This window comes from Castor canadensis, chromosome 4 (assembly GCF_047511655.1).
Source record: "Castor canadensis chromosome 4, mCasCan1.hap1v2, whole genome shotgun sequence".
Lineage (NCBI taxonomy): Eukaryota > Metazoa > Chordata > Mammalia > Rodentia > Castoridae > Castor > Castor canadensis.
In genome coordinates, this window is record NC_133389.1 from 11,555,179 (window position 1) to 11,699,357 (window position 144,179).

Below are 144,179 nucleotides of genomic sequence, written 5' to 3' on the forward strand. Positions count from 1 at the left end.
TGTTCACAGTCTTTTGGGTATATCCCCAAGAGTGGTATTGCTGGATCATATGTTTTGAAGTCCTATTGTTATATTGGAGAGTGTGATTTTGGCTAATTTAAAAGAAATATTGAAACCTGAAAAATTCTTTAGAAAAGTTAGCACTGTAGACCCATGAAGTCATATATTCAGCAAAAACATTGCCATATGTCCTGCAATATAAGTATTTGGGCAAGGTACAATGTATCTAAATGAATCTGCAGTATAACGAAATGAATTAGACATATTGTCTCAACTCGATATTGACTGAACCATATGATGAGTTAGTCACATAGTGCCATCTTCCTGGGAATAGACAGAAGCAACATTCAATTCAGTTAAATTGGGCCAGACAACCAATTACTGACCACTGAATTGTGGGTAAATTTAAATGTTCTATAAAGCCACCTCTGTCTCTTTTCTGTTACAAACTTAAGTCAGTTAAGGTTATAAAAATGCAGAAATGCAAGACTGAAGCATCCTAGATTCACAAGTCAGTACTTGGAGAAGAGCTACTTAGTAGGATTGTAGACTGAGAAAGCTCAGAAGCTTCTAATGTTAGCAAAACCTTTTGTTGGGTTAAATCACAAGTAATTGTTCCAGTTGAATATATAAATTAGTGTGTGTGATTTAGTGCTAGGTAACTGGGAATAGGGAAAATGTTCTTCAAGAACAAAATCAGATAAAAATACACATAGTGATGTTATTTAGGAGTAAGTTTGCTAGATTTAGTCACATAGAAGTGAGTTAAAAGGAATAAAAATATGTTTAAAAGCATGAAGTTTTTATTGAAGCTTCCAGGGTCTCAATTAGATAAATGAAAGTACATATGTTTGAAAGTTCCAAAGGTAATGCTGAATTCCAGGATATTTTATTGTTTAGGAGTTTTTGAAAAGGCGAATGTGGAGACGTTTCAGGATTCTTGAGCAAGAATGTGATGACAGCAAAATTATGCTTAGTAAAAATAATCTAATACTCTCAGAATGACCTACAAAATCTGCAGGACCCTGCTGAAAATGAAGAATGTAAGGATTCCTCAGCAAAGTGCAATACTTAGTGTCAGAATATACTAGATAAGGGCCCGATGGTACTGGACAAGTAACATGCTCATGAGAGAGCATGTCAAAAGCAGATAACACATCTAGGTCGAGATGCAACCAAGAGTAAGGTGCTTAGGTGGACACTGTTCACAATTGTACAAAAATAAATAACATTATTAGCGAAAATGCTTTGGTAAGCCATTACACATGGAGGATGTCATCATCAATATGATGCCAGTGTGTATACGTATGTTAGCCAGTTTGTGTACATAGATGTTGACATTGGTGTAAAAGGTATGTTATGATGCAGACATATATGTTTCCCTATAGTGAGTGCAAAACCCATGGCCTTAACATGAGGAAAATAAAAAGTATATTCTGAAGATATAAAATGGAATCTGTAATTACAATCAGATTTTCTTTTATGTTGAAGTGCTTTGTTGATAACTGACTACTGATGTACATTTTGACTCTCATGTGTCTGAGAGTCTAGTTATATTGTAGCAAAATAGAAGTTCTATAACATTTACACACATTTCAGAATTGATGAGAGGAGTTACTTTGATTTTGTGGGGTACCTTAAAAAGTCCTTGATTCCTTGGCAGAAAGTTTTTATTTTTATCCCAATGAGGAAGAATCTGGTGCTAGTTATTCTTAACAAATGTAATCCATTTACACTTAGAAGAAAAAGCATAGAGAGGTGAATGTATTTGTGTTTTCTTTGTAATTTACAAGAGAATGTTCATTTTTTGTTTATTTTTGTGCTGGTTTTACCAAATTGTATTAAGTGTGAATAATGCAAGAAGTTAAATATATAGCTTGAGGTAAAATAAACACAGTCCCTCCATATGTCCTCTATCAATTACAAAAATAAATATAAGATTGAGCATATAAATTGTCAAATGAATAAATCTGTTCAGAGAACGCATGCTTTGGGCCAAGGAAAATACAATACTGATATTTGCTATTACTAAAGAGTCTATCTTCTTTCTTGCATTTTATATTAAATACTAATGGAGGCTTATAAAATGATGTAGAAAGAGAAGCAATGGCAGTTTCTAACCGGATCTGTCTTAGGCCAGCTTGTGCTCAGACACTTACATCAGCTAGGATTGAGTAGGCTTAATATTGCCAAGCATAAAAAATGTGCACTCAAGAGAAGAAAGACTTTACTCAGAAAAGAGGCTATCACACCTCAGGGAATGCTCTTCTCCCAAAAAGTTGTCAGTGTCTCAAAATTAATGAGAAAAAGGTTTTTAAAAAAGAGTAAAAAGGACTGGGCACAGTGGCTTATGCCTGTAGTCCTAGCTACTTGGGAGGCAGAGATAAGAGGATCCCAGGCAAAAAAGTTAATAAGACCCTGTTTCAACAACAAGACAGGTGTGACAGCACATGTCTGCAATACTGATGATGTGGGAGTCTTAGCAGGAGGAATCATGGTCAGAGGCTAGCCCAGGTGAAGCATATAAGATGCTATCTATAAAATAAAGAAAGCGAAAAGGTCTGGATATGTAGCTCGGGCTTGCCTAGCAAGTTCTAGACCCTAAGTTCAAATTCCAGTACCAAAAGAAAAATTAAGAAAGGACAAGCAAAGATGATCAACTGAAACTTAATTGGAAGCTGAACAACCAGAAGAAATGATCAGTGGGGTCTGCTACAAAGGGTAACTCCCTGTGGGCAGTGATGCCCAAAGAAGCTGATCAGGGGACCTGTCCCACATTTTAGTGTCTCATCAGACTTGGTGGTGAGCAGAGTTCAGGGACCTGTGGATAGAAGCGAGTTCAAACTTGAGAAAGAAAAAGAAGAGGGCAAGAGATGAATACTAATGATATCTCATTATTTTTTACAAAGTTTTTGCTATTGATTAAGACAAATGAAAATTTGATGAGTTGAAGGATTAACTCTGCTTTGACACTGATAACCAGCATTTACCTTAGTCATGTGTCTAGATCTTTTATTCTTCAGGATTAAAATGATATTGTCTATTTGGAAGTATTTTACAAAACTGTTAATTATAGTGTTTCTATACCTTTTCTTCTCTGGTTATTTTTTGGCATATATCCTTATCTTTAAAACAATTGTATGTGATGTATTCTGTACTGAAAAGTGCTTTGATGCATTTAATAAGGGCTGGAATTGGAATTTGGCAGAACAGAAGTATATGATACAACCATGATGAAAATCCCAGGGGTCTCACATCACAGAATCAATATGACAGTGCCGGTGAGAACAGAAATGAGAAACTGTGCAGGGAAGCTTGACTCTGTCATCACAACCTAGAGGAACAATATCTGTTTAAAGCCATTCATAGCAAAACAAATTAGTTTCAGACCTAAGAATTGACTTAAATACTACTTATTATCATTAGTTTTATGATTATTCACAAAATTATGTATATTATTGATATTCATATCCAGATTTATCTTTTATCTAATAACTAGTAAAGAAAATTATTCAAAATAAAATCTCCCCTATTACATCTCACATTTCTTTTTTTTTTTTTTTTTTTTTTTTTTTTCATTTTTCTTTTATTATTCATATGTGCATACAAGGCTTGGTTCATTTCTCCCCCCTGCCCCCACCCCCTCCCTTACCACCCACTCCACCCCCTCCCGCTCCCCCCCTCAATACCCAGCAGAAACTATTTTGCCCTTATCTCTAATTTTGTTGTAGAGAGAGTATAAGCAATAATAGGAAGGAACAAGGGGTTTTGCTGGTTGAGATAAGGATAGCTATACAGGGCATTGACTCACATTGATTTCCTGTGTGTGGGTGTTACCTTCTAGGTTAATTCTTTTTGATCTAACCTTTTCTCTAGTTCCTGGTCCCCTTTTCCTATTGGCCTCAGTTGCTTTAAGGTATCTGCTTTAGTTTCTCTGCGTTAAGGGCAACAAATGCTAGCTAGTTTTTTAGGTGTCTTACCTATCCTCACCCCTCCCTTGTGTGCTCTCGCTTTTATCATGTGCTCATAGTCCAATCCCCTTGTTGTGTTTGCCCTTGATCTAATGTCCACATATGAGGGAGAACATACGATTTTTGGTCTTTTGAGCCAGGCTAACCTCACTCAGAATGATGTTCTCCAATTCCATCCATTTACCAGCGAATGATAACATTTCGTTCTTCTTCATGGCTGCATAAAATTCCATTGTGTATAGATACCACATTTTCTTAATCCATTCGTCAGTGGTGGGGCATCTTGGCTGTTTCCATAACTTGGCTATTGTGAATAGTGCCGCAATAAACATGGATGTGCAGGTGCCTCTGGAGTAACAGTCTTTTGGGTATATCCCCAAGAGTGGTATTGCTGGATCAAATGGTAGATCGATGTCCATCTTTTTAAGTAGCCTCCAAATTTTTTTCCAGAGTGGTTGTACTAGTCTACATTCCCACCAACAGTGTAAAAGGGTTCCTTTTTCCCCACATCCTCGCCAACACCTGTTGTTGGTGGTGTTGCTGATGATGGCTATTCTAACAGGGGTGAGGTGGAATCTTAGTGTGGTTTTAATTTGCATTTCCTTTATTGCTAGAGATGGTGAGCATTTTTTCATGTGTTTTCTGGCCGTTTGAATTTCTTCTTTTGAGAAAGTTCTGTTTAGTTCACATGCCCATTTCTTTATTGGTTCATTAGTTTTGGGAGAATTTAGTTTTTTAAGTTCCCTGTATATTCTGGTTATCAGTCCTTTGTCTGATGTATAATTGGCAAATATTTTCTCCCACTCTGTGGGTGTTCTCTTCAGTTTAGAGACCATTTCTTTTGATGAACAGAAGCTTTTTAGTTTTATGAGGTCCCATTTATCTATGCTATCTCTTAGTTGCTGTGCTGCTGGGGTTTCATTGAGAAAGTTTTTACCTATACCTACTAACTCCAGAGTATTTCCTACTCTTTCTTGTATCAACTTAAGAGTTTGGGGTCTGATATTAAGATCCTTGATCCATTTTGAGTTAATCTTGGTATAGGGTGATATACATGGATCTAGTTTCAGTTTTTTGCAGACTGCTAACCAGTTTTCCCAGCAGTTTTTGTTGAAGAGGCTGCTATTTCTCCATCGTATATTTTTAGCTCCTTTGTCAAAGATAAGTTGCTCATAGTTGTGTGGCTTCATATCTGGATCCTCTATTCTGTTCCACTGGTCTTCATGTCTGTTTTTGTGCCAGTACCATGCTGTTTTTATTGTTATTGCTTTGTAATATAGTTTGAAGTCAGGTATTGTGATACCTCCTGCATTGTTCTTTTGACTGAGTATTGCCTTGGCTATTCGTGGCCTCTTGTGTTTCCATATAAATTTCACAGTAGATTTTTCAATCTCTTTAATGAATGTCATTGGAATTTTGATGGGAATTGCATTAAACATGTAGATTACTTTGGGGAGTATCGACATTTTTACTATGTTGATTCTACCAATCCATGAGCATGGGAGATCTCTCCACTTTCTATAGTCTTCCTCAATCTCTTTCTTCAGAAGTGTATAGTTTTCCTTGTAGAGGTCTTTCACATCTTTTGTTAGGTTTACACCTAGGTATTTGATTTTTTTTGAGGCTATTGTAAATGGAATTGTTTTCATACATTCTTTTTCCGTTTGCTCATTGTTAGTGTATAGAAATGCTAATGATTTTTCTATGTTGATTTTATATCCTGCTACTTTGCTATAGCTATTGATGATGTCTAGAAGCTTCTGAGTAGAGTTTTTTGGGTCTTTAAGGTATAGGATCATGTCGTCTGCAAATAGGGATATTTTGACAGTTTCTTTACCTATTTGTATTCCTTTTATTCCTTCTTCTTGCCTAATTGCTCTGGCTAGGAATTCCAGTACTATGTTGAATAGGAGTGGAGATAGTGGGCACCCTTGTCTGGTTCCTGATTTTAGAGGGAACGGTTTTAATTTTTCTCCGTTAAGTATAATGCTGGCTGTAGGTTTGTCATATATAGCTTTTATAATGTTGAGGAACTTTCCTTCTATTCCTAGTTTTCTTAGAGCTTTTATCATGAAATGATGTTGGATCTTATCAAAGGCTTTTTCTGCGTCTATTGAGATGATCAAGTGGTTTTTGTCTTTGCTTCTGTTAATGTGGTTTATTACGTTTATTGATTTTCGTATGTTGAACCACCCCTGCATCCCTGGGATGAAGCCTACCTGGTCGTGGTGGATAATCTTTTTGATGTGTTGCTGAATTCGGTTTGCCATTATTTTGTTGAGGATTTTTGCATCAATGTTCATTAAGGAGATTGGCCTATAGTTCTCCTTTTTGGAGGTGTCTTTGCCTGGTTTTGGGATAAGTGTAATAGTGGCTTCATAAAATGTGTTTGGCAGTTTTCCTTCCCTTTCTATTTCATGGAACAGTTTAAGGAGGGTTGGTATCAGTTCTTCTTTAAAGGTCTGATAGAATTCAGCAGAGAATCCATCAGGTCCTGGACTTTTCTTTTTGGGGAGACTCTTGATTGCTGCTTCAATTTCATTTTGTGTTATAGGTCTATTCAGGTGATTAATTTCCTCTTGGTTCAGTTTTGGATGATCATATGTATCTAGAAATCTGTCCATTTCTTTTAGATTTTCAAATTTATTTGAATATAGGTTCTCAAAGTAGTCTCTGATGATTTCCTGGATTTCCATGGTGTTTGTTGTTATCTCCCCTTTTGCATTCCTGATTCTACTAATTTGGGTTTTTTCTCTCCTCATTTTAGTCAGGTTTGCCAGGGGTCTATCGATCTTGTTTATTTTTTCAAAGAACCAACTTTTTGTTTCATTAATTCTTTGTATGGTTTTTTTGGTTTCTATTTTGTTGATTTCAGCTCTTATTTTTATTATTTCTCTCCTTCTATTTGTTTTGGGATTTGCTTGTTCTTGTTTTTCTAGGAGTTTGAGATGTATCATTAGGTCATTGATTTGGGATCTTTCAATCTTTTTAATATATGCACTCATGGCTATAAACTTTCCTCTCAAGACTGCCTTAGCTGTGTCCCATAGGTTCCGGTAGGTTGTGTTTTCATTTTCATTGACTTCTAGGAACTTTTTAATTTCCTCTTTTATTGCATCGATGATCCATTCTTCATTAAGTAATGAGTTATTTAGTTTCCAGCTGTTTGCATGTTTTTTGTCTTTACTTTTGTTGTTGAGTTCTACTTTTACTGCATTGTGGTCAGATAGTATGCACGGTATTATTTCTATTTTCTTATATTTGCTGAGGCTTGCTTTGTGCCCTAGGATATGATCTATTTTGGAGAAGGTTCCATGGGCTGCTGAGAAGAATGTATATTGTGTAGAGGTTGGATGAAATGTTCTATAGACATCTACTAGGTCCACTTGATCTATTGCATATTTTAGATCTTGGATTTCTTTATTGAGTTTTTGTTTGGATGACCTATCTATTGATGATAATGGAGTGTTAAAGTCTCCCACAACCACTGTGTTGGCGTTTATATATGCTTTTAGGTCTTTCAGGGTATGTTTGATGAAATTGGGTGCGTTGACATTGGGTGCGTACAGATTGATGATTATTATTTCCTTTTGGTCTATTTCCCCTTTTATTAGTATGGAATGTCCTTCTTTATCTCGTTTGATCAATGTAGGTTTGAAGTCTACTTTGTCAGAGATAAGTATTGCTACTCCTGCTTGTTTTCGGGGGCCATTAGCTTGGTAAATCTTCTTCCAGCCTTTCATCCTAAGCATATGCTTATTTCTGTCGGTGAGATGAGTCTCCTGTAAGCAACAAATTGTTGGATCTTCTTTTTTAATCCATTTTGTCAAACGGTGTCTTTTGATGGGTGAATTAAGTCCATTGACATTAAGTGTTAGTACTGATAGGTATGTGGTGATTCCTGCCATTTAGTTATCTTAGTTGTTTGAAGGTTTGATTGTGTGTACCTAACTTGATGTTACTCTCTACTGTCTTGCTTTTTCTTATCCTGTGGTTTGGTGCTGCCTGCCTTTTCATGGTTAAGTTGGGTGTCACTTTCTGTGTGCAGGATCCCTTGCAGAATCTTTTGTAATGGTGGCTTTGTGGTCACATATTGTTTTAGTTTCTGCTTATCATGGAAGACTTTTATTGCTCCATTTATTTTGAATGATAGCTTTGCTGGGTAGAGTATCCTGGGGTTGAAGTTATTTTCATTCAGTGCCCGGAAGATCTCACCCCACGCTCTTCTTGCTTTTAATGTTTCTGTTGAGAAGTCTGCTGTGATTTTGATGGGTTTACCTTTGTATGTTACTTGTTTTTTCTCTCTTGCAGCCTTCAATATTCTTTCCTTAGTTTCTGAACTTGTTGTTTTAATGATGATATGTCGTGGAGTAGTTCTATTTTGATCTGGTCTGTTTGGTGTCCTGGAGGCCTCTTGCATTTGTATGGGAATATCTTTCTCTAGATTTGGGAAATTTTCCATTATTATTTTGTTGAATATATTACGCATTCCCTTCGCTTGCACCTCTTCTCCTTCTTCGATGCCCATGATTCTCAAGTTTGGTCTTTTGATGGAGTCGGTGAGTTCTTGCATTTTCTTTTCACAGGTCTTGAGTTGTTTAATTAATAGTTCTTCGGTTTTTCCTTTAATTACCATTTCATCTTCAAGTTCTGAGATTCTGTCTTCTGTTTGTTCTATTCTGCTGGATTGGCTTTCCGTTTTGTTTTGCAGTTCTGTTTCGTTCTTTTTTCTGAGGTTTTCCATATCCTGGCTGTTTTCTTCTTTATTGTTGTCTATTTTTGTCCTGAGTTCATTTATCCATTTATTCATTGTGTTCTCTCTTTCACTTTGGTGTTTATACAGTGCTTCTATGGTTTCCTTTATTTCTTCTTTTGCTTTTTCAAATTCTCTATTTTTATTGTCTTGGAATTTCTTGAGTGTCTCCTGTACATTTTGGTTGACCCTATCCAGTATCATCTCTATAAAATTCTCATTGAGTACTTGTAGTATGTCTTCTTTTAAATTATTCTTGTAGGCTTCATTGGGTCCTTTGGCATAGTTTATCTTCATTTTGTTGGAGTCTGGCTCTGAGTTTCTGTTCTCTTCATTCCCCTCTGGTTCCTGTACTAATTTTTTGCTGTGGGGAAACTGGTTTCCTTGTTTTTTCTGTCTTCCTGTCATTGTCCTTGGTGTTGTTACTGTCCCTGTACTGTGTGTAATTAAGTATTTTCTAGCTTGTAATAATAACAATGGTAATATTGAGAACGGAAGAGTGAGCTGAGATGGAAAGCAAGAAGTTAAAGAAAAGGGGAAAACAAATATACAGACAAGAGGGAGAAAGCAGAACAAGGTATCAGACAAGAGAGTTTCAAAGGTATAAACAGGGAGTGTTAGTGTACTAATCGACAGTAAGCTGAACAGACAATAGAGAGACAGAGAGAGGATTGAAAATCAAAGATAAAAAAAATAAAAAATAAGTATATGAAAGTAATATCTATTTATAAAAATGAATTAAAATAAAATGGAAAATAGGAAATTAAAAAAAAAAAAAAAAACCAAAAAACTTCCAAGTTTATATGCAATGCAATTTCAGTCTTAATAATTTGGATGTCCGTCTTAATCTCCAGTCCTGGAGTTGGTGCCTCAGATGTTGTTCTGTAGTTGTCTCATCAAAGGGGATGCATAAAGTAGAACAAAACTACACTCACACACACACAGAAGAAAAAATAAAAAAAAAAAAGAAGCCCCACCAAGTGTCCCCAGTTCAAATGCAATAGTTTCAGTAAGTTTTTCGGCTTGCAGGTGTAATTCGGTTGTTCTCTCATCAAAGGTAGGGAGAAAAAGAAAAAAAAGCGTCTGGAGGCAGTTCTGAGAGTGGTATCTGCAACTGTGGCTTGCCTGCCTGCTGCTCTCAGCCTGTAGCTGGCGGCTTTATTTATGCAGATCTCTGGGGTGAGCTTAGCACTCACCTGGTCCCACAGGCTTTGTTTGCTCAAAGTTCTCCTGTGCGGGGGAGGGGGGCCTCTGCTACAGGCTTTTCCCTTTCCAAGCACTGGGAAAGGCGACACTGCCCCGCGTTGTCAGGCCTGCGTGTTTGTTTACAGTTCACGTGGGAAGTGGGTCTTCCCTCCTCTCACAAGCGTCCCCGCTCCTGGTTGCTGGTGCGCCCCGCTCCCGCCAGAGCCTCTCCGGCCCGCCCGGCTCGTTTATTTACAGTCCCGGGAAGGCTTCCCTTCCCCCAATCTTCAGCGCTCAGGGCGCCCCACCCTCTTTCCAGCGTGTCTTAACTGTTCTTATTGCTTAGTACTCAGTTTCTCTTTTTTTCCCGGGTGGAGGTCAGTCTGTCCAGGGGGCTATGCTGCTCTGGCCCAGGCTTGTCTGTGGGGGAACCGCGGTACCGCGAAGCTCACCTGGTCCGCGTCTTCCCAAGCCGTATGGGCGCCGGCCACTGGCGGCCCGGGGGCCTCCTCGGTTCTCCGTTTAACGTGAAGTGGAGATTCTCTGCGCCGGCTGGAGGTGTGGAGGAGTCAAAGTTATGCCTTTTCTCGGTGATTATGCCTGCAAAGTGTGTCTCCAGCGTCTCTCCAAGATTTCACTATAGGAGGCTCGCTTTCTGCTTCCTACCTCTAGCCGCCATCTTGGAATCTCACATCTCACATTTCTAATGCCTTACTACTACTTTATACAATCTCAAACTGTAATAGATTATGATTGTAGACTTTGGTTTCATGCTCCCCAACCTAGAATTCTGTTCTATACCCCCCTGTCTATGTAACTTTGAGGAAATTACTTAATGTCTCTAATCTGAAGTCTTTTAAACACTTATACAGAAAAATATAAGTCAGTCTAGGTGGTCTGTTATGAAGACAAGTTAAAATATTACATGGAGCAAACTCATGAGTATCTGAGGTAAAATAAATGTTAGTTCATACAATTTGGTTTATATCACATAGTATATAAATATAGGTAAATTTCAAAAGGCAGACTTCTGTTAATGGCAAGATTAAATGGGGAAAATCTTCTGCAGAAGCCAATTCCAAATACCAAATGAGAACATGGGATACAATATCATGTGTATCTCCACTTTTGTTTTCATTATATATAAGCTACACAAAGTGTGTGTGTGTGTGTGTGTGTGTGTGTGTGTGTGTGTGTGTGTGAAGGTGTGTATAGAGATTTATATATAAATCCTGTAAGAGGATAGTTTGAAATAAACGATAATATATAATTTATTCAAATACCTGCGTTTTGACTAAAATAGTTTTCAGAAAATTTTGTATGGATTTAAATGTTCATACTGAAAAATAATAAAGGTATTAAAATTAATTATGTGATGGGCCCATTTAAAGGAGCCCTCATTCACTGCCGGTAGAAATGTAAACTCATACAATCACATGCAAAACAGTATGGAGGCTGCTTAAAAACTAAAAATCGATCTGCCATATGATCCGGCAATACCACTCCTATATCCTAAGGATTGGGAGTCAGCTTACAACAAAAGCACCTGCTCACCCATGTTAATTGCAGCACTATTCAAAATAGCTAAGCTATGGAAGCAGCCAAGATGCCCCACTACTGACAAATGAATTAAGAGAATGTGGTATTTATATATAATGGAATTTTATTTAGCCAATTAGAAGAATGAAATTTTGTCATTTGCAAGGAAACGGGTGGAACTGGAGAATGTCATGTTAAGTGAAAGTAGCCAGCCTCAGAAGGCCAAAAACCACATGTTCTCTCTCATTTGTGGAATAGAGACCTGACACAAATGCAGCAATATTATGAAATACTGGTCACACTAAGGAGAGGTCAGGCAGGAGAGGTGTAGGGAAACTAAGAACTTGAATATGGTTGATATACCCACTCTTGAAGAATGAATATAGAAATTTTAAACCAACTGAAACTTCCAGAAAAAAGGAACTAAGGTAGAATGAAGAAAACTAGAAGAGATAAACCAATCGGGATTATAATACATATATAAATGGAAATACTACAAGGAAATTCCCTGTGTAGCTACCTTTATCTCAAACAAGCAAAAATGTCATATTTTTCATTTTCTTTTCTCTCTTTTCTTCTACAACATCCGAGAACAGGAGGGCAGAACAAGCCCTGCCCCGGGGAAGTGCCGCCACCACTGGGAAGGGGGAGGGGTACGAGGAAGAGGATAGGAGGTAAATATTGTGCAAAAATGTGTACACATGTAAGTAAATTCAAAACCGATACTTGTTGAAACTACTCTGGGAATTAGGGGTGATAGTGAGGGAGAGAGGTTAAAGAGGTGAATTCTTGTATGATATATTTGATACATTGTATGAACCTATGTAAATGCCACAATGTATCCCCACCCATAACAATAATGAAGAAAAAAAGAAACTATCCATTCACATTTTATTGTGGTTGAAATTACAAACTTTAGAAAATACAGCAAATGAAGTCTGCTATATTCTGCTATATTTATGTCTGAAAAGTTAAGGCCTCATTTATCTATGTTCTAAGATAACAGTTTAGAAATCCTTATTACCAGCAAGTAGGTATCTTAAACAAACAAAAATTTTTTTCAAAAACAACAGGAAAGTAATATCAGTCCTGTGTGCAGATAGATATTAGTATTGGGGGGCGGAATGTAAGGAGGTTAGGAGGCTGAGTGTAATGGAAATATTATGTATTCATGTATGAAAATGGAAAAATGAGACATGTTGAAACTATTCCAGGAATGGATAAAAGAGGAAATAAAGGAGAATGATGGATGGGTTGAATTCAGCTGTGATATATTGTAAGAACTTAAATGTCACAATATACCCCCAGTACAATAATAATAAAAATGTACTATTAGAAGTATAGATGAAAACATTTAAAATATTAGTCAGAAAAAAATGAGTTGAATGCCTGGTCATCAACCAAAAAGTCATAGAGATAGCAAATAGCTTGTAAAATGTTTAATATCATATACCATTAGCTAATTAAAATTTTTAAATGAGATAAGTATTATATCAGCCAAAATCCAAAATAGTGATACCAAAAGCTGTTGAGCATGTATAGCCATAGGAACTCATTCATTACTTGTAAGATAACAAAATGGTAAGCCAAAATTGACAGTTTTTTTAAAATAAAACAATCATACCCCACCACATAGTATAGCAACTGTGTATCTTGTCATTGATTCAAATGAGTAGAAAATTTATGTCTACACAATACCTGCACATAGATATTTATTCATAATTGTTAAAAGTTGCAAGTAACCAAGAAGTCCTTCAATAGGCAACTGGAGAGAAAGTCTGTAGTACAAATAGACAGTGGGAAATTAGTGCTAAAAATAATTTATCAAGTCATGACAATACATATTTGTCAGTGAAAGAAGGCAATATAAAAAGACTGCATACTGTATGACTCCAAGAATGTGGAATTCTGGAAAACATGCAACTATGAGGTGGTAAAAGGATGATGTTAAGGTTTAAGAAAGAGAGAGAGAGAGAGAGAGAGAGAGAGAGAGAGAGAGAAGTGGATAAATACATGAAGAATAGATATTAGGGCAGTATATATCCAATACTGTAATTTTGAAAATGTATGAAGTATGTGTCAAAACTCATACAATGTACAGCATCTGGACTGAACCTTATATAATGAGCTGATAATGATATTCCAATATAGGGACATGAATTAGGGTATTGGATATTGATAACTAAGGAGAATAGGAATGTGTGGAGTCAAAAGGTACAAAGAATTCTTTGTAGCTTGCACTCTGTTTTGTAGTGAGCCTACAATGACTCCCTAAGAAATACAGTCTACTAAAAATCTAAGATTTCATACCTAGATCACTTAATATTTCTTTGCATTCTTTTTTCATTCTTAAGAAATAAGCATGAAAACATAGGCAAATGATAAATCAGTTTTATATAATAATAAGCAAAATCCTAATTTGAAGAGAATATCTCAAAGAAGATAGCTTGTTAACCTACATTGAAAAATAAAATACATAAATAGCATGACACATACAAATGTATAGGTAAACATAGAATATTGAAATGTCTTTTAAAAAAATAAAATTTTATTCAGTCCTAATAATTCACTGACCTACTGCCAGAAAAGATAATATAAAATAATTTCTGCTGCACAAATTTCTGTTTGATATTTATATGTGTATTCACACATATATTTATTGATCTCACATATATTATCTAATTTTCTGTAAACTATGATCTATATAGCCACTGAAAGTGAGTGTATCACTTGACTAGAAAACAGGATATTTTTGTGCAAAGATGAAATTAAACCATCATGTATACACAAAAATAAGCTCAAAAGGGACTTGGTTTCAGAATAATGGTTTTCATAATATATAGAAAAATATTTTCAAGATTCTTAAATTTTCTTAATGGTAGACAATATTTTTTGTATATATTAGCAATACCATGCCCACACATGATGGGATCTTGTCTGTAATTCCAGTACTCTGAAAGCTTAGGCAGGAGGATTGGGAGTTTGAGGGCAGTCTTGGTTACATAGTAAAACTCTACCTCAAACAAACCAAAGTAATATTCTCACCTGTACATTTGATTTAAAGATACTGTTTTATTTGAGATGTATTCTTTGTGTTCCTACCATTACTATCTTTAATACTTCTATTAAAACTATAGCAAAAACAAATATTATTTTAGCTTGTACCTGTAATAAGTTTGTTTCTCATAAAGTTTGTTGCACATCAAGAAAAACATTATGACAGTGACTGTATTTTTAAAATTCTTAATAAAAATTCAATTCAAGTAAGTTAGTTTTTTATTACAAATAGTTGGTAGAGTCTCATTTGTCATTGCATCATTATTATCTCTCAAACAATGCTTTGTTTAATGATGGTAGATTGTAGCTGCATAGACTAGTACCACAAATAATTTTATGATATTACAATTCTAAATAATTTCTTCCAGAAATTAAATGTTCATATTTTTCCTAATGACTCAAAAACTAAAAACTCATCTATAGTATCTGATTTTTTTCTTAGGTGGGAATGTTCTTAATGAATTCTGGGAATATAACCATGAGTCAAGGGTTACATACTTCTATATGTTTATAACCAAATTAAAGTATTTTAGATTGCTTGTATTTTGCCAGTTACTAACATTTTTTAACAGAATGGGCACTCTTGTTTCATGTGAATTTTTTTGCCAATTACTATAATGGATTTCTTCTGTTCTGAGAATTATGATACAATTTAGTCAAACAGAATTATTCATAGCAATTTCTCTTCACACACACACACACACACACACACACACACACACACACAAGAAAAGAACAAGAAAACAAACAAGAAAAAAACCATAAAGAAAAAATAAATGGATAGATATAAGCAGCAAAAATTTCATTGTATTTGAAAGACAGATCTCCAAAGACAATACAAAATGTTACCGTATTCAAGAGATTTTTTTTTACCATGAGCCAAATTTTTCTGATTTGACAATACTTTACCATTGTTTGAAGTATATGGATTATCAGGTTTTTGTTTATTGTTTTTTCTAACATTATGTATTTATTTTACTTTCTTCTTGTTTGTTATCATGATATAAGCACATTGCTAAAAACAAGATAAAATGTAGCATATTCAATTATCAGAAACAAATAACATCTAAACTCATCCATAGAGGAACAAAATATTTTCAGCCTTTTCAAAGATATTTTAAGTCTCTATAATGATGCATGTTTACCAATGAGATTCAACTACCCCATCCTAATTTCAAGGAACAAATATATTTCTCCACCAAGAGTTTTTCTATCCGGATTCAGGAATGGTGCCATGATTTCCAGTATTTTTGTTTGTTCCTACATCTCTTTAGTGCATGGACAAGTGATAATTTTAGTCAATAAGACCAATTTTTAAAAAAGGGAGTATTTGGGAACTTTGAGAAATAATTGCTTATCCTTAGGAGAAGCACAGGAAGAAAACAGAGGAATCTGGATAAGTGATTTCAACACTGGTTTTAATAGTGGTTAGTGTTAGTTATAATGGTAATGGTGGTTCTTAGCAAAAGAACATATCTCAAATAAAAATATATATCTAAGTTGAATATCCTTTATTTCTTGGTGTATGGATCACCCTTGTTCATTGTTTAAGAAATTTTTTAATTTGATTAAAATTCTTGATATAAGCCAGGTGTCGGTGACTCATGCCTGTAATCCTAGCTACAGGAGGTAAAGGTCAGAAGGCTCTCTTTTCCAAACCAGCCTAGGAAAATAGTTTGCAAGACCCTATCTTGAAAAACCCATCACAAAAATAGGTGGGGTGGCTTAAGATGAAGGCCCTGAGTTCAAGCCCCAGTACAGAAAAAAAAATCTGATATAGAGATATCATGTAGTTAGTACATGAACATATTCTGGCTCTTAATATGATCATAACTTTTTATGAATATATTTTTGATTTGAGAACTAGTATGCTTCAAGGCCCTGTGATAAGAACTCCGGTTCTATCATCCTGACCACAGCCAACTGGACTCAAGGTAAACATCTAGTTGAATGCACTGGAGAGTTTGTAAAGTAGTTGATGTGAGCATTTTGATTAATAACAGTTTTAAGTGATGCATTGGAATTTGTGTGACGTTTGACTTTCCCCTTCTCCCTGCCAAGAGAGCACTGAACTCCATTAACAGGCTTGTCTACAGATCCTCATTCCATTCATATTCATAAATTATCCAATTTGAAAAAGAAATTGGTGGCTCCTTGGGGCATTCATGAATTATAATATTTTTCTTTACTTTTTATCCAGATTAACTCTAAATCCTGGCTTCTGAAATGTCAAGCTTGCCTGTCAGTCTGTTGGCTGATATTCATTTGTTTCCCCTTATTGCATGTGAAGGCTAGGAATCGCTTAGCACAACATTCTGCGAGATTGTGACATACCAGTTTTGTCTCAGGTCTTGTCCACCTCCCTCACGTTTACTCCAGGAGTAGCACAGCAGATCTAGTTCCAAACTATTTTCTTTATAAACGTTAATCCTCTCTCACTGAGGTTTCCACAGAGCCAATTGCCCTTTTAGTGATATTGCGGTATTCAATTAATCAAATGCTGGCTGTACTTGCTCCTTTTCATCTTAAAATAATCCCTGGAAATATCATGTTGAACATCCACTGGCAGAGCAAGAAAAGTAGCCACAAAGTGTAGCTGGGTGTTGTATTAACATCAAGATAGAAATAACATTCTATAAAATGTTAAATTTTCACGTTAACTTTAGAATATATCATCAGTCAGTGAACTGCAAGTATGAGGCTCTGAGTTCAAATCTAGGATTGCCAAGAAAAAGGAAAGGGGGAAGAAAATATCAAATCATACCTCTGACACTCTAAGAAAAATTTCTTCCTGATCCTTTTCTTTATTTTATTTTGGCACTGCTGGAGTTCGAACTCAGGACCTATGTGCTTGCTAGTCAAGTGCTTTACCACTTCTCTAGCTTTTCTTCTTAAAATAATTTTTAAATCATATTGATTCTCTCTGAAGATCTGTTCATCCAAATCCATCTCTCTGAAATATGTGTACAAATTATCATATCTTCCTAATATGCTTAACTTCATAGGAAGTCCATATTTGTTTTCATATGTGTTTACATGAGATTGTGCATATATGTGTGTTTGTTTGTGTACTTGTCTGGCTAGTAAAATTTATTGCCCAAATATCTTTTGTTCCTTCTCTCTTCAACAAGTAAGCTGAAGAAAATCCAAAGAAATTGAGGACAGTGACCAAAATATCTGAATTTGAAGGAAAGTGAAGAAATTCTACCCCAATAACATATGTTTTTATCACATAGGTAAAATAATTAGCCATAGTTAAACAGCTGCAGGAACTGAGGCAGTAGGCATATACTGTTTGACAAAAACATTCAAAAACTATTCCTTTCACCATGTTTTCACTTTATGGAACAAGGTGAGGTATATAGATTCTTAAGAGAAAAACAGGATCACATAGAAATGAGCACTGAAATTCAAAAGCAAATTCAGCCTCATCCTTAACACATAACTACTATCCACCCAAACAATAAGGCAGGTAACCAGAATCCTATAGGGTTTGAGTGTACTCTAAGATGATGTGTTAGTAGATTGGTAACACTAAATTTAAGAGCAATTTTGGCAAATGCTCAAGTTAAGATCCTAACAGCAAGAACAAAAATGAAGAAAAAAACTAATTTAAAAAGACCAAACATAATTAGATAAGAAAAGTGTATACCAAAGGGAAGTACCTAAAGTTTTCAGCAGAACTAGAGGAAAGCAACGGTTTGAGGAATGAAAAGTAGTGTTTTATTCTCCATTAGCATTTTAAGATAACATTCTCTACCTTTGTACATGGACGAATCTGTGAATATTTAGTTATGTGACGTGTGTGAGTTAATTTGGAGGATATTTTCAGATAATAAGTTTTTAATTTGATTTCATTTTCCCTGATGGCTATTACCTTTTGAATCAGTTATATTTGCTATTGGAGAAATTAGGTGAACATAGCTAGACAAGACAGTGAGTTACTGAATGATGCTTTAAATAAGCCAAAATCAATGTTTTTGAAAAGTAAAGTATTATTTTGCAAGGATCTAATTCTGGAAGTAAGCATTATTAGTCTTATTCATATTATTAGTTCTATTAATTTGAAGTAGGGTACTTAAAATTTTCTGAGGTCTGGATTTTACCTTACACAGGGAAATCGAGCACGGGACATAGCACTGACGTTTTAGAAAAAGATACAGAATGTTGTCAAGTTTAGATTTCACATTGCCCAAGTGGATGCGATAGAAATTGTACTTGGGGAAAACAAGTGAGAAAAGGACTTATGGAGTGTTGTGCTTTTTCTCTTGACTTCTGCTTACCTCAGCCAAATCTCAGGGGTGTTTGATGGCTGTAAACACTTTGCTTTTGTTCAGGGTCTTTGAAAACCCAGAAGCATTGCTCAGTTTCTGGGAATATGATGACACATTCTGACTCACAACAGAGTTGTATTGACAGCATAGCTACAAAGTTTGAGTAAAAATGCTGAAATAAGGATCTTGTTAACTACATGCATGAACCTAAGTGTGACATGAGAGGACCAGTTTACAATGTCTTCCACAGTCCCATTCTCAAGTGTTTTAAACTGACTATCACCTGTCTAGCTCTTTCAGTTGAGCCTGGGATGAGGACGAGGGCATGTCGATCACAGTAGGTGTCAGTACCACAATGGGGCCACTGACTGTGTGCAGGACATGGACAGGAAAATCACCATCCTCAGGAGCTGAAACAGAGCCTTGCACTAATGTCAGGGAAATGCTGAAATGGTCACAGGAACTTCAAAAAACTGTTAGAGGGAAAGCACAAAGAAAATGTTCTCTTTCAAATTGGTTGCCCCTCAAAAAGAAAAAAATAAAAATGTACGTTATCAGTATAGCTGAGAATGTTTGAGTTGATATAGATGTGGCTAAATGGCTTAAAATATGAATATATGAATCTTGTAGACTGTTGGGGCTGTGAAAATCTTTACTCAATTGTACTATGTGATTAATGAGATATTGATGGATTAATTGTGGATATTTTAATAATATCTACTATATAAATAAACTTTACCCGCCCATAAGGTAGGATAATACTTCACTAAGCAGATAAATAGATTTACTAAGTAACACTTCATGCATGAGGATATTTGACAGAGTATATCTTCATCTGGTTTTGCTTCATATTATATTGGCACCTAACATTTTTTGGTAGCTATGTATTCAAAAATGGACAGTAACCTACATCAGTTGTCATCTAGTTTTTCTAGTTCTCAAAAGCTATTACTAGAAATCTCACCCCTCTTCTGTTATCCTTCCCTTGTTATAAAAATAAAAATATAAAAAATGGATCTGCTTATAGTCCCAATTATCTTCCTGAAATTTGAGGCCATCTCCTCAAAATAATTTGCACATTAAAACCTTAAAATATTGTTTCATAGGAATTATGGTTTAAAACATTGTCTGCCTTACCTTAACCATCTCTGATTTGATTCAAAAATATTTTTAAACTAAGAAACAGCTTTTGAGTAAATTATATGGAAAAACTTCATGTAATTCTTAATGCATAAAAACTATCTGTAGCCAAATATACTTAAGAATATGAATAAAGTGCAAAACATTTACTTAATAATTGAATCAAGGAAAATAAGATTTATTTAATTTAAACACTGCTTTATCATTTTTATTTTACTTGACTCCCAGCAGAAAAGACTGCTCATGAAAATGCAGCCAGAAAGCCAGAGGCCCTGGATATACTCTGGACATCTGTGTCTGCTTTAAATCAATCATTTGTTTCATGATCAAATCCCCAAGCAGGGGACATGGTCTTTCCACCAGCAGAATTCTCTTACTTAAGTTCCTTCCTTGTTAACTCAACCTAATAAGCACTTTTATTTTCTTTTTGCTTGCTGTTAAGAAAAAGACAGAAGAAGAAGAGAAAAAGACAATCAGTTCCTGCTACTTGTCTATTTGTCTGCATTTTAATCCCAGACTATGAGCGAACGTCAGAGTGCCTTATGATATTTTGCACAAAAGGCTCAGTGTTCATGACTCTACTCAGAGAACCAAAAATAGCAGTCAGTAAGCAGTGACATACTGACAGTGCTGTGGGACTAAAAGCACGCCTGTAGCGCAGAGCCATGTGGCACATTGAAAGTTTGCTGAGAAGCCTGTGAAGAAAATATCTTTCCTTCCCTTCCTTGTGTGCCTGATGAGAAGCTTGAATTTCAATTTCCTCAGAAGTCCTGAAATTTGAAGCTGTGTAGGTAAGACTCTGATAATCGAACATGTTTTGGTTTATGTAAATCATTTCTTTTTTTATTAGACAAGGTCGCAAAGAAGTTGGGAAACTGTTGCTAGTCCATATTTCATAAGAAAAATATTAAAAAAATTGAAACCAGAACATGTGCATTGAACTTTCTCCAAAACAAGTATCTGTGACAACAAATCTTCAGTGTCACAGTACAGACTGACAGGGGAAGAAAATGCGCTTTTTTGATGATCATATCTTAGGAAATTTAGAATTTAAGTTTCTTGGATGAATGGATTTTATTTTTCAATTTTATTTATCTTTGTACAATCAAGCACAGTGGACAATGAAGTTCTGACCCCTGACGTTGTGTGAAAACTTATTTAGAAAGTAACTATTTTAATGTAAAAATTTATTACTTAACAAGTATTTTCAGAATGGAATTTTCCACATATGTGAAAAACACTAAGTTCTTCACTGAAGGAAAACTATTTTCAAAATTTTTTCTTCGTCTTGTCCAGATTTTGACTAGTAAACTTTTTTATTCAGAAATTCTTAACAAAATATTTAAGTAATTAAAATGCTATAATAACTTAAAGCTAAAATATTGAGCATTGTTATGAATGCAAATGTATTCATATCTACATGTCTGTTTATATGCATTATATCAATTATATGTAATGAAAGGATAATTCATCAAATATGAACAATACAAAAGTATAAATTAAGAAAACCTAAAATATGAACATTAAATATTTTTAATTCTAATTTTGTTTAATTATAAATATATTGCTAATTTTAATAACATATTTCACAGTAAGTTTACCAAAAATAGGTAGTAAATAAGTTACAAAATATGTAAAACACACATGTTCAGCAACAATAATATTCACATAAGACAAAATGTTTTCTTTTCATAAATTTATACTTTAGGTCAATAAATTCATTTTCTGAGCTATCATGTCTTCAAGGAAGATAATATTTAAATTAAAAATAAGTAGGAAGGCAAATATAGTGTAAACACTGTGTACACATGTATGTAAATGGGAAAGTGATACCTGTTGAAACTTTAGGGGAGAGGGATAAAGGAGCATGATGTAGCCAGTGTATTATATATTTGATATAATGTAAGAACTTTTGTAAATGTCACAATGTACCTGCACCACAACAATAAGATATAAATAAATAAAACAATGCAGTAGATGGGGTAAATTGATGGCGACATATTATAAGCAGTTGTGAAGTGTCATAATGAAATCCCTTTGTACAAATAATACTGCTAATAAAAAAGAAAAAAATGCTGCTTCAGTAACATATTTTGGACATATCTATAATATCAAGTAAGTGTGCATAATGCATTTATCAGCATTTATATAATTAAAAATATACATATAATATTCTTCATTCCAAATGTTAAGTAATTCAAATACTTTATGTTATCGTAAGCACATATACACACTATATTTTCTAATTTTAAATATTTATTTTCCACATAGTACAAATACTTCCATTTATCAAATTTAATAACCAATTAAAGTGTTTCTAAAAACATTTCAGAATTAAATGTCCATGATTATTTAAAATTTTAATAACTACCTTGTCTTTAAAAATCACCTAACTTCTTTTCTTTACAAGTGTTTTTTACTTTATCAATACTTTATAATTAGTGAATATATAAAATCATTATATAAATTATAGCTGCATTTTATAGCCTAATATGTTAGTAAATTTTTCTTTTATTTGTGTGCTTATATTCACCACTTTTAAAAGTCTTAAAACTTTTTATCTACTTAAAGTTTTTTTGGTTTTTTCTACTCTTGGATATTTCCAATGAAGTTTTCTACAGTGTTATTTAAAATTAGTTTTGATAATTAGTTTTGATAATTTTCAATTATCAAAATTGAAAATACTGTAAGTTGACGTGCATTTTAAAATCTTCAGCAAATGAAATGGTCTTTGAGGGAGTTAGATATGTGTAACCTGATTTAGCCATCATACAATGTGCATGACTAAATGTACATTGGTTAAAATTAATTTCAATTAAAAGAATGTTAAAAATTACCTGCATATGTGCTTTCCATGCATTTCTAAAAACAGACCCATCCTTCATGAATTTCATATAATGTAGCTATATGCAATTTGAAGAGAATTGAAAATACGTCTAAATTGAGACTGGTTTTTGTCACTCATAATCTTAAGGTTCATACTTAAAATTTGTGATATTTAAGGAGTAGTACTTAACGTGTCATTGATTAGAACCGGAACAGGAATAAGCATGCTACACAGTTTAAAAGGTCATATCGATCTTTTTCATATATCTTGTATTTATCAGGATTCACTCCTACAAACCTAATGTTTGTGAACGGTATTGCTGAGTGAGAGCAAAAGGAACTTTCAAATGTTGTTACCATGATGATTTCCTTTCATGCCGGTGATCTTGCCACATGTGCACCTTCACTTTGGAATAAGATTGAGACCCAAATATAAAGGAGGAGGGAACCTACTAAAAACCCAATAATCTTTGCTGAAAATACTGAAGACGGCCCTCAGATTTCACGAATTATCTTGGCAGCTAACCAGAAGGACGTTTGACACGTTCAAAGCCAGCCCAAACAAAACAACCTCAGAGAGTGGGTTACCCACTATCACTGCCACACATCTGACAGGATTCAGCTGATTTCTCTAAAACTCATGGACAATTAATTTCTTTTCCAGATGACACTTACCCTCCAGAGATTACTGATATTATGCATTAAGAGGACACTGGTCTCACTTTAAACAATGCCCTGGAATTGGTAAAACATGAGTGTTTTATCAGAATTCCTCACTTGATTCAGAATCATCAAGTGATTGATGATTCTTGAGATGAGAGAATATGGGGAGGGGAATGACAGGATCAAAGAGTGTTACTCACAGTTGTTTGGGGATGGAATAAAGAAATCTACCAAATTTTGTTTTTAAAAGTGAAGGAAATTAATGGAATACAATAGAGGGGGTGACCTTGCTCAAAATGTACTTTTGTGTACATGGAGTTTTCACATGAAACCTCATTGTACTATTAATTAATCCTAATGATAAAAAATATAAAATCTATAATTTTCAGAAACTCTACATTGATATAAAAAATTAAAATATAAATTTAGCACATGGACTTATCAACATGCAAGATCAATATATCCACATTTTATCTGTGCTTAATTCTAAGACATTATATGATAAATGAAATTTATACAATTTCAAGATAGTGTACTAAAGTTGGAATAATTTTATCACATCAGTCATGCCTTAAAATAATGTAGGTAATTTTATCTCTGTGAAAAATTTAGAAATGGCATCCCTGCAGAAATTAGAAGACTGTACATAAATCACAGGAAAGGAAAATGTCACCATTTTTCTGCCTTTAAGTCAGATTATAGTTTAATAGTTTCAAAGAATGTGTTATTTTATTCTTTAAAAATTTCTAGTGAAGTGTCTATGACCTTCTTTTATAAAAAGATAATACTACCAAATATACAGACAAATATAAAATGAACTAGAACAGTAAAAATGCTAAAGAGAAATGGTTATAGATACCTCTCTATTTGAATTTTGAAGAGAGTGCAATTGTTTTTTACTAAGCAAATACTTCTTGACAGTACTTAAAATTGCTCTTGAATTGGTAAAGCAAAATGTAATCCCTTCTGCACAGTGTTTGATGAAAAGAAAATAGGATACAACATAATTTTTCGATTGGATATGAATGAATCTCTACTAAATAACACTCCTCTTTGGGACAATGTAAATCACTAATTTCTGTTTATATCCAGTTTCTCTTTTAACCAATACCTGTATAGTGTCACAATTCTACTGACATTTCAGAATTTGACTTCAAATTTGTTGACTGAAAATAATTGAGAATTTGTTTATATACATGTATACATACACATACCAGTGTACATATTTGTCTGTATATAACTTCAAGTGTATGTATGTGCATTCATATGATAATTAAATGTTATTTTTAAATACAATACAATTTTACAGAATGTGTATTTAATAGTTACTTATCTTCAATTTAATCTAACTATATTTAAATATATAAGGTAATGTTGAATACATATGTATGGATATGTGTGTGGAGGGGGTTTCTCTTTGATTTTTTCAAGGAAGCATTTAAAACAAACAATACTTAACTCAGAATTATAAATTTTATGAGGTTATGTGATTTTTTATTAAACCTATTAATTATATATGGTAATGTGTTTCCTTGTGACATGTTCACACATGTATTTAATAGAATTTCATCATATTCATGCTTGGAATACCCTCTCTTTCTCCCCATCCTCCATCTTTTTCTTTTCCATATCTGCTTTCAGTCCCCCTTTTACTTTCATATCTGTCTTTATTTTTTCTGCTCTAACTTCCATATCTGAGAGAAAACAAGACACTATCTGAGTCTGGATTATTTCATAATGGTCTCCATTTATCCATTTTCCTTCAAATGATACAATTTTATTATGTGGATAAACAAAACTCTGTTTTCTTTATCCTTTCTTCTATTGATAAGTACCTAAGTTGATTCCATAATTTGACTATTATGAACAGTGCTCCACCAAACATAGGTATGCAGGTATCTCTATACCAAGATGACTTTATTCCTTTGAGTATGACATGATGACGTGATTGGTCAATTTCGAATTTTGGGGGGAGTTTCTGTACTGATTCCCACAGTGACTGGACTAACTTACATCCTCACCAATAGTACATAAGAGTTCCTTTTTCCCACAACATCCTTGCCAGCATTTGTTGTTATATTTTCTTCAAGATAGCCATTCTCACTGAGATGAGATGGAATCTCAAAGTAGTTTGGATTTGCATTTCCCTGGTGACTAAAGATGGTGAACATTTTTCATGAGTTTATTGGCCATTTGTACTTTATTTGAAAATAGTCTGGTTTGTTTGCTCACTTATTGATTGTATTATTTATTCTTTTCATACTTATTATTTTAGGTTGTTAATATGTGCTAGATATTGATCCCCTATTGGATAAATAGCTGTCAGATTTTTCCCCTCTCTTCACTTTGCTGTTTCTTTTGCTGTGTAGAAGCTTTTAAATTTGATGCAATCTTATTTGTTAGTTCTGGCTGTTTTTTCTGAGCTATTGAATTTCTATTCTGAAAGTCATTGACCATGCCTACATATTGACCATTTACTTTTTGTTTTCATCTTGAAGATTCAAAGTTCTAAGACTTACATTAACTTTTTTTTTTAAATCTATTTTGGGTTGATTTTTCAACAGGCTTAGTGATTGGAATCTAGTTTCAGTTTTCTTTTTATGAAATCTAGTTCTGCCCACACCGCTTGTTAAGGAGGTGTCTTTTTTTCTAATATGTATGCTTTTGGCAACTTTATTCAGCATTGGATGGTAGTAGCTGTGTGGGTTTATTTCTGGATCTTCCATGCTATTCCATTGACCTACATACTTGTTTTTGTGCCAATACCACACTGTTTTTGTTACTATAACTCTGTACTATAGCTTTGAGTCAGGTATTGTGATAACTCCAGCATTGCTGGGAAATAAATTCAATGTTATTTTTTATTGAGCCATAATTTTTTGTATTACAATGCAACATTGATTACCTTTGTTCCCAAAAAAAGCAAATTAAATTCAGCTAATAATTATAAAGATAATTGAGACCAATGAACACCTAAGTCTACTTTCATTTAAAAATACAATAATGTAATATGGATAATTTATAAAGTTAGGCTAAACCAATTCCAGTATAAGGAAGAAGTAATGGGTTGCTTTTGCACATCGTAGTAGCTGGAGAATTTCATATGCCATGTATTCAATACAAATACCTAATGGCAATATTTATGCTCCCCATTTAGGTATACAGAAATTGCATTTAAAAATCATAAATTGGGCTTGGTCATGGGATAAATAGAATGCTAGCATGTGCAAGACTCTGGATTCAACACCCAGTAACACAAAAATCAAAAGAAAACAAACGAAACAAAAAAATGTTATAAGTTAACTACCTAATTCCCTCACTGGCAAAAGCACAATGTTTGTACTAACAATATGGATAAACTAAAAGTTAATAAATATTTGTAGCAATATGAAAATTATGTACAATTTGCTAGTGTATTTTTAAATATCTTGTCAAATGGATAAAAATTTACCTTTTAATCATTCAGCTTCATTTCTCAGTGTTATTGCAAGAGAAACTCACAAATATGGATTCAACAAAACAAGTACAAAGCTGTCTATTAAACACTAATCATAAATGAATGAGGAGAAAGCACACAGTTTATTCAGTAATTGATAGATATATAAACTGGGATTTTTTTTATTTCAGTTAAGAAGAGTGCACTATGGCCATGTATATCATTATATATAAGTCTAAATGACGGGTTAAATATTGAGATTGAAGAGTTAAGGTTTGGTACCTCATGCTTGTAATCCCAGTATTCCTGAGACAGTAGAAAGACTGATAGTTGTGAAACCCTAACTCAAAAAAAAAATAAACAATTAAATTCAACAATACTCTGTATAACATGGCATACATGCAGATTTTAAAATGCTAAAAATAGTTTTACATATAAGCATCTATGAGGTAAATATTTTTAATCTACAGAAATAAGTCCCTTCATAGCCAGGGTTACATGTATAGTCTGGAGACTAAGTTATAGCTATATAATTTTATGATTTATAAAAGTCAACATTAAAATGAAATAAAATATTAAGCTTTGAAATAGTTTATAATACTCACTGTGTTCAATGTTAAAATAATAACTCCTAAATTTTGGTAGAAATTCCAATTTTCTACAAAGTGTATATCTATCTATCTGTGTATACATGATTTTACTCATCTCGAAGTTCCAATATTAAGCCTAGAATTTTTTATAAAATATGTAATTGAGGATAGCCCATGTATTTATACAAACAAAATATTTTTATGCTAGTAGACATGCCTGCTGGCAGAGTGGCTCAAGTGGTAGAGCATCTGCCCAGCATTCTGAGGTCCTGAGTGCAAAGACATCATGATGACAATTACATTCTCCTCATAGCACAGAATAACCACTGCCAACATAGCACCTTCTCTCATGATTTTTAAGATAAATTTTTCAAGTGATTAAGCATTTTGAGATCGGCGCCCCAGTCCTTCTGCATTTTTGTTTGTTTGTTTGTTCTCTCAGGTAAGGTTCACACTAATATTGCCTGCTGGACTGGTCTTGAAACATACCCTTTCACCTCGGCCTGTTGAGTAGCTAGGACTACAAGCATACACCACCACACTCAGCTTGAGGATATCTTAAAATCTCTGTATTTCTAATCTCCCATTTGATGTTTACCACATAAGCAATCTCTTTTGACATTCAGTTACCCATTACATTTACCAATTTTCACCTTTTTATCATTTGTTTTGGATTCTTATTATCTTTTTCTGGAATTAAAATTAGTCTGAGTGCAGAAACAATTCCACTCTTTGAAGTGTTCAATATACTTTCCTGGATTCAGTTTACTCCATAGGTAAAGTGGAAAAATATTTCCAATCTCTTAAAACTGCAGATTCTTTTCTAAACATTGGTGAGAAGATTAAAATTTTTCATTGAAAACTTACACTGTGGTGAAGCTAACGACTAAAATAAAAATTTTAGCACAAAATAAAACTATTGATAAAGTATAAAGATAGACATCAAATGAAATACAAGGCCATAGATAATACAGATTCCCAAAGATATTTCAGACAGAGCAGTCAACAAAAATTTTATTTTTCTTTTCCTAACATTTTTTTCTAGCTAATATACTTGCTTCCTTGTTTAAGTACACAGAAAAGGTTTTAAATATATACACATAGAGTTCTTTCCGAAATAAGTATCGAGGCAATGCTTAATATCATTAAAAAATAGACTTTGAGGTACAGTCTGAATGCAACCCCCAGCCTTCCATGCTGTTGCCCTGTAAGATATTTTAAAAGGGCTGCTGGGAAAAAAGAAGGCAGGAAATAGACTCTGTATGACATCCACTTTTTTTTATAAAGAATTCCTCAAATTGGAAGAGAAAGGAGAAGCAACTTTAACTATGTCCCCATAATCATATTACCGCTCATGACCTAGATTACCTTTTATTACACATATGACTTTGTAATATTTGTTTGTTTCAAATATTTAGATACTAATTTAAGAAGTTAATGTGCTTTGTTTAAATTGATGGAGATAAACTTTTTAAATCTTACTTTAGCACTGTTTTAGAAACCTGTATTTTAAGCTTTGGAACTTTCTGATCATCACAAATGATAAAATTTACTATATCCGATTTTGGTCAACCCTACTCAATAGTTTTCTAAAGATGGGGCTATTATATTAATCGCCATCTGCTTTTTTCTGTGAGAAGCTGGGCTTAGTGGCTCTCAGTATTTCAGCTTTCCACAAACCTTCCAAAATACATTATATTTTTATAAGTTTTCACAGATGGAATAATTATGTTTATGCAACTAAGAAGAGGTCATAGAAAAGACAATGTCTAATTAGATTCAATTTGAAATTGTTTAAGTGCATAGATTATAATAATTTCATCCCCAAAGTCATAATTAGTCTTCTTTGAAAACATAATTGCTCTGAGACACACTGGATTTTTTTTCAGCCTATACATGCCCATGCAATATCATGTATTGCTTCAAGCATGGCAGTGCTTATTTGTCATAGTCACTGAACCATGCTTAGAAAAAAAATAATGACATTCCAGTATCTCAAACTATGCTTGCATTATAAAAATTTTGTATGTGTGTGTGTACTGCTGGCAGAGATAAAATTAGCTGTATATTTTATATTTGAGAAACATGGAAATCACTAGATATGTACCACTGCCTATCAATAGCTATATTTTGTGTAATTTGTTTAAAAAACACTTTACATTGCATGTAATATATGCTGGACAAAACTCTGAGCAAAGCAACTAATCAGGGTTATAACTCTGAATAGACACTATTATATGTTTAATTTTCGCATGAAGAAACTGAGGCACCATAAGTCAACCCTTTTGCCCAAGGTCATATAACTAACAAGTGAGGGGCAGTTTTGTTGTTCAAGCATCTTTGCTCTACAATTAGCTGTTTTACTCAATTGAGTTGCCTTTGAAAGAATTTTTTTCAACTCAATACAGTTGGAGAATGACCCCAGAGTCAATGGAGAGAAACACAGAAGCTGTAATATTTCCTTATAAAATTATTTATATATCTGTGTTGATTAAATGCATAATACAACATGCAGATACTCATGAGGGCAACTTTAATGCATTAATATTCCCTCAATTCAAAGGTAATTTCTAACCCTTGAATCACAAGTGTTAGGCCTCTAGGCCTTCTCTCTGTATATCTACAAAGTTTCTTTTTTCTTAAAATTGAGGATAATTTTGTATATGCTTAATTCCTTTCTTTCATTTAGCAAAATGACATTATGACACAAAATTTATTGGCTAAATAATTTCGTGTTAATATGAATTTTCAATGTTTTAATTCACTTGCTTCTTTTTCAACTAGGAGACTAGTTTTATCTTAACCAAATGAATACGATATGGTATTGAGAAAAAAGTGCATTTTGGTAGCTTGTGAAAGGTAAAAAAGTGGATTTATTGGATTTAATAAAATTGGGATTTTTGCCAGTCTGCATTTCATCAATCTTAATTTATTGTTGTACTGTAGAATATTTCTCACCCTCAGGTTCCATACATTCAGGGCTTGGTGCTGTAAACATGTACTTTTTAACCTACTGTGCTCTCCCCCTGCCCAAGAATCCAGTTCACTCATGTTGCCCCACGTGTTATGACATCACACTAACAATCAGCAGGAAGGCTGACAATGTCAAGGAGGGAGTCAGCCTTTCATGAGGGACTGTGACATTGTATTGCTTTAGCTGTAGTACTGCACTTTTCTATAGCAGTAAATATGTAAAATATATGATTAGTGAGAGTTCAAAAATAGGACAGAGAAATCATTCACTTTCTAGTTCTATGAAATGAGTGGTTTTGGACAAAGTTGACACAAGGTCTATTACAATTTTGGGCTCAGAAATCCTGGCTCCTTTCTTACTTGTGTATGCAAGCTTTGTCCACACACATTTCTATTCTTCCTCCCAGCAGCTCTGAGAAAGCCATTTCAAAACTTTTATGTACAGCGTCACTCTTCAAGTCTGCCAAGTTTCCCTGGATTTTTAAGAGATCACAAAGCGGATTAAGCTTCTATATTTATCCCACCCACTTTTCCTCAGCAATGACTTTTATCTTCCTCCATGCAGCCACCAAATCCATCATTCTGACTTATCTGTCCTTCTTTTTTTTTTTTTTTTTCTTTGACTTCAAGACTTGAGAACCAAGGGCCTGGGGAAGTCGTCCTAAAAGAAGATAGCAGAACACATCGTTCTGTGTCTGCTTTCAAGAATGTCCTAAAAGTTAAAATATAATTTATAGATCTTTATTTGATGTAAACAGGGTGAAACACCTGTGGCAGATGTCCCAATGTTTGATATCTATGCATTTCCTTCCTTCTATTCAATGAGGCACAGGAATGAAATTTTATTCCTTGTTCTACTTATGAATAAAATTTAATAGTGGACAGGTCACTTAAAATTTTTAATATAAATCCTTTCTCGTATGGAGTAATATGTTACAAGAATTATACTTTTCAACCTCGTAATCATCTGATTCCACATGGACATAATGTGTTCATGCTTTTTGATTGCTCACAAGTCTTAGGTCAGATATTAATCAATTATATAAAATTGTATTGATATGTTTATGTTATATTTATGCATTATATATTTTGAAATGCTGTGCTTTATGTGCTTTATAAGCTGTGCTTTATGCTATACAGCTTAATAACTTCTCAACATCCATCATACTAGCCATAAGAGAATAAATTCAACACAGTATGAGGCAGTATTAGTATGTTCTTTTCTTATCAAAATATTATTCAGGATTTTAATCAATATATTTTTGGAATATTGGAAAAACATAAGCAGGGTAGCAAATTCTGGGCAGATATGCCATCCTAGTTTCACCTGGGCCTGTTTCAGACATAACAAGATGTGAGCATTTTTCCTTATTTGCCTAGACTCAGCCTGGAGTGTTTCTGATTCCAGCACTGCTGACAGCTGCCATCAGTCTTCAATCAGAAGTGGACCATTATTTGAAAAGTTTTTCCCTTCTCCTGAAACGTATAACTATAGAAAATGTTTAAAATGGAAAGTCAAAACAAAGCCACAATATCTCACAATTCAGATATAACTATTGCTCCCATTTCATTCATTTTTCATGTATCTGTACTATATACTTGCAAATTCACAGATTAAAATGCAAGGATATACATATCCATTTTGAAATAATTTAGAATTGCAAAGTGATGGCATTTTACCTGCTCATTTTAAATTTACATATGAAACAATGTGAAATATGAACTTAACGTGAAAAATATATATCATACAGAAAAAAATCAAACATATTTAATGACAATTATTCCATGACATATTTTCTTTAACTTGTTTTAGGGGAAGGAGATTGTGACAGATACTTTTAAACTTCAACCTTATCACAATTTTATTTCCCACTACGATGGGAAATTACAAATTATTGTAATAAGCCTCATGGCTCAATTTTCTATTTCTACACTTAGTCACTTAGTGTTATGTCAATTACATGACAGAGCATTGCCTTATAATTTTGAACCACTTATTCAATTGGTATCATATCGTATCCTAATTTAAGTATTTTTCATATTTTTTTTAAAAAATTCATCTAATTTATATTTTTCCCACTAGTCAGTTTTGAACATTTCTCCCGGTAAAAAGGTAGTTAAATATAACTGCTAGTTTAGATATTAAATGAATTTTAAAATGTACTGTTTGGCCAAATTATTCTCCAAATGTTTTTCCAAAACTCCAACTTCATGAGAATTGTATAGCATTTCTTTTTCTGCACATGTTCATGAACACCTGCTATTAAAATATTTATTTTTCCCACCATGTTATTTTTAAGAAAATACTTATTATTTTTTTGTTTTAATATGTATATTTTAAAAACAAGTGAAAATAAAATAAATTACCCAAAACTTGTGATCAGTCTCAGCAATTGTGTTCGTTTTCATTACAATTATTTTGCCTGCTTTTCTATTTTATTGTGAAATATTTTTTAAAAACGTTAAGACATCATGTTATCTCAAATAGCTATACACTTCAGTATACATGATCAAAACCAGTTTGCTTTCATGTAATCATACAAAACTTTCCAGAAACTAATTATGTTAGTCACAAATATTTCTTCTAAGATTTAAAAGTTTATGTTTTTTTTTCTTCCTCAAGTGAACACCCAAGGGTTTAACAGAAACATTGTATTTTTTTCTCCATTGACTTGCTTTTTGAAATTCTGTCAAAAATCAGTTGCCTACACCTAGCAGGGATGCATACATCTGCAGTCCCAGCACACTGGTCGTCAAGGCAAAAAATTCTTGAGTTCAAGTTTGGCATGGAGTACGTGTATAATAGCAAAACCTGCCTCAAAATAAACATACACAAACAAACAAATGCATCACTTTCCTATCTATGTATCAATCTATACATATACAGTCTGCTGTGTCCATTCTTGATGTGACAGTACACAGTGACATTTACTATGGCTCTGTAAGTGTGCTTGTAAAATTATTTCCTTAAAATTTCTTCTCTGAACAATATCATTTGGATGATTCCTGGGTCATATCAATTTACACTTTACAATTAGTTTGTCAAAAATATTTGCTGGAAATTTAATTATAATTTTACTGTCTGTAGATTACCTTGAAAATAATTGAGATTTTGAAGCATTTTGAGTACTTGATCTAATATAATAGTGATCTCTAATAATTTATGACTTTCTTATCAATGCTTTATAGATTTCAATATACAGGTCTTGTACTTGTTTTTTATCATGTATCATTTAATATTTCAATTCTTTATGCTATTACAACATACAAATTTATGTTTTATAAAATTTCAATTTTTTCTTGTCCATTGGTAGCACATAGAAGTAAAATTTCTATTCATTTTAAGTTTGTATCTTCTGCCCTTGCTAAGCTTTCTCATTGGTGGTTGCAGGGTTTATTTTGTTTTGTGTTTATTGCTTTCATAGCATTTTCTATAGACATGATTAGTGTTGGTAATAATGGTGCCCAGAGGTTTCAGTTCTTACTGCAGCCTTAAGCTTCTGTTTTCCAGGGTCACAGTCCTGCCTCCCAGGGTCACTGGCCTGCCTCAAGTCTAGCTTGAATCCTCCTTCTGCCCCAACCTCCAATCAGCATGAACCATAAGATCTTAACCAATCAGATCATGCTGAGTCTCACTCAGGGGTATTTAAGCCCTTGCCCCTCCTGCTTCTCTCTCTTGGCTCTCTTTGCTCTCTCCCTCTCCCACCTGGCAATAAAGAATCTCTTGGCCAGATCACTCCTCTCCACGTGGTCATTTTGGGGCCCACATTTCCAACAATTAGGATCTCTGTAAATGTGGTTTTAATTTGCTTTTCCAAATTAGATATCTCTCATTCATTATTCCATTAAATACACTTTCCAGTGTAAGATTGAATAGAATTTAGTTAATTTGAATTTTATATATTCCTTTCTTTTTATAGTACTATCTGTTGTCATTTCATCTATTTTGAAACATTATTTAAAAGTGCATACGTATTTAGGGTAGTTTTTCCATATTAACAAGCAGAACCTGTTTATAGTCAGGGAATGAGATTATAAATTACTTCTAAAATTTTTGTTGTGCGATTCAATTTTTCTGATGTTAATGTACCCATTCCAGCTTTCTTTGGACTAAATATATTCAATTTCTTTAAAACTCATTTTTATCTATTATAAATGCAAAAGAGTATCTTTTTCGAAGGAAAATTGTAAGGCTTACACTAGCATCAGAAAATTACATCCTGATAAAGTCAATGTTTCAGCTTCATCAGTAATATTTTTTTGAGTTGTACGGGATAATTTCTCTATTTGAGTTTTGTTTACTCCATTAACATTTAATGGGATTATTAATACAATTTCGATGAAATGTGCCATCCCCTTATTTGCGTGTTTTCTTGCCTGTTCTTTTCGTCCTCCTTCGTTTTATTAGTTCTTTAGGTTGAGTATTCTTTATAATTCTATTTGGTATCTTTTGTTGCCTTTTATATAAACTCTATTGTCTCATTTTAGTAATTTAACAGATTTAAAGTATACATATTTAAACTTATAATTTATATCAAGTTGTATCATCTAATCTTGTGCATAGATTAAGGAACTTAAAACAGTATCTTTCGGGCCATCAAACTATTCATTTTAAAAATTTAATTTCTACATATGTTATAAACACCACTATATATTAATATTATTTTTGCTTTAACAGAGAATTATCCATTAGTGACATTTTAGTTTTTAAAATGTCTTTTCATTACCCATTTAGCTGCATTTCAACCTAGCAACTATCTCTTGAGTAGCTGGATTTATAGACATATGCCACTATGAAAAATTTGTTTAAACATTCTTAGTGGCCCAGAATATGTTTTGTCATTAGAAATGTGTTATGTACTTTTGAGAAAGAGTATGTCAAGAATTATGTCTTGACTAAATTGGTTGATTAAACTTTTAAAATATTTTATATGCTTAATTGAGTTTTTTGTTATGTTGCTATTTCAATAAACGTGAATGGTATTAAATTATCCCTAATACTTTTTGCTTTTTCATATTTCATCCTCACTTTTTCATTTTTCTTTAGTTCTGGCAATTTAAGATCATTTATTTTAAAACTCTGTAATATGTTCACTCACTTTTAGGACACTTAAGCCTTGTGATTAAATTCAGTTTAATTATAAAATTCCATTTCTTACCTGAGGTAATATTCCTTGCCCTGAAGTTTTACTTCAGATACAATTCTTATACTATATTGTGTTGTTTATGAATTATCTGTGTATTTATAAATAAAATGTTCCCCATCTATGGAGTACATAGAAGGACTTTTTAAAAGTTTTTCTTTGTCAGTCTCTGTCTTTTATTTGTAAGGTTTTGTTAATTCATTTTAACATGGTGATTAGTTTCATGGGACATTATGCAAATTTAAGTTCAATTTCTTCTCTCAACATTCTTGCATACTATCATGCTCATATATTGTTTGTCATAATCTAAGTACTTTTCCAGATTTATTTGTGGTGACTGGTGCAGTGATTTAAATGTGCACTCCTTCCTCATCACAGCAGTATTGTTGAATTACCATTATATCATGCTACAATGTAAGGATTGACTAGCAGATATATTCCCTTTTATCATTCATAATTTGTGCCATTATCATCATTAATTTTGTTTTTTATGTTTACATATTGTATAATATATCACTGTTACAACATATATATAATATATTCTTTTTAAAATATTATAAATAAAAATAGTATTTTATTTTACCAAAATATTTAATTTCTCCATCATTCATTGCTTTATGTATGTTCATGTGTCTTTCCTTTGAAGATTTTCATATTGCTTTATAATGATGTCATGCTGCTGATGAATTCTCCCAGTTTTGTTTTATATTGCTTTCATTTTGCAAGATACATAAACAATCTTAATTGTAGAGTCTGATTCTGAAAACTTTAAGCATGACATTCTGCTATGTAACAATATTTCTGATGAAAATATAATGAACATGGTTTGTGGACTCCTTTCTCAATGATGATTTTAGGTTTTTCATTGTAAATGATGTTTAGTAATTTTACACAATACATAGGTACTGTTAATGCTACCTTTAACTTTTGCTTGGCATTTGCTGAGATTTCTTATGTGATAAATGGCCTGAAAATTTGAAAAGAAAATAATTTTCATTATGTTTCTAATTGTTTGTTTTAACCCTCACTAATTCCAATTATACATATGTTGTACCACTTGATATTTTTCCAAAATAAGCTGAAATTCTCTTTATTTTTTTTTAATTTAGTTGCTGTGTTTAGTTCCTCCTAAACTGTATTTATATGCAAAGATAATTTCTTACATAGTATTCAATCTCCTGATAAAAACATGCTATGAATTTTCAAGTATCATAACAATTAGTGCTAGGAATTTCATTTGGTTACTTTTGCTCTTCAGTTTCCTTATTTTGTTTTATCCATAGCCACTGAAATAATTCAGGTAGTGACTATCAATAACTAATAATACTTTTAAAGAAATTTGACTAGGACATCCATAATAAATGATGAATCTACCAATGAGTTTTAGAATAAAAACCCCAAACCCAAGTAACAAAATGTGGAAAAAAATCTAGGTAATTTAAACCCTCAGTATGTCATGTAATAGTAATTACACAACATTTACTGTGAAAACTTTTGACAAATATTATGCATTGTGTCCAATCAATCCTCTAATAATTTATGTGAAGTATACAGGTTAAAGACACATATCAAATCTCTCCACAGAGACACAGTTAAAAAATCAGAATGTGGGAAACATTGTAGGTTGAAAGAAACTTTAAAAATGAAATGAAGAGACCTGTGTTTTTAAAAACGTTATTTAAGAAATGTATTGAAGTGGTGCATGGTTCAAGTGATAGAGCACTTGCCTAGCAAGCATGAGGACCTGACTTCAATTCTCAGTACCAAAAGAAATAAACAAAAAAGAAAAGAACTTATTGAGAAACTACATTTTGTGAATATTTGAATCCTGATTCAATGAAGTTTGATTTTTAATTGGAACACTGGAGTTTTATTTGATATACTAAAGATTTATTCTTAATTTTAGTAATTTTGAACTTTAAAACCTTATAAGTGCACACACATACATAGCATTTATGCTCATGTATGTGTGCTGGGAATGGATACATGATATAACAATTGAAATTTCTTTTACTCTTGGGAATTAGGCATTGTACTGCTCTTCATACTGGGTATGAAGACCAAGTGTTCATTTGACCAAGTGTTCATTTATACTTTTATCTCTAGTTTGAAAGTATGAAAATGTCATAACACAAAAGTCAACAGAGACTGGCATGGTGGCATATGCCTGTATTCTCTGACTTAGGAAGTTGAGGCAGAGGATCAAGAGTTCAAGATCAGTAAATACAACATTAACATAAAATAAAATAAAATTGCCATATTAACGAATGTGGCAAGTACTTTTGTACCAGAGCTTTTGACAATTTCTCCTTTCTTACACAAAGTGTCTTTCTTGTGAAGGAAGTTATAGAGGCTCATAGTATGACTCTTCACCAGCTATCAAAATACATAATTTCAAAACAGTAGGTACTAGCCAAACTGAAATATTCAACTGAAATATTTAACTGAAAATATTAATTTTCAGCTGAATTTCTTCATTGACTTTCATTAAGTATATTAGTAACAAAAAATATATCTGATAGAAGGAACTATGGAGGAAACACAGAATCCCTGTCTTTTTTCTTAGTTAGGAATCTTTTAAGAATTTTTTCTAACAAGAGCCAAAGATCTAAAAAAACCTTTGAGGAGATGTCTAAATATGCACGCAGAATATTCAAAGCAAGATCATGTAGAAAAACTTCTGGCACTATGTCTTTTTGATGACTACACCATATTAAACTCTTCTGTAGATCTCACCAAATTATTTTCCTCAAGAGAGACAAAAAAATCAATTCAATTTTCTTTTATGAAAGTACTATGGAGATACGGAAAACATAAATCTATTCAATTACCTGTAAGATGAAAATGATCAAGTGTCACAGAGGCAGTTGGTCTGATTGAGCCTCAGGTGAAAGGAAGGTTTAAATGTAAAACTCTCAGGTTTTTGTTGTAGTATTTAAGTACTGGAGGATACAGTTCATATCCATCTTACGAAGTATAAACATACATCATCATTGCATATTTATTGTGTAAAAATACTCTTATTTCTTGGTTAAGATGAGAGAAACCTTGTTCCTATATTTTTCAAATTATAAAATGGTAAATATCTTGCACAGGATTTCTAATCAGAGGATTTTATAGCGTCTGTCTGATTATTAAATCTTTCCAATTTTAAGCAGAACTTTTATTTTGTCTACTTAATTAACTACATAAAATATTATAACTTAGGAAATTAGAAGAGAAACTCATTTCTATTGAGCAAAAAGGAAAGACTGTTATTTTAGTCAGTTGGTTTATGTTGTCCTGGGATAGAAAGAAGAAAGCAAGCACATTAAATAATAATGACTTTAAAAGTCTTTCAATGTCAGCTGTCAATTGCAGAGATTGTTAGAGTAATGCAACCTTAGGCAGATTTACGAAGTGCAGTTTCAAGCAAATTGTGCCTGGGTATAAATTTATAATTATTCCAATCAAATCATTGCTGAGCTACAAAATATAATTAAATGGTTCAAATGGAAGATAAATTAAATGTATACTTTATTCCATTTTCCCAGTTACAGAAGTTACAATTACCTTTCGAATTATGTGAGGAAATACTGTTTCTTAAATGACAGCTTTTGTTTTGTTCCCTGCCCTTTAGGAATATAAAGAATACATAAGAGTAAAAAGATTATAAAAAGGAACACAAGATTTTTGTTTACAACATCCCCTTTCCTTTGAAGAAGAATAGTTGGAACCAAAGAGACATCAGAATGAATTGCTGCTCAGTGCTACCTTTGATGCTGGGAATTCCTCTGCTGTGGCCTGGCCTTATGGAGATAGAAAACGTGGAAACAAAGAATGTTAAGCAAGCAGTTGGGTCTCATTTGAGAGTGAAGCGTGGCTGGGTGTGGAATCAATTTTTTGTGCCAGAGGAGATGAATACCAGTCATCACATTGGAAGGGTACTTATTTCCCAAAAGATTACATTAAAGGACGATGTAACAAAGTTATACACACATGCACACACACACACACACACACACACACACACACACACAAACACACAAATGCACACATATATAATATACATATATATATGAGTTAGGAAAGTTTTTGTTTCATTAGTTCTACATTTTCTAGTGGAACCATTAGAAATCCACAAACACAAGCAGAATTCATTGCAGATTTGCAAACATCCACTATTTTCTCTTATATGAAAATGGTGCCTTCCTTGATCAGCACTTAGAAATTTAATGTTATTTTTGGTAATAGATCAAAGCAGCCTCACAGAGTCAATATAATTTACCAACAGTATTTAGCCTGATTTTCTGCTATACTAAGTAGTTGCTGATCTACCCTTCATTCATTTTTAATGAAGCAGATTAGTACTATATCTTTTTATAGCTAAGGAATTTCAGAAGCCTACACACTTCATTTGATTAACGAAGTTGAAGTACAAAGAATATTTTTACTTTCTTAAAAGAACTATGTTTTCAGAAATTTTCCTTAATAAGTCAGAATGTCTTATAATTTTGTTTGGGATATTTATTAGTATTTGTTTTTCTGTAAAGACAGGTAAGTGCAATATCACATGCTTTTCTGTAAGGTTCTTTCTCTAGATGAATGTATTAAAATACGTTTAACCACTAATTAACTGATACTAAAATTTAATTGGGCCCAAAGGGTGTAGTACTCAAAATTTATTAAGTATCTTTCTCTAGTCCATGCAGGAGAGCTGCAGAGTTAGCTTGGTGTGTAGGTTCCATTGTCATTTACCTGTACTGTCACCAAATGTGTATGAGACTATTCAACAACAGGATCTTAATCAAACTGATTTTAAAATATTTGTATGTGTGTGCACGTGCATGCCTACTACATAAACTATTTCTTATTATTTTTAGTTTCAAAGATGTGTGCAGTTAAATCACATACATGGGTGGCATAAATGAGTGTCTTGTTTTGCCTATTCTTTTTATTTATACAAATATTTATAAAATAATTTAACAAATGTCATGCTGTATAACATAAAAATAAATGACTTAAAAGAGAGATACAATGAATGTTTAGGTGCTTATAACAAAAGAATTAGTAGAGGTAAAATGTAGCTAATGTGTCCCAGATAATTCTCTTTTGCTCCATTTGTTTAAAAAGATTGAGATTCATAAGTACAGTTAAGTAAGTTTTCAGTGATATTGACTTCCCAAATTGAGAGTAGCTGCTTAACTGAGAAATTATTTTTGGATAGAACTGTAGTGAATTTCCAAATATGTGCTAGAGTTCAGGAGACCAAAATTTGTTTAAAATATGCATTTTGTAACATTATAAGTCCAGTGTTTAAGTTAACATTCTTGAGTACTTTTTTCCCTTAAATCTTGGTCCTTAAAAATGTCAGGCTCATTGTTTTCTGGAAATTGTACATTTATTCATTACTAAGTAATGAACTTATCTTCATGCTAGTCTTGAATAATTTCTCAAACTTCATCAAAATGGCAATATTTGATAATTTGGGCCATGTACTACTTACATGTTCATTGATTGAAACATATTTAATGCCATCATTTTCTCAGCATCATGACATAGAAAATTCCCTTCACTTTATGAATAATTAAGGACTGTCAAATTTAAAGAGTCATAACCAGAAAATCAACCCAGATACTAGGTTTTGTTTAAATTTCTTCCATTATGTAGTACTGATATTCAATATATTGTTAAAATGATAAAGTAGATGCTTCAGGTATGTTCAGATTTTCTCCACAATAACATACAAAAGATATTAGTTAGTCCAGAAGAGTAAATCATAACTTGGGTGCCCAGAAAGGCTAGAAATTGTGAAATTTGTACTTTCAGAGGTGCTCCTTCTTTGAAGATGGGCATATTCGTGAAAGTGTGAAAGAATTCAAAAGTTCACAATAATGAAGGGATAGTTATGCCAAAACAGGCATTTTTATGTAAAAATATTTTAGGTACGAAAAACCATGCAAACAATTCAACTATATCAAAATGACACATATTTTTACACATGAATTTTAAAAATTCTAAATAATTCATTAGCACTGTGAATGACGAACAAATTTGCTTTTTATAATATGAAGAAAACATGAGAGTTAAGTAGATGGTGTTGTAAAAAAACAGTTTATATTTTCTAGCTAAAAATCAAAGTCTAAAACCATGTTACATAATTGTCATTAGGGGAGGATCTGGGATTAGACAAGCTGTGTTCTAAGTCATAAAGCTACACAAAAATCATGTGACTATGAAAAGTTTTAAAATTTTTTCAGCTTTTCACTATAGAAAGGATTGATTATGTTAGTAATATGTATCTTATAATGTTATGATTATTTATGAAAATTAGTATAACACAATTTGTACATTTTAACACATATAACAAATTCCTACTAGGTGATTAGCATAAATATTTTCTCATATGTTCCTTAATTTTCATCCTAATTTTCCATGTTTTCTATCTATATTTTCAACAAAGATGCAGGATACCATTCTTAAATATACTGAGATGATCATTGCCCAAGCTTTCTCTAGTTCCCAAACTCATGCACATATTTGAGAGTACAGTTTTAGTGAATAAGAATGTAATCACAAAACACATTTGAGCCAACTACATGGCACATATCACAAATATGTGTGATTAATTAAGGGGACTGTGTTTTTCAATTGCTATCCTTTCTCATTAGAATTATCTGTTGAGACTAATAAAACTTTGTAATTCATTATGTTCAAAATTAATACTTCTCAGTCTGATGAGAGAAATTAATTTTGAAATTCATATTTTGCCTCTCATAATATAGGAATTGCATAGAATTATTATTATGGGGAATGATTAACATACATGCAAATAACATCTTTAAAAGTGATTTATCTTTTTCAGCCTATGGGAAGCTCAATTGTCTGTCTTTGCCCTTGCAGCTCAGGTCTGATCTAGACAATGGAAACAATTCTTTCCAGTACAAGCTTTCAGGACCTGGAGCCGGAAGCATTTTTGTCATTGATGAAAGAACAGGTGACATATATGCCAAACAGAAGCTTGATAGAGAGGAGCGGTCCCTGTACACCCTGAGAGCCCAGGTAACAGACATCACTACTGGAAGGGCTGTGGAACCTGAGTCTGAGTTTGTCATCAGAGTTTCGGATATCAATGACAATGAACCAAAATTCCTAGATGAACCTTATGAGGCCATTGTACCAGAGATGTCTCCAGAAGGTATTAAATATTAATTTACATCAAAGATATATTAGCAATGACAACAGATTTTGAATTTTGAACATATGTTTTGGAAGTGGATTATTTTAAATTCTATACCTAGTATTTCCTTCTACAAACTTGTTTAAGTAAAATATTTCAAAGTTAGATACTGCAGTAAAATTATGTAACAATGGCATTATACATTTACAAATCGTTATTAAGTTTCATATCAGTCTTGAAGGAAGTAAAAAGCTAATGTATATTTAGTTGAATAATTCATAAAATTGAGCAAGATTTGTACACAGAAATACAGAAAGCCAATTTATAAAGCAGAAGTATTATATGAATCAAAAACCAAAAGTAAAACAAAGTGGTTGGACACCTTTGTGCAGCTGTATTCATTTCAAGTTCATTTTCAAATGCATCTTTATAGTTATTAATGTATTTTAATATAACATGTAGAGGAGAGTGACTTCTATAGGTTATAAGAATGACTGCCTTGGATATCAAAAATGTCTTCATAATAGGGAGAGTTATGGTTATGCAAAAGTCCTCCTCTCATTCAGTTGGTCAAAAACTTTGATAGTATAAGACAGCAGGCTTTAATATATGAATTTCTTAACTTGAAAAATCAAGCTTATTCAGTAATATCACCTAAAATTAGACAAACATGATTTAAAAGTGCTTTACCTAAATATTTGATTCACAATGTAGTGATTCTAAAAATACATATGTCATCATGTTCTGCATGATTTTTCATTTTTAATGTCCCATGGGGATTTGAAGATGTCAATCTACATTGTTTACATTATAGGTCTCTATCTACAGCATACATTAAAAAATTTAGCTGTGCAGTATGCATGAAAAAAACTATCACAGGATATAAAAATTCTTTAAAATTATTCAATTTTGCTTAGAGAAACCAAGAAACAGCCTGTCTTTTCCCTCCCTCCTTTTCTGCTCTTTCTTCAGACTCTGTATTGTACTCACCTATTTCTTCTTATTCTTCCTTTTCCCTCTACTTCCTAATCCTTCTTCTTTTCCATCAAGCATATATTATGGACCTAATGTGTACTAGGAGTTGTTTTTGAAAGTGAGAATAGAGTTGTAAGAAATACATAGGTAATTTCTAGTAAGGAACTTAAAGTTTAGTTAAAGACACAAAAGAGACAGCTAATTTTAAATCAGTGTGTTCATAATTGATAAAATGTTACAAAAGTGTTAAGTATTAGTGGAAGATGATGATTATTAATTGCTGGAGAAGCAGTGAACACTTCAAGAGGTGATTTTTGAAGTAAGTAATACAAAAAGGCCAGCCGAGTTATGTTCCTGGAAAGGATTGCCATAGCAAAGTGAACTAGATTTCACGCAGCAATATAGGAGTCATTGTAGAAGGCAAAACAATGGAGGAAACCCTTTATACCAGAGAATGTAGCTAGACAAAAGCATTCAGGCTGACTCCATTTCTAAACTAAAGGGAGTTGGCTGGCAAATTAGAATGAATTGGATTGTCTAGAGATGTAGGAAGAATTGAAAGACATTGGAAGGGATGTTACAGAAGGAGAGATAATTCAACTGTGTGGAACATTGCTGTGAAGTTGAATAACATTGAGACAGAGAAGTGAATTTTGATATAGGAAGTTGAAAGCTACTCGTGATTTTGATAACCGTCTGGTTAACTATTCTACTGTAGTATGCTGGAGATATTCTATGACAAGAAAAAAAGAAAAGAAGTGACAATGATTTTAGACAACTCTGAAAGGTTATAGACTACAGGGAAAAGAGAGGCAACACTGGGTAAAAGGAGGTGAATGTAAGCAGGATTTTGTTTGTTTAACACCGTTTACTAGTATCTTAAGCAATGATAAAGAGATAAAAATGCAAATTGCCCTGATTTGAGCACTGCACAATGTACACATGCATTAGAATAGCAAATGGTACCTCACAAATATGTACAATAATTGCATTAATTAAAGAAAATATGAAAGATGATAGACTTGATAGCATAGTCATATAACATAGGCAATAATTCAAGGGGAGGAAAATTTTTAAACACAAAGAAAGTATATAGCTGCTGTATTCCTGAAGGGAATCCAGAGCACGGTAGAAAGGATAGATTCAGATAGGTTATTATATTAGTTCATGAGAGAGAGAGAAAGAGCGTGAGAGACTGAGACCTACAGTGTCAGTTAGTAGCTATCTTAAAACTCTGTGCTAAGAAAATAGGAAAGTACTGCTCTGTCAACTTTCTCACCTAACGGTTTCTAACTGAAGTAGCAGAAGTAACCCTGGATTTTCACTGATTTTGATTTGAACTAAAGATAGTAATTTTTTCTCACAATGTTTAATTAGTGAATATTATGGATTCTTTACATAAATAGATCCTTCTTCATCTGGTTTTCACGTTCCCTACCAATCCAATTTTCCTGTTGCCATTTGATCATTTGATCATTTGTTCACAAAGTTTGCTTCTAAATTCACTCTACACTTATTTCATCAGTGCAGAAATCTTTGTGTTTTGCTTTTAAATATTTTGTGTTATATTGGAATCAGCCACCAATTATTTTATTTGAATCTGTACTTTGAATTTAAAATTTATTTTGATTACCAAAGGAAATCCATATTTGATTATGACATCAAAGAAAATTACAAACCACTTTTTTGTCATCTCATTTTAGAGCTCTTTTAAATTAATTGATTAATTAATTTTGATTATGCAGTATTTGTTCATATTCATGAAGCATGATGTGACATTTTGGTTCTTGTACACAGTTACATATTACAGACATTTTCATATTAAACATACATTTCTTTGTGTATTCTGTAGGGTTTTGCTGATTGCATTTGTGTTTGAAATGTATTTGCTTTCAAACTTGAACACTCAAGTGGAATTGAGATAAACAATGTTTTGTTTTTACCTACTTGTCACACTGGATTGCAACATTATTACCTTTCTTTCATACAAAAATATTAGATGTGTTAGTCCAGGAAACACAGTGCCTGAGTTTGAAATGACTAATGAATGAAGGGATGCATGCATGGGTGAAAATGTGAGGTACATAAGAGATTAGAGTGGTTAGGGGGATTATGCAGGTGACTGAAATACAGGGAGACTCTACCAGTGTGGATTGAGGTGCTTTTTGATCTAAAGGGTTATAGGTAAATCGGTAAATACTGATTCCTTAGTCAGATTTGCTTCCATGTAAAAGCTGTATGTTCATTTATATGTCATTTTAATTTCCCTCATATAACAGCCTATCAAGAAGTTAATCTTCACTTTCAATGAAAGATGTTAATTTTTACTTAAAATTGTACCATGTTAAAAATACAAGACATTTAAAAATAAATTTAGTATGCTGTTTAATAATGAATTAAACTTCCTTTGTCTATTTATGTAAATGATTGAACACAGTTCTACCTTGAAGCATTTATTACAAACCCCTAGCTCTCTTGTTCACATAATCTTAGAGTGCAAACTCAGGTCATTTATTTTCTGAAAAATGAGTACAAAATTTTACTAAAAATGAATCATGGTTTAACAAGTTAGGATACTTTGTGTGAACACTGTAATAATAAATATTTATAGTTTAAATGGTGTGGATGCTAATTTCAGCTGACACCATTTATTTATTATATTTCTGTATATGTAAAAAGAATATTTAAAACCTGAATTCTTTAAAATTTAGTTTCACATATTTTTCTGCCTGTAGAAAGCAAAGAGAAAAGATGACTAGTAAAGATATTCTTTTTGGAACTTTACCAAGAAAATATCATTCATCAACATTTTCAAGGCAGGGGTCACCAACTACATTGTTTTTAAGATCAGCAAGTGTTCACCATGTCTATATTTGTGTTGACTTTCTTATTTATTATCAAAGTTAGATGTTTTGAATGTGAAATGAAGTATCAGTGAAATTTTGTCTTATTAGTTTGGAAAGGCTATTATGACATTTCTAGTTTGAAATGCAAATGAAGTGGGTAATATTGAATTCTGTAATTAACAAGAAATATTTTAGATCACATATTTTATTGTTTTGGAAAAAGACATAGAAAATCACTTTAATATTTATCATCAACATGGTAGCAGTATGTCATATTGTAGGGTCATTATAAATCAGACACTAAATGCAAATGCAAAGCACATAAATATCTAAATAATTTCAATTACTTTTCAGAAAGTTAAAAATCCTTTTTTCTTGAGATTGATCACATTTTAAAATTACATTTTAAAAATCCTATGCCTTTGTGCACATGAGTTGAGATATTTGAGATTAGATAAACTGCTGTTATTCTTCTGAATATATTGTTTTTTTCTTACACATACTTGACTTAGTTTGACTTAAATTCTACTATTTCATATTTTGAAAAGCAGATGTGGAAAAAACACAATACCAAAATAATAACAGTGACCTAGTTTTCAGGTAGTTCTGGCCAGAAAGACAAAAATAATTGAAAAATATTTGCATAGTTAAGGTGACAAGAGGAAAAATAGCATGTGTTTAGAATTTCATTTGGAGGCTCTTTTTGATAAACTGTATCTCATATATAAATGCAGTAATAGGCCAACCAGGATTTCTAGGTAAACAGTGGTCATCATACTAATAAATCAGGTCTTAGCCTGAGGGTATAAGCAGAGGCATTGATGAGAGTATTATTTCTGTTGTGAATTTCGTCATTTAGGGACTAGACAAAAATAATAGTAGTGGATGCCACTTTAAAATTGACTATTATACAAATCAATATCTTCTCAACAAATTTGCTTAGGATTAATATTTACATCTTCATTCTAAGGAAAGCCTGTTTTCCTTCATACCACTGAATTTAAAATCAAGAACATTACACAGTAAAATAAATGAGTCATTTTGAAACCTATTGTTTGAATTTCAGCATTCCAACAATAAAATAAATGATAGCACATGTGTTTACTTTAGTGTTCAGCTGTAAACTTCAGCTTTAATTATGGGTTGTTGACGTCCTTATTGCATGCATGATATTTAAATTAGTCTGCATGTAAGAATCTATCACTCTTTTTTGCTTTTGTGTTTGAATGTTTCCAATTATTGCTAGAGGATAAAACATTCTATGTGAGATGAGACATCATCAAATAAAGTTTTGTTACTAGGGTTGAACTTCACATTTGGGTGAGTAACATGCAGTCTTCTGTAAAGCTCCTGGTTGATAATAAAATTCATATAAATCAACATTGACAGAGTTACACTTTTCCTACAACAGGTTTTACTCAGTGACTGCAGAATAAGTTTGATTTGCTGAAAAATTACATTATAGATGTTGTGACTAGTGCTTTCAATCTTGGAAAATTTTATGTAGTCTAGCACTTATTAGCATTGCCATAGAAAATGCAATTTAAATGCAACTGCACGTGCAGTATATGTATTTTACCTCATATTAATGTACCATGATGTCACTGTAGTTTTCTATGTCATAACAAATGAAAGAGTTTATCAGCTAAGGAAGTTTCAAAAGACAACTAAACTATGCCTTCCCACTGAAGTATTGACACAAGTTTACATCCTCTGTCACCTACATAACAATACATTTTGGCAAACAGTGTGACTGATAAAATGGGCAAAGTCAAATATAATTTGAAAATTATTTTCACAAAGATTTTTTGTGACAGCTAAAAGGATTCAGGAGGTACATAGAAAGACATAACTACTATTTTAAATTTGCATTTATGACAAAATCTTTCAAGAGAAATATTGTCAAATAATATTAACTATTGACATAACAATATAACCCAAAATTACTGTAGTAATTATATCTTATGGTTATTATTAGAATAAAAGAGCTAGTTGATTAGCTATTCTTATTAGAAGATGACTCATAAATTATTAAGCAAATATACTGGTAGAGTTTTGGGATACATTAAGCATTGATTCTTTTTCAAATTGTACTAGTAGGGTAGTCGGGCAGCCTAAGAGCTTTAGGCTACAATATTCAATCAGTTTTGCTCTTTGCCTTTCCAAATAACACAGCAATCTCTGACCACCTCATAGTGACTCCACACAGAGATGCACACTGACCTTTGGTGGCTTCAGTCACTCTGTTTGACTAACTTGATCACTTAATGTAAAAGATCTGGCAATACAGATGTTAAATCTGATTATACAGATTGAAAAGTTAAACTGCAGTATTTGATAGACATAAAACATTTACAGGTTACATAAGTAGGCCCACATGGGCTTGTATGAACATTGGATCTTGTATAGAATAGTTTCAATTATATTTTAATGAAGAATCACAATTCATAGCAATGATTGAGATGTTTTTTTGGATTAAGATGCCTAGGAAGCAGCATTTCTTACAAACCCATTGGAAGTGATTCTAACAGGAAACACATATCCCAACTTAATATAGTAGTTATAGAAACTGAAAAAGCCTACTATACTTGAAAGGATTACTATACTGGTATTCATTTTGATTACATGTACTAATCATTTGTATTGACCACCAAGTGTCTGTTAATCCGTATTTAACTGACTGATAGTGAGAGAAGGGAAACAATCAGACAATTGGTAATTTCGATCAAAGGACACATTTTTTACTCTCATAGTGATTTTAATGATATTATGGATTGTACAACCCATCCCTAACAACAGGTGAATGTACAAATCACTTTCTTATAAATAGCAAGCCTTTGTGACAAACAGAAATATATTAAATCACATCAAACTTTTGAGTTTTGAAATTTTTTTGTTCACTGTCTATTGTTTTCCTCTATTACACTTACTTATTTCTTAAAGATTTCTATATAATTTAAATTACTGATTAGAAAAATATATATGCTTAATTATTTCTGTTGGTTTCATTAGTTAAAAAAAAATTTTAAAAATATCCAAGAGGATTTACAATTACCTAATCTGTATTCCATGTATGGTGATAGCAATTAATTGGAAATGACTGAAAACTACAACAAAGATAATTAGCAACATATTAGAATTAAACATTGCTGCAATTCTTTTTAATTTTATGCCCAATAATTTAAAAACATGAAAAAGTTAAGATGAAAAGTAAAAACAATGAATTTTTGGAATATTGCATATTTCACTATCTTATTTATACCACATGTATGCATATATGTAGGTATATTTATACTTATGTACCTAGGAATAATACATACATGCTCACACACAAATATGAGGAGTGAATCATTGAGTAGACATTGATGGCCCTTTTTTTGTAGCAAAAATAATAGTAATTATTTTATTATTACTATTAATAGTAATAGTATTAAGAGAGGAATTTAATGAAACAGCATAAAAATGTGAAGAGATGGAAAAAGGAGAAACATTTCCTGCTCCCCATGCAGGAAATGTGAGTAAAGACTCCCCACTGATGGTTGTAATCAAGCAATGACGCTCTCCGAACACTGTTGAAGTGTCTTGTTTTTATCAGCTTGGCATCTAATTTTAAAAGTACCACAAGGCTCATAATAGAGAACCACAAATATTTTCCCAGAAATAAAATTCCTTACTAAGTTAACACTAGGGAGGGATTCCGGACATTTACAATATCATACTGTTTTACTACAATTACATTTCTTAAGATTTGACATTTTTTATTTTCTACACTAGGAAATGTACACTATGTTAGGTTTTCCATTTAATAGAGAGCAAAGGAATAATATATTCAGACTTTGAAATGGTGTTAATGGTTAGAAGTACGTTAAACTGTACTTGAAAAAAACTGGGTAGGGAAAAGGACTCAACTCTTTAACTGGTATTTCCATCAGAAGTATCAGGTGATCTTGGGAAGACAATGCATTTCTGTTCTTTCTGGTTCTCATTTGTATAATTCTTTAGAAATCTGAAAACTTATATTGCTAAGAATTTCTTTTCATAGCCAGATAAAAATGCCTTGATTAGGACAATGACTACTGAAACTAAACCAGGACACCAGCAATGGGAAACTTCTAGGCAAAGGATTGATACAGAGACATAACAAGGAAAAGAAGTCAAGGAGTTCGTGTAGAGAAAGGTAGTTAGAAGAACATGCCTTGCCAAGTTCAGTGCTGACTGATTAACTTAATGGTTCCTGGACCATTTGACTTGAGTAACTCTTCATAATTTCTGCAGGGATGTATTGCATTTATTTTTTTATGTTGTTGAGATTGAATCCACGTCCTCCTGTATGCTAGGCAAGTCCACTGCCACTGAGCTGTGGATGAGTACCGAAAACACCTAAATTAATAAGTGCCTACATGTTGAGTATCTGTAATAATTATTAAAAGGAGTAAGGTTAAGAGTTTTTTAATTAAAATTATGTTAATGTATAATTTGATATATGGTTATTACTGTCATATTAATAATAAATTTGGTAGCATTATTTTATTATATTGATATTTAATACATTAAAATGAATGTTAAATAACAAAACTACTGTGACAAAATAACAGTAAATACATACTATTGTGAGGCATTGTAAAAGTTTCAGCAATTAATGATGTTCAGAAGGGAGTACAGTTTCATTGTCTGTTTTTATAAAAACTGGATTGTGGTGAGAATTGCTATGAAGCTAGTTTTAAAGAAACCACAGAGTCTATTTGATTTTCTGACATTCCTGTTGTCATTCTTATTGACACAGTACACAATATGTCAATAAATGTGGATTTATATAAGATTAATAATGTGTGATTTCATACTTATAGAAACATGAATTAAAAGTTCAGGTTTTTAAAGTAAATAATTTTGAAATTTGATTATACATAGAAAATGTACAAGTATTTCATATGATTGTGTTGCTTGTTACTGAAATTTAATAAGAATGCTTACCTTATCAGTACCTGCTGTATTTTGTTTGGCTTTTTTTTCAAATTCATCATAGAAGATAGGTATGTAGGAAAGGAATGAAACGGGCTTGAGCAGCATGCTTATTTTCAACTGGAGACTTGTTCAAGCACATTTCAATAATATTTAAAAATATTTCTCAACTTTCTGCAATTCATTTGAGCCCTAGACCATGCTATGCTTTTTATAAGAAGCATTTCTAAGTTCCTTTCACTGTCTCCTACTAATAACACATCATAAAAAGATTATGAATTATGCATTATAATGAAATATAGAACAGTTATACTTCATTATGTTATGAGTCTACATGTTTAAAATTGTCTATTGCATATACGAGTTAGGTCTATTTGTACAGGGTTATATTCCTCTGTCTATACAAATATAGATAGACTTGTGCAATTTAGAAAAAGTAGGTAAATGAGGAGTCTGTTTTAAATAATCATCTTGCTTATCAAACGAAGAGTGTTTTAGAGAGCCGAACTTATTTTTGAATACGTCAAAGTCTTAATTTCCTGTTAATATGTATTTCCCCCTCAGGTACTTTCGTCATCCAGGTGATAGCAAGTGATGCTGATGATCCTGCAAGTGGCAACAATGCTCGCCTCCTGTACAGCTTACTACAAGGCCAAGCATATTTTTCTATAGAGCCAACAACAGGTATTTGCAAATAAAACAAAGGGACATATAACATGGCTCTAAAGCAGAAAATGGTCAACAAAATTGCCTGCTTGGAAACATGTTTAAGAGTTGACCTGATGTTTCAATAAATAAATAGGTTGTAATTTGTAAGCATTTAACTAGAGTCTAAGATGAAAGATTGGATTTTCCATATTCATATCACAAATGATTTATATATGGGGTAGAGCATATCCAAGGATTCTTATACATCAGTTATGAAAAAGTCAGCAACCCAATTTAAAAACAGGGGGAAAGACATTTACAAGCAATTGACAAAAGGTTACATATAAAAAGACTATAAGCATGTTAAAAAATCTCAATCTCATTAATGCATGAGGAAATACAAATTTAAACAACCTTGATATACACCTGCTTACTTGACCAGATGACTCAGATGGTTATGAAGCTGGATGTTTGAACTGACATGAGACAAACGAGTGAAAAGTTCTTTTCTTTACCTATGTTCAATTATTATGAATACTGCAGTTGATTCTTTTTCTACAATTGCTTCACCAATTTGAATTAACCAATTGACTGCCTTATGAAATAAATAGAACAGCCAAGATGCCCCAGCCCCTCGTCCCCTCCTTTTTCCCCCCTACCTCCCTTGCTTACAGGCAGACCCTGTTCTGCCCTCTTCTCTAATTTTTTTTTTAATTTTTCTTTTATTATTCATATGTGCATACAAGGCTTGGTTCATTTCTCCCCCCTGCCCCCACCCCCTCCCTTACCACCCACTCCACCCCCTCCCGCTCCCCCCCCCAGTACCCAGCAGAAACTATTTTGCCCTTATTTCTAATTTTGTTGAAGAGAGAGTATAAGCAATAATAGGAAGGAACAAGGGTTTTTGCTGGTTGAGATAAGGATAGCTATACAGGGCATTGACTCACATTGATTTCCTGTGCGTGGGTGTTACCTTCTGAACAGAACACATAAGCATAATAAGAAAGACATAGCATTTTTGCTACTTGAGATAAGGATAGCTGTACAGAGAGATTCCCAGCATTGCTTCTATGCACATGTGTTTTACAACCCGAATTGATTCATCTCTACCTGACCTCTTCACTACTTCCTGGTCACTGTCCCATAGTGACCTCTGTCAGTTTAAAATTACTGTGTTAGCTCCTTTACAGTGGGCATATCAAACACTTTCAAATTATGGGTTTCTTGGTTTCTTACCTTTCCCTATTACTCCTGTATGCATTCTCCCCTTAGCGTGTGATCCATGTCCAATAGTATTAGTGCATTTATTTTAGGTCTAAAATCCACATATGAAGGAGAACATTTGATTTGGGGGCTTCTGAGCCTGGCTAGCTTCATTTAAGATGAAGTTCTCCAGTTCCATCCATTTACTTGCAAATGATGAGATTTTATTCTTCTTCATGTCTGAGTAAAATTCCATTGTGTATAAATACCACATTTTCTTAATCCATTTGTTTAGTGGGGCATCTTGACTGTTTCCATAACTTGTCTATTGTGAATAGCGCTGCAATAAACATGGGTGTGCAGTTGCCTTTGGAGTAACCTGTGTCACAGTCTTTTGGGTATATCCCTAGGAGAGTGGACACCCTTGTCTCCTTCCTGATTTTAGGGGAAGTGGTTTCAGTTTTGCTCCATTAAGTATGATGTTGGCTATAAGTTTGTCATATATAGCCTTTATAATGTTGAGGTACATTCCTTCTAATCCTAGTTTAATTAGAGCTTTTTTCATGAATTGGTGTTAAATCTTATCAAAGGCTTTTTCTGCATCTGTTGAGATGATCATGTGGTTTTTGTCTTCTATTAATGTGCTGTATTACATTTATAGATTTGAGTATGTTGAACCACCCCTGAATCCCTGGGATGAAACTGACTTGGTCATGGTGAATGATCTTTCTGATACATTGTTGGATTAGGCTTGTCATTTTTTTATTGAGGATTTTTGTATCGATGTTCATTAAGAAGTTTGACCTATAGTTCTGCTTTATGGATGTGTCTTTGTCTGGTTTTGAGATGAGTGTAGTATTGGCTTCACAGAATGAGTTAGGCAGTATTGCTTCTCTTTCTAGTTCATGGAAAAGTTTAAGGATAGTTGGTATTAGTTTTTCTTTAAAGGTCTGATAGAATTCAGCAGAGAATCCATTAGGTCCTGGACTTTTCTTTTTTGGAAGACTATTGCTGCTTCAGTTTCATTTCATGTTATAGATCTTTTTAATTGGTTTATATCCTCTTGGTTCAATTTTGGATGGTCATAAGTATCTAGAAATTTGTCCATTTTTTCAAGATTTTCAAATTTATTAGAATATAGGTTCTCAAAGTAGTCTCTGATGATTCCCTGGATTTCCGTGGTGTTTTTTGTTACCTCCTCTTTTGCGTTTCTGATTTTACTGATTTGCGTTTTTTTCCTCATTTTAGTCAGATTTGCCAAGGGTCTTCAATCTTGTTTATTTTTTCAAAGAACAAGCTTTTTGTTTTGTTGATTCTTTGTATGGTGTTTTGGTCTTTATTTCATTAATTTGAGCCCTTATTTTTATTATTTCTCTCTTTTTGCTTGTTTTGGGTTTTGCTTGTTTTGATTTTTCTAGGAGTTTGAGATGTAGTATTGGGTCATTTATTTTATGCACTCATGGCTATAAACTTTCCTCTCCCATAGGTTCTAATAGGTTGTGTTTTCATGTTGAAAGTGATGCACATATGAATAATAAAACAATAAAAAAAAGAAAATAATAACAATGGTAACAACAACAACAAAAAACCAAAACAGAAACATGGACTTACAGGTAGATTTTAAATGTTGATTTTAGCAATTACATACATTTAATGTGTGAATAATTTTAAAGTTAAACAAAAGTGCCCCAATAGGACAAAGAAAGTGAGGACAAATTTAAAGTATGGTCAATGCAAAGTTCACTGAAAGCAGAATACTCAACTGAGCCTATGTCTAAGAGGAAGAGAAACTATAGGAGCATTCAAGTTATGGAGGAAATGAATGAGAAATTCTCCAAAGATGGGAAAAAGTTGAAGGTCTTAAACCAACTGGATGCTACTTTCTGTAATATTTTATTAGTGACCTATCAATGTTCTTATTATTGTGATGACCAATTTAGACTGTATTGCTATCGTTCTCTATGGCAGTGTCTCTGGTACCTTGTAATAACTCAACATGTAGCAAAAAATGGATTATACAGTAGGATCCTTAAAAATTAACTATGAAGATGTCATGGTTAATAATGAAATAATAATTGGAATTTTATTACACTTTTAAAGGAGTCATCAGAATATCTTCCGAAATGGATAGAGAACTGCAAGATGAGTACTGGGTAATTGTTCAAGCCAAAGATATGATCGGCCAGCCTGGAGCACTGTCTGGAACAACAAGTGTATTAATTAAACTTTCAGATATTAATGATAATAAGCCTATATTTAAAGAAAGTAAGTAGAAAATAAACTGAATTTCATTAGAGTGTAAATATGTGTTGCATAGGTACTTATACTAATGTTTGCATTCTAAAAGCAGATATATTATCTCAGAAATTACATAAAATAAATTTCATAATTTTTCTAAGATGAAGCTATTTGCATTAGTTTCAAAATTCAAATAGAAATGCAGGAGTACTGTGCTGGTGTTCTATTGCTATTATAATAAATTGTTACAAACTTCATACTAAAAACAAATTGGTTATCTTCAAAATGTTTAACATGGATCTCATTTACTATTCTTTAAGACTGTGCTTCTTTCATCAACCACTTGTTGAGTATTAGTATAATTCAGTTATTTGTTTCTGAAAGGGTCTGTTTCCTTGATGGCTGTTAGCTAGTGGGCACCCTTACCTCCTAGAGCTTTCTGCTGACTCTTGACATAGCCACACTCCCGAAGCAGACAGAGGTATGGTATTTTTCTCACACAGACATCTGTCTGACCAATACTTTTTCCTCTTTCTACTTTTAAGGACTCATTGGACTAGATTCATCCCACTTGGATAAACTAGGCTAATCTCCCAATCTCAAATCAGCTGGTTGTCAACTTTAAATCATAACTGCAAATTTATTTCCTTCTCTCTCTCCTCTCTCTTTCTCTCTCTCTGTCTGTCTCTCTCTCCTTTCTCTTTGGTGGTACTGAAGTTTAAATTCAAAGCCTGACACTTGCTAGGCAGCTGTGTACTACGTGAGTCACTCCATCAGGCCTTTTTAGTGTTGAGTACTTTTGAGATAGGGTCTCATGTACTATTTGCCAAGGCTGGCTTCAAACTGTGACCCTCCTGATCTCTGCCTCCTGAGTAGCTAGATTACAGGAGTAAGCCACCAGCACCCAGCCTACTGTTGTCTCTTTAAATAACATATTCATGGAATCAGGAAAATGAGAACATAGATATCTTTGTGGGATCATTCTGCTCACATACAAAATATTTAAAATGTACTATTTTTATCTTTTATTCTTATAGCAAGAATGCTCCACATAGACCCTGACTATTTAATTAATAAGTATAAGTTAATTAACATGTAACTTCTGTTTTAGGGAATGTCTTTTTCAAGATATTCTATCAGAGCTACAGAAAGGCATTTATATAAACGTTTCTAGAAAGCATGAGCAATTATGAGGAAATTTTTATAAGTATGGAATAAGGGAAGTAACAGATTTTATGCACATATAAAATGCATGTGCATTCCACCATAGCGTGATTTCCTAGATGCTGATTATTGATGTACAGACAAAACTATTTCTTAACTGCCTTTTCTTCTACCTTTTCCTCTATGCCTTGCCCCATTCTTCAAAGTCAAGAGAAATCAGTCCTTGTGAGGACTCAAGTGAAATATTACTTTTGCTGATTTTCTTTTCATAGAATAGTCTGTGGATAACCAGAGAAAGTTGACATCATATAAATTTTCTTTCATATCTGGATTCATCTTTCGTTAGGAATGCATGCTTGGGAATGTCCATTCAAGTTTATGCACATACATAAATGCACAATTAAGTAATGTAGACAATATTTAGTTTTGTCACTCTTGCTAAATTCAGGGTTTTCATATATGCTGACTTATCAAGAAAAATAGTAAGCCAACCTCATGATATTTTGGTCAAAAATGAACACGATATATAACAATGGTCCATCAGATTAAAATGAAGCTAATAATTCTTATCACTTAATATTTTACTGTATCTTTTCTATGTTTGGATATGCAAATACCACTTTTTACATTTTCCTATAGTATTCAGAAGAATAATTTGCTGTATAGGTTTATAGATTAGGAGCAATAGACTTTACTATATAATCAAAGTATGTAGATTTGTGTAAGTTCAGTCTATGATGTTTACACAGCTACAGCTGGAAGGGCACATTTCCCCAAACAGCCCCATTGATAACCAATACTTGACTATATCACAAATATGATTTTTATTTCTGCTTTACCCTTTTAAGTTTAAAAAACAATTCAATTGTTTTATGGGTCAATAAAATACTTTTTCTTTGGAGGGAATGCAGTCCATGGGCCAATAGTTTGTAATTTTGTCTCCATGTGTAAAATATGTGAGGGGTATGTCAATCTTCACAATATGAATATGGCTTCCTACGTGCAATATAAATACCCAGACTGTGATTGGCAAATAATGTGTAGAAAAATAATGGCTAGGTAAAGTGAGTAAATTGAGTCTTATTTTTATGGATATAACTGTGAAAGGCAAGTAGAAGGCTCTGGGAGGTACAATTCTTTAGAAATATTCTTGAGTCAAAATTTCTTGAAACTTTTCTACTTTTCTTCACTTCTTTTTTGATTTTTCCAACCTTACATTATTTCCTTCAGTTAAACTTGAATGTGGATAAACATAATGCCTACTTATTTACTCTTGTCACATGGTTTTCCCTTGTTAAATCCCATTACCCACAAATCAATTTAAACATTATTTATTTATCCCACTGCTTTGGGTTATGTTTCTTTCTTTCCCCATATCAAGGGCATCATATAAGCATCCCTCTCACTTATGCTAATTTTTTTCTCCTCTAGTTCATGGCTGTTATCATCCATGTTTTACTTTTATTTCCTCTCATCTTAAAAAAATATATTGGCATCACTTCCCTATTTAGTTAATAAGAGTTCTTGTTTTTTCTTGCTTGCTAGATAGTATTTCTTCCTCAAACCTTTGAAACCTGTCCCATTTGGGTTTCACCCACACCACTTGAACAAACTGATGTGTTAATTTCTATCAGTAACATAGACTAACCAAATCCAATTTCAATTCTTAGTTCCCATACAATTTGATAACTCAATGTGATTTGACATAGTGGATCATGCATTGCTTGGAACACTCAATACAACAACATAGTTAGATTTCTGTTGCATTTTAGTAGCCACATTTTCTTGGTCTTTACTTGTTCTGCTTTTGTACATATTTTAAACTTCAGTATATGTCTGGGATACAGCTTTTAACCTTGTCTTCCTTTCTACTGTACATACTCTAATTCAACTTCATGGCTTTAAATATCACCTCTGTGCTGACAATGTTTAAATACATGTCTTCTTTCTGGACTTATCCCATAAACTCCACAGATTTACATCTAACTTCCTATTCATCATGTTCATTGATATATGTTAGGCACATTTCAAATTTAACATAGATTTTATGTTGTTCCTGGTCTAACTTGCCCTCTCCTCCAATCCTCTTCTTCCTATAGATTTACATGTCTCAATCACTAAAATCTAGATTTCACATTGCTCAAGATAAAATCTCACTTATTCAATTCAAACACCATTTTGGATAAAGAATTAATTATCCAACTCAGATTGTACTGGATAAAATCCAAACCAATTTTCAGTTCTCATCCAGTCCTATAAATTTGAAGATAGCTCCGATTTTCAGGATTTTGTGAGCAAATAACACACACACACACACACACACACACACACACACACCATCTGACAGTGGAAAATTATTTTCTTAAAGAGTTGGCAGGCATTTATTGTCCTCTTCTCTTTCTTATACCAAATATTCAATCATTGAAGATCCCATTGTTTCTGCCTTTAAGAAAAGTGAATGTTTCCCACCTCCTCCAATCCTACAAAGTGGTTCATGCCACTAATGTAATTTGTCTTTATTATTGCACTTGACTCTTTTCTAGTTTCTCTGCTTGCACCATTGCTCTTCTTCTCTTTATTTCAACACAGATTTAGAGTTCTTGTTAAAATGTGAGTCAGATCTTATTACTTTTAATGCCTTCCCATGTCATTCATGGAAAAGGCCAAAATCCTTAATATAAACTAATTGGTCCTAATGTTCTTAAATTACCTGTGTGTATGTAGCCCTTTCCATGACCTCTTGAACATTATCTATGACTGTTCTATACTCTGCTTCTTAAAAAGCCACCACCTTTCAATTGAGCTCCCTCTGTTCCCATGATACTCTAGACTCTAGCATTTGTCCTCTGAAAATCAGATTCCTCTGATATTCATTACCTTACTTCAGTTCTTATCCAGAAGTCACATCCATAGTAAATTTCTTTCTACCTATCAAAAATTTAAACCCATTCCATCACAATACTCTATTAGTACTTACAAGTATCTTATTTATTGTCTACTTCATCTCCAAGAATATAAGCTGAGGATTGCATCGTTCTACATATTGTTTCTTGTCATGTTCCTAGCCTCTACAACAAGACTGTGAAGAAAGTGTGTTGAAAAAAAAGAATAATATTTGAATGTTTGGAAAATGAGAATACAGTGTTGATTGAAAGAAATGTTGGGGTTGTTTCTAGTTTTGAAAGCCAGTAGCTTAAGTCTTAAGCATATGTTTTCAAGTTTATGGCAATGTATCTGTTTCCTCCAGATTGATTGATTGGTAATTTTTAATTTGTACAATCAAATAAATGATTTTTGATTTTTCCACAATAAAAAAAGTACTACAGCTGTGAAATTACTTTTACTGTAAAAAGAAAACAGTAAAATATTAGCAACTTTTATATAACACTTCTCCTGTGTTAAAAAAAAATAGTACAAATCTCAAAATGCATCTATTAAGTGACTTGCTGTAGCTTAGAAATGAAAGAAATATCTCGATAAATAATTCTATCATGTGTGTTCCTTTTTTAAGCCTAAGAAGTCTCATTCTTTAGAATATTGACATGTATGATTATTTCCTCCATTAATCATGGTGGAGATCCTCACCAGTTTTATGCAAATTACTTCTGAGAAAGTAAAGAAATATAAAGTTCAATAACGTTTATTTAAACTTATGTATTTTAAATTTATCTGCCATCATTTCTCATGACCAAATCAGTAAGGTCATCTTTGGTTCTGATGTTGTTTATCTTCTACATCTACTTGTCAGCTTTTTAGGATACATCTTTCCCGGCTTTTCCAACATGGCTAAAGCTCCAAATCAAACAACCTGTGTCCTACACTTACATTCATTGATAACTTCAGGTACGAGGACTATTCAAGTAAAAGCAAAAATCTCTTTGTATCAGATTTAATTGTTCTAGAATACAATGAGGTAAATCACTATTGTTGAGGAGGCATGAATATGAGTTCAAATTTGGAATTATACAAACTACTGATAAGATTGACTGAGATATTTGAGAGGAAATGAACATTCAGGTTGGATGTTAGGCAAATGCTCATATTTCAAAATAAAAGGATATATATATGCACATACTCATATGTGTATATATATTTACATATATACATAAAGATATGCTTTCAAAACATACACACAATACAATCTAAAAGAAAAAGAGGGAGACAGAGATATTTAGAACAAGTAACTTAAAGGATAAGACATCTGTTTTCTGGTTGACCATAAATAAAAGTTGCTGGAATTGGGAGTATCTTATACAAAGTATCCAAAATATCTGGAATTTTTTTTAAAGGCTTTTACCGCTTAAATGTCTCTGAATCTGCACCCATTGGGACATCTATAGGAAGAATTTTGGCATATGACAGTGACATAGGAGAGAATGCACAAATGGTTTATAGCATTGAAGGTGATGATTCCCAGGCATTTGACATAATTACCAATAATGGGACCCAAGAAGGAATAATTACATTAAAAAAGGTAAGTATATTAACATTATCTGCTTTGCAGAGGAGTACAAAATCAAATGATATACAAGTAATTATTTTGTGTGACTGATTAGCATTTTGCTTCATTAAGTAATTGAAGTATGAATTCATTATTTATGACTTAGGGAGAAAATTAGTTTAGAAATGAGAGTCAGATTTTATAGAACCTTTTGAATTATAGGTAGAACTGTTAAAAATGATTTTCAAATGATAGACAATTACTTCAAAAATATCTTATCTACCAGAAAATTAATTCTGAATTCCATGAGACATTTATGATACCCAAAATACAATTTTAATCTTAAAATAAAATATCATTATCATAAACCACCTTATAATAAAGATATGTGACAAAATACAATTTTATAATGACTGATTAATTTTATAATGACTGATTAATTCTATTATCAGATTAATGCCATTATATTATTATTATTATTTACTTTTTATTTTATAAAAAGTTAAATCTAACTGAAAAATAAATGACAATTTAACATAGATTTTTTTTCTAATTAATGCTTTGAATTACTTAAGCTATTTGGTCTGTGCACACTGCCTTTCTTTGTAGAAAGTAGATTTCGAGCACCAGAGTCATTATGGTGTTAGAGCCAGAGTTCAAAACTTCCATGTTGATGAGCAGCTCCTGAAATATCATGAAGACGCCTCCAGTACTTTCATTAAAGTCCAAGTGGAAGATGAAGATGAGCCTCCTGTTTTCCAGCTCTCGTATTATGTGTTGGAAATATTTGAAGAAAACCCACAGGGATCATTCGTAGGCATAGTGTCTGCCACAGACCCAGATCAAAGGAATTCTCCTATTAGGTGAGTCTAAAAAAATTTGCTTTGCATTGATAAATGAGTAGACACAGATTAGCATGCCAATAAAGCTCCATTGAAATGTTAAGAAAAGGGTATGTCTAATCTGCATTTGGCATTACAATTAGTGAATTTATACCAATAAAGCAAACAAGTAGCAATAGAGAGCCTCATTGTCCATTAAGATGCCTTACAACAGGTGACGGCATGCATGTAAGAAAAGGACAATCTGCAACTAAAATTCAGGGCCACCCACTCTCTCTTAATCATGGTATGGAGGTGAGGGAAAAGGATTCTTTATTTATACCAAGTCAGAACTACAACATGCTGGTCCATTTAAATACTTTTTAAGTGTAATAATGTTCAGAAAATTGAAGAAACTTTTAAAAGTAAAAAGGAATAAAAGTAATAAAAGTATAGGTGTTTATAGGTAAATTTCTGTGTTGCCACCAAACCAATATCTGCTCCCTATTAAAAGAAATCTATTTTGTTTTTTCCATTTTTATTATATTTGTTGAATGTCATTGTGACAGTTCCAAATAATACATTGTTTAGATTGCCCCAACATCCCCCACCATGCAAATTCCTCCCCATGCCACTTAGGGCAATTGCAAGAGATTTTATCCTTTTATTTTGTATATGTATATGAAGAAGAGTCTATTTTAGTTAGCATGCTATGATTTCTTTTAGTCCTCCAAATTATCAGTTGTAGTTTGAGCAGACATGGAAACAAAATTTTTATGATTTCTTTTCACCATCTTTCCTTGCTCACTTCCTTTCCTTTCCACAACCCATAATACAGAGAATTATGTAAACTTTCAAACATTGATTAAGAAGCTGCTTGCTGTTTAGTTCTTTAAAGGAGTGACTGATATACTGAGGGGGGTCTATTACTTTGTTTCTTTTCTTTCCTCTTTTTCTTTTGTGTGTATTTGGTAATGGAAATTGAGCACATGTGCTTGTGCATGGTAGGCAAATATTCTACTTTTTGCGTCATGTCCCATACTGTTAATTGTATTTTGTATTATTGAAGTAGGGTCTCACTAACTTTGCCCAGCCTGGCCTTGAACCCTCAAGCCTCCTTTCTCTGCCTCCTGAGTTACTGGGATCACACATGTGTACCACCATGCTCAAATGGGACTCTGTTATATTCTTGATATAAAAGGATGCCCTTTTCAATTGTAATCCTTTTTCATAACATACTGCCTTTCAATGTGTAAATGTACATATATAGAGAGATATGCATACGTATACATATATATATATGTATATGTGTATATATATACATATATATCTTCCAGTATAAACCAGTATATATACTTAATTAAAATCCAGTGTGGATGTATGTATATATGTACATAAACATATATTTAATCATAATCCAATAAATCAATTGTTTAATTTTAAAAAGTAATATGTACCAACCTGTTGTTTTTCTGTGAATACTAAAATACTTGATTTTTAAACAAAATTAAATGAAGATATTCAATATGCTATCATTTTTAATTATAAATATTGGGAAATTAATCTTAGTTATATGTTTAAAGGGAATGAAATATTATTAATGCTATATAATGATATTTATGAAGCTTATATTTTTTAAGTGTTTTTAAAACAAAATTGAGAATTAAATGTCCATTGCATAAAAATTCTCTGTATATATGAGTGAAAGATGTAAGATACAGCCAAATACAAAGAAGTTTTGTGAGAGGCAAGAAATGAATTGAGGTTTATGAGACACCAAAACTATAGTAATATCCTTTAATGATGTGAACTAAGACAATTGCCAAATTATTTAAACTTTCTATATAGGAAATAATCTCTGAATCTTATTGAAGTTTCCTTTTGACCTGAACATATAATCTAATTCTGAAGTATTTTCTGAGTATAACAAAAATGGTATATTCATTTCTGTTGTAAAAAGTGTAAGTTTAAAACCAAAGCAAGCATAAAAAAGAAAATAAAATGATTATAGCAGAAGCAATGAAATTAACAACAATAGCAAGGTGCAATGCAAACCTGGGAATTTCAAAACACCAGCAACATGCATAAAAGTGGTTAATGACTTTACAGACAAAAGGATGACAAGAAAGAAAAAGAGAACAAAAATTAATGTTATCAGAAGTATAACAACACATAAATATTAATCATACTGATGTCAAAAGATTGCTTGCAATTCTATGAACAACTCCATGGCCATATGTTCAAGTCAATTTGCTTGAGAGAAACCACCAAAATTTATTTCGAAAGATAGCCTCATTAATCACACACACACACACATATTAACATACATGCATATACATAAAAGCAAAACCGTAAATATTTATAAAGACACATGCCCAGTTTAAAATTTTCAATAAATGAAAAAATATTCCAGGGAAAAAATGTTCATTATGAATTCAACCATATATTACAAGTAAGGAAAACTACAAGTCAATATCTTTCATGAACAAGATACAAAAATTTTGACAGACCAATAGCAACTGCAGTTTTTTGTGGAAAGATTCTTCTTTCTCTTCCACAGGCTGCCTCCTATGAATGGAGGGGTACCCTTCCACACAAAATATTTCAATATAATTTGACATATTAGCAGGTTTAAATAGGAAAAAATTATATGATGTTTACAAATGAGAAAAGCATTTGACAATATTTAAAATTAATTCAAAATAGAACTATCAGCACAGTATCAATAGAACTAAAGATTCTTAACCAGAAAGTTATCTACAAAAAATGTACACTTAATATTATACTTAATGATAACTGACTGATTTTCACCTGAACTGAGCACAAGACAAAGATGCATTTTTACTAGTCCAATATATCACAATATTGGAAATCCTAACCTATGCAATTAGCAAGAAAATAAATAAAGCACATAAATTGGAAATAAAGGAACATGGTTTTCTTTCTGTACTTATTAATGATTTGATTTTCTATGGAGATAGATTAAAGATTTATAAAATGCTTAGTAATAAAAAGGGAGTTTATTAAGACAGGAAAATACAAGATTATAGAAATCTTTATATTCACTTTCCAGATTACCCAAAAATCCTCCTCTGAGGCATTTGCTTCAGAGTAAGGAGAACTGACTATTATGAGTTTCATTGAATTTGCAAAAATATCTGTTGCCTCCTAAAACTCAGGACCTTTGAATGTGGCTTTTTTGAGGAACAAGTGTTGTAAAGATAAATGGGTAAGATTAAGTCCCACTGGAGTGAGGTAGGACTTAATCTAGAATAATGGGGGGTTCTTATAGCAAGCAGGCACACACAAGGAGAAGAGAGTCATGTGGAGGCAGATGTTGAAGTGATGTATTTACTATCCAAAGCATAACAAAAATTGAAGAAAATCCCAGAATTTAGAAAAGGGAATGAAGTCTCTCCACTACAGGTTTCAGCTGAATCTTGATTTTGGACTTTTAGCCTTCAGCACTCTGGGAACCTGTTTATCATTCTTAGACAGCCAGCATGTGTTGTTTTGTCACTGTGAACCTAGAGAACTAATTCACTTATATAGACATGTAGATCTATGTTTGGAAATTCATAGCAGATTAATTCATAATCTCCAAAAATTAAGACGATCATTTCAATGACATAGAACATCAAAAAAGTGAAGTGAATAAAAAAAGAAAGCAAAAAGATCAGATGTGGTACAGTTTCACTTCGTTTCTATTTTGAAGGAAAGAAAAAGTTGGATGATACAGGTTGGCAAAAGTTTTCTGTGTTATTACTGACTGAGGTAGAGAATACATTGAGTTTCACCTGTCGAAATTTGTAAGACTTTCTATCACAAAGGGATATCAGATAGAAAAATGGAGATGTTCCAGAAAGGGATATTCCACCTGTTGCAAATGCACTTTGCTGTGTTATAAATACATAGCATAAGAAAAGTGGAAAGAAGTTGAAAAAATATAATCAAGTGATTTTGGGAACCTAGCATGTTGGGGACTAAGGAGACATGAAAATGAGATGTAGTATGGAAGCCTAGACTGAAACACAAAAAAGGAAAAGGATGTTAGTGGGAAGACTGGTGAAATCCAATAATTGTTTATTGATAACTTCATCAAATCATGGCAATTACCTTATTATTATTTTTGAATCAATAATAATGCTATGGTTTTATATAAGATTTTAACAGAAAAATCTGAATTTAGGGACATGAGGGATTGCTCTCCTGTTTTCGTAGGTGTTCTGTAAGACTGAAGTTTTGGTTGAGGGGGTGAAGGTACAAATCCAAATAACATGATTGTCTACTGTTGATTAATTTTCTAGTCTATTTCTTAATTTTTAAGAATTGTAAAAATGTGCGTGTATGTGTGATGATAGTTAAGTCAGGACCAAGCAGATTTCCTCTTGTCAAGGCAGAGCAAGTGGAAAGAATGAGTAAGAGTCACATGACCAAAATGAGTTCTGCAAAAGAGTAATGCAAATAATATATATTACAAATAATTTATCCCTCATCTAATCTTTCAGGAGGTCTATATCCAGTTTTATTTCTATTTCACTTTTCCCAAGTGTAATTTCTTACCAAGATTTTAAAGGTTTTTATAGAATGGTGCCTCACAGAAATAGTATTAAATGTTTAATGCAAAATTGCACCAATTACAATACTGCATAATTTTGCCAACAAATCTATTCAGTGGGAAATGCAACCACTTGTGGATATTTAAATAAAATGCTTCCAAATGTTTAAAACTGGATATATTTAAAACTGAACTCCTGTAAATCTTCATTCTCTTTAATCTATATTTTAATCTTTTCTTGAACACCAAACTACAAATTAGTATAATATATTTAGAAGCCTGACAATTCAAGATTAAAATAGTCTCATCTTTGCTATGATTAGGGCAAATCTCATTGATGTCTCATAAAAGTTTTCATGAACCTGTGTGCAATGAGAAGCTATCACTGAACTTTAGTTATTACTGTTCCTTAATTTTTAGCATTAATCATTTACAAGTCAGTGAAACTTGCTGAGTGCTTCAAAGTCTTCTTTCATTGTAGATTTGAAATCATTTTTCAGACTTTTGGAAGAGGGAATTTTTGTATTCCAGCTACCTTCCAGGCATGACTGTGTGTGTATGTGTGTGTGTGTGTGTGTGTGTGTGTGTTGCATGATAAATATATATGTGCATGTATGAATCAATATGTATAACCTAAAATGAAGTATAGCAAATCTAAACTGAAATCTAAAATACTATTTATTTCATAAAATGTTTAATTATCGAACACTTCACATGTGTCATTAGTCAAGAAATTGTAATACAATGTACTGAGTAGCAAGCAAAACATACGGTATAGGAGAGAGATCAGCAGGTGTCTGATTTAAGGTGCAAAAGAAAAGGCTCACAACCTTTTCACAATTTTCCATGACTTATTTTTTCCTCTCTTCATTTCACAAGCAGCTTTTGACATTTCTTTTCAAGCAAGTCAGCCATCTATTAAAATTCTGTCATGGTTCAAGTACCACACACAAAAAAAATTCTCTATGGAATATGAGAATGAGTGACATTTATTTAGATTTTTAATCTTCATCAGCTTAAATCTGAAACCAGTTTTAATATCTCTGTTGAGCCGAATATGAGAAGTGAATGCATTATTTTTAAAAATGGTTTATTATTGCATTAACTATACAGAACTGCCTTTAATACACTGCCATGGCTTAAAAAGAGTGTTATATATTATTGTTATATAAAGATAATAATAACACTAAAGAGTGCTTTCCTTTTGCTTCAGATATTCTGTTATTGGAAGCAAAGTATTCAGTATCAATGACAATGGCACGATAATTGCCACTTACCCACTGGACAGGGAGGTTTGTGCCTGGTACAACCTCAGTGTCACAGCCACAGAGACATGTAAGTACTCATTTGGGAAGCACACAGTTACTCATTACCTTTTGTAAACCACAACATAATTTGCAAACATAAGAGGAAGAGCATTTTTAAATGTTATTGGAATTAGAGTTAAATATTTTATGTATAACTTCATGTACATTATATTTTATTTGATTATAAATTAGTACTTACTCTTTCCTATTAGAACTTACTATATATTACCACTAAATACCTTCAAACATTTTTCTAATTCAAACAATAAATAACATTCGATGTAAAAAATAAATGGAGGAAATCAGAAGGTATGAAGCAAAAGCCCCTGAAATTCTAAACTCTATTTATTGTGCCTTAAGATCTTTGTTATCGATCTATTTTCAAATGAATAAACAAACAATAAATGGACATTTTGCAAGTTTTTAACTTATATTTATTATGGGTTGTTTATTAATCACTTAATCATTCCTATTAATGAAAGCCTGAGTAGATAAAACATAAAATGAAAGAGTATCAAAACCACTCCCATTATTTAGTTAACAGATTTAGTGAAGGATTAAAAGTGTGGATAAGAAATATTCTAGAATACATCCTTTTTTATACCTTATTTTGCATAGAATTTCAATAATCTTGTTAGCTTCCAAGCTTTTTTTCAGGCTTAAGGCATATATCTATATTACTCCTCACTTAATTGAACAGTTGGTAGGTGGAGTGGTGGAGTGGAAGGCAAATCTCACAGATTTCTTGCAATATACTGAATAACTCTGCAAAAACACCCAGGAGAACCTGAGTCTGGATTTTGAATTTTCTATCTAACTAAACAACAAACAATGAGGCACAAATGTTACAATGGAGCAAATGCCTTCTGTAAAAGAGGAAATGCCAAGGCTTTTGTGTTGGAAAACACAAAGATGTTTTTCCAGGAACAGGAAGCTATCATTCAATGAGTATTGAGAACAAAAAATTTATAATGTCAATCTTTACAAAGCTACTGTGAAAAATAATTTAAATCAGTTCAAGAGAAGACTGGACATCTTAGAAAATATATTTCTTTATGAAGTAACTTTCAGCTATTAAAACATCACAATTTATTGAATTTATAGAAATAACTTTATACTTCAGCTTGTAAATTAGAAACTTTTATAACAGCATATCATTTATTTTTCTTAAATTAGATATACCACAATGTGAATTATTACAAATCAGGATCGTTAAAACCTATAGTGTGTATCTGTAAAACCTAAGTAGTGTAAGTTTTTATGAAATAAAAGGAAAAAAAAGATGAACAAATGTTTGACACAAACATTTGCCAGATTATGTAATTGCATCCCATCCAACTAATTAGATAATTATTTTTTAAACTCAGGAGTACCATCATTTGGGATAAGATCTCTAGGACAATTGTTGAAGCCCTGTTCACTTAACTTTTTTATTTATAAGCATATTATAGTGAATTGGGGGTTCATTGTGACAGTTACAAAGGTCCTTGCAAAATATCTTAGTCAAATCCACCCGCTCCATCATTCCCCTTTATTCCTCCTCCTCCTATTTTTAGAACAGTTTCAATAGGTCTCGTTGTTCCATTTTCTACATGAGTACATAAGACTTCCACCATATTTATCCTCCTTCACCCTTTCCTTAAATCCACCTCACTGTTACCAACCTCCACACAGCACTTCTTTTATCTTCTTGTCCCTCATTTTTTAAATCAGACATTTTTGGTTTTTTACAATACTTATACAGGAGTTTCATGGTGACACTTCCATATACATATGTATTATACCCCAAATTGATTCATCGCCTCACCCCCATTATTCTTATTTCTACCTTAGTCCCCTTTTTATGGTGATTTCAATTGTCATTTTGTGACTTGAGGCCGGGAAAGAAAATTTTAGCATGGCAAAATCTAGCGAAGCCAGCACGAACCATTGAGTTGCAAGATACCTCTTTTTCACAGACATATATGAATATTTACATGCATATTACAAATAAAGTATATGATCTGGTAAACACTATAATCACATCGTTGTGTATGTTGTTCAATGGTGATGTTCAAATGATTAATTTCCAGCATAGTACAAGGGCAATCGAACAAGCCTTCAACCCCTAATCTATTCTCATGATCTCCGACTGATCAACAGGCTCAAATGTATTAAAGAAGAAAATGGCTCCCACTATTTTACATGAGGGACATGTATGCACATGTGTATGTACACATATGAGTGTACATGTACTGTTCATTCATTAGGATTCTATAAATACACAATTTAAAAAGACTTCTTATTCCATAGGTTTGCACTAGAGAGTGTGGCTGTTACAGTGGAGTATATTTTGGGGAAATTCACCACACAAAATAACAACATAACAGGGTATTATTTAACATTCACCAGGAGAAAATATTTTAGCCTTGTCACTTTGCAATTGTACTTTCACATAATGATTTATAAAATATTTAGTTTATCAGGTCGCTGAAAATATTGGTGAGTTTTCAGGCCCAAAGTTCATTTTAGTAGCTTATTTTTATTGACCATCTTACAGAATGATAGATCGACCTCAATATTTTGATCAAAATGTTACATATAATAGCCTTTTTCAACTCCCATTAAAATTTGAGGTAATTATCTTCCTCTTTTACGGCAGATAAACTGGTAGCCTCTGCAATTTACTCTCCTAATCGCTAAATGATGAAGGAGCATCTCAATTACATATGACTCCCAAGAATGTCCTAATTCCCTGCTGCATTCATTATTCCTTATCAATTTCTAATAAGAACAACCATAGTCGCTTTCATTTAGTGTTTTCTGAATTAAATGCACTAAAACCTACACCAAAGTTTCATATCTTTCCATTATGACCATTGAAAGACAATAATGTTTAAAAAGTGATTTCAGAGACTAACTCAAATGTAGAATGTAAATCTGTTCATGTTGAATGGCTTTCTTAGAACCAGACAGCTACCTCTGGAAGCATGTTAGCTAATTTCCCTGTCACTGCTTCTTAAGCCTCTTCTCTGATTCTTCTCATTTCATTCTGAGGCTATTGTTACATCCATGTTCACATGTCATTGAAATTGTATGGTGGTCATATACTGATTTAAGAGGAAAAATGATACCTGTGAAATTTATTCCAGAAATGGGGGAGGGGCATAAAGGAGAAAGATGGTAGGGTGAATTCGCCTGTGATACATTTGATATATTGTAAGAACCTTTGTAAATGCTACAATGTGCCCCCACCCAGCACAACAAAAAATAAATTAGTAAAAAAGAGGACTTCAAAAGATGATTAAAGTATCAAAAAGGATTTAAAGAATATAGTTTCATTGTGCCAAAATATCCTAAAAAGACCTTTTTAAACAAATCAATTTCCTCTTGAAACACTAAAATCAGAATGCTCTTAAATTGTAATTATAACTTTATGTTTGGAGATAAAAAAAATACAGAGAACATAAAAACATTTGATAACATGGCTAAAGTAGTAGAGCACCTACCTAGCAAGCATGAGGCCTAAAGTTCAAACCCCAGTACCACTGATCCAAAAAGGAGGCCCAGATGACATAAAAACAATGAATAAAAGGTGAACGTATCTTAGTTCCCTTCAGGAAAACTGAGTAAGCCATCAAAGTGAATTTAAGGAAGAAACATGAGATTTAATAAAAGTAAATATATAAGTTTGATACAAATTTTATTAAATTTTATTAAATCAATGTAATTTGTCATTTGAGGTGAAAGTATCAATTTTAATAGTTTAAAATTTAAATTTCTCTATTATAGAACATTCTGTTAAAACAAAGAAAAATGCAAATTAAAACATTTTTATTATAAAATAGGTTTAATTATGAGATTTCAAAAGATGCTTTTAATGTATTTCAATCTTATTCACCCATTACCCTGCTTTTATCAATGTTGTAAGTAGTGATCATTTGAAACAAAAATATCAACATTTTTTATTTTAATTTAAATTTTGGCATATGTTATAGAATATTTGATTAAAGCAATAAAGATAAATGCAGAAGAAAAAATAAAAATATATGAAAGGTGAACCATATGTTCTGAATATGTTCACTTTACGGATAACTTAAATCTTAGAAGTTAATTATTTTTTCAGAACTAGGTCATTAAGACTGTTATCAAGCATAAGAATTACCAAATTCATGTTATTTTGTTTCTGACACTATGAGTTTTCTCAGTATAAAAAAAAGAAAAACAACTTTTAATTAAAGAAATTTGATATTGCCATTGTTCCTGTCTTCAGACTGAAAAGTTACCGGGTGAGGAGTGAAATTTCAAAGCGAAATGTAGTTTGATATACATTTTCAGAAACCCGCAAAATTTATGTTGATTTTAATTTCTTTTTCATTTTAAGAGATAACTGTAGAAAGAGCTTTCGTGATTGTTTTTATCTATTTCTGTGTTGAATTTTTTAAAACCTGTTATCACTCATCCCACTTCAGATGTATTTTGGGGAAAATCTACGGAAGTGCCATTTTCTTCCTGCCCTAATATCAATACCAGAAATAACTAGTATGAACTTTTAAGCTTTAATATTAATAAAAGCAAATCATCTGTCTGGTGGGAAACAGTGAATCATAAACAATTGCTCTAAAAACGCTTTGCTGCTAGTGTTAATTACAGAGAAAAGCTTGTGACATAGCAACTACACAGTTATGGGAAAGAGATTTTCTGTTTTAACATTCGTCTTTGCAGCAAATGAAGTTCACCATGTTAGTCTCGTCTGGAATTCTTCCCCAAGGAAATACCATGCTAATATCAGTATCCAGCTAAATGAAACAAACAAACAAACAAACAAACCATTCACTCTATTTGAGTAGAAATGTGATGATACATGTATGTATATGTTAGGAAGTTATGAAAGATGTTTAATAGGAACTTTAAACACTTTTTCAGACATAAACACTTTTACTGAACATCTTACTAATTTCCCTATAGTTTATTTGTATCTTAAATGAGGTTTTTACAATTCACTTATTTAAGCAAAAGATATTCTTTAGTGATATGTTTAAACCATAACAAACATGAGCCTTCATTTCTGAATAATTCCATCTTAAAATCTTTAAAATATCTTTCCTTTGTGTGTGTGTGTGTGGTACTGGGGTTTGAACTCAAGGACTACAACTCGAGTCACTCCACCAGCCCTTTTTTGTGATGGGCTTTTTTGAAATGACTCTCATGGAACTATTTTCCTGAGTTGACTTCAAATCGCAGTCCTCCTGAGTAGCTATCTTTTCATTTTTAAATATTTTGTTTAAATATATTTGTAAATGTAACAAGATCCATTATAAAATGATAATTCCTAGTATGTTTGTATTTTCTGAAGGCTACCGTGTGTGTATGTGTGTGTGTGTGTGTGTGTGTGTGTATGAATCTGTAATAAGTCTTACAAATGTTCAATATTAATGGATTAAAAATTGCAACTTCTAACATAATTGCAACTGTCATTTGTTTGAGGTAATATAACTGTAAACAAAATTTTATCCTAACCCATAAAGTCTCTCTAGAGAAGTAGAACAAAGTTAAAACTGTCATATTTATCATTACATTAAAACAAAATGTGATGTACATCACAGGAAATCCACTAAGAAATTACCAAGGCAGAACATTAAAAAAAAAAGTCACATATTGTTTTATATAGCAAGTAGATATAACCCATTAGTTACATCTGACCAAAATACACAGTATCTCAACCTCAAATGCCAAGATTTAGCTCCATTTGTCACACACAATTTATCCTAAATTCATAGCTACTTGGAGTTACCATTTGTGTTTTATAATTGGTTTATTGGAAGAAAAAGTAAACTTTTCTCATGTTTTTGGCAAAACATAGTTTAACAAATTGAAACAGTGATTTGCTGAAGTTCGTCTCCTGTCCTGTCACATGAACTGGGTTATATCAATTCTATATACACAGATGATTTCACTTCCAAAAAATAGACCGCACTACAAGAGAAAAGACAACTTGTAAAGTTAGCATGACCCTTATTTAGGTTTTAAAGATTTGCATATACTTCTAAGAGTTGGAAAACAAACTTAGCAATTTTCTAAATTAAATGTTCTAAGAAAATTGAAAGTCTTTTCCCTTATTTTCAACGGAAAAAAATTAAACCTCTTATTTTGTGTTTTCCTTTAGTAATTACAATTGAAAATGCAATGAAATAGTACAGAGAGCATTAGTAAAAATACCAAGAGAAATAAACGAACCCTAGGGTACAATTGACAGTGTCTGGAGATAGTTTTGATGTCACAACGGGATTGAGGTATGCTGTCAGAGTTTAGTGAAGCCAGGACAGTGAGCTCAGGACCATACCATCCATAGATCTCCTTCCTACAGCAAAGAGATATGTAATCCAAAACATGAACTAGCATGAAGCTGAAAAATCATTTGATACATCACTTGAATTTTCATTTCTGTGATTTTCTATTTTATATGCCTTTTTTATATCAGTTTTAAGGATTTAAGGATTAGAAACATTAATATTTCATCTGGTGGTGTATGCAATTCCCAAGATTGTTGTTTTGACTTTCTCATACCATTTTTGCAGTTCAAAAATGTATTTAACCATAATTTTCTTCCTTTATTATTTATGGATTTCCTGGCTTTGGAAATTTTTAATATTTATATATAATTTCACCTGAGTCGACTTTTAAAAAAATTTTTTTTCCAGTACTGGGGTTTGAACTCAGGGTCTACACTTTGAAACACTCCTCCAGCTCTTTTTTGTGATGAGTTTTTTTTAGATAGTGTCTTACGAACTACTTCCCTGGGCTGACTTTGAACTGCCATGCTCCTGAGCTCTGCCTCCTGAGTAGCTAGGATTGTAGGCATGTATGATTAAGACCATCTGAGCCAGGCTAACCTGTACTTTATTTTGGTCACTTTATGTTAAAGTCTATTTATATTCTATTTCATATGCATTTTTGCTTTTAAAAGATTGATTCTAAATGTTAGTGTCTTCAGAGCACTGACTTCTGTCTTGTAGTTATTTGCACATTGGCTGTGGCCTTAAGGCAATATTTAAATCTAGGTGTTTTCTCAATGCTTCCTTCAGTGAAATAGGGGAAGATAATGATACCTATATTTATTAGGTTTAAATGAGCTAATGCAAGCACCATGAGCATTTCATAGTCTTCAGCTGGTTGTCTGTTGGCTAGCTTTTTCCTGGTTTTATTTTTTTCTTCTTTTCTTATCACTTAATGCAGCTCATAGCAGGTTAAGTTTGGGCACTTGATAAATATTGCTGGAGTTGAATTTGAAAACATAGAATAATTTTCTACATTGATAAATATGTGAATCAAATAGAAATCTTGCCTTTGCTTACCTTAAATAAAATAAAATTATGCTACATAGTTTCTAATGCACTTTGTTCATGATTTTTAAAGACATTATTAAATGGAAAGAGACACAGACTAGATAGGCAGCAACAGAACTCAAACACCAGCACAGGCAGAGGAGAAGCCCTGCAGAGGGGAGATCCCAGTCAAAGCCAGAATCCCACTGCCACTTGCAGAATTGGAGTAGGTATAGGAGAGGGGTCTGGAGATTTAGCTGGGCAGGGAGATTTTTTTCCAGGATGAGCAGATGCTAGGGAAAGCTAGAAGAAATAGATGCTCAGCCAGTTCAGTTCTCATGGGTAAGGTGAGAGTTTGTCATTCCTTGAGGCTAAGTTTGGTCCTTTCAGTAAGTGGTAGAGTGTTTCCAGTAAGCTGACTGCAAAGGTGGAGGTTTGATCCTAACATAGCTTCCCTTTTGTTCACCCTGTTATATATTAAATATTTTTTCATTCTGAATATTCAATTTGCAGACAATATACAACAGATCTCTTCAGTCCCTGTGTCCGTACAAGTTCTTAACATTAACGATCACGCTCCTGAATTGTCTCAGTTCTATGAGACCTATGTTTGTGAGAATGCAGTCTCTGGTCAGGTGAGAAATCTTACTAAGCTACAAAACTCTAGCAATGCTTCCTAGCTTCATATATTTGAATTTATAATCTAAACATGATACATACTATGCAAATATGACATATATTTCATGTGATAGTAATTATATTATATAAAATTAAACACATTGTGCTTTAATTCATATATTAGATGTGAATTAACATGTGATGTGCTATATATAATTTTGGTTTGATATTCATCCCATTTTAAAATGTTCAAAAACATTCTTCACAATTTTATTTGTAAAACATGGAATTTAGCTTCTCCTTTTCATATTTCTTAGCTTCAATCTACAATACACAGAAACTGTGCATATTTCTTCAGAGTCTCCGTGGAGTATAGAAGGCTACTAAAGAGCACAGGCTATTTTGTTTTTATTGTTGTGCTGGGTGGGGCATGTTGTGGCATTTGTAAAAGTTCTTACAGTGTATCAGGTATACCATACTTGAATTCACCCCCTCAATCATCCTTTATCTCCCTTCCCCCCATTCATGGAATAGTTTCAGCAGGTATCATTTTCCATTTACATACATGTGTCTGCAGATTTTGTACTATATTCACCCTCCCAGGCCCTTTCTGCCCTTCTCCTGGTATCAGTGCTCCCAGACAGGACCTGTTCCACATGCCTGTTCTGTGATTTTGTAAAAGGAAAAAAAAAAGGACATTTTTGGTTGTTTAAGTAGCTACACAGGGAGTCTCCTTTTGACTTTCTATGTGTACATGTATTATAACCCAAATTGGTTCATCCCCTCTATTTCTCTCCTTTCTACATTAGTCCCTTCCTTATGTAGATTTTGATAGTTTAAAAATTCTATATTCATTCTTTTCCAGAGAGTACATCAACCATATTCACCTTCTTAACTTCCTTCTTTTACCCTCCCTCTGTAGTGTGGGATCTCTTCTTAGTGTGACCTGTTTTTTATAATATTGCTCTTATTTGTATTAGATCTATATTCCAAATATGAGAGAAAATTTGTGGCTCTTGTCTTTCTGAGCCTGGCTAACTTCACTTAAGATGATGTTCTCCAGTTCCATCCATTTACCTGCAAATGACAAAATTTCATTCTTTTTTGTAGTCGAATAAAATTCTATTGTATATAAATACCACATTTTCTTAATCCATTTGTCAGTAGTAGAGGGCATCTTGCCTGTTTCATAGCTTAGCTACTGTGGATAATGCTGCAATAAACATGAGTGCAGGTGTCTTTATTATAATTTGACTTACATTCCTTCTGCTATATCCCTAGGAGTGGAATTCATGGAGCATTTGGCAGTTCTATTTTTAGCTTTTTGAGGCACCTCCATACTGTTTTCCACAGAAGTTGTACTAATTTACATTTCCACCAACAGTGTATGAGGGTTCTTTTTTTCCACATCCTTGCCAACATTTGTTGTTGTATTCTTGATGATACCTATTCTAATAGAGTGAGGTGGAATCTTAACATGGTTTTGATTTGCATTTCTTTATGGATAAGGATGTTGAGCATTTCTTGATTAATTGTACAAAATAATGGGTTTCATTATAACATGTTCATATTTACAAGCTATATATTTGATCTTTAAGCACATTTACCTCCTACACACCCATTCTTGTCCCCCTCTCCACTCACACTGCCACCAACCTGCCCCAATAGTCTTCTTTTTGCTATCATGTCTTTTTTTCTGTTGTTTGAAATCTGAATTCTGCATATGAGAGAAAGCACATGATATTTTTACCTTTCCAAGTCGGGTTTATTTTGTTTGAAAGCTTTGTTTTCATTTCTATTCATTTTCTTACAAATAACATAATTTTGTCCTCTTTATGACTGAGTAATACTCCACTGTGTGTATTTATACATATTTTGTATGCATCATACAAGATGTATTCATACATCTCTTGATGCGCACTTAAGCTGGCTACGTAAATTTCCTATTATCATAGTGCAATTAAAAAATGTGCTTTGCCTGGTATCTCTATTATGTGCTGACTTTGATTCCTTTGTTTATATACTCAAGATGGTAACCGTCATCCCTTCATGTTACACTTTCTGAGCTGGTGTAATATATTATGAAGTTATGACTAGGGTTAAACTCTGCTAAAGAAAATGCCCTGTAGATTCAATCACATTGTTCTCTTGTGCTCTGCTAAAAGTTGAAATGTAAGGTATATGAAAAATTCTATGAAGTAATATACTTTTTATAACTTATATATATACAATGCTTCAAAATGTTTGAGTCACTTATGATACTGGGTCTGGGTGGCTAGGAAGGATGCAGAATCAGGGAGGTGTCATCCAGACCTGCTCAAATCACAGGGATTAAGCTGTGCTTTAGGATTTCCACTTGCTAGACATGTCTTTCATTCTTTTTGTCCCTCCTCTTATCCATGGAGCCTTGGAACTTGTCAGTATCTCGAAGAGAAAGGACACGGATAGACCTGGTATGCAGATCACTCTGTTTTTGTAACTTAATATCTAAAAGGACATGGGAGGGGGTGACTAGTTCTTCTGTCTCACTCTTTAGACAGTTAATTTTTAGAGAGTGTCTCACACTTTTTCCCCAGGGCCAATCTTGGGCCTTGATTTTTCTACTTCTGTTCTCACATAGTTGACATTACAGGCATAACCCACCACTCTTGGCTTATTTCCTGAGATGTAATCTCACTAATACTCTGCCAAGGCTGGCCTCTAACTGAAATCCTGATCTCTATCTTCATATCTTGACAAAGTGTAAGGCAGAAAATTATTATATTGCTATTTCTGGAGAATGCATTATATTTATAAAAGTTACCAATAGATTCATATAGTAATTAAAAATAGAATTCATTTTTTAATTTAAAATACATTAATATTCATTTATTCTTTGAGACACATCTAACAATTTAAAAATATTGAAATACCAATCTCTACAAATAGGGAGAACTGTTGAAAAGGAATCTCAGATACTTGTGTTTGGTATAATGTATTCTGAAGTTATGACCGAGGTTAAACTCTGCTAAGGAAAGTGCCCTGTAGATTCAATCACATTGTTCTCTTATGCTCTGCTAAAAGTTGAAAAATTCCATGAAGTAATATACTTTTTAAAACTTACATATATACAATGTTTCAAAATTTTTGAGTCACTTTCTCAGCATCATAGTTTATAATTGATTGAATCAGTATTATAATTTATATTTTCCCCAAGAACGATGCTAATTTTAATTGCATATGGTATGCTAATCATAAGGACTAGCTATCCTGAGATTATTTACATAAATTAAAATTAAATTTGAAAAACAGGTTTTAATCTCCCCATTTTCATGCTGAATTATATTTATGATTATAAATACAAAAGTGAAGTCACCTTGATTGAGTCTCAGATCCTTCCTTGAATATACACTTCTCAAGCTCAGAAGGACACAAACTCAGCCTTATTTCACAGGCAGTTTTCTTTAAGGAAGAAGGATGAAATCACCAAATAATTCTTTAGGAAACCTGGAAATGGGACTATGAAATTCTAGAACTTTGTCTCAGTCCTGTCAGCATTAAGAGTAATGATACGTTTCTACTAAATAGTGTTTCATCATTCAAACCCAAGGGAAACAAACAAAAATCCTCTTCAACATACACTAGGGTTTGTGACTTGAAATCTTTGGAGAAATGAGCTGAGTGCTAGTTACATACACAGCATTATCATAAATGCTTTCTTCTTTCTTTATATTTTCTTAATTGTGCTAAATAGGGGCCCATTCTGTCATTTACAAAAGTTTTCACAATAGAGCAAATATATCATACTGGAATTCACCTCCTCTATCATTTCTCCTTTGTCCCCCACCCCTATTCTTGGAATGATATCATTTTTCCATTCACATACATGTGGACACAGTATTTGCACTATTTTCACCCTCCTGTGTCCTTTCCCCACCTCCTTCCCCTTCCACTGGTAACAATGTCCCCAGGCAGGATGTTTTCTGCCCTTCTGTTCTCCAATTTTATGAAAAGAAGAAAAAAGTGACATTTGTGTTTAATATAGCTACACAGAAAGGTTCCTTGTTACAGTTCCATGTATATATAAGGACTTTCTTTTTTATGCATTTGTATGAAGAAGTAAAACACTTGCTTTAATTATCAAGTCACCTTATTGAATAATCTAAGGATAAGGACTGTGAGGTACACTAAATTGTTATTATTTGTGTCACATGTGGTTTATCTGATAATTGTAGAGTCAGACTGACTATTTCAGATTTCAAATTTTATGGGTAGATTTTGTAGGTAGATTTTCCTCAAGAACAATGAAAACCAAACATCACAACATACCCCCAAACATGTCATTAAAGACTCAAATGCCATTAGCATTACTCACTACTAAAAATGCGATACTGGTATGTGAAAACTAAGACATCGAGTAGATTCCCAGAAATATTTGCTTTAAATGTAATAAAACTCATATAACTGAAATTGTCATTATGCAGAAACTATAATTATTTTAACTTATAAAATTACTGAAAAGAGTACTAAATTCATTTGACTAACTTTTCAATAGTCTTAGTAAGAAAACTACATAACGCTCAGCAAAATATTGTTAAGGGCGTTCTACTTTGAATTTTCCAGGAGAGATGTTAAAAAATAAGGAACATAGTCAATCAATTAAATAAGGAAATGACTGTCATCAATTAAATAAAAACCTAGGACCAAGCAGACAGTGTGGGTGTCAGAAACAAAGGGGAAACCACTTTTGGTTTCTAGTATAAGAAAGAGAAAGGAAGAATCATCTTTGATATAAACTATCAGTTTAAGAGTCCCAGAAGTGAAAACAGTGGGCTAGAGTAAACATAGAGGACATATAATTTGGAGAATGTTGGAATAAGAAATGTAGACCTTTTGAATGCCAAAAATGGAAGGGAGAGTTGGTGCCCAGGATGATAGACTTGGTGTGAATTGTTAAGGTGAAGAATCTCAAAGTCAACTTCATTCTTTCCTATTCTCTGCACTATTCTTTATTTTTAATATTTTAAATAGTTTAAAATGACGAAGATTTATGGTATCCATTATGTTTTGATATGTGTGCTCATTGTTTACTTACCATATTTACCATATGTCTTATTTGCATACTTAATCACTTTTGGTAATTTTTGAAATTAACTCTCTTCACAATTTTCACCTATAAAATATTTTGTTACTAATCATAGCCACCATGATGTATAGTCAGTCTCTTGAACTTATTCCTCTGCTGAAACTGAAATTTATAGGATTTGTCTACCCTAACCAATTAAAAAGACCAGACCACTTTAAAGCTCTAAGCACCAGCACCTTAATATTTTTTTAAATGTATGTGTACATACCTATGCATGTACACACCTGCTCACACACACATCGATAAAAACAGAAGAGGACACTCCACCAGACAAAAACAGTACAATGTTAAGAAAAATAGATTCTTGTTTAGTCGTACCACTTTCTGTGTACTATAGAATCAATATATTCATGTTCAATTCTGAATACTAAAGGTGAATTTGTCAGCTAAGGAATGTCCAGAGCATTGACATCCACCGTAGATAACATATTAATTATTTATCAGCGTGATTCCTGGGTTGGTGAATACTATTGATTTTTTCACATTATTCTCTATTAAATGCATGAACAAAAATGAACATTTTTCAGCTTTGTCCTGTCAGGAAACCACAATGTATTATACAGTGTGAGTCACATAACGACATTTCAGTCAGTCAGTACTGGACCACATACACAATGGTGAACTGAGATAGCCTGCATTTGTACTAAGCTATTCCTTCTTGGTTTGTGCATGTAAACTTCATCATGTCCAACAAAGACATACTCAGAACATATCCTGTCATTAAGCAATGTTTGCTGGACATTATATTAAAATAGAATATTTATTACTCATATCCAAAGGGAATGAACACTTAATAAGTTGACTTACAGAAAACATGTTTCAGAGACTGTTTATGTGTATACATTACAACAAATTGTGTAAAATGTGTACAAAATATAATTTTGATGTAGAGATGATCTTAGTGAATTTAGGAATAATAACCAAAGTAAAGTGTGTTTTGGAATGCATTTACCTAAGAAAGCACCTTAAATTGCAGAAAAAGAAAGTTGTCTTTCAAATTGACTTCTAAATTAAAAGAGCAGATTAATGAGTCTTGAAGTAACACAATTTGAAGCAATTAGATTTCATAACAATTGCTAAATCATCCTAGAAAAACATTTTACTTATTACCTTTATGTTTGTATGAAGATTATCATCAGATGTTTAAAACGTGCTCATAAATAATTAAGCCCAAAAACATTGAATTGTGAAACTTATTCTTTAAAGTTTGAGATGTGATTGTGTTTTATGAGGTTATCCATCAGCTGTGCTGGTTTAATTTAAAAATTAAAATTTCCTGACCTAAGAACAGGTCAGGAAAGTAAAATATAGCATTTTAAAATAAAGTTTTCTCTATGCATTTCAAAGAAGGTATGTAGATCTTCAAATCACATATTGCTATAAGTAGTATTTTCTTAAGTATTTAAGCAAGAATCTCCTTGCTGCCAGAAATAATTGGTAATCTATTAATGATTAGTTTATTTTGAGGTGTTAGTGATTGCTTAATTGTGGAATAACAATTATCATGGAAAATAAACGTTAAACCACTTACTTTTTAGATAATCATCATTCTTATCCCCCAAATGACCAAAGTGTAAACAAAAGATAGGTACCTGTTCTTTATGTGCAGTTATCTACTATGCTTTTAATCTACTCCTAAGAAACACAGAGAACACACTTTGCAGTGATAGCTGAGTGTAGCTATGCAAATTATTGCTTTGCTCTTTCACCCTCTGAGAAAAATGAGTCAGACACCAGAGTAATTTTATTTCCTTTATTCTTTAAATTTATGTTTTGTTTGTTTCTGTTTTGTCCTACATTTTTGAGAAACAAAGTGTTCCTCTAGAGAAGATTATAATGAACATTTGTTTTCTAGAATTAATTTGGGGACATTGTACAAGCTAATTAAAATTCTTGATTATTGTCTAAAAATCACATGTACAGGAATCCAGGAGCTGTATTTCAAGTATGTTTCCTACAAAATGGGAATGTAACATAAAAACAACAGCAATCAAAGTAACAAAAGATTGTTGCAATAAAAAAAGAAATCTGCTGTCATTCATCCAGTTTCCCAATTAGATAATCTAAATATGCAGAATACCAATCTCCTCATTTGAAAAATAACAATACAACTTATCTTCTACAATTCCTGTCTTTTAAAGATTTTGTATAGATAAAAACACTATGATATGAGACTTTGCTAAAAGTAACTTTCTCATTATTAACAGGAATTCATGCACACACTACAAGTTCCTAGCATGAGGCTCAGGCTCATTTAAACTGATCTGAATGACCTTTAGGGCATGGGAACATCACTGTTAATGTGTATTGTACATGATGGCAGAGCAGTAAATACCTTCGATTCCATCTTCCTGTTTTCTTGGATGGGCCTGGCATTGATTGTGCACCACAGTTACATGCAGTGTAACCCTTGGGTTAGCTGAAGGTAGTGCTTGAGAGGATCAACTAATTACTTCTGCAGTTTTCTGCAAATCTATATTTGTTTCACAATACAAAATTTGAAAGAAAATTGAGACTGAGATAAAAGAAAACAAAATACAAAAGAAACAGTGTAAGAATAAAGGAAAGAGGACTAAAGCAATAATCATTAATATTGTTTAGAAAGGGTCATTAAAAAGTTCCTAAGTAGTAATTTAAGTAGCAAGAGCTGCAAAATTGAACATTTTCAAAATAATAAGTTACAAAGATCTTCTTGCTATGCAAAGTTCCCCAAAATGAGGCTCACCAACTTGCTTTAAGTAGCTTTACCTATAGCAAAAGAAAAAATTTACAAAATTAGACATCTATACATATAAATTGAAACAGAAAAACCTATTAAAATGTGTCTATAAAAATATATAAATTAGTCCTATTATGATAAATGCTAAAATATTTGGTGGAGTTTGGGAGGATTGCTATTTAAGACTAGCCTGGGAAAAAAGTTAACAAGACTTCATGTCAACAAATAAGCTGGATGTGGTAGTACATACCTGTAATCATAGCTGATTACAAAGCATAAGTAGGAGGATTGCAGTCAAATGCTGGCCTGGGCCAAACGTTAGACCCTATTTGAAAAATAACCTAAAACAAACATGTATGGTGGCATGGCTCAAATAATTCAGCTCCTGCCTAGCAAGTGCATGGCCCTGAGCTCAAGGACCTAATAATACTCACAAATTACTTTTAAGAACAATATCTAAAGATTTAAAGCTTGTTACCTAGAAAAATAATGTGCATAATGTGTGATGTGTAATCTTTTCTTTTTTTTTCCGAAATCTTTTTTTGTAAAGGCTCAGACCTAAAGGATTGTTTAATCCATTGGTAGTTTCAGTAATTGAACAGAGTATTGAGAGTTGGCAAAACTGGGAGGAGGTGCCTAGCAGGAGGCAGGAGGATCCTGGAGGCTCTGTCTAATCCTGGCCCCTTCTTCTTGCTGCTCTGCTCTGCTTTCTGCTGACATGACATTTAGAATTCTCGCACCATGTCCTCCCTTTGGCGTCATCTCTGTCCAAAAGCGCAGAGCCAAACAATCATAGACTGAAACCCCTGAAAGTATCAGCCAAATAAATCTTCCCTCTTTGAACATTGTTCTGTCAGGTATTTAGTCACATCTATGCAAAAAAAAAAAAAAAAAAGCTAGTACAGAAAGATTACAGAACTTAACTTTTCAAATGTATTAATATTTTACATTATATAAATATGTAATAGGAATAAAATAATACAAAGTGTTCATTTGATGCTATACAACCCTCAATGAAATTAAACTAAACTCTTGAGTTACAAAAAAGAAGTCAAATGCACATCTAATAAATGAGAATGGAATGTAATAACTTGTGCTCAAATCAATATTCAAAATATCATACTGAATTCTAGTGGGTAGGATAATTTTAAAGTTTTGAAAAATAAATTCCTCACTTTCATTATTTCACAGTGTTCTGAAGTTTAGATCCATGAAACATTACATAAAATGCACATGAAATGGTGTTACCAAAATGAATAAAATTTATTTGAAAATATAAGATTATGCAGTGTGATACTGCTAAATAAATATGATAGACTATAAAATTTTCTTAGTCATGTACAAAAACATAAATTGATGGATTTCCATTTAATAATGGTTATTTGGCATATTTATTTACTGGCACAACATTTAAAAATATCACCATATCACATATAATACATTTAAAATCATTAATTAGAACACTGTGTATGCTATATATTTTTTCAAACTGTGAAGATAATTTGTTCCTTATTCCCCACAGGCCCAAACAGCTAGACAAATGACAGGTCACCAAATATCCTATATGTTTCCTTGGGTATAATATATTCACTATGGAAAAAAATGCTAGAGAAGTCACAACTATCTAGAGAAAACTATTTTCCCAATGACCTACATGATTAAATTGAATTTTAGCTTTCGTTCTTAATGTCCAAGTGGCTAGAGTGGGATCATAAGAGGGAGGGGAATTTCAGAGGTTTGCAAATATTAACATCATGAGTGAGCTGATTAATATTTGAGTACGTGCTTTTCCTGTTTGGTACAAATATTTATCATTTTTTGAAGCAATGAATCCCATTATCTTGACTCATACTAATTTTTTTTTCAGAAGCAAGTATAGCATTGGTTGTCTTTGGATTGAATAACAGAGAAATTCTCTCTATAAAGTAAAGGCCTTGTATCCATGTAAAAAATTTCCCTCACTTAAACTTCAGTCATCTTATATTGTGATCCTTGGGTTTCTTGTCATTGTCCTTCCTCTTTTGTATCTGTCCTGTTTTCACAAATTCACTGTTTTCTTCTTTCATTCATCTCAACCTCTCAACTACAGTTTATATCTAAATGACTTCTAGATGGGTGTTTCCACTCATTTTCTCCCCTTTATTTCAACCTTTTATTTCCAGTTAACAAGAAAACAATTCTACTCATGGTGTATAGTTCTACTAAATTTCCTCAAGGCAAACTCTCATTTTTCAGTATTTCTAGGAAAATGATTATAACTTGCCAACTTGTGCAAAAAAAAGTTATATGGACATCATCAATTTATTTCTTTGTTCTCCAGATACAATGAACTGCTAAGTTTTTTTTTAATCTCATCTCCTCAATATCTCTTTAATGTGCCAATTTCTCTATTCTCAAACTTTCTACCCTACCCAGGACCTAGCATCTGTTTTGAAGTGGCCCTATTTAGATGATGCTGAGTTGTGATGCTGTAGTAAAATCAAGCTGTGTTTCACTCAGTCTCACAGTTTACATATGAAACACAGTATACGTTGTGGCAGTCTGCTACAATTAACAATCATGTTTATATCAGATAAGCCTGTAGGTATGCTGAAGAATTCTGGGACATTTGGGTGTTAGTGGTGGGACAATGGCCAGAAAAATACATTGCCGTCTTGGAACTGGTCGAAGATACTATTTTGATACTATCATGTGGAGTTCACAACACCCTTGAGAAAACTGGGCCATCAGCAAGTTGTGTCTCCATCTGAATCATGTAACATCCTTCAATAACTCTTGTACCATTTCCCATTAAAAGTAATTCACATTTCTTAGTTCTGATTGTTAGTATCTTCTTTTCATTTAATATCATAAAGCTTTAGGTATCGTGCAGTTATTTACTGGGATCATGAGCACAGCTTTCCTGACTAAGTTCTCCTTTTCCAGACCATGCTAAGGGGGTCATCAGAAAGAACTTTCTAAATGGCAATTCTTTTCAAAGACCATGGAATCCCAAATAAAAACAATGACTACTTAAAAGTTGTATCTTAGAACTGTGTCTTTCATTATAAAATCCAAACCAGTAAGTCCTTGCAGAACATCCATGATGTACACAGGGTTCACTTGTCCAGTATGATTTCTAATTTCAATGTAAAACTTGATCCTCTGATCCATACATATTAAGTGTTTTAAGTATGCACTTTACATGTTTTATATGCTTTTAAAAATATACTATGGTTATCAATGTATTCCTGTCACTCCCTTCAAGTTTGCAATTCTGCTTTCCCTCTAATCCACTAGAATTTGAACATAGTGACAGGGAAGTTTGACCTTATGAATGATTGCCATATATGTTAAAAGGATATCTTGAGATACTAATTAGACATTTTATTATTTAATCTTTTTCATATGTGTTCTTATATAAAACTTTGTACAGTGGGTTTTAAAAATTAACTGAAAGGAGAATTGAGGAATATATGTTGCAGCTGGGTGCCAGGATCTCACACCTATAATCCTATCTATGTAGGAAATTGAATTTGGGAGTATCTAGGCTGCATCCAGTCCCAGCAAGGCATTTGCAAAACCCCATCTGAATCAGTATCTGGATGTGGGGGTGTGTGTCTATCAACCCTAATTATGTGGCAGTTCAATTCCACTCCATTATAAATTTGCACGTTGACTTTGTGAACAGGTATTCAACAATCTTTTGAAGTCTTTCAGATTTCCTTTGTCAAAATAGTCCATTTTATAATCATTTCTTTTCAGTAGAATAGTATAAAAAGCAGTAGGCTCATTGATATTTGAAACAATTGTTTTGTGACAATTGGAAATAATTTGCATCTTGCTGGTGCCAAGTACAAATACCTTGAACCACATGAATAGTTTATATGAAATTTTATCAAATTCTTTCCACTGATTTATTTACTGCAGCTTCTAATTTTTCATTAACATTTTTGTGTTAATGGGCATTTATTATTTAACACATTTCAAGAAATTAAAAAAATATAAATTAATACTCAGTATTATTATGTTGATAAATAGTTCATATTTCAATTTATAGTTTATTATCTTCTTCAGAAATGTATTCCTACACTAATCTTAAAAGTTTGTTTTATTGTTACCTTCTCTACAGGGAAGGAAACAGACTCAAATGTATTGCTTGCTCCAAATCATAAGTACAATAATAACTTCTTAGATAAACTGTGAAAATTGCAATTTTAATAAATTGCAGTATTTTAATTGCAATTGAATATAGTATTTTTGTTACCAGGATAATTAATCTGTGCATGACATTAAGTAAGTGAGTCTCTGTGCACCTCTCTTCTAGCAAAGGTACACTGTGCCAAGTGATTAATGGGAAGAAAACAATTATCTTCCTTTCCATGGATTATCTTCAAAGTCAAATACTGTTTGTAGCTCTGTAAAATAATTATTTTGAAACCTTGGAAACTGCCGGTATTTGGTCATCTTTGACCTTTGAAATGTTAACTTCATTTATACCTATCCATCATATTACCACTTTGCCTTCATGGTTTTTGCAGGCTATTCCTTTGGTGGCCTTTTCCCCATTATTTGTTCCTTCAAGAATTAAACTCCTTTTCTATACTGTAAGCCTAAAAATTTTCTCTGTCTCACATACAAAAATACAGATCATTTTCTCCTCTTTTTAAGCACCATGTTTGTTTATATCTACCTTGTAGTAGTTATATTATTGATTGATACATAGATTTCTATCTATTATAATACATTTTTTATTGATTGTTTGCATTCCATGATTTTTTCCAGTATTTTTATATGTGTACCTGAAAAAACAAGTACAAGTATAGGGTAGGCAAAATGTGCCTCAGGACCTTCATGTACTACTCATAATTTGCACCAGATAATGCATCAGCTTGTATTCTCATTCTGGCTCACAGAGTAGATTCACTTACTTGAAACTTAATATAATTAAGAACAATAACAATTTATTACAAAAGATCACTGTGAAGATTAGCTAAAATAGTTTATAGCACAATCCACAGGTGAGTTCTTATTAAAACAAAGTTATTTTTAGATTTTCTAGACTGCCATAATATATTTTCATCATAAAATTCAAATTACTATATGCAGGAAATTTAATGTACTGCATTTGAAAGAAAGTAGACAAAATTCTACTCAGAGAGCAAAGAAAAAAATAAAAAGAGAAACACTCAAAATTTGCTATAAGTTGGAATTATGCTTACTAGCTCCTCTCTCAATCTTTTGTGGCTGTTTTTATACACATTTTAAAGTTTCAAATGTTTTTTTTGTCCTTTCATAGACTTAGAAGGGCATCAATAGGTCCAGTTAAGTAAGTCTCAGAGAATAGTTTAGAAATGTAACTGGTGCAACAAATAGTGTCTTTGTTTAGAATTTTATTTGAAAATTAAAGCAAGGTCATTTCCATTGTGCTTTCACATGAAGTGTGCACGTGGAAGGTTAGTTCAGCAGCCTTAACAGAACTTCATATAGACCAATTGTGTTATATCACTGGCTTCCAATTTCTTAAAGCAATGCCACCTAGCAATAAAGATATTATTGGAAGCCCAAGTTATGAAATCAGTGTAAGTGTTGGTATGTTCACTGAAAAGGAGGTAGAATGTATACTGTGTATTGTCATGTGATTAAGCAAAAATATTTGAAATTACAAAGTGGAAATCTCTCTAGTCTTCTTAAGTCTTCATATACAAAAAGGAGACATTTCCAAAATTTAGTCAAAGTCCTGTGTTTAATACAGCACTTCATTTGCTTAGACAAAATGTTTATTTAAAAAATAAAGAGTACATATGCCAATAAGATAAATATCAGTATTATAATTTGTTAGCAATCTTACTTCAACACATATATACATAATGTACATTACTGGACACCATTCTACACATATCTCAACAGGAGAATGTCTTATGAAAAACACACATAATACATTAATTGTGTAAAAAACATTTACACGCTCATTCATAAACCTTAAAAGTAAATTTTAAAAGGTAAGTATTTGGAAGGAGTGAATTCAAGCATAATATATATGATATTTTTTAAGAACTTCTGTAAATGTCCCAAACCCCGGCCTAGCACAACAATAAAAAATTAAAAAACTAGAACAAAAACTAGAAGTTAAATATTCATATCTCCAGGTTTTTTATCTTAGGAAACTCATCAAATGGCAGTGAGGATTCAGAATATCAGAATTCTCTGCCCTTGACTTTACCCAAACTATCCAAAATATTTCCCTGATATGACACAGCATCCACATTTATTATTTTAAGCATCTATTGAATCAAACTGTCTTTATTGTTTAATTGAAATAATGATATGATTTAATTAGAAATGTGTGATGAGGAGAAATGGAAATGATTGTGGGGAGGTAATGTACAGACAGCACTGATTTTCTGACACTCTTCGTGCATGTGGAGCGTTTTCTGTTCTTTCAACTATAACTTTATAAATTTGGATCTGTCATCTTGCAACTGAAGATAGTTTTTTTAACAAGTTGTTAAAAGCACTTTAATTCTAGAAAATTCAAAACAATAGCTTCTATAATCAATTCACTTTAATTTCCAGAATTAATCAGTCTCACTATGTAATCTTGACAAGTGTATCTTTTTTCTGACAATAATGATCTATTTGACTGACACATTCATGTCTTGAAATAAAATAATTAATTGAGAACTGATTCATTCATTTCTCCATTCCTTCACTGTTTTATGACCTGAGATACGATGAAACTTATTTCAATGAAACGTTTCCTATAATTTTTATGGATCACACAAAATCATATACATTGCCTGTAAGTTTTAAATGCATTATTTTTGAAAATAAATTTTAAAAACTCATTACTTTAGCAAGCCAATAACTCTACCATAGTTTTGCTCTAAGTATAAGTGGGAAATGCATAATGATTGGCTTTTCATAGAAAAAACAAAATAAAGGGCAGAAGAGTGAAAGGAAGTTTTGATATATAGCAACAACATTTTGAAAGATTCTCACAAATCTCACTTATATAATCAACCTGATACTTGCACAAGAATTTATTTATTATGTAGTATCACAAGGTTGAAATAAACGTAAGTTTTTTTCTGAGAAAAATTTTAATATTCTTGCTTAATTTGACATTTATCCTCTGTGATTATTTTGTTGAAGTAATTTTGATAGAAGCTAAAAGCAATAATAGCAGTATTAATTTTCACAAATTCATACAAAAACAGTGAACACCCATTTCTGTTTTTTTCTAGATAATTCAGACCATCAGTGCAGTAGATAGAGATGAATCCCTGGAAGATCACCATTTTTCTTTTAATCTATCTGTGGAAGACTCAAACAACTCAAGTTTTACAATCTCAGATAACCAAGGTAACAATATTCTTCAAAAATTATCCTTCACTTTGAAGAAATTTATGGCATTGGAGTAATACTGTTTTTGCAATATGATAACATTGAGAAATACAACAAAAGAGTGACAATGAAAATGGAAGACATAACCCAAAATAAAGTTCTAAAACTACTGACTCCATTTTTCAATCCATTTCATCAAACTAAAAGCACTCATTAAAGTCAGCATTTGGCTATAAGCAATTTTTGGGTCTGATCAGACCTACAGACATAATTACAGCTCTGATATGGTGCCATCCACATCCTCATCTATCTCAGTCATCAAACTATGCCTGAGGAGAAAATGATACATACTTATCTTACAGAGAAGAAACATTGACTGATTCACAGATATTTGAAGCTATTCATTAGGACCTATAAATATATGAAGTTGACTTAAGTCTGTTTTTTTCCCCCCAAAACACAGAGATTTTGTGAATTGAAGGAGCAAGTGTTCAGAAGGATTTTGTGTGCACTGAATTTCTATTCCCTTCTTATAGAAGTAGATTGACTATATAAGGCCATTCTGTTACTTTTTGATTTGCTTTAGAAGAGACTTTCACTTATAATATGGATTTCTTTTTCTTTAATCTCTATACCCCAAATTTATGAATTACTCAAATATCTGCAACCAAACTCCTGCCACTGTCCACTACAACTGAGATTAAGCTCTCATCCAGATCTTTTCTAGGACTGTTCACACAAATGTGTTTCTCTTCATTTTATTCTTTTCAAATTTCTCCATCATGATAACTCATATACACTTAAAATGAAAACACAAATATTGATATAAAATAGATATTTATTATTATAAAAGAAATTACTAAGGCAAAATAAATATACTGAAACAGAAAGAAAAATAGATTTGCCTTAATGTCTGTGGTCACAAATAATTTAATAAAGTTCATAGTGACAAGATGTGACAAGATATCTCTGAAGTCTGCCCCCGGTGAAAAGATTTACATGGGTTTCATAGACTTCAAGAGCATCATTTTTTTTAGCTTGGAAAAGATAATTTGGGATAAGTTATAAGTAGGATTACATTTCAAAAGGCTTCTGTTTATTTTCATTGTAGAGTTACTGTCTTTTGACGTTTGTGTGATTATAAACATATTGAGAAACGGCAAAGCTACTTATCCTGAGTCAAAAAGAAAAACAGGAAAACTCAGTTCTGAGACCTGAGAAATCACACTGAGAAAGGTTATGTAGAGTACTTTGGGATTTAGGGAAAAACAATTTCATATACATTGAAGTAGATCTTGTTCACTGTCATTCATCAGGATGACAAATGTTTAAGGAGTCTCTGATACTTGACTAGAACATAAGTTAATAATGTCAAATGAAACATCTTAATACAACCAAAATAAGTTTTATATTTTCTAATTAGAAAACATAACATCTGAGATTACATGCTGTTATAGTTAGAAACCAAAGACTCTTTTGTGTTTGCAGTATCTGTGAAATTGCTAGGTTATATGTATTAGAATAATCAGAATCATGTGCAAATAGTCTAGGTAAAACCAAGAGTATCAGTGTAAGTTTAATGGTAGTCCCCACTATAAGTGCTGATATCTAAGTTTATGATTTCTATATTTGTCAAAGACATTTTGGAACTGATTAAATACTTCATATAATTACCTAATTAGGACTTGAATAATGATAAATCTAATTTTGGGGTGGATCTTTTTGTTTCTTTAAATGAAAAAAAAATTCTTTTATTTGAACATATATGAGCAGAGTATTGCTTCTAATACATATTACTTACAAATATATACTGTCTAAAAACTTACGTATGTGGTTTTTGTTTTAGATAACACAGCTGTAATAGTCACTAATAGAACTGGTTTTAGCCTTCAAGAAGAGCCCATCTTCCACATAACCATCTTAATTGCGGACAATGGAATCCCACCACTTACGAGTACAAACACCCTTACCATATACGTCTGTGACTGTGATGACAGCGGGAGTACTCAGGCCTGTGCTAATAAGGGTCTTATGTTTTCCATGGGATTCAGGACAGAAGTCATGATCGCTATGCTGGTGTGCGTTGTGGTAATATTTGGTAAGCGGTGCTGAACTGAACATGTCTTCATTTTAGAACTAATACGATGAACACATGAGTGAGGTAATCTCATAGCAACATGTGTGCATAGTTATGTTTGTTCTTCTGAATGGTCTACAATTTTAGGTCAAATGGATCTCTTGCTTCTGTGAATTTAAGTCTTTTACTACATTTATGAGATCATACAGCATTTGTCTCTGTATACCTGTCTAATGTCACTTAATATAATATCCTCTAAGTTAATCTGTGTTGTCACAAAAGATAGGAATTCCCTCATTTTAAGGATGAATAAAATTCCACCATGTATGTCTACCATATTTTCTTCATCTTATCATCCAGACTGATACTCAAGTTGATTCGGCAATGTGACTTGTGAATAATGTTACATTTGAATGACATACTCTTCATTTTTTAAATAGTTGAGGCAATGTACATAAGGAATAGCTTGATTTAGTCATTCCACAATGAATACAAATATCAAAACATCATGTTGTATGCTATGGCAACTAAAAATTTAAAACAATCCTTTTACTGAAAAGACAGTAAGTGTTAGGATTGAGGAATGTAAAAGAGAGTTCTCTTTAATCAAAGCACTAAACACCAACAAATCTCATCTTCATTTTTATTACCATTGTTTCTGTGAGCAGATAAGTTATACTAGTATTATAGATGAGGAAGCTAAACCTTAAAACGTCTTACTCTTTAAAGACTACAAAAGATTCATCCAGCCTGCACTTTTCACATTTTCAACACCAAAGTATACAATCTAAGTTTTGTGTTTGCTTGCCTTATAATCTCACACCAAAATCAATACAAATTAATTCAGTGTTGACAGCAACTGTATTCATCCTAAGTGACATATCATTCAGGACTTGCTGTGCCTTCATTGTCTTCATCTTTGTCAGAGATACAAAATGCCATGCCTTCTTATTTCACTACCCATCCACTACCCATTCTTGTGGATCCAGGTTCAGTTTTTCAAATCGTTTTGAATAGTCTTTTATCATAAAACTGAATTGAGAAGTATATATCTAGGTAACGGAAGTCTGAAGCAGTAATAATAGTACAATAGTCTAGTGTTTCAGGGACACACATACTGAGCTGCTCTCAGGAACAGAATTAATAAGCCTGAAACCTTACAGAGAAACCACATACAGTTTCACAGTTGTATATGTGTGGGTAGGAAGTAGGGGCCAACAATTATCATTGTCCTTGAAAGCTTCAAAAGTACCATCTCTAATTCAAGTTGGAAAATTATTAGAACCCTTACTAATTCAACCCTGTATCTCTGTGTTTTAAAGTACACTACCTAAATTTAACATGATGACCTTACTGATTTCAAGGGTGTTATGTTTTTAAATGTAAGGTATTTTTTTAAACATTTTATCATTTATTTTAAGTACTATTTGATTTGTAATAATCAAATGATATATTTGTAATTGTCAAAACATCTATTTACAGGGTAAAATGTCTTCATACTTGTATACATTGTGGAAAAGTCAAATCAGAATAACTAAAATATCTATTATTTCAGCTTTATCATTTAGTTGAAGACATTTAAATTATTTAGACAATTTTACAATACACAATCCATTGTTGTTAAGTATAGTCACCTTGCTGCACAATACAATGGCAGAATTTATTCCTCCTCTCTGCCTGACACTGTACTCATTGAGCAATGTCTCTCCATCCCATGTTCACCCTCCTTCCCACCTTTTGCTAAGGAGTTTTTCGTGTGTATTCATTAGTGATATTTGCCGGTAGTTTTCTTTCTTGTAATATCATTGCTTGGTTTTTGTATTAGGATGAGATTGGCCTCATAAAAAGGACATGGAAGCATTTGGAAATTCCAAAAAATTCCCAAAATCTCTTGAAAGATTTTGAGAAGTATTGATATTAGTTTTTTGTACTATTTGGTTGAATTCAGCTGTAAAACCATAGATTTCATGGAAGACTTGTTACTGATAAATTTCCTTTACTGCTATTTGTTCTGATTTTCAAATTCTCCATGATAGGTTACATGTTTTAGGAACCTACTCATTTTTTTTCTAGGTTGGCATATTTGTTGGCTTGTATTTTTTCACAGAATTTTTACGATTTCCTTTTTGTTTCATCAGTTGTAATCCCCTTTTATTTTCAATTTTGTGTATCTTCTTTTATATGTAGTAGTGCTCTATCCACTTCACCCCTCTGTATACTTTTCCCCTTCCCCCTAACCATTAACACCCCCTTCTTAAATTTTTCCAGCTCAACATGCTTTTAAGATAATCTTTTGTAATAAATGTTGATTCTGAATTAATCAAGATTATGATTCAAATACCTGATAGTTTGGAATGTCTGAAATTAATATGGTATCCAAGAACACAGGCTCTAAATCAATTTTCTGGTTTTGAAATGTAAGCTTTCTCTTCCCAAATATGTCTTTCTGGGGATATGATTCATTTTCTCACCTTTAATAGGATATGATCATTACGGGTTACATAAGATCCAAATGAATTAATAAATACAAAGTGTACAGAATACTTCTTGATGTACTTTGCAGTCAACAAATACTAACTTAGAAAATAATCCTGACACAGACTTTTGTGTCAATGAGGAAAATCGAACTATTTTGTTCTGAACAAATCATTGGTCACTAAGGTTGCCAAATGCATTCACATTCGAAAATATCCCATTCTTCCACTGTGTTCTATTTCAACATCTTAGAAAAAATTTTGAATTTCAAATTGATCATCATCAAAAATAGTTCACTCAATGTATGTGGTATTTTTCTCTAAATTGTCAGGTAGAAAAACTGACATACATCCTAACATCATTTTGTAAGTCCCGACGTTAAATTTTCAACAACAAATGCATCTTGTCTCGTAATCATAAATTTGACCATGTGTCTTGAGTTTGTGACACAGGCAAGGATTACGAGTTTACAGGATGCTCACATGTTAACTCATTTTCTGATGTGCTTTCCTCATTAGGGTTCATTTGTTTGATGTTGGCTCTGAAACATCAAAGAAAGCAGACTCTGTTTCCGGAGAAAAGTGAGGATTTCAGAGAGAATATATTCAGATATGACGATGAGGGAGGTGGAGAAGAAGACACAGAGGCCTTTGATATCGTGGAGCTGAGGAACAGCACGACCAGGCGGGGAAGAAGGACCCGGCAGAGCAGCCCTGCGGCCCTGCGGATGCTGTACCGGCAGTCCTTGCAGGTGGGCCCGGACAGCGCCCTGTTCCGCAAGTTCATCCTGGAGAAGCTGGAGGAGGCCAACACTGACCCCTGCGCACCCCCCTTCGACTCGCTGCAGACCTTTGCTTTTGAGGGAACGGGGTCGCCAGCCGGGTCCCTGAGCTCCCTAGGTTCAGCACTCACAGATCAGGATGGAAATCTTGGTGACCTTAATGAGCTGGGACCTCGTTTCAAAAGATTAGCAAGCATGTTTGGGTCTTCAGTGCAGTCAAACCATTAGGGTTTTGCAACATCAGAACTCAGAAAGGCCTACTGGGTTTGGATAACATGATCGTCCTTTGAGAGTCGTCTCATCTGGCTTTCTGCAGGGAGAGGAACTGTGATTTTTATTTTTCTGGTTTCATTGGAGTTAATACCCAGGGTTATTTCAAGCTACTATATATGGTTGGAAATATTACTCTGAATTTTTTGTTTCATCAATGCAAGTTCTCAAATATTTTTGTGCAAAAAAGGTACTAAGTTAAGCTATCTTAAGATATTATTTCATCTGTTCTTTCTTCTCTGACAAAGTAAGAATAAAGTGTGTATGTGTATTAAGTACTTAATGCTACACAGAGATAAAGTTTAACACCTAGGAAAATCTGGGTGATTACATAAAAGTTTATAAACATTTTCTAGCTATGAATAAGCATGTTTCTGGCTGAGAGTCCATGAATTATTCTAGTTTGATACTTAAAAATGTTTCTCAAAACCACTTTTTAAAACTAATTTCAAATGTGTACAGATATTTGATGTATATGCATTAATCAGAGCTACATATTATAGATTTGTATTTTTATATTACAGCTTTGTATGAAAAAAGGACAGAAAAATATGCTTGCTAGACTTCCATAGATTATGTTTATAGGCAACCCAAAATACACTTTTCTCAGATCAAATAAAATGGCAAAATGCATGTCTACATTTATTCATCAATGCATTGAAACTTTGTATAACTCATAGAAAGTGTGAAAGCCTTAAGCTTATTTTTGTTTCTTGTAATGATGATATAAACACAAGACAGGGATTAAAAAAAAACTAGACAAGGGTTCTGGATTCCAACTTGGACTACTATTTATTCTAAATTCCTAAATATAATGTTCAACTGCACTGATTCTTACGATTCCTGTAAATAAAACAATGTACAATTCTCTACCTTTCCTTTTTTGTTTAGAGCTTGGAATATGACTGATTCCTTCGTGAATTTTTAATTGTTGCATATGCAAATTACTAAATTAGGTAAATTAGTAGTTACCCTGATTGCAGCATCATGGAGTAATTGGACATAAACCTATGGAGAAACATTTATGAGATAATAAAACACCTCAACTTTAGCTGACCTTTTAAGTATGATCCTTAGTATCTCCAAATCAAGATGGACTTCAAAATTCATTGTTTGAACAGAAAATAAAGTCATGAATCCATTGCTTTTCAAATTGTAAATGTGATCATTTTTATTACTACTGTGCGAGACTGAGCTGAACCAAATTGGCTGTTTGTGTTTAAATAAAATATTCCAAGTAATTTTGAGATATAGCAGTGTAGTTGAATGGTTATAATGTTTTCTGTGTACTTTGAAACTTAAGCCTCCATAGCATATAAGAAAAATTTTTCATCGACATGAACTGGAATCATTATGTTGACGACATGGACCTTATTACTTTAGAAAAGCATGAGAAAATCAGATTTGAAATACAGCAGTTAAGGAAAACATAAACGTAGAAGGGAAGATAAAATCTTAGGAAATTCCTATGAACTTATATGATTATGTACTTAAGGACAAGTAAAAGTATAAACAAATATTGGGAGGGTTGGTCAGTACTGGAGTTTGATCTCAGGGCTTCAACTTGAGATCTACCACTTGGCTTCTACCACTTGAGCCATACCCCAGCCATTTTCAGCTTGAGTTACTTTTGAAGTAGAGTGTTGTGTTTTTGCCTGTGTTTTTACCACATTATTCCTACTTATGCCTCTCTCCTTGCTGAGATTTCAGAAATAATCCACCACACCTGGATTTTTGTTGTGATAGAGTCTCACTACCTTTTTGCTTCAAGCTGGTCTTAAACTGCAATCTAATCTCCACGTCCCAAGTAGGTGGTACTATAGACATGTACAGCTGTGCCTTGCTCTAAACAAACTATTTTAGGAAGCAAAAATTTGTAAGACAACAATAAATGTATGACCATAGAAAAGTTTATATTTCTACCATATTGTTGTAAAAAAATCAAGAGTACATTTAAGGAAATTATCATGACTTACTCTGTGAAGTGTTGTTCACTGTATTTAAAAAAGAGTGTTGGGTAATCTTGTTAGAAGAACTAGAAATTATAATAAACAACAGGTGAACCAATTTGTAGAAAGTAGGTTAGAAAAGGTATTGGGGTCTTTTGAGGGTAACAGTAGGTTCTGGTGACTGTAAACTGGGATAAACAACTTGCAAAATTGGTACAGTGTTGATGCTACAATAGGTCCATTGTTTCTGTCAATGACACTAAGCAGATGTGTTAAAATTGATCCTGGTTTAATTAATGATAGGACTTGCAATGTTAGGTTACATTAGGGAAGAACATATACAATTGTTTATATATTTTTGAGACTATAAAATGTCCTCTTTAATAACAAAAAATAGTCTGATTCTAGCAGAAAAGGTGTAACTTCCTAGAAATTATACTTGGTAATATTTTAATAACTGCTTTATCTTTCATCTGTTCACATGGGTATTGCCAGAACACAGCTGTTTCCTAAGCTAACAGCATTATATTAGTTTTGAAAATGTTAATAAACTCTAAATTATTGCAAATATTTATGAAAATGGCATAGTTTCACTTTAATAATCATGGCACTTAAATATCCCTTTCAGCTGACTCAGTTTCATAGGTAAGCTTCAAATTATTAATGGTTTTTAAAAAACTTAACCTTCTTTGTGAGATTGAGAAAGTATTATCTATACTAATAGTTTACTCAGTACATGGGCTTGAATCTCCTAATCTTAAGTTTGAATTACTTCCCCTTTATTTGAATAACTCTAAGACCTTTGTCAAACTTCTTAACTTTTCTGGACTGCAGTTGATAAAAATGAGGTCAGGACTGGAGAGGTAGCTTAGTGGTAGAATAATTTTCCAGCTTGCAACTGGCTCTAGGTTTGAACCTTAGCACTAAGAATAAGCTAAAAATAGTAAATAAATAAAATAGTAAATAAATAAGTTCCAATTTTGTTATTTCACATTGCTATAGTGGGAAATAAAAAATAAATTATGTAATACAAGCATCCCAAGCTGTGCTTGGTGGATACAAGGGCCCAGTCAACAAAACTGCATCATTAAACAGCTGATCTTATTCAACTGTACTGAGATCCCCTTCTTCCCTATCACTGCATGCTCCCTGTGGCTTCATAGCATGTTTGAAATATAAATCAACCTATGACCTGACACATATACTATGGATTATCCTGTCCTACTTATTTCTGCAGTCTCTCTCTCTTCTTATTTATGCTTTTGTTAATTCACTCACAATTTCATGTCCTATGCTTGAATGAATCTTTTCCCAAACAATTCCATTTTTCATTCCCTCCTCAGCTATCACTTTCTCTGGAACATCTATGTGGCCACTTTGCACCACTATAGCCTTATTTTGCCATTTATTTTTTATGGAATCATTTATATACTTGATATAATTTAATTAATATAATATAATACATAATATAATGTAATTAATATAATATATAATATAGTATGTAATTTTTTTGACTTCTCACTTATTAGAATGTAAACCATATGTGGGCAAGAAATTGTCAGTCTTGTTCCTTTATTTCTGTCTAAAAAAATATATCATACATAGTAAATGAGCAATAAGTATTTCTTAACTGAATGCAATATTGAACCCAAATCTACACAATTTAATGATGTACAGAATTTTTATTTATGTTCATTGTAATGTGAAAATGAATACTAACATGGAATTACTATATGTTTTAATTAATGTATTTTTAAAAGCAGGTCAGCACAAGACAGTTATTGGTATAGCAAACCTTATTTTCAAATTTAGCTAGAAATTATGTGAACTTGACTTTATAGCTTGTTTGGACTCACTGATAATATACCTGAATGGAAGGAGTGCTGAAAACATCATACTACTCAGTCAAAATAAGTCCTTTGATGATCTGTGGAAAGTCTCATATGAATAAGTTCTCAAGAAGCATGACAAATATGAAAATATGAGCCATACATTCACTCCATAGTGTACAATGCATTGTAAAACACACAGGGATACTCACAACCTACAACATACCTCCATGTTCTTGTATATCCCAAACAACAGTATTAGACACAAACATGAAAAGCAAGGAGGTTAACTGGATTCAAGGAAGTAAGGGATGTGTGGTGTTTTATGTATTCAAATACATCAGTCTATCTGTCCTTTACCAAAATAGTGACTTCCTGGAAAAGAAGAAGGTGCCATATCAATCACAGGCATTACCTTGGAGCGTATTGGAATTTTTTGCTGTTTTTTCTGTCAATACCTCTGAAGATACCTGACTAATCCATCTGAAATGGCCTGAAAGATCAGTGGCAGAGTGCCTGTCATGAGGAAGGACACCGGCCATGAAATTACGATGGGTCCAGTGTGTTTACCATACCCCTCATCACTCTTCTCCCTATCCCTCCCCAACCCCAAAGAACCAAAAAAGACTGAGTGAGTGGGAGAGGACAAGACAGATTTTTATTCCAGATGTGAGATTAATCCTTCTATTAAATAGAAATCAGATTTTTTTTAATATTTGAAAGTCACCAGAGGTTGTGAAAAATATCTGACATTTGATCAAGGTGTTTGTCACAAAGAGTGATGCAAATTTGTCTACAACGTAAAAGTAGCAAACATTTTCAGGGTAATTCCCTTCAAGTTACAAACTAATAAATAAACTTTATACATTGCGATATAAGATCAAGTTGTATTTCATATAGTTCAAATAATAATTTTAAATTTCATTTTCTAATATAAGCCACAAACACACCAAAATAAATATAATTTAGTGTTCTTGAAATGTATGAAAACATATTAGAATAGTTTACACACTTTATTTTATATAGCCCCTTTGTGTTTATTCATTTCAATATTTAAGATATGTTAAGTACTATTGATTTCCACAGTGCTAAGTTTACCTGAACTACAAATAAGGATGGACATGATAAGGACATTATTTCTTGATTATATAAAGGAACAAGTCAATAGATTGTCTTAATGTTTTTTCTGTAATAGGAATTGCACATTATCCACACTAAGTAAAGTTAAACTTATTTAATTTGCATGCTGGAGAGAATATGTGATCTATTGAGATAATTTTTAATTATTTTCCAGTTGCTAACATTTTTTTTGCTGTGTATCCTTGGGTGAATTATTTAAAACCTTTTCTCTTGACACCTTGACATACACAACTGGGATATTAAGAATGCACAAGTTATAAAACTATTATAAAAGTTAACTGAAATTACAATGCATAAAGAGTATAGAACTGTGTGTTTAGCAAACACTTGACATTTTCTTGTTATTTTTACTAAATTAATGATTATTACATTATTAATTTTACCTAGGAAAGCTTATAGATCTATTTCCTTACTCAAGTACTAGAATTAAAATAGAAAATAATAAAGAAAATGAATTAATTTCAGACAATAATTAGCTTGTTGTTGCTTACTTCCTCTTCACTTTGACCCTTCCAGGTTAACTTTCTCAATTACCAAAGGAAGAAATTAGTTGCTCATGTTGCACATTATGTATAGAGTGGTCTGATGGGAAGTCAGTCCTCCCTGCCATTTATTTGCAGAAGAAAGAGTTAGAAAGTTAAGTACCAACAAACTTTTTGTAACAACTTCTTTCTAGGTGTCAATATTTCAAAAGACAATCTGTTAAAGAGTAGAGCTGGTGTTGCTCACTTTCCAATTATTGGAGAAAATAGATTATTTGTACATTATATTAGAAGCACATGAAAAAAAAGAAAAATGTAAGTGGAGCCAACATAAAGTTTTTCAAATGTCTTGATAATATCTACTATCAAGTCTGACTTCTAATTGCATATAAGAAACAAAAACTAAAGAGCAGATTATTCTCATTACCACTGAGAAAGCAAAATGAAAACTGCGTACCCTTCACTTTCATTTGCTTTCCCCTGTCCTGTTTTAAACAAACACAGATTTAAGGGCTCATTACCACATGTTCTCTAATAAGTACACTTTCATCATCTTTTTCTTATACGTGAGCCAATCTTAGGGCTCAGGCAAGTTCCGGGCAACCATCCATCTCGGTTTGCAGAACCTTCTTATCCCAGGTAACCTCTACGTTATTTGGAAGCTTCCTCTGTAAAGCTAGTTATCTATTTTTAGCACTCTTTAAAATTTCCACTCATCTGCATTTGAAATACTAAATTGATTCATGTTTTATTAATTTTGGAAATAAATTAAATAGCTGATACATCATACATTTATTCATAATAACTTACCATTATTACACACCATTACAATATGTCCCAATAACACAGTTTTAGCAACAAAAATCTCTCCTTGTTTATAACATATAATGCCCAAACACATTATTTTTACAAAATGACCAGAAAAGGAATTCACTCTGTGCCCAGGGACAGACAAGGAAAATGTGTGATTTGTGAGTATTTTTTAAAAGTTTTATTTGTGTCATAATTTTCAGCAAATAACAAACCTCAAACATACAAGTAGTATCTTGTATGATACTGAGTATCTCCACATTGACAAATAGTAAATACTGAATATAATCTCAACAAATGAAAGACCCGTGTCCCAAGATCACTGTGGTAACACACACTTGGAGGTGAAGTGAGAGAATTCTGCCAGCAGGAGATGCCAGTGCTAAGATGAAACTCTGACTGGGCTCAGCTTCCATCTGCACTAGAAAGTTGTGAAATTGCCTCTTACAGGCAGTTTTTAGGTTATGCTATTGACCTAAAGAGGAAAGTACTTTAGATGGAAGAACTGGAAATCTTTTTTCTCTAACTGTACCAAACAAAACTGTTCTCAGTCTCTTTCCCTCTTTCTTTTTAGGAATTACAATTCCAAGTCCTACTCTTAGTGTTTTTAATGTGTTATCTCATGTCATAAGGCAGGTAAGGTTATTACGCCCAGGGTAGTAATAGGGAATCTTGCATGCACAGAGACTAAGTAATCAGTCATACACCTAGAAAGAGGCACAGTTGAAATGCAAACCCAGGCCTGGTAGAGTGGTTTAAGTATTAGAGCACCTGTCTAGCAAGCATAAAGCCCTGAGTTCAAACCCCAGTACCACCAAAGAAAAAAAAAGAAAAAGAAAAAGAAAAGAAATGCCAGGTCGACTTTAGAATCTAGGCATTTACTGATTACACCAAACTGGTTCTCCATTAACATCACCTTCTTATCAACCTACTTTTTTTTTTAATATTTGATTGTCAATGATTTTTATTGCTTTAGATGGTATTATTGCATAAATGTATATACATGTAGGGAGGATAATGAGTTGATTAGCATTCTGCATTTTCAGAACACATATACTCATTTTCTATCGTTAATATTGAATGTCAAGCATTTTCATTTCCCTTATTATTATATGTCATATCATTCACATTACTGTCAACCACAAAAGATGACAGAATCAGAACTTCTGTGGCTAAGAAAAAAAAAACCACTAACTTCCCCAGGATATGAAAAACTGTGATAGTATGCAATAGGATACAAACTCAATGTGTTGATTCATGTCTTAATTTTTTTCTTTTTTGTAATGATGATCTGTTATGTGCCCATACAGGGCACATAACAGATGCTCATGTGTAATTTTCATATTGTCTTGAGTCATACAAAAACAATAAAGAAAGACCATTAAACCAAGAGTGGAGAAGAAGCCCGCTGGTTTCACATGGAGATGCAGAGCAGCCATCTACCTGCATCACTGTGTTACTGCTGTCTGCTTCTCCCTTTCACTTCCTTCCACTTTGGCATTTTTGTTTCCTTTTGTGTGTGTGTGGTGAGGGTGTTGTTTTCCATCATTTGCACTACAGTAGCCTTGCTTGATTTGTGTGTGTGCTTCCAAAATTTCATTCTCAACTAGAAAGAAGAATTCACCATTTTTAAGCAAGAACCTTAGGGTTTTGAGATTTATAGAGACTAAGAACTGATCAAGACTCATGGAATTTGCAATTCATTTTGATGCACTTAAGTATCCCAGAGTAAATTTACATAAAGGAACAGACCAATGGACCTCATTCCTTGAGTTACTGGATTGCAATAATTTGTGCTCTAAACACCAAGTCCCAGATACTCCTTCAACTTTCCCCTTACTATTAGGGTTTCTGCTCTCCATCATATGAAGTAGAGCACTTCTTCATTAAAAGACACATCAGCTCAAACTTTGAGGACCTGGAACAGCAAAATAAAAAACACCATCACTACCGAGAACCAGGTAAAAAAAGAGCAATGTGTGAAAGTGAGTAATTGTGTATTAGGATGGATGAATGGCCTTGCTGCTAAATTCATATGTCAAGTAACATACCAATCACTCAACTCAAAGAGATGTGTGTGGAATTATAATCTATCTGGTTTACATGTTGATTTTCTTGAATTTGTTGTTTTTATGAAAGACGTGCAAAGTCAACAAGAAACTTTGATTAGTTCTTGGAATCATTTAAAGAATGTATTTTCTCAGTAGATCTTGTGAAAGCATTCTATTTGAAGTATAAAGCAACCAGAGTTCTCCCAGAAGTAAGCTGATCTCATGGACTATATATGTGATTATATGAGACTGTATGTGTCGGTGTGTGTGTGTGTGTGCGCTCTTATGTACATATTTTTATAAGTATTAAAATTATAGATTTCTAAATTGGGTAGGGAATGACTCAGTCATTTCAAGTTTCTGGAACAAGTACCTTAAATTGGGTGACTTTTAAACAGAAATTTATTGCTTACAGCTCTGGAGTTTGGGAATTTCAAAACGAGGCACTGGTAAATGCAGCATTCGGTGAAGACCTGTTTGTTTTCTAGTCCAGAAGAGTTGCCTCCTTATTGGTACAGAAATCAAGAGAGTGCTCCAGATCTTCTTTTATAAAGAGAGTAATTCTAGCCTGGAGCCAGTGGTTCACGCCTGTAATCCCACCTACTCAAGAGGCGGAGATCAGGAGTATCCAGGATCAAAGCCAGTCCAGGCAAATAGTTTGCAAGACCCTATTGGAAAACCCTTCACCAGAAAAAAAAAAAAAATAATAATAATAAGGTTGGTGGAATGGCTCAAAGTGAAGCCTCTGAGTTCAAGTCCCAGTACTGCAAAAATAATAATAATAATAATAATTCTATTCATAAATCCTCCATCCTCATGACCTAGTCACCTTCCAAAGACCCACCACCTGCTAACACAATCACGTGTTTCAACATATGAATAGGAAATGGGAACATTCAGACCATTTCAGGAAACGAATACACCAGGCATGAGAATGGGGTATATTCCCTTTATAAGAGCTTTAAAAATGTTCTCCCAATGTAGTGCCATGACGGTACAACTTCCTCTTCCCAATAGTGCAGGTGGTTCGCTGGCATCCTGTCAACCCTGTCATACATATCAGATTCATTTAAAATAATTGAGATACATAGTCCTTCACATTATTTTCCTGATGTGCCCTTAAAATCTATTGAATTTTGTGTTTAATAAGATATTTCCCTAATTTATAATTTTTGAGAAAACTGCCTGAAAGACCTATACAGTACCAACTGTTCTTAAAGTTTCAGTAGAAGAGTATAAGGCCAAAATTACTTTTTCATGAGAAATATAATATTCTTTATTATACCAAAACAAATTTCTTGTTTCTTTTTCTTTTTCTCTTTTTTTTTTTTTTTTTGGTGGGACTGACGTTTGTGAGGTACTGGGGTTTGAACTCACAGCCTCACACTTGCTAGGCAGGTACTCTGCCACTTGAGATATTCCACCAGATCCAACACATGAATTTCTAATAATATAATTTCAATATTTGCACATTACAATAAATGAGCTTAGTCCATTTTCTTCTTAAAGTTAATAACAATGAATGTACCTTATTTCCTTATTTGGACAGACTGATCAAATTTGTTCTCACTATTGTTTCTAGTTATTTTGTTAAAAGTTCTCTTTAATTCATACAGTACTTTTATTCTTTCATATAATAATTATCTTTTGTTTATATTGTTATGCTGATAAAGCCTAGAAATTATAAGAAAGATTTGGATGTATTTAAAAGCTAAAATAGCAAGAAGCAATTTGTCCAATTACTTATTTGACTAGCAAATATCTGGAAAGGAAAATGTAAGCATAATGTGAACCAATGTATATTCTGTGAGCCAGGGTATATTCTCCTATAGACCACAGAAAGTATTAGTCAAAAATCCACAGCTACTAAATTGGTGGCCAAGAGGAGATATATATATATATATATATATATATATTTTTTTTTTTTTTTTTTTTTTTTTTTTTTTTTTTTGGTTTCAAGAAGCAAGTTTATTAAGGAAGCCGGAAGCAACTCAGTGGACTTGTGTCCAAAGGCTGAGCCCCGAGAACAAAGGGGGATTTCCTTATATACCATTTAGAGCAGGTTACAGAAATGGTGGACAGCTTATTCCATACATAATTGCATGTTATTTAATTGGCTGTTTTAACCTCTAAAGTGAAGTGACCTTTCTCTGTCTCCAGGTAACATTCCCCAACTCCGGTTTTCCTTTGTTTTATTGTAGCACTCAAAAATCTCTCTTCCCCCTCCCTGCCTTCCTTGGACCCACTTTTGGGTCAAAGAGCATCATCTTGATAAAGACCATAGTACATCAGGATCAGGCACAGTGATATCAGGCATGCTCTTAAGATAAGGAACGGTGTCCCTATCAAGGTCTTGAACCCACCTAGGGTTGAGAACTAGCCCCTGAATAGATCACTGGGGCTCCATCCCTTCCAGGTCTGCACAAGGACATGGGCAAGAAGTTTTTTTATTTACTCATTTATCTGTAAACAGCACCTACTCAGATTGAGATTATTTCAGACCACTGTAGGGAATTTAGCCAACAGGTGAGGTTGGGGCTCCATGTGACTGGGAGCCCACCACCATGGAGTCTCCTGAGTAGCATTAATGTAAAACTTTTGTCCCAAGCAGATCAAGTCCCCTGCCAGGGTGGAGAATTGGCCTTTTGGATGGAAAATACAGTAATACCCAATAATAGAGGTTTTCAGGAACCAAATGCTCTTCCCGTGCCTGGGGGAGTGATTTCATTAAAGGGCTCTTATGGATTTAGTTCTTTTGCCTCTCCTAGCCAATGGTCTCTCATGTTTATTCCTCTTTAAACACAACACTAAGTTACATTCAGAGTTTGGACTCAGCTAGTGAGAGAAACAGGTTTTTGGTTGTAACTGAGATGGGAAACTCATTTTGTAGCTCCTCATAAAAAGAGTGAAAGACCTCATGTGAGGAGCTCTCATGAGTGATCATGATGAGTTGAAAATGCAGCACAGAAAACTGGGGTCTGTTCTCTTTCCATAGATTAAAATGCCAGACTTTTCCCCAACTTCCCAGCCTGTTTCATTGAGGTTGAAAATAGTGAAATTTACAGGGTTACAGGCACCAAGAGTGCAGTCGGGGATTGCTTCCTTTTTTGTAAAAGAGTGCAGTTTCATGTGAGATATATATGATCAAATTATGTTGTATTCACAGAAATTCTCGTCCTATTAAATACAAATATATTTACAATACTGTATGGAAAAACAACGTGACATGCTAATGGAGTGTGTAGGACATATTTGACTTTCATGATCAGTCTAAAAAGAGGTCAGCTCTTTTTGGCCTCTTTGCTGAACAGTTTTCTACAAAACACCTTACATTCTGCTCATATTGAGTATGTTGCAATTATCCCTGTCTTTCAAGATCATGGTTGTTCACACTATTCTCCTACTTAGTCAACCTGGCCACCAGCTACTCTTCCTTGACAATAGGAGAAATATCAAATATTTTGAGCAGTCATTTATGATGCAAACCTTGAAAGTAAAGGCTTGCATCCATGTTTGATGAGGTTTGTGCATAATTAAGTTATCAGATTTATCTCTAAAAGCTTTTTGTCTCCTTAAATTATTTCCCATTACACTATGAGAGATTTGACTACATGAATGGCTCTTGTTCATTGTTTTCAGTTAAATTCTTGTTAAAATGCCTGGAATTTAGTAGATGCTCTCTTTTGATATAAAAACAGAAACATGAACTCACATCATGTCCCTCCAAACCTGTGAGTTCTGCAATTACAGATTCAACCAAGGTTCAAAAGTAGTTGAAAAGAAATCATGTTTAATATGCACAGATTTTTTTCCTGTCACTATTTCCTATCCAATACAATACAATGACAATTTGCATACTATTAATGATGTACTGGGTATCATAAGCAATCTGGACATGATTTGAAATATATGGGGGGATGCACTTGTAGGTTATATGCAAATATATGTCATTTTATGTAAGGGTTTTGAGCATCAGCAAGTTTTAGTATCTGTAGGAGGGAGGAGGTAAAGGAAAAGCTCCTAGAACTCATTCCCCGTGGATACTGAGGAAAGGGTCCCCAACACATGTGTGTGCCTGGATACTTACATTTTCAACATAATGGATAAATAAGAATGTATCTGTCTGTCTGGATGTCCTAGAAATATAAAAGCTGTGATTTTTTTGTGATATCTAGTACATGTGACTGTCACATGATTAATAAAAATCAATTGAAACAAAGGAAACTCTGAAGGAAATTTGACCTATGAATGCTTTGGAAGATAATGGATTTAAATTTATGTATAAAAGTAGACTAGCATTTTAAATTTCTTATGTGTATATTCTATACAGGCTGGCTAAAATCTAATGTACTACTATGCTGTAGTTAGAGAATACTGAGAACCTAGTATGTGAAGATGTATCAGAAACACAGGTTAAATGTTTAGTGTGCTAAAGAATAAAAGCAGGCACAAGGATAAAAATTCAAACCAAACTCTCTTTAATCCCCTTTGATAAAATTACAATAATACAAAGTAGAATGAAAAAATATTGAGAAAGAGAGTTGATCTGGCCATGATTTCTCTTTGAAACTCCCAACTGTCTGCTACCGAATTGGCACATTAAAATGGGCTTCTATAATCAAGAAAACATAACATGCATGATTGTAAAAAAGATGGTCTTAGTTTGCTTTCAAGACCTGATCTAAGTTTGTTTGGAGATTTCAAATGCCTTAAAAGTGTCTTGAACCCCTCCATGTTCCATAAGGGATCCAGAACTCAGGCAGTGGAGCTGCATAGATAAAAGGTTCCATGGTTAATTTTATGTGCCAACTTGACTGTGTTAAGCAATGCCCAGATAGTTGATAAAATTATTTCTGGTTTGACTATGTCTCTAAGTATGCTTCTGGAGGTAATTAACACTGGAATCAGTGTTTGGGGTAAAGGCAATCCACCCTCATCAATCCAGTCCATGGAAAGCTTGAATGGAAAAGCAATGTGGGTGAAGGTCATATTCTTTCTCTCTCTTCTTCAGGGACATCATCTCTCTTCTTTTACCCTCAGACACTGAGGGTTCTGGTTCTCAAGACTTTAGACTCAACGATTTCAGTGTACTTTCTCACTACACAACCCTATTCCCTGGTGTTTAGTTTCTTAATGAATTACACCAATGACTTTCCTTGTTTTCTAGCTTGCAGTTGTTTGATACATACTCTGTTGATTCTGTTTCTTTGTAGAACACGAACTTTTACAAATGACTCTTGTCAGTAAAAGTCTTCTGTCTGGTGCTCAGGACAGAAAATGAATGACACTCATGCCCCAATCGGAAAACACTCTGTCAGCTGGAGTTGAAGCAAAGATAATTTGACTCCTGGTACTGGTTATCAAATGCCCAATGGTCAAGGGGTTGGAGACAGTGTAGAAAAGGTAGTGATTTAATCAAATGTGACCCTGCATTTATACCAGAGACTGAGTTACTATAAAATTGCTGAAGGAGGATTTAAGACAAATAGATAAACTGAAAGATACAAAAAAGCTCTACTTTTTTGCATATCTAAATTATGATTGATTTTGTTTTGGCTCTTCTAACACATGCAAGTACAGAGTGGGAGTACAGTGTGGATTTTTAATAGATTGAATTGGTGTTTTTCCTTAAAATTTCAATTTAAAAATGCTCTTTCATACAATTAAGGGCTAAAATGTCTGAAATAACAGAACTGAAATGGTGAAAAATGAAAGAAAATGGACTTGGAGCTGCATATCAAGACACATTTTCAAAAGGCAAATATGATTTAATGACTCCTCACTTGCTATTCTCTTCCTGCTCTGCCCAGTGGAGAGCAATTAATTAAAAATTCTTCCTTAATATTTTTTCATGAAAATATTAGAATATGGGGGAAGTTATAATTGAATTATGACTTTGATTCTAAGCAAGTACTTAAAATACTGTTTCCATTGCTGAACTACTGCTTGACCGTGCTCTGGCTAAACATGATGGACTAGACAAGTCATCCACCTTACCAGCCCCTCCAGAGGGTGAATCCACTCTCTTTTCTTAGATGGAAGAATAGGGACCTTCTGTATTTTGTGCCAAGACTATAACATCATCATCATTACCTGAGCTCAGAGAATGTAAATAAACCAGTGCCAACCCATAGGGAACTTTATGTGACTTTAGAATCCTAAATTTCTCGGTGTTTCTTTTATTTTTTTCCAACATTAACAACCATAAATCAATAAATTTATTAAATAGACATAAGTAGCTCTTAGAGTAATATCTTAAGCTCTTATGAGTGAATCATCCTAGAACAGTTAACATTCCAGACTGCAGAAAGGTTTCTGGCCTTCCAAATCATATGCTACTTCATAATACACTCTTTTCTAATAAAATTGATTTGCACAAAGCTGGTGGAACCTTGGAAATAAAATGCAAAGAACATTATGGGGCAGACTCTTGTTTTGTCACAAAATTCTAGAGGCTAAATGCTATGTTCCAAGGCATGTACACGACTGCCTGAGGCAGATTTCAGTCCCACATTTCCCTTTCCTAATCACTTCCACTTATTTTCATACTGTGGATAGCATTGAGTTAATCAGAGTATTCCATTATGACCTCTAATTGCTTTTCTGAAAGGTAGACGCACTTAGAAGTATTACATATGTTAAACATGGCCACAGTCCCACTGAAAGACAACAACATTGCCTTTATAAGCAATTCAAGGCACTTCTCTTCTTCCAGGCAGTTCCTTAATTCAAGTATAAATGATCCAAGATGTGCCTTTCACAATTAGCCTTTGCCTTAAAACATTGCCCTAGATTTGACAATATGAGAATAATGACTTTCTAAATAAATTACCTATATTGTTTTGCATTAATAATAAAAGAATCAAAGGACATTGGTTACGAATTTGCAAATAATAAGGTAATCTCTGAGGCAATAGGGTATGTAGTTAACTTTCTTAGTATTTTTATCTTAAATCTGATATAAATAAAATTTTACTAAAATAGTTTATAAGACAATATATCTCCAAAATGTTCCTCAATTACCAAAAGAAGAGAAATAAGGTAGAAAAAGCAAATTTTGGACTGATTTTGTTAACCAAGCAATCAATTGCTTCTAAACTTTGATTTGGATATCATTAAATACCTTTAAAATGTGATATCAATGTGCTTCTTATATCACTCCACACAGTAGTATGAATTGGTCTTCAAATGGAAAGTTGTGTATGCGTGCAGTGTCTCCACCACACACGCACATGCTTTAGAAGGATTTGCTATTGCATATCTCATTTTTTTTCAGCACAACTTCTGAGGTATTGATGTTAGATTTGTAAGAGAATGTGTTTGTGTGTATATATGTGTCATAGTAATGGGAAGAAATTACATTATAAGAAAATGAGAATCCATTTAATTCACATAACCAGCACACATACTCAATTTTCATTTATCCAATCAATAAACTTTTAGGGAGCACTCATAATATACTAAGCACTTTAGTGTTAGAAAATAATACAAGGTCTCTTAATACCAAAATGTGTTATTCTAATCAAGAGATGGTTATGCAACAAATTATTTATCTCACTTGAGATGCTCACAGAGGTAAATAGAAAGTGTGTTGGGAAAATGGAGTAGGAATCCTTGTACTGTCTAATCATGTCCAGTGCAGGATTCAGCAGAGGGGTTTGGTGGGGAAAATGTTATAAGAGGGTGATATTTGAGCTGAGTCTGGAGATGATTGATAAGATAGATGTCATTATCTTTGTGCACATGATCCTTTCTCACAAATGTCTTTCTAACACACACAGTGATCTTTGGCTGTTACACAAAACCTTCTTGGGACACCTGTCCAGTTTGCAAACACATGAGCATTTCCTAAACTCTAGACTCTCAAAAAATAGACAAATAACAAATCCCAGGTGTGGTGCTGTAGTATGGTATCCAAGCAAATATATGTGGTAGGAAGCCTAGCTGCACAGGAGAGAGAGAATACCATACTGCCCTGCTCCAGTGCTGCCATGCATTTTACAATTAGCATTATACATTATCTGAATTATAAAACAACTCCAACTATAAATGCTTTTCTCTTCCAAAAATTTCAGTGTGTTTTAATTTTAAAAATAATTGTAGTTTTCCAGAAAAAAATTGTGAAGAGACTACATACTTCTTATGTATGGCATATTCAGTTGACTAGTATTTACATTTTACATTAATGTGTTACATTTATTATAATTAATGAGTCAATATTGTGGCATGATTATTAATGAAATCTATATTTTATTCAGATTTACTTAGAGTTTTCTAACTATCTTTTCTGTTCAAGGATCCTATCCAGGACATAATTTTTATTTTAGGTTTCAGTCTCCCTGAGGATTGTCTTTGATGTGACAGTTTTTCAGAATTTTATTGTTTTTGATGACCTTGACAGTTCTGAATAATACTGGTCAAGGTATTTCATAGGATGCTCCTCTACTGGAATTTGGTGAGTGATTTGCTGATGATTAGAATGAGGTTAATTGGCTTGTACAACCCAACAGATAAGATTTCATTTCATCAGTTGTTATTTCATCATACCATAGAAAGAGCACATACTATGAACATGGTTTACTGTTATGGATGTTGACTTTCATTTCTTGGCTGACATAATGTTTGTCTGCTTTGTCCATGGCAAAATTACTCGTTTTCCTCCTTTCCATGTTAGTCTTTGGAAAAAAGGAGCTATGTGCAGCCTATGACTAAAATGAAGAAAATTATCCCATTAACAACAGAGTGCTTGCAAAATATTTGACAATTGCTTTGCAAGAGAGATTGTGTACTATTTCTATTTGTTTATTAAATCGCTTTTTATGTCAATATAAACTCATGAATATTTATATTTTGCATTATAACCCAATAGCATTGTATTATATTGCTCCAATTGTTCCAGCTCTGTGTCACAATGACATTAATGGATTATGTGTGTATTTCTTGTTTAGCACTTTCTTACTTCTTGGAGCAGCATAATGGGCTGCTCCAAGCCCATGTTGCATATTTACTGCCTCACTCCTAGAATCAAACATCTTTCCAAAGAGCATTGACACATTATACTGATGAATAATATTAGAAACCAAGTATTTGGCATTGGGTATATCTATTGTCTAAGGGTATTTTTCTTTTAGAGTCTGCTGACAGAGCAAGAAAATAAATATATGCTTACTATTGCATACATACATGTCTGTTAACATCTACTTGAATAATATCTGTGTCTGCATTAAGTAACAAATGAGTTCATTTTGCTGTTTCTAAAATTGATCCATGGATCAATCTATCCTGCTACACTTGCTCTTCTCTAAATTCTTCTCCAGCAATGAAATACCTGGTTTCTAATATCTGTCATCATTTACTTAGCTATCTTATTCCAGTAAGCATCTATAGTGGTCTCAAGTTTATTAACTGGTATCCCTTTGCACTAAGCTTTATCACCTAGATTTGGGGGCTTGCCTATTGTTCCTTTCATCTTGAAGTAACATAATACACAGTCATTTTCATAGTTTCTTATGTGAACACTTTGGCCCCCCACTGCCTTCTTTGAGGGACTTTCATGCATTTGTAACATGGTTACATTGTTTTGCAATACTTATTTCATTCTGTCATTCCCTTTACTGCCTAAATATTTTTATTTCACTTTAATACTCATAATGTGAACATTGTGACAGTAATAGTTGACAAATGCCTACTCTTAGGTATATTCAATTGCCTTCTCTTAAAAATTTCCCTCCCCTTCAATAAAAACCTGGCAGCCATTGCTCATTTTACTATATTTATAGGTATGTGTTTTCTAGAATGTCATATAAGGGCTGGTGTGGAGTAGCTCAAGTGGTAGAGCCCCTTCCTAACAAGTGTGAGGTCCTGAGTTCACCCCCAGTACTGCCAAAACAAAAATATGAATGTCATATAATTAGAATCAGATAACAAGTACCCTATTTAGGCAGACTTCTTTCATCTTAAATTTGCACCTTAAATTTGTATTTAACTCATCTCCATGTCTTTTCATGGTTTGATAGTTGATTTATTTTACTACTGAATTAAATTCCTTTACATGGGTATGCCAAGGTTTAAATTTACCTATTGGAGGACATCTTAGTTCCTTCCCTGTGGGGTGATTATGAGTATTACTGATATAAACATTTCTGTGCACATATTTGTGTAGACATACAGTTTTAAATGAGGTGGGTATGGAGCATGGTTATTGATGATATGATAAGGCTGTTTGGTTTACTAAGAAGATCTCGAGTAGTTCTAAAAAGTAAATGTGCCATTTGAATTCTGACCAGAAGTGAATGGAGTTCCTCTTTCTATTCACCTTCATGAGCATTTGATATTGAAAGACTGTGGAGTTTTAGCTATTCTAATAGATGTGTATCTGTATCTCATTTTTTCAATTTTCATTTACCAACAATGAGTAAGACTGAGCATTTTGTTATGTTTATTTACCATGTTTATCCTCTTTGGTGAGATGTCTGTGCAGATCTTTGGCTCATATTTTAATTCAGTTATTTACTTTGTATCTGAGTTTTAAGTGGTATTTATATTTTAGATAACAGACTTTTATCAGATATGATTTTAAAATATTTTGTCCCAAACTAATGAACCAATAAAGAAATGGGCAAGTGAACTAAACAGAACTTTCTCAAAAGAAGAAATTCAAATGACCAAAAAACACATGAAAAAATGCTCACCATCCCTAGCAATAAAGGAAACGCAAATTAAAACCACGTTAAGATTCCACCTCACCCCTGTTAGAATAGCCATCATCAGCAACACCACCACCAACAGGTGTTGGCGAGGATGCGGGGAAAAAGGAACCCTCTTACACTGTTGGTGGGAATGTAAACTAGTACAACCACTCTGGAAAAAAATTTGGAGGCTACTTAAAAAGCTGGACATCGATCTACCATTTGATCCAGCAATACCACTCTTGGGGATATACCCAAAATACTCTGACACAGGTTACTCCAGAGGCACCTGCACACCCATGTTTATTGAAGCACTATTCACAATAGCCAAGTTATGGAAACAGCCAAGATGCCCCACCACTGACGAATGGATTAAGAAAATGTGGTATCTATACACAAAGGAATTTTATGCAGCCATGAAGAAGAAGGAAATGTTATCATTCGCTGGTAAATGGATGGAAATGGAGAACATCATTCTGAGTGAGGTTAGCCTGGCCCAAAAGACCAAAAATCGTATGTTCTCCCTCATATGCAGACATTAGATCAAGGGCAAACACAACAAGGGGATTGGACTTTGAACACATGATAAAAGCAAGAGCACACAAGGAAGGGGTGAGGATAGGTAAGACACCTAAAAAATTAGCTAGCATTTGTTGCCCTTAATGCAGAGAAACTAAAGCAGATACCTTAATAGCAACTGAGGCCAATAGGAAAAGGGGACCAGGAACTAGAGAAAAGGTTAGATCAAAAAGAATTAACCTAGAAGGTAACACACATGCACAGGAAATCAATGTGAGTCAATGCCCTGTATAGCTATCCTTATCTCAACCAGCAAAAACCCTTGTTCCTTCCTATTATTGCTTATACTCTCTCTACAACAAAATTAGAGATAAGGACAAAATAGTTTCTGCTGGGTATTGAGGGGGTGGGGGGGAGAGGGAGGGGGCGGAGTGGGTGGTAAGGGAGGGGATGGGGGTAGGGGGGAGAAATGACCCAGCCTTGTTTGCACATTTGAATAATTAAAAAAAAAACCAAACAAAAAATCTTCAAAAGAAAAAAAAAAAAAGAATGGAGAAGAATTTTCTAGTCTTCTCCAGAAAGAGAGGGCTAATAAAAACTAGCATGGTAAATATTTAGAAAAAAAAATATTTTGTCCCAGCTTATTCTTTTTTTCAATTCTCTTAACAGTAACTTTTGCATACTTAAAAAAAAAACAGCTTATTGTTTCTTTCATGGATCATTTTTTTTGGTGTTCATCTTAAAACTCACCAGAAAACCCATGTACACAAATATTTTTATCTAGTATTTTCTTCCAAAAGTGTTACAGTTTTCAGTTTTATAATTAATTTTTATATAATTTTGTGAATTGTGTGATGTCTGTTGCTAGGTTCTTTTTCCCTCCTTTCTTTTAGACATCCAATTGTTCCAAACCATTTGTTAATAATTTGTGTATCTCTTCTTATCCCTGGTACCATTTCTTTGTCTTATAGTCTGCTTTGTCTGAAATTAATATAACAACTTTAGTTCTTTTTGGTTTTCTTTGAATGTACTTTGGTTTGAACTCAGGGCACTTGCCAGGGAAGCACTCTACCATGTGAGCCACCTCCAGTTCTTATTGCTTTAGTATATTTTTTGGAGAAGGTCTCTCTTTTTGTTAAGGCCTGTGATCCTATCTGTCCTGTGGCATGACAATAGACACAAGCTGCCATGTGGGACTTATTTTGTTGAGATAAGGTCTCGCTAACTTCTTATCCAGTCTGGCATTGAAGCTCCATCTTCCCAATCTCCACTTCTGAGTAGCTGAGATTAGAGGTTTGAGCCACTTCACCTGCTTTAACTCCAACCAAATTTACATGTCTTATGCCTTGATAAATGTTAACATGATTTATCTTTCCACATCCCCTTACTTCTAAGTTTGTACATTTAATATGAGTTTCCTTTATACAACATCTAGTGGATATTTTTATATACACTGCTATAATCTCCCTTTTTAGTTACTGTATGTATATTGTTCACATCTAAAGAGATCTTGAGTAGCACAGTCTGTTGTCTCTGGAGTCTCTTGTGTTCTGCCAGTGTCCACAAAATTGTGACAAACTAACTTAGATTTGCAAGATGTGAAAATCACAGTGTAATAACCCAGTATAAATAATTTCATAAAATAAACTTGCTAGATATATTTTATCATGTGTAAAATATTTAATAATCTATAGCTTTATAAATCAGTGTGAGTACAACTTAGATTGTGCTGAATTAATTAAGAAGCAAATTTCTCAATTTCATCTGAAATTTTTTTTATTCATTCATTCACATGTGCATACATTGTTTGGGTCATTTCTCCACCCTGCCCCTCGACCCCACCCTTTCCTCTCACCCCTCCTCGCTTCCAGGCAGAATTTGTTCTGCCCTTATCTCTAATAAGCATAATAAGAAAGACAAAGTGTTTTTGCTAGTTGATATAAGGACAGCTATACACAGAGATTCCTAGCATTGCTTCCATGTACAAATGTGTTAAAACCCAAGTTGCTTCATCTCTAATTGATCTTTACACTGGTTCCTGATCCCTTTCTCATGTTGACCTCTCTTGTTTTAAGGTTTCTGTATTAGTTCCTCAGCAGTGGGGACATCAAACACTTTCATGTTTTAGATTTCCTACATATCTCCATACCTCCCATATGTGCTCTCCCTTGTCATGTGATCCGAGTCCTACAACATTGCTATATTTGCCCTAGACCTAAAGTCTGCATATGAGGGAGAACATACGATTTTTAGTTTTCTAAGCCTGGCTGACCTCGCTCAGAATGATGTTCTCCAGTTCCATCCATTTACCTGCGAATGATAACATTTCGTTCTTCTTCATGACTGAATAAAATTCCATTGTGTACAAACACCACATTTTCTTAATCCATTTGTCAGTAGTGGGGCATCTTGGCTGTTTCCATAACTTGGGTATTGTGAATAGTGCTTCAATAAACATGGGTGTGCAGGTGCCTCTGGAGTAACCTGTGTCACATTCCTTTGGGTATATCCCCAGGAGTGGGATTGCTGGATCATATGGCAGATCTATGTTTAGATTTTTAAGAAGCCTTCTATTTTTTTTTCCAGAGTGGTTGTTCTAGCTTGCATTCCCACCAGCAGTGTACCAGGGCTCCTTTTTCCCCACTTCCTCGCCAATACCTGTTGTCGATTGTGTTTTTGATGATGGCTATTCTAACAGGTGAGGTGGAATCTTAGTGTGGTTTTGATTTGCATTTCCTTTATTGCCATAGATGGTGAGCATTTTTTCATGTGTTTTTTGGCCATTTGAATTTCTTCTTTTGAGAAAGTTCTGTTTAGTTCAGTTGCCCATTTCTTTATGGGTTCATTGACTTTGGTCTCTGTATATTCTGGTCATCAGTCATTTGTCTGATGTGTAGCTGGCAAATATTTTCTCCCACTCTGTGGGTGGTCTCTTCCCAAATTTGATCTGATTTTTTTTTCCTCAGGGAAGTTATTTTTTCTTTTCTTATTATCTTAAAACTAGCGAGGAGTTAGGTAAGACCCATCAACATTTGAACCGTACTATGGATTATAAAATCATTATAGCCCGTCATTCTAAATAGCATGTTTTCCTGAATATACTTAAATTTGACCTAAAATGTACATTATGGGTCTGGGGTTGTAGCTCAATGGAAGAAAGGTTGACTAGCATGCAAAAGGACCTGTGTGCAATCCCCATCACTGCAAAAATAATAATAAAATAAAATGAATGTTGTTATGGTTTGAGTATGAAGTATCCCCTTAAGGCTCATGTATTTAATTTCTCAGTCCTCACCCAGTGACACTATTTTGGGAGGTTCTGGAAACTTTAGGAAGTGGGATTAGTGGGAAGAAGTAGTAGTGCGGCATGCCTTGGAAAGTTATACCTGGCCTCACTCTGTTTCTGGTGCATGAAGAGAAGAAGTTCCTGCATCACAAGCTCCTGCTGCCATAATGCTCAGCCCAAGTGCATGGGGCCAATCAACCATGGATTGAATCCTTCAAAACCTTCGGCCAAATAGATCTCTCCTCCCTTAAGTTGTTTTTGTCAAGGTATTTGGTCATAGTGGTGATAAAGCTGACTCATAAAACCATTAAGAAAAAAATTATGTAAAAATTTATTTGAGATAAATATACTATCAAAAATGGACACCAGTAGAAAATGTACATAATTCTTAAGATAATTAACACTTCTTTGACTTGAATTCCTTTGGCTTCCTATTATTATGCATTGATTTGAAATTGTTTTTGGCTCTTGTGAATTCTAGGGCTGTAGCCTAAAATATCTTTTATTAATGGGTCACATAATAAATATTTTATGTTTGTTGCCCATGTGGTCTCTATTGAAGCTTTTCAACTCTGTTTTTGTAGCATAACAGAACCATATAGAGGAGAATACATAATACACTACTTTGATTTCTAAATAAACCTTTATTGTAAAACCAGGGAACTAACTTACTGGCCAGTTTTCTAGTGTTTATTCTAAGCTATTTTTGAAATGCAATATACTTAAAAATATATGTCATTGCCCTAATGAGTTAAATAATTATTTATTTTTAACATCCTGAGGATTAAACAATATGATGGGAAATTTTCAAGAATTATTTTCTGGAGGGAAGGTTCTAGTACTGACCATATCAGTTCTGGCACATAATTTAAAGTGCCTACTTCAGTTTGTTCACATGCAAAGTCAATTATATCAAGATGGGGAATAGAATTTAGGGGAAAATTAGGTTATCATAAATCCCTAATGCATAATTCAGTTTATCTGTAGAGACTCATGATAATTCCTGCTTTATATACCTGGGATGTTTGGAAGATAGAATTAAAAAATGCACCTGAAAATAACATAGTAAATGTTTAGACATTATATGCCTGGGGATTAATGTCCTATTCCATCCATTAATCAGTTGATCAACAATGACATTTTATCCTTAGTTTCTAGTATTTTTACCCCTTAAAGAAGGTGTCTCTTTATTTATAGTTTGTCAGTTTTCTCTGCTTTTACTAGGCTCAGTTAAGTATTTGACTTTGAAGTAACCTAGATTTTTAGCATACAACTCCACATTTCATTCATAATTTCTCCCAATCCAGCCATTTTTTGAATGGACATTTTCTGTGGAGTGATTATCGTATATAGCACTTCTCATGAGATACAGATCTTCTTTAAGTAGTGGCCATCCAAGTCATTTCTTTAAAGCAAAAGCCTGTAGATCATTTTTTTTCTGTATGTAATTTAACAGTGAAGTGGGTTTAATGCTTTACTAAAGAATTACAGAAACTTTCCTGAAACATGAATTTGTCAGGATGTAGCTACAGTATCCTTATGGGCAATTTTATTATGAAACATAGTTGAGAGTGAATTAGTCCACTGGGCATAGAATTAGTACCAAGGAATTATACTCTGAAATAATTTTAAAGTACTGCCTCTATTCACATGCAATTTTCAGAAACTTCTAAATGTATCAAAAAGTACATTTAGAAAAGAGATTAAATGTAGTGCCTTCATTCGCACGATCCCATAGTGACACTTTACAGGACACATGAAGATTTATAGTTACTTATCTTTTTTATCTTTAGTTGGCTTTGATTATTTCATTCATATTACTTCCTTCTGAATTGATCCTAATTTATCATGCCCCAAATTTATTTCTTTAACAACCATATAACATATAGGTCTGTTCTTAATATATGACCAATGAAAACCTAAATGAGGCACCTAGGCAAGATACAAGTTATGCTGATGAAATTCACTTTTCCTGAAACAAGAATGGGGATAGTTGGACTGAGAGATATGACTACTCTTTTGGGGTCATAGACACCTTCTACTTCACATTAATAAGAAAGAATTAAATGAACTATGCAGCCTGAATGTTATCATATATTTATATCCAGTGAATTTATACCAGATTATTTTTATATAGTCTTTGTCAAACTTGGGGAAAATGTGCCAAATGTGTGAAAGATTCTTTGTGATTTCTTATAAATTAAAGATTTGCATTTGACAAGTGTCCAAACACATTTAAGTAGAAAGCTGTCTAAAATCACAAGATGAATGGAATATTTTAGAGTATACAATTTATTCTTTCAATCAATATACTATATTGTATCTGGTAATATGATAACATGTCTTCCATTTTTTAGTCAAATAAGTGGAGGGTTTTGAAATTGTAAAAGTAAAAAATTTTTCAAAGATCATTAGAAATTTACTTTAAGGAATAACCAGGTGAACTTCACTTATGTATTTTCTTTAAATGGGTGTTTTCTGGCCACTAACACAAAATCCATATTTCCCAGAGGTATCCCAAAATATTATAGAAGACACATGCAGGGTTTCATTGTTGTTTCTAAAAATCCAGATGTGTTATTTCCTTCGCAATCTCCTAATCTTATAGTTGCTAATCATAAGTTGTAGTAGTGAGCAATATGCATAATCAAGTTTTATTTTATCACTCTGGATAAGACTAATGGGATAATATTTAGCTCACAGAATTTAGCATATAAAAATTATTGGAAGATATGATTTATAAAAGTATAAGAGAAACTTTTCTGCAAATTTGTTTTTATTCAGGGAATCAAAAAGTTATCAGGTTGGCAGAAAAATGTCAACAATCACAGATGCCTATGGCACTTGGCAGGAAACTTGTAGGAAAAGAATCCAATTAAGCCTGGGAACCACAAAATATTGCTTGTTCCGGAAGACCACAGGTCTGCCCACCATTATGGAAATAATCACTTTTTTTGTTCTCTTTCTTCTTCCACATCTCACACAACTGCTTTGTATTGTAAGAGTTAAAATCAGAACAATGAGGATGGAGGAGAAATGCAGCCATTTCTCAAGTTAGGAAAGTTTAGTCAGTCAGAAAAGTAGAAATTGCTCTTTGCTGCAGATAGGTATTTAATGCAGGAAATGACATGTTTCAAATTCCTTCAAAAAACTGTAGAACTAAAGGTCAGAGAAACCATTGCTAGCTTTCAATTTCACTCTTTGATTTTGGAAAATCAGAAATTTGTGGAACTATAAGGAAACTTCCTAAATTGATCTCAATTGACTAGACCACCAGATAGGTACATTTTCAGGGAAACAACAGAAGAGCTGCCCAGATTCACGTCTGCTGAAACCACGCTTATGCCTGAGGCCATTGAGGGAGGAGTAATAGTTAGTTTCTCCTATGTCTTCCAAATCCTCTCTACTTCTCAGCCTTTCTTTGCTATTCACTGGCAAAAATTCAACCGAAAGCTTATAGGCAACGGTTTCTGTCCCAAAGACAGTACAGAGATCCAGGTACACTGAGAGTAATTTCAGTTATAAGTAAAACATTTTTTTTCCCACAGTTACAACTCACATCAAGTTTTGAGTCTGCTTCCTAAATCTCAGGTTTATTCACTTATCACCATATCACCATTATCATCCAGTTGTAAGCCAACACTCTCTCACATGGACTAATGCAATGAATATTTAGTTGTCTCTTTATATGTTTCATCAGTCTCCCTCAAACTGCTCAGCCATCAGTCATTGTGCTAAAGTGCTTAGTGCATGACATAATGCCACAACTTAAACTGCTTTATAATTTCAAACAGAATGAAACTTCTGAAAATAAGTACCAGAAATTATAAAATCACATTTGTCACATATTTACTAAGACTTTCCATCTGGTGTCTCAGTTAAGAGTTAAGAGTGCCATAGGAAGTGTATATTCTTGTTATCCCTACTTTATCATTGAGAAAGTGAAAGAAAAGGGGACCAAATGTATTATGTTTAGTACATTCCTGATTAGATACTGTTCATTTTTTCCAAGCTCATTCTCTTTTCTCTCACAATATTATAGACCAAATATCTTTTCATTTAGTTTCAAACATTTATATTTAAATATTTCCTTATTTATATTACTTTTTTATCTTTGTGAAATCACTTCCTCTTAATTATTTATTATATTTTCTTCCAAGTCTTGATTTGAACCTATCCTCAAAAAGGACTTTTAAAGCCCTTATACTTGAAACATGGATTTTGCCATTGTTTTCTGTATATCTTTTTTTGGAAATATTTCTATAGCACTTGTTGTATATATGTGTGTGTATATAAAATGTATGTAGATACATATTGTACATACAGTGGTGCTGTGGATCAAACCACACTTTAATTATGTGTATTTTAGTATATTCATGTTCTGATCTGATGTAGACTCTTAAGTTTCACAGACTATTCCTGAACCCTGTACCTCAACCAGTGCTTCATACAATGTAGTCACTCAGTAAATACTAGCAAATGAGCAAATTAAGGTCTTGTGGCTCAAGAACAGATATGGCATCATCCAGATTTTGCAACAACAATAATAAAGTCTTTCTTAGCATTATTCTGGTGTGTTAACTTGGATGTCTCAACTTCTACCAAAACTTTCTTCCTCTGGAAGTGAGACAGGTTTTACTTTTTTCTGACAAGTATCTGAAATTTAAATCACAGAAGTCCTAGTCACCCCTTCTCTAATCCCAGATTATAAATAGTCTTAACTGGTTTTGTTCAATAGTTCAAACATGGTGGGAAGGAACAACTTTAGACTGCTCAATAAGACAGGTCCTAGAAACATTTGACCAGTCAGCTCTTGAGGTGAGGCTACTCTGGATGGAGATGTTATATAAATGTAAAATACTCACAAGATTTCAAAGACTTAATGTGACGACCAAGCATTGTATAATATCATCTCAATAAGTTTATATTGATTACATGCTGAAAGAATAATATACTGGACATATTGAGTTAAGGAAAACACTGTTTTGGGACTACTTTTACTGGTTTAATTTTACTTTTTAAAATATAGCTATTAGAGGCTTCTTAAAAAACTAAACATAGGTCTGCCATGTGATCCAGCAGTCCCACTCCTAGGTATATACCCAAAGGAATGTGAGTCAGGTTACAACAAAGGCATCTGTACACCCATGTTTATCACCTCACTATCCACAATAGACAAGCTATGGAAACAGCCAAGATGCCCACTACCAACTAATGGATTAAGAAAATGTGGTATTTATACACAAACAGAATTTTACTCAGCCACAAAGAAGAATGAAATTTTGTCATTCACAAGTAAATGGATGGAACTGGAGAACATCATCTCAAGCAAAGTTAGCCGGGCTCAGAAGTCCAAACATCATATGTTCTCTCTCATATGTGGGTTTTAGACCTAAAACAAATGCAGTGATATTATTAGACATGCGTCACACGCTAAGGGGAGCACACGTACAGGAGGAATAGGGAAAGGTAGGAAACCTAAAACTTGAATGTGGTTCATGTGCCCACTGTAGAGGATCAAATAAAATAATTTTAAACTGACAGAGGCCACTATGGGAAGGTGACCGGGAAGTAGTGCATGGAAGCAATGCTAGGAATCTCTCTGAATAGCTATCTTTTTTTCAAACTAGCAAAAGCGCTATGTCTTTCTTATTATTGCTCATGTCTTCTCTTCAACAAAATTGGAGAGGAGGGCAGAACAGTTTCTGCCTAGAAGTGCGGATGGTGGGGGGGAGAAAGAGGGTGTAGGGTGTAGGGGGGAGAGATGGCCCAAACAATGTATGCACGTATGAAGAAATGAATAAACAATAAGAAAAAAGAAAATGTAGCCCTGTGGCCCTCTTAAAAAATAAATAAATAAAATGCAGCTATTAGGAATTAAAATTTGCCTATGAATTTTAAATGTTGGTCTCATAATTCTGTGATACAGTATTAACCAGTTTAATTGAAAGGTTGTCAGTTCTGCTAGGTTTTTCTTTGATTTACTTCTCCTGACTTCAGACATTTGCTGAAGTCAATTATCTGAAGTAAGTAACCCACAGCTGACCACAACTCAATCAAATCTGTGACTCTGAACACTCTGTGCATGCCCTCGTGAGCTGCCTCTGCTTGCCACAACCAAGACATGTTTAGGATTTTTGTTTATTTCTTTCGGACTCTTTATGTCTTTCACACCAAAGGTCAGCTTTTTTCCTCAATTAACTTGAATTCTCATGGTCAGAAATAATCTGGTGTCAAGTTGTATCATAAATACACTGGGCCTATAAAGTATACAAAAATAAGTTCACCTGCCTAATAGAAACATAACCTTACTAATGCTTTGTTCCAAAATAGAGCTAGATAACCAGTGTTCCTGTATCACTCCTTTTCCCACATTTCCTTTTTGCTTGTTTGTTTATTTTAAACCAGGTATTATGATTACTGCGCTGTCACCTCTGTGGAAATTTTTAGAGAAAGCAATTATTAATTAAAATTTTTTTAAACAGCATATTTACTTTTTGGCCTTCAAAGCACATTTCAGGGGATTTTGTCAAAAATAAATAAACCAGTATCAAAATTATATGAATGTGTGTAAAGATTATGTATTAACATTATTTTCAGGTTTTATACTTGTATTTCTATCTATACTGTATAAGTAAATGTCATTATTTTATTTTTCCACTTAAGGAAATACTGTACATATCTATTACAATCAATGGATATGGAATAAAATCTGCACAGTTTGAATGTGCATTTAGTCAATTTCATGCTTTTTTTTTTCTATTTTTTCTTGCTGTAATGGTTAATTTTATGCTCTAACATGGCTCAGCCATGATGTTCAGTTTGGTCAAGCAGTAGTAGTGAATGTATTTTGTAAGCATTATTAATGTTTAAATCAGTAGACTTTGGATAAAGCAGATGTTTTTTATAATGTAAGTATGACTTGAGAAATCAATTGAACACTATAAGAACAAAGACTGTACTTTCTTAAAGTAGTTTGGACTCATGACAGTAAGACTTCTTTATGTGAGTTTCTAGCTAGATGGTGTATACTACAATTTTGGACTTGCAATATCCAGTTGTAAGAACCAATTTCTCTCACTCTGTCAGTTTATTTCTCTTTTTCAAATACTTATATGTGATATTTTATATATATATATATACACACTATTAACATAATATTAATTGTAATTTTTATAATTTCAGGTGTATTATGTTTTCTTAAAGTAGACCATGAATTTTGCACTATTTCATATGGAGTTACAATAAGGAATGATGAGATTTTATAATCATATTTACATTTAGAATTATCATTCAGCATACAAAATGGGCTGTTTTTTATGTGGAGAGCTAGGGAGTAGTCACTTTCCCACTTCTTAGCCAAAAAATGAATGTATTGAATTCTGGAAGGCCCTGTTGTGGTGTTCAGAAAATGAAATATTCAAATATTTTACATGGAAAGAGATAATTTATAGTGGCACATTTCAAAGTGTTGTCATAACAGTGAATGGTAACAATATGCTGCAGTCCAGCTGCAGTGGGGGCTCTGACTCTGGTCTTGGGTGCTCCAGCAGCGAATAACGACATGAACTCGGGGTTGTGTCGGGCAGCAATGGAGTAGTTTATTTTCTGAAGAGAGTATTTAAGTAGTGCAGACAAGCAGGAAGGAGTACATGGCAGTCCCCAGGTTTCCCTTGACCTCTGTATTGGGATTGACTGTCACGTTGCTATGGCTATGAACCCAAGTGCAGAACATCATGTTCATGGGACCGGGTCTTCCCAGTCCCATGCAGAGAGAACAGGGAAGTTCAGCAACTGTCCTCTTGGGCTGTTGCAATCTCTCTTAGGGCTGTTGCACAAAAGCTACATTGACTCCACTCCTTTCCAAGAGGCTTTGGGTGTCTTGAGGGTTTCCCACAACAATAGAATTATCTGTCATAATATTTAATTTTTTATTATTTATTTATTTATTTATTTTTATTCTTTTGCAGTACCCAGGGTTGAACTAAGGGGCTACACCTTGAACCACGAGATCAGCCCTTTTTTGTGCTGGGTTTTTTTGAGATAAGGTCTTGCAAACTATTTGCCCTGGCCTGGCTTTGAACGTTGAGCCTGGTGCTTTTTATCTCATGAGTAGCTAGGATTACATGTGTGAGCCAACTGTGCCTGGTTTTGCCATAATACTTCAGATAAGTAAAGTAAGGTTTGATAAGAGAAAAAAGAAGTCATGAAAAATAAGAGACATGAACAGAAAATTGGTAAACAGCACTAATAGGAAGAGAGTGAAGCAAATGAATCAAATTCCCCCGGGCATAAGGGAAATATGGGAAATACTCAGGACTATAGAGTCCTGAAGAAGACTGCCAGGGAAGTGATCTCCTTCAGCAGGAGCTAAAGACCAATGGTATTTTGGCAGGAGTTAGAGCTCAACAACATATAGGAAGAAGACTCTATGTGTAAGCTCTATAGTAAGTTGATTTATCCATGAAAAAGATTTTAAAAGGAGACTGTGAACTTATGAATAACTTAAATACTCCACATTGTAGGCAATCATTATGAATCTAAGGGTGTGAGTTCCAAAAGAGGTGCTGAATAAATGAAAAATCAATTGACCTCTACTGTCACAAATTGATCTCCTTTGATATAATTATATGCAGTTATCTCATTGATATGTTAACATTCTTTCTATGTCCATTAAGTATCATCATGGTACCTGTGACCAGAAGGCTGGGGAAGTGGCCTGACTAGAAACCCTCTAAAAGATAGCCAATGTGCATAGTAGCAATCTTGGATGTAAATATTTAAATTGAGACTTCATTTTAAAATTCCAAGTGTGTTACAGGCATAAAATAATAACCAACAAAAATTTCCTGAGTTATTTTGCAGGGTTAGAGGACTCTGCATCCCTGGACAGAGTATTGATATTGAGCTGGTTTACTTTAATTAATAGTTTTTCATATGTACAGTGAAATATAATATTTGCTTTGGTTAAAACATGGAATTGATCTTTACAAATTTCTTAAATACAAATCCTTTATGCATGCAAATGACAATTTTAATTATATAAAATGTATTCCACAAAATGCAAAGTCAACAAACATATTTATTACCATCAATAAAGCATTTTAATATTATGGGAATTGGGTACAGTGTGGAGTTTCATCACCCGCATATGCAACCAGCTCAAAAATTTCCATCCATGTGACCTTGAACAAAGAATCTCTTTGTGCCTTTGTTTTCTTGAAAGTAAGGAGTAGTCATAAAACCTGTCATTATTTAGTGATTTGAAGTATGCCAAGCATTTCAGGTAGATATTGGTATTTATTAATGTTTTCTGAGTGCTATTTGATATAGCCTTGAAAAGTAATTATGTTAAAATCATTTGTATTATTAGTATAAATGCATGCATTGTTCTTGCTGTATATAAAGGCCTAAGCATTCCAAACATATCCATCAAAGGAATATGTTTTATAAATATGATCAGGTATAGCTAATTTAAATTAGCATTAGAGAGTGACTGGGGTGAATAATATCAAAGCACATTATAGTCATGTCTGAGTGTCACAATAAACACACACAAACAAAATATTTGATAAAAGAGGAAAATAAGAATTAATGGAGACCAAGACTATGAAAGAACATGTTTAATTTTAACCACTTGCTGAACACCTACCAAAATATGTAAATTCATATTAAAATCACTACAAATAAATATGATTCAAATGAGGGACACACAAGTAAATGAGGGAGAAGAAATTAGAAAAACAGAAAAGTGAAATATCATTGCTTCTCTTCCATATCCTAAAGCTATCTCTTCCATTACAAAGATCATTTTGTAGAAAACTTCTGTAAGAACTTAGATTTGTATAAAAATTATCTTTAAAAAGACAGCAAAAAACTTTTAAAAAATGTGTTTACTATTTAGTTTATATAAAACTTTAATTGAGTTCTGCTTGAAGATATCATCTAAACAAGCGCTATTCCCTTTCCACTGCATGTGATAAATTTTGCAAGTATTAGTCAAGTATTTCTAATAAAAACTAGTGAATAATTCAAGATATAAACACTGCCAACTTACAATTATTGTCCTTTGTCTCAAACTTATTTGCTAAGATGCTGAAAAGTTTGAAAAGCTTTAACTTTATCAAATACTTAAAATTTCAAGAAATAATATTAATGGCTCTCTTGTAATTGTGAACAATGCAGCCAAGGAGGACCAACATACGAACCGTGGATTTAACAGCTTTCAGTACCAATGGTCAAAATGCCATGATGTTAAACTTTGAATGTGAGTGACATAAAATAGTGCCATGTCACATAATTTGCTAGAAGATATATTAAACCAAGTAGGTAGGATTGGGGTACATTATTTTTTGCTTGTGAATGTCCTGGGTGCATTTAGATGCCTCATTGGATATCATACTCCTCACCTTCCGCTTCTGTCTGCTTTAAATTTCCTTCATTGATTAAACAGCTCCTTTCTGTAGTCATTCCACAAATAGCCTTATTAAATCCTCATTTTGGCTCTCTATGAATGAACTAAGATCACCTCTCTCCAAGGTGTTTTGCACAAATTAAATATAATATAAATATAATATAATATAAATATTAGAGCAGTATGTGGGGAGAAGAAATGGCAGTAGGCTTCATTCCAATATAAAGATGAATGCAGACAAGAACAACTTTAGTAATTTATTTATTTACTTATTTTTTTCAGATCTTAGTGTCATTTCTTTGAGTATTAAGTGAAATGACTCTGTTGTTATTGTTGATACACCTAAAACAAATTCTTGAATTAGTTATAAAGTCATGATTACCCAGTTATATTCATTCAAATTATTTTCTTAATTGTTATAATATAAATATGTTCTGATAATTAAATACCTGCAAGTAACTTACTCTGTGAAAATCTGTGACATTCTACATTTCAAGTAGATTATAAAGCTAAAATGGAGGTCAGTCATAATAAAATTGTATTCATAAAACTTGTGAAAGTTCTTGTAAGAAATCCTGTAAAATTATCAAACAAAGATAATGAGAGTAATAGATAATTTTGGCAATTCTCCAGAATCCAAGATTAATATACAAAATAATTGAAAACTGTGTCAGTCATGAATACACATTGAAAACAATATTGTTTACAATAGTATTGAAACTCTGACATAATTAAGAGAAATTCTATTTATTATTATTATTACTGGTAGACTGAAAAATTAAAAAGAGGGCCCAAATAATTACAAACATATACCTTGTTCACAGGTTAAGATGTCAAAAATTCAATAATTAAGATTAAATATGTTATTGCAACAAGTGTGATTTCTTTAATTTTATAATCATGGGCTCAGCTGCCTTCCATTTTTATTTTTGAGAAAACTTTGGGCTTTAACAGAAGTTAATGACAGAAAAAGTACACAGCTACCAAAATTTCAAAGAACAGATGTTGGTATTGTGGACCATTAAAATACAATGGTCGATATAGTGAATTTTGTTCTGAGTCTTTATAAACTAGTAATGCTTACCTGTTTTGGAGTTGCTTCAGTTTTCTTTAAAGGAATTAAAATTTTTAGGTATTAGTAAGTTTGATAAATCTTAAAAAGTTTATCTAATTGCTTTGCATAATGTAAAATAGAATGTCAATTTGATGTGGCATATGAAAATTTGTCTTTCCTTTTCTTCTTCCTCCTTTTTTCCTTGCTTCAATATTTCCTCTTTCATCTGTGGTTTAACTTCCTCTACCAGTGGTGAGAAAGAGCAAAACTTTTCATTTGTTCTTCACAATGATTAATATATTTTGGGGAGATTTATGGTTCATTCTTATTTTTAGAGCCTTTAAAAAATATCTTCGAAACTAGTACTGAGGACAAAGTTATATACCAGTGTCAGCGCAAAGGTACTAGTCCTACAAATAGAATGTTTTTTACTCTGAAATGTTGGTAGTAGAGACTGTCATACTATCAAGATCTACCATCTTGCGAAGCTACCATTTGAGAAGTTTGAAAAGTGGCCTTCTTCTAGAGGGAAGAGAGTGAACTATTCTAATTAATTTCTAGAGTCAAAAAAATGACTTATAAAACTCAGGATTTAGACTACTATAATATTTCCTTTAGATGCAACCTCTGGAAATACTGGTGTTTTCAAAAATAATTAGATGTAGTTTGTTTGACCAGAAATAATTGGGTAATGATTAATTTCTTCACAAGTTTTGCTTTGTTTTTATTTATTTGAGACAGGGTCTTGCTAAATAGTCCAGGATAGCCTAGAGCTCATAATCTCCCTGCCTCAGGCTCCAGAGTATTGGGATTACAGGTGTGAATGAACCACCACATTAGGCTCTACAGTTTTTAAACACAAAATTAAGTCAGCACATCAAAAGCCCATATGTGTATCACTAATACACAAAAATATCGTTTGGTGGTTTCATTTTCTTATGTGTTTATTTAAGCAATATGCCGATCTATAATTTTCACGTCATCATGATTTTCTTCCAGGAAATAATAATATGAATTAAATGAAGAAAGTATTCCATCCTAAATAAATATTTTTGTAAAATAAATATTTTACTTCAATATGCTAATCCTGTATTTCTTTAATACTGTATAAATTGGTAAAATGGGATAAATTAAACTGAATATATGTGCATCACATTTGACTTAGGCTTAGTTTAATTAATGTACAACAAAATTCTAAACTTTTCTCTCAATGTTTTGATATCCATTTAGTTCTAAGAGTATGAAATTTTAAACTGAAATTCTGAGAGTTATTTTTCTTTCTTTCTGTGCCATATTTCCTCATGCCTTATCTTCTTGACTTCAGATAGGCAGTTCTCATCTTCCTTTGAAAGAACTCATTATGTGATGCGTGTGTGTAAGTGTATGTGTGTTTGTGTGAACATTCTCTGATACTCTATTTAGAAAAACATATTCATGAAGTCTTAGCTCTCTTCTCAAGTTGGGCATCTGCATCCCACTGACACAAACAGAGGCTCTTTTGCCTTTGGTGATAACACCAAGGCATCTCTATTTTTGCAAATTGTGGTACAGGTATTTCAGCTTATTAACTAACTCATGATAAAAGAAGGTAAAGTGATACAATTCTTCTATGTCCTTAGTTAACTTCTTTTACCTAGAATTTTGGTCTTGACTGCTCTGATTCTTAGTTCAATATTTATGTCTTGTTTTCTATCACATTATTTTCCCTCCTCCAGGGCATCAAAATTATTTTTGTTAATTGTAAGAAAATTACTAGACAATTACTACCATTAGCTCTTCAATACATCTATATGATTGCAGCCTACAGAGAAAACAAATGGAAAGTGGAGGAAGTGCTCGAAATTAATAAAATTTTGTATAATTTTTATTCATGGAATGTATTATTCATAAGTAAAGTTTTATGATATTTATCAAGATAAATACTTCCAAAGGACAAATTTTACATTACTTACATTTCCTCATATTGTAATATTAATTCCAAAAAGAGCATATTTTTCTCTTGAAGATCTAATTTTTATACATCCTCCCATACAAAGATTTGCCTAGAAAACAATTTTTTAATGTTAGTTTAAAATAGTGCAGGTCAAATTTAATGTATTTGAAACCTACCAGACATTTGCGCTTTGACTTCATGCAGAAACGTGAGTGTAGATCATCTGTGCCTGAGCTTCATACACAGTGCCCAGGAAACGGACAGTGTATCAGGAGTTTCAGATGGTGCGCTGTGCAATAGTTATTTTGGACTTTCTTTTATTATGCCTTTTTTGGTTGCTTGATGGTATTTTTGCATTGAAATACAGTTTGTAATATTACTGTGGTATGTAATCAAATGTGTGGTATGTGACCAATAACAGATAACCACATCGCTATAAGCTCACAGCAGTATTCAGTGTTTCCACTCACATTAGTGCCTTTTTCATGTCTTCTTCTAGTCCTCAGCATTGCAAGGATGCATACAAATGATTGATTCCCAAAACTGTAAAACTTGCTCTCAATTTCCTGCAATCTTTCACAGATAATACCCATACCTAATTTATGAGTTTACCTTCCTTACCTCAAAAAATATCCCAAGAATGACAATAGTAGGAGATTTTCAAAGATGAAAACACTTCTCCCAGAGAAGGAGGTTATAAATGAGGAGAACATCAACACTCTGACAAAATGTTAAAAATAGCATTAACCTAGAAAACACAAGAAAGTGGAACCTTAAACCAATAGTGGAGAAAGCCAAGAGGCTGCCTGACCTGCACAAAGCTTAGGAATTAGTAGCCTCAGTTCTTCCTGAAGGTAAAGTCAAAGTGCGGCAGAAACCAGAATATCTATGAAGTGGAGTTCAGAACTTCAGACACCTTGCCCCATTCTTACCTGCAGTCACTTCTCTCTACTCTGAGAGAAGGGGAAAATGTCTTTGATTTGGAGGTTGCCAGAGATAGATGAGAGAAAGGGGACTACACTGCACACAGAGCAGTAAGTGTCTTGGCAGCCTGTGTCCTTCAAAAAGATAAAAGGGACAACCTGAAAGTATGTGACACTGTGTCTTTTCACAGAGTAGGGCTATGTTTGTGCAGGTGTGATGTCTTATTTCTATTTCATGCAATGCAATGTATAAGGTTGAGAATTTTTCTGAAAAAAGTATACAGAATATTGGGATTTCTGACTCTCATTTCCCACTACTCCCCCAAAAAACAAAGACATAAGAGTGACAGGGTTTTCTGGAGGCAAACTTTTTATTAACATATTTTCAAACAGTGCTATCTCAGTGGTAGAGTGCCTGACTAGTCTGTGCAATGCCCTGTATTTGATCCTCAACAGTATAATCTAGAATATAAAAAAATATAGAAAACATTTATGAGCCCTACTTTAATTACTCCCTTTTAATATTGGATCAGAATATATTGAAGCTGGTGGTTCACCATTGTAATTGTAGCTACTTTAGAGACGAGATCAGGAGGGCTGTGGTTCAAAGCAGCCTGGGCAAGTAGTTCTTAAGACCCCATCTCAACCAACAGCTGGGGGTTGTGGCATGGGCTTGTCATTTCAGATACAGGGGAGGCTGTGATCAGATTGGAGAACTGAGGTTCCAGGCCGATACAGCAAAAACTCAATAAATAAAAGCTGAGTGGGGTGGTATGTTTCTGTCATCCCAGCAAGGGTGGGAAGTGCAACATAGGATTGAAGTCCAGCCCAGCTTGGGGAAAAACTGAGACACTGTGTTCAAAAGAACCAGAGCAAAAAGGTTTGGAGGAGTGGCTCAGGTGATACAGTGCCTGCCTCACAAGTGTGAAGGCATGAGTTCAAAGTCTAGGACTCCCAACAAAGAAGAAAAAATATTTTTCTTTTCAGAAAAACCTAGGTTTGGCAGTACTTGTTGCATAGTGTTTTGTTAGGTAAATATGTATGTAGGGAACTCAAGGATGAACTTTACTCCTTGGTGAGAAAAATAGTTGTCTCAATTCATGGTGTTCTGTAGCACTTTGTATAATTGCAGTTGGAAAGGTGAGAATCATACACAGAAGTTTTTGCTCAGGACACTATTTTGGTGAAATTGTTATTAGAGTACACCAACATTTCTTAGATTTGCTCAGAAACTTGGAGCCAATGATGTTTGAGAACAATAAAATAATATTCATTAGTATTAAATTGTTTAGGGTTATATTTAAATTGGACAAAAAAAAATCTCCAGGGCATGTTTTTGGGAGGGAGCTCAGGATTTTCCTTGAAAAACTGTATTTCCTCTTCAATATTTATTTATTAAAAATGGAATTTGGCAGGAGAAATATTATACTCATAATGATTGGTGTAAATATGATCCAGAAAATAAAAACTGGTATTTTAAACCAGTTAATAACAGAATTTAGGATTCCTAGTTCCATTGTAGCTGAATAAGATACTATTTAGATCTACACTTTAGCAGACAACTATGAACTCTGTAAAATTATGCAAAATAAGTTCTTAATGAAATAACTTAAACAAGCAGGTAGAAAGATAATATGAGTTAACACTTGAGAAAAAGAAAACCATGGAGGGGAGTTTCTAGTCTGCTATAGATTTTAGGCTGTAAGACGGTCCGTTGCTGGGCTGGGGTGGTGTTAGGGAGCTCCTAAGTCTCTGAGAGAAAACACAATTACACTTGCTTGGAGAAAGGACATGGTTTGGAATAACTCCAACCATTGGGGTGTGAAAGTTCCTAGAAGTCAAGGACCAGAGAAGTAAGCATATGAATTTATACCAACTCACTGAATCACATGTGAATGAAGAAAGATCAAAGATTTCAGCTAAGACAACAATGCTTCTGAGAAAATGAAATGAAACCAGAGGAAGATTTTACCTTTATATCAGCCAAGTTATATACCTACTTTTAAAATATTTGTAATCATAAAAACACTACAATTATATGCTCCATATCCAGGATATGATCCAAAATCTCTACTCATACAAAGAAACAAGTACATGAGAAAAGTCGATCAGTTGTTATAGAGATGACTCTGATGCTGTAAATAAAAAATGATGTCATGTATTCAAGATAACCACACTGAAAAGTCAAAAGAAACCCATGCTGCTCATGCATAAAAAGATGTGTTGTCTCAGGAACAAATCAGGAATAACACAATCAATCCAAAGAGATAAGTCTAGAACTGAGAAATAGTTCAAAATGTTATAAAAAACATTTCATCAGGGTAAGATCAGATTAGATGAAAAGAAAGCCAAGACTCAATTAACTTGACAGTCAATAAATAAAAATTTTTATAAAATCAAGTAAGATAAAGTACACTCTGAAGATCATAAGAAACAATAAGAAAAAGGAAAATATCTATATAGAATCAGAATCCAGAAGAAACTAAGACAAGTCCACCAGTGATAGAAGCATATGATGAAAGTACAATCTACCAAGTCAAGAACCTCAATTGGCTACCAGAAGAGCAAGTTTTTAAAAAAAAGTCTTAAGAGAAATAGACAAATGTCTTGAAGAAATAATAGTGAATACATATTTCGAAATTGTTGGGATGTTGCTAACGTTATTTTGGGAGGGAATATATAGTTTCAGATGCTTAATCACAATGTTAAAGGAATTTATCCTTCTGGAGCAAGAACATATTCTTTCTTTCTTTTTTGGGGGCCAGTATTGTGGTTTAAACTTAGATCACCCCCATTCTTTTTCTTTTCTTCCTAGCCTCCTCCCTAATCCACTTAAAGCAATTGCAAGGGGTTTCTTAGTTCTATTTTATGTATCTGAAGTCCATCCACCACATACCTTCACCTTCATCTCTTTCATTCACCCTCCTCCCTCCCAACAGTACCCTCCCAGATACACACTGTGCCTAATTTACAGTACTTTCACTATTGATATTTAAGTTGATGTTCAAAAAGGTATCTTCATGTATTCCTGCTTTGGGTGTGCTTTATTTTCATCCTTTCAACTCTTCCCATTGCTCTCCCTTACCCTGCATGCTGTGGTTATTTTAGAAGTTGGACCTCACTTGTTTCCTGGCTGGCCTTGACTGTGATCCTCTCATTTTACACTTCCCAGTGTCTCTGACATGACAACCATATAACACTGTACCCAGTTATTGGTTGAGATGGGGTCTTGCTAACTCTTTACCTGGCCTGGACTTCAGCAGTAATCTTCATGATTTTAGCCTCCTAAGTAGCGTGTCAGTCACTAGCACCCAGCAATATGATATTCTTAAATCAATTGGTCCCTAATCAGATTTTTGGGTTTGATACAATCTCAAGCACAATTCTACTAGACTAATTAGTTGAAATTATAACCCTCTTTCTAAAACCATTAGTTTAAAAGATAAGAATGAAATTTAAGCTAGTTAATTTAAGACTTGCTAGATAGCTCCAGTAATCAGAGATACAGAAATGAAATAAGGATGGAAAAATGATAAAGTCACAGAGAATTAAGAAGCAGTTCCATAGTGATAGAGTTGTTTGAATCTCAATAGTTAGTAAATGAATTTAATCTAGTATGAATGGTTCAATCTTTAAAGAAATGATGCTAAAAACTGGATATTAATGAATCTCTACTCTCATCTCACACTGTAAATAATAGATAATTGAAGTTAGATCACAAAATCCTGCTAAGCTAAAATTATAAATATTCTCGAAGAAAACAGGGTAATTTTTTTCATGACCTGAGAGTAAAGAAAGGTTTTTCACACAGGCTCTAAAGGGCAATATAATAAAATAACTACTAGTAGACTTACAGGGTAGAATTTTGGGAGTAACTCCTTTGCCTAAGGAATTATTGAAAAAGTGTTGTTTGATTTATTACTATTTTTATTTTATAGATTCTGTGTTTATTTCTAATTTTTAATAGTTCCCTCTCTCTTGTCCATGATTTTGTTTTGCAGTTTCACTTACCTATAGTCAACCATGTTCAGAAAATACCATTTTTCTTGACTCTCTTAAAAGTGAGAGTCTGAATTCACAAACTGTTATTACACTATATTTTTGTAATTGTTCTAGTTTATTATTCATTGTTGATAATCCTTTACTATGTTTAATTATAATTTAAATTTTATCATATATATATGTACAGGAAAAAATATAGGTTATATAGTTTCATTATTATGCAGAGTTTCATATTTCTAGTCTGGGTTTTAGAATGTCCCCACAGATAAGATGGAACGATTGTAACTCCATTTGATCAGAGACTAAAAGTATATTATATTGATACATGGTCTGTCCTAAATTTTGCTGTTTCTCATGAGGCACACTTTTCTTCTGATTGATCTCTTCTGAATTACTCATAAACAAATAATAAAAATAAGCCAGAGGATTCTTAAAGTTCATAAAGACAGAATCATTAGTCAAAGTGAGCAGCAATCTTTGCTCCACTCTGCTTTTGAGAGTGGCCATTTATCAGTCTAAACAAATTTATCCTGGCCCTGTGACAAATAGATCTGTGTCTAAATCCCAGAAAATATCAAAATGTCTTGAAGATAGTCAGACAAACAAAATACATAAATGAGATTGCTGTTTTCCTGTGACATGTCACAGTCTCCTAGTGTTATTTCCACTAATAAAAATACATTGACAGGTATATAAATGACAAAAACGGATTTCACTGAAAAACAGAAACAGCCAACAATCTCTTTACCAACATGGCTGAATGCACCCAGGGACACAAGAAACTATCTATCCCATGAACTGAATACCAGTCAAGTTCAATTCTGAGCATCTTCCTGGACTGTGTTAAACTGAGAAAGATTTCCAGAAAAATGTATAAGATCAAAGTAAGTCCACCTAAAATGTTTTGGAAAGGTAGTATAGAATATTTGGATTTCCAAAAAATCTGAATGAGAGGTTTTTAATAAAAAGAACAAAGGCACAGGGTTATCAAATTCTATTATTGATGGAAAATAGCTTTCTCATGTGTTAGTTATATCTATAAGTGATATATATTAGTAAATATCAACATTGCAATGTACAGAATGATGTAATATTTTCCTTAGGGTTTCTGCTTCTTATAAAGAATAATTCACATTTTCATTTATTTTGTGACCTGGGAAAAGACTACTCTTGCCTTCTCTCTTCTTTTTTTTTTTATTAACTTTATCAAAAAATTTTCTACTCCTGACTACAGAATAAGATATTTTTAGTAACATTGCCAATGTGCCCAGGTGCCAGTTTTTGTTTTTCAAGTACTTATAGATCTTCTTAGTGAACTGATGTAGAAAAGCATTTTAAAATGTGGAAAATATGTTTATACTGCTATAGATATCCAAACAAAAGTTTATAAATGAAGCTTTTTGAATCAATTATTTAAAATTATAGTAATAACTTTATTCTACTAGAATTTTGTATCCTGACAATATAAAAATAATCACTAGTCACTTGATTTAGCAATAACATCTATTAAAATAACAATTAAAATATATTAATATCAATAAACATCAAGAAAGAAATCATTTTTTAACTTTCCATTTTTTAAGAAAATATTCCAATAAATTGTAATGTCAGGATCTTATTCTCTAAGGTCTTTTGGAATAATTATTTTCTTAACATGATTGTATCACAGATGTGTTAGAAACATATTTTTTGATGCTGGTGAAATATTTAAAAGACTAAATTAAATTGGCAAACTATCAATCTATGTGCCCATCTTTCTATCTATCTATCTATCTAATCATTTATCCTATAATCAATATACTCTTCTCTTTATCTTTTCGTTACTTGGAATTTTTTATGTGAAGTAATTTTACTAGATTTATTCAGTTTTACTTTTATTGCAGAATGATCATAATATTGATCAAATAATTCCATATAAAATATGTGCCAGTTATGGGTCAAGTGAAGAAATCAGATAAGTAATGAATTAGCTCATGGGACTCTGAGAGGACACCAGGCAACTCAGAAATTCATATGGTAAGACAGTCAAATGGGACAGTGCGAGACTCTTGGGGGTGAGGTGGCACTGCCATTTTCAGTCAGAACCTCATCTCCAGGGAAGCCTCTGTTCTATTCAAAAAAGTCAGCTAATTAACTGAGGCCCAGATTATCTGTAAAAATCTCTCTGCACTAATGTCAACTAACTATGGATTTTAATCATGTCTACAATATTCCTTCACAACATCATATTGATTAGCATTTGTTTATGTAAATAAAGGTTGTAATAAAGACAGAAAAGGAGAGAAGGAGAAAGATGGAACAAAAGAAAGAAAGAAGGGAGGGAGGGAGGAATAAAATAAAGAAGAAAAATAGCAAGATCATCATATTTTATCTCTTGACTACTTGGATTCTCATGCACACTTCTTCAAACCACACCACATCACCAAATATAGGCAATAACAAAATGATACTTCAGTTTAATGTGACACAGCTATTTTCTGTACAGTTAAAAACTTGCTAACCCATTTTCTACAAGTACTAAGTCCTTAGGTGATATTCATCTTTTTAAAATTTGAAATTCAAACACTGTGATGGAAAACTTATGATGGCAATTATTTATTATTATTGTTATTAAAGAAGTAATAAAGCAGACAAATTCAATTAATATATGAATATATCCATAGTAAAATAAGGAAGAAGTAATAACTATTACAATCCTTGCTTCTGCAAATGGCTACTGGTCATAGCTGGCAGAGCCAGCTCCATTATTCAAAGGAGGTACATTCCAAGACCCCCAACCAATGCGTAAAACTTCAGATAATACTTAACTCTACATATACTATGTTTTCTTTCCTACATTTTAGTCCTCCATTTGTGCAAGTTTGCTTTGCATAATTTCAGTTACTAATAGTCAATAACAGTTCAAAAATACTGAATGGAATATTCCAAAAGTAAGTAAATCATACATTTTAAACATCATGTGTTGGGGGTGGGTTGGCACAGGTAGAACTTAACTGCTTATTTCATGGTGTCCAGGAAGCAAAAACAAGGGGCAAGGATCCCAATATGTCTTCAAGTGCACATCTCCAATGACCTATTTCCTCCAGTTAGACCCCACCTCCTAAGGTTTCCGCCATCTCCCAATAGTGCCATCAGCTGGGGACCAAACCTTCAATACATGAGCCTTTGGAGAGCATCCCAGACCTAAACTGTAAGAGTATGCATGCATAGAGCAAAACATGTAGGGCATATAGGGTTTGATATTATTTGCAGTTCTGGAAATATACTGTGTATGTTGGAACATGTCCCCTGTAGGTAAGAGGGTGGGGCTGTAGTGTTCATGGATGTCCTAATGATGCTTCATCTCTGGTACCACACACTGGGGCCACAACTATCACAAATTTCTCTTTCATTCTTCACAATTTTAAAGGTGGAAGAATCATTCTTACCATAGATCTTTGCAACCTTAAAATAAGACCTTTTAAACTTCTTATTAAATTGCTGATTTTCACCTTTTTACTTAATGGAAACATTTTACAGACTCTACTTGGTGTATTTTAGTTGCTGCCATCATTTCTGTTGCAATTCAGAGCCTGATCTTTTTATTTTATTGTTGTGCTGGGTGGGGGTACATTGTAGCATTTGCAAAAGTTCTTACAATGTGTCAAATATATCATAGTTGAATTCTTCCCCTTCAACATTCTCCTTCATTTATCACTCCCCCATTCCTGGAATAGTTTCAACAGGTATCATTTTTCCATTTCCATACATGTGTATACAGTATTTGCACCTTATTCATCTCACTACCCACTGGTACCAACACCCCCAGGCAGGGGCTATTCCACCCTCCTGTTCTCTGATTTTGTAAAAGAAAAAAATTACATTTTTTCTTTTATAAGATAGCTAGCTACACTGGGAGTTTTCTTGTCACATTTCAATGCATATATGCATTATAGACTGAATTGGTTCATCTCCTCTCTTTTTCTTCTTTATATCTTAGTCCTTTTCTTATGGTGGTTTCAACAGATTTAAAAATTCTATATTAATTATTGTATAGAGAGCACATCAAGCATATTCACCTTCTTAACTTCTTTCTTTACCTCTCCCTTCATATATGACCTCCTCTTAGTATGACCTGTTTTTCATATTGCTGGTGTATTTATATTAGGTCTGTATTGATCCTTAATATTTCACAACCCTAATGCCATCAAGTATGGAAATATGTGTATGTATGAAAAGATAGGCACAAAATCCAAACTTTCATAAAGTAAACAAACAACAATAAATTCTGGAGGGGATGCAGGGAAAAAGTGAACTTTATACAATGTTGGTGGGGATGTAAACCAGTGCAACCATTATGGGTATCAGTATAGAGGTTCTTCAAAAACTAAAAGTAGAACTGCCATGGGACCCATTTTACCACTCAGTCAAAAGCTCAAAGAACTGTAAGTCAGCATACAAAGTAGATACCTGCATACCTGTGCTTATTGCAGTATTAGTCACAATAGTAAAGTTATTGCTCAATTAAAAATGAATGGATAAAGAAAATGTAGTACATGTGCACAATGGAGCATTGATAAGCCATAAAGAAGAATGAAATTATGTCACTTGCAAGGATATAGATGGAACTGGAAATCATGTTGAGCAAGATAAGTCAAACTCAGAAAGACAAATATATTTTCAATCATATGCAGAATCCAGATCTAAAAAAAATGATGTTACACGTTTGCAAAGAAAGAAATGCTTGAGGGTGGGAATCAGAAGGAGGGAGTGGGGGAAAGGATAATTTGATGGGAGGGTTAATATGATCAAATTACATTATATGTATGTATGAAAATAGACTAATTACATCCACTAAAACTGTGTAGAAAGTGGGGAGGTGAGAGGCAGTTAAGACAGGCTAATAGACAGGTGAGTTTGATCCAAGTACATAAAATGTATGCATGGAAATATCACAATGAAATTCCTTTGTGCAATTAATTTATACTAATAATAAAACATAAGCTTAACCTTTAATATCTGGTTGTCACTGTATGAAAAAATTCCATGAGTTATATTAAAGAGACCATTAAAATAAGAGAAAATGAAATATGCTATGCTGTTTTACCAAAGAATTTTCCAGGTTCCTTTTCCTAAAGTTTACTAGTCAGGTTTTTCAGATACAGAACTAACAAGATGAGTGTTATTATTATTATATTAGAGATAGATATATGTCTGTGTATTGATGACTATCAACATGACACAGAGAGAGAGATAGACAAAGACAGAGACTTTAAAGAATGGGTTAACTTGGTAAGGAATGAGTTCACACGTTTTTGGAAGCCAGCAAACACTAATTATGTAGGGTTGAGTTGCAACCTCAAAGCTCAGGTCAGAGTTGTGGCTGCAGCTGGTAAAGGAAGACTGTCTGCTGACAAAATTTCCTCTTCCTTGGTGGAGGTCAGTCTTTGCTCTGTTGACTGGATGAACCCTATTTGCATTAAGGAGGATCATCTGCTTTACTCAAAGTACTGATTTAAATGCTAATCTTGTCTAAAAAACACCTTCATAGAAACAACTTGAAATAAGGCTTGCCACATATCGGGGTATTATGACCTACTTCACTTTACACATTTAATCATCAAGAGGGTAACTTATTTTCAGTGTTGTCATGTCTTACACATTTCTCTGGCAATTCTAAAAATAATTATTAAAATAACAGAATTATTAAAAAATAAGTGCATAAATATCAGGGAAGAAAGATAACTACTTACAGACAAATGCATCTTTTTTTCCCAGTACTGGAGTTGGCCTCAGGGCCCCATACTTCATAGGTAGGCACTCTACCAGTTAAGCTACTCTGCCAGCCTGTTTTGTGTTGCTTATTTTTCAGATGGAATATCACTTTATGCCCAGGTCAGCCTGCACCCTGAGCCTCCTATTAAGGCTTCCTGCTTAGTGGGTATGAGACACCATACCCAGCCATTGGTTGCACTGGGGTCTCACAAGCTTTTTGCCAAGTCTAGACTCTAGCCACAATCTTCCCTCTCTACCTCTCAAGTAGCTAGGATTGCAGGCTGAGACACCCAGTGTCTCAGTGCATTACATTTGAAATGCTTATTGTTGAAAATTTTTCCAAAGGACAGTAAGCTAACAGAATTAAGGTGAAGAAAAACTCTGAGGTGAAATTCATTTAGAAAACTTGAAACAAATAATTGAAAACCTCATTTTTTGGAATTTAATAAGTGATGTTTGCTATGAAAACTTTAATTTATAATTTTGTTATGCCCAATAAAGTTAAATTTCATAGAAACAAAACAAAATAAAAACATGGTATTACTTTATTTTACTTACATTAACACAGACTAGTAACAATAAGAACATAAAACCACTATAAGTAAAAAGAAAAAGTCAGTATATCCTGGCCATGACTTTCAGATAAACAGAATGAGAAAGGACTGTAACATTTGAAATTTATTTTTATAAATTAATCCATACTTCTAGGCTGTTTTGAAATTTTCAGTAATTGCTTACTTTTTTTCAAAATTAAAGTGTTATTTACCTTATAGTCTAAAC

General features: G+C 33.1%; 1 protein-coding gene across 1 annotated transcript; it reads left to right on the plus strand.

Annotated features, from left to right (window-relative positions):
- The first annotated feature begins 20,438 nt into the window (after positions 1-20,438).
- On the plus strand, positions 20,439-97,718 carry Cdh19 (cadherin 19). The gene is made up of 12 exons (XM_020153230.2): positions 20,439-20,710; positions 39,171-39,474; positions 42,434-42,728; positions 52,055-52,174; positions 55,442-55,606; positions 61,033-61,217; positions 61,794-62,047; positions 67,777-67,898; positions 75,688-75,809; positions 90,863-90,980; positions 92,809-93,060; positions 96,033-97,718. The coding sequence occupies exons 2-12, from the start codon at positions 39,283-39,285 to the stop codon at positions 96,521-96,523; spliced, it is 2,316 nt and encodes a 771-aa protein (XP_020008819.1). The 5' UTR covers positions 20,439-20,710; positions 39,171-39,282; the 3' UTR covers positions 96,524-97,718.
- The last annotated feature ends 46,461 nt before the right edge of the window (positions 97,719-144,179 follow it).

What these genes read in the sequence shown, in the direction of transcription:
- Cdh19 (XM_020153230.2), top strand. Translation starts at nt 39,283, where the DNA reads ATGAATTGCTGCTCAGTGCTACCTTTGATGCTGGGAATTCCTCTGCTG. An exon ending in CAAAGGAATTCTCCTATTAG is followed by an intron (nt 62,048 to 67,776) that starts GTGAGTCTAAAA and finishes CTTTTGCTTCAG; the next exon opens with ATATTCTGTTATTGGAAGCA. An exon ending in AGAATGCAGTCTCTGGTCAG is followed by an intron (nt 75,810 to 90,862) that starts GTGAGAAATCTT and finishes GTTTTTTTCTAG; the next exon opens with ATAATTCAGACCATCAGTGC.